Source organism: Cibotium barometz, chromosome 58 (assembly GCF_041138505.1).
Source record: "Cibotium barometz isolate CiBa-2024 chromosome 58, ASM4113850v1, whole genome shotgun sequence".
Lineage (NCBI taxonomy): Eukaryota > Viridiplantae > Streptophyta > Polypodiopsida > Cyatheales > Cibotiaceae > Cibotium > Cibotium barometz.
This window is the reverse complement of record NC_141103.1, coordinates 8,286,190-8,403,514: the sequence shown is the minus strand read 5'-3', so window position 1 is coordinate 8,403,514 and position 117,325 is coordinate 8,286,190. Positions and strand designations below refer to the sequence as shown.

The 117,325-nt window shown below is 42.8% G+C and overlaps 1 protein-coding gene across 1 annotated transcript; it reads right to left on the bottom strand.

Annotated features, from left to right (window-relative positions):
* Positions 1-7,331: 7,331 nt before the first annotated feature.
* On the bottom strand, positions 7,332-77,756 carry LOC147605860 (ubiquitin carboxyl-terminal hydrolase 18-like). The gene is made up of 11 exons (XM_086792388.1): positions 76,788-77,756; positions 32,566-32,824; positions 32,334-32,422; positions 31,893-31,978; positions 31,565-31,727; positions 31,343-31,466; positions 31,108-31,265; positions 30,931-31,015; positions 30,533-30,745; positions 30,385-30,446; positions 7,332-7,765 (listed from the first exon to the last, which is right to left on the bottom strand). Exons 1-11 carry the CDS (start codon positions 77,219-77,221, stop codon positions 7,534-7,536), a joined length of 1,905 nt encoding a protein of 634 aa, XP_086648514.1. The 5' UTR covers positions 77,222-77,756; the 3' UTR covers positions 7,332-7,533.
* Positions 77,757-117,325: the final 39,569 nt, after the last annotated feature.

The window sequence follows — 117,325 nt, the reverse complement described above, 5'->3', positions numbered from 1 at the left end:
TCTCGTCTCACCACCGCGACTATGATCCTTAGACTAGGACGTTATGCACCAATGTGAGAACACTCCTAGACCACCATGATGACTCGAAAGTCCTACAATGTCTCACATCCACCTCAATACAAGTGCCAAATAATCCTAGGAGTCACTTCTATTGGTCGTATGCTAGAAGCACGAACACTTCAGGTAGTATCGGTGTTGTTAAGAGATACTTATGTCTAGTACCAACATGCATACTTAGCCATGAAGCACTACCTAGAGTTTCTTCCTATCCTTACACCAAGAGTTTCTTCCTATCCTCACACCAATCGTTCTGAGAGAACACTCACGTTTGATCGAGAGGTGTCAAGATCTCGGATGATCGCCTTTGTGTGATACACCCTGCTGGAACGAGCACCCTTACGGCAATCCATAAACTTGTGTGGTACATTCATAAGCTTCCATAAACAATACACATGCATTATATGAATATAGTGTTCAAAGTAATAAAGTAAGATTTTGACAATATACATCTTGTCTCTTTAAAAATAGATTTGGCCTAGGGATTCTCCCATAATTTGATAAAAATTGATAAATTATCCTATGATTGAGAATAGACTTTCCAACATCTATTTTGCTAAGGTCCAAGATATTAAAAGAGTTTCATAACTTACTAAGGTTCTACTAAGGTCTGTGCATTAAATTAAGGCAAAAGGGATAAAGGCTAAACCTTAAAGGTCTATTTGAATAATTGAATATTGTACCTTGCAAATTTGAGCTAAGCTCTAGCACAACAAAAGAATTGGCCTCTTCCTCCAAAATCCCATGAATTTCTTCTATAATTCCCAAGGTTGTACAAACTCCAAATCCCCACCTCTTACAGCTTAATTGACTACTTTAACCCTTGCTAATGTAAGCTAGGAGTAATCTAGCAAGTATTGCACTTAAATATGAGCAAAATGTACTCTCTAGTTTGATGGAAAAAACTCATGGATTTCTTGTGGCAAGGGAGGGGCAGCATGGGGAGAGAGGAGCTTTTTATAATTGAAAATGATAGTTGCATGCCTTTCATGCACCATTAGCCATATCAATTTGGTATCCCACCATATCTTTAAACAACTCCACTTTAATCTTTATGCATCCATTGATTTTATCATGCACTCAACCACCTTACATGCATCCACCCATACATCTAGTTAACTAATGCATCCATACACGGCTAGAGTCTTCTATTAGTTTACGACATTAGTTACTATTTTCTTTCTAAAAATTAACTCAAATATATTTTCACTTACCTTTAACCTTAGACTTTAATCTTTTACCCATTCACCCTTGCATTTAATTAAATGTGCACACTATTCACATTCTTTGCCAATGTCAATGCACGCATATCCCCTTACATATTTTTTTAGAGTAATATTCATTAATTAATTTCTTGAAAAATATTTTTTTTAAATTCCTAGTATTATTCTTATTACTTTCTTCCTCTATTTTTAATCTCAATGTGCAAGAGGTATGCATGTGTACATAGAAATCCCAACTTAATTTTTGCACATAGCAACATGATTAATTTTATTAAAAAAATTTATTTTTTATTTTATTAATTTCTTAATCTTCCAAATTTCTCATTAAAAATGCTCATCTTACCAAAAATCTCATATTACCTCACTAGAAATTCCATAATTTATTATGAGAAGTAAAGAGGAATATTACATTCTCTTGAAGATCTGAGATATCCACATCTCACAATATGGAGATAGCACTCCACTCTTCCTCTTTATCCCAAGTAGTGTCCTTAACTGGAAAAGCTTTTGGTTCTAGTTCCACTTAACCTTGAGCACTCACGAAAAGGATCCATCTAATATATGACTCGGATCTAGAACACGCTTCTTCAATATACTCACATGAAAGACATTGTGGATCTTTAAGTACAGAGGGAATAAAAGTTTATAAGCTTGATCTCCAATTGTCCTCATAATCACATATGGTCCACAATATCTAGGTGATAGCTTTTTGTACTTTCCCAAAAGGAGAGCTAACTTCTCTTGGGAGAGGCACATGAAAAAAGACCATATCACCTTCTTCAAACTCTTGGGTGGTCTACTTCAGATCGGCATACTGCTTCTGTCTATCCTGAGCACCTTTGATATCTTTCTTTATCGTCTACATTTGATGATCATTCAATTGTGTCAAACCAATTCAATGGCGTTACACAATCTTGTTCATAAAGTGCCGTAAATGGTATTATCCCTATGCTTCAATGATTAAAAACATTAAAAAAATGCTACCAAATGTAGATAGTACATTCCTATGCTTCGATGATGAGATGGCATTATAAGAAAATTCTACTAAATGTAGATAATTCATCTATCTTTTGGGTTCCCATCCATAGAATGATTGAAGAATATCTTCGATCACTTGGTTTATCCTTTGTGTCTGGCCCCATCAATGGATGATAGGCAATTCTAAGATCTAGAGAGGTTCCCATAGCTTCAAAGAATGCAATCCGAAGCGGAATGTAAACTTTGCATCTCGATCATCAATAGTCCTTATTTCCTTTAAAAAGACTTAAGCAACATCAAGAATAGTATTTTTTACTAGAATGACAATCCTTTGTCAAGCGATCTACCACGACTAAGATGGAATCATATCCTACATTAATCGAAGGTAATCTAGTAATGAAAAAGTTAATGCGTATGCACTCCTATTTCATTGGAATATCTAAAGGATGCAACTTTCTTGGCATTTTTTTCCTTCTGGTAGACTAAGCTTTAACAAACATGATTTAGTACATTCTTCTTCTTGAAACTTTTCTCTACAGCCATAAAAGTTTTCACATAGCCCAGATGTCCTACTATAGGGTTGTCATGAGCTCCATTTAGAGTCCTCTTCTTGAGATTTCTATCCACAAGATCACTCAATCAATTACTGAAGTACATTCATCCACATTCTTTCATCCTCTAATCTGTCCTTGAACTTTCTTCATTTCTTGAGTCGTCTTACTTTCTTACTTAAGCAATGTGATAATAGGGCCAAAGAATTTATCCAATCTAATCTTCTCCTTGATCTCAATGGATAAAGGATTTGAAATTATTGTTATCACAAGTAAGAAAGGCTTCTTGCAAAGCACATATGTGACTTCATTCTCTTTGCCTAATCTATACTTGATTTCAAAATAAAACTCTGGAAGGCTTTGCATCCACATACTTGCCTTATGTTAAGATCATTCTGGGTGAAAATCCACTTTAAGCTCTTATGATATGTAGCCAAGATAAACTTATGTCCCAAAAGATAGTGTCACCAAAGCTTCAAGGTGTACACTATAGAAGATCATGGAGAGCATATTTCCTTTCATTAGGTGTTAATTTTTGAGACTCATAAGCTATGGGACGTCATATGTGACTTCATTCTCTTTGCCTAATCTATACTTGATTTCAAAATAAAACTCTTGCATCCACATACTTGCCTTATGTTAAGATCATTCTGGGTGAAAATCCACTTTAAGCTCTTATGATATGTAGCCAAGATAGTCCCAGAAGAATTGTCACCAAAGCTTCAAGGTGTACACTATATAGAAGATCATGGAGAGCATATTTCCTTTCATTAGGTGTTAATTTTTGAGACTCATAAGCTATGGGACGTCCTTCCTGTATTAGGATTTCTCCAACATGTGAATTCGCCAGCATTAGTAATGACTTCAAAAGGCTTCTCAATTTTTGGCAACTTCAGCATCTAAGGTAACCTTTAGCTTATCAAACGCACTCTAACACATTGCAGACCTATTGGAACACAATATCCTTCTTCTTGAGAAGTACTATCAAAGAAGAAGCAATCTTGGTACATCGCAGACTATTGGGATGGAATATCAAGAGAAACAATCCTGGCATATCAGAGAATAAAAATTTGATACCACACTACCAATCCTAAGAACCCTCTAACTCCCTTTATTGTCTTCAATTCTAGCCAATCGATAACCTCTCTTCTTATCTCTCTCTCAAGTTCGAAAGCCCATCTCTCTCAAACCATAGATTGGATCGAGGAATATCAAAAATCAAGTGTGAGATTTTTAAAGCTATACATCGTTGCAAAATTTATAAGGTGCCATCATTTGGATCTAACATATCAATACTCGAACTGAGAGGGTCTTCTACTTGAGTGGGTTGCAAGTGGGACCGATGCTTTTTGAACTATTCAATGTGGCTACTTTTGGCCCGTGGGAAGTCATGTTCCTGGGAACCTTGGATGAGGTCTTTGAGGGGTTGCAGGTTGTATGTAGCTTCTATCTCTTGGGGGGAACATTGAGGTTAAGGTTGTTGAAGAGGAGGTGCTTCATGAGATATGGTTGAGACACAAGAAGTGGGAGTTCTTTGCCAATTGTATGACACACACCTTTTGTGATGTGGGCACAATTTACCTTTCCTACAAGATTCTTGCACAAGCCTTGAGTTCACTTGTAGCTATGTAGGTTAAGCAATTAAAAAGCTTAAACCTACATTCGCTCTAGATGGAGAGAATGGTTTATCCTTGTTTTCCTTGTCTTCTACTATAGTTCATGTAGTCCTTTAAGGATATCCAACATCTTTTAGAAGCCCCAATGGTTGGCTCATTTGATTTAAGTGTACTATATCTGCTAAAGCTTTATCACCAATGAAATCTTCAGCAAAAGGATTGCTTATAGAACTTGTAAAGGTTTGAAGCTTTCATGAAATCCAAAGATATATCATAAGCATATGAGAGCTTTGAAGCTTTCAAGAAATCCAAAATTATATCATAAGCATATGAGATTTATATGCTTGAACCATTACTAAAATCCTTTCAAATCAAGGCTTGGTGGGTTATGAAGATGTGAAAAAACAAAACATTTTGATTGTCTTGGTGGCGAACAAGCACATGAAGAGGCATTTCCTTATCTTGCACATTTTTGCTTCAAACAAGAGATGATTTACAATGCCAATATTTGCAAGACTGTGTTAAATTTGTAGTATTTGTTGTCTATCTCCAGTCAAAATAAACTCGAAGAAAATTTTTATGCTTAGATGTTCATCTCCAAAGAGCATTGTGCTTGGAGTTAAACATTGTGATTTTAATTCAAAAGTTTATCTTATGCAAGGTTGTAAACTATATTAAATGAAAAGGGAAAGGAAATTGTTGCATGGCACGTAGATGGAGGTTGTGTAGTTGAGAGTAAGGACTACATATAACATTATTTTTGTCCATTGAAAACAGAAGCAATGCCAAATTCCAACCAACTTAGAAAATTGCACTACAAATCAAGTTTTTTGAGCTTCGAGTAGAAGTGGAATTTGGAAAGATGAGCATTCTTCAAGGCACACTCAAAATTTTATAATCTTTAGAGAGAAAATAGCTAGAAGGGAGGGGAGGCTAAGTCAATAGCAATGATAGTGGTTGTGGGTTCCGTTTTAGTCTCCCATGAACTTTTACTTGTACTTATTTGCTCACCCCGCTTAGTTGCAAGTTTATGGACTTCAAAACCTCTACTTTCAAGAGCGAAGCGCTACAAGATTCACCAATTATGTTTCATCCTCTTATCAATCAAAACCTTGAGATGATGTCAATATTTCTTATCTTTGTTTCTTGTAATCTCATTATCAAAACATCAAAAATTATTCAATATTGGGTCATTGCAAATGACATTGTTTTAATACGGAAAAAAGAGGAGAATATAACAATTGACAACAATATGCCACAATGGCACTTCATCAAATCATACTCTACACAAGTATCCCAACCTTATTCTCAAGCCTAGTTGTACAGATCATGTAAAACCATAAGACTCTTGGTTTTGGGGTTGTGTCTAGGCTATCTATTTGAAGTATTACCATTGAGAGCTAATCCCAAGGCGTTATCTTGAGATAAATTCTATGAAATTACAACCACTAGCTTTTACTACAAAAGATTAGACCATGCAATTTATGAATGCGTGCATCAATGCATGGAAAACTGGGCTTCATGTTTAAGTATTCATAAGCAACTAGTCAAAGAAATCTTTTCAATGTATCACAATATGAAAACACTAAAAGAGTGCCTGGTTAGAAAAATATTTCATTGCACCCCAGAAAAGTGCACTAGTTTCACGACTACACATGCCTACTATAATTGGTAAATCCACCAAAACCATTTTCCCACATATATTTGATTTAAAAATGTCAATTGAGCTCAATTAGTTAAAAAGAAGAGAATATAAAAACTTTGAGCTCAATTAGTTAAAAAGAAGAGAATATAAAAACTTTCTTACCTTCAAAAGGGCAAGCCCACAATCCTCCCACCACGCTCGAACAAAGTTTGCATCCCCCCCTCATGTGCATTCATAGGTGAGGTCTAGTCATGGAAGCCACCTATCAAAGCATACCCAAGTGAAAATTTCCAGCGCACGTGCACGTGCACGTGCGCGCGCACGTGTGTGTGTGTGTGTGAGAGAGAGAGAGAGAGAGAGAGAGAGAGAGAGAGAGAGAGTTCTATGAACGACTGTGTGCAAGGCCAAAATGACCTATGAGACCAAAAAGCATACATAAAGACCACCTATGCCTTCCACGAAATCTCTGGTCTATTTTTTTTAAAAAAAACATCAAGCTTAACCAAACAAGAGACTAAAGAGTCCTAGGTATCATACACAGTCATGCCGAACATATATATATATATATATATATATATATATATATATATAGAGAGAGAGAGAGAGAGAGAGAGGTGATGATAATACTAATGTCCATCAAGGCCAATGAATAGCCTATGGTACCAAAAGATAAAACATCACAAAGCTCGAAAGACAAGAGTAGCTTGCTACACTTCTTTCAAAACAGAGCACCTTCTGGCTTCTAGAAAGGTTGCCCCCTTCATTGCATGCATGCTGTAAACTCCCAAGCCCAAAGAAAGGCCAAAGCAACTATCATACTGACCAAGAATCACAGACGAAAAAGATTTATCCAATAAACTATCACAATGTCTACCTCTGCAAAAACTCTATGCTTGCTAGAGAGTTGATACTACCAGTGACACATGGTAGTAAAATCGAAGATGAAACCATGGCATAAAGCTTCATGAATGGCAAATGAAAAGCTAAGATATGTGATTGTTAATTTATGTTGTTGACCTTTAAGGTATAACCTTGGTTTTATAGGTGTTTTAAAAAAGATTCAATCTTCCTTAAGGATGTATTGCAATAATGGTGCAAACAAAGTTATAACACCACTGAATGATGGATACAATAACACTTGTGCAGGAACAGCTTTGCGAAAGTGATTCACATCTCACTTTCACTTTGACAAAGCCGAAAGTAGTTGGCCGTGCTTATTATGATCTAAAAACTTACCAAAACTGTCACACCAGCAACCAACGAAAATAACGAGAAGTGATGACGTTTTCATATAAGAAGAATGTGTGTGTACTTATTTACCTTGTTCTTAAACACCCCGCCAAAAAACCCTCCTCCCCCCACCCTCTGTGTACTGCAAACAGGCTGATTAAAAAAAACACCTGTGGTACCAGTGGGAGAGATTGATTAATTAATACCAATCAATCTTGGAGCTCCATACCCCTTCATTGTGTCAAAATATCAGAATTTTCACTAAACATAATTCCGTTACTTTCGGACATGTAAAAATTTCTTCCATTGCCATTGGCAGCTTCACTTGAAAAAATTGACGGCTCTGGCAATACATGATTGCCATTAGATATAGCTATTCTTCTAGAGTTACAAGAATTAACATTAATGCGTCCTGAAGGTTGCATCCCTCCCTGGCTGATGATAGGCGCATGTCGTGGAGCAGATCTGTTCATGCCAAAAATTTGACACCAACATAGTTATACGTTTAAATCGGAGGTGACAAGACCACCATTGATTATAATATATTTAAAAAAATGACACCAATACTGACAGACTGATAAGCCTGTGTGTGTGTGTGTGTGAGAGAGAGAGAGAGAGAGAGAGAGAGAGAGAGAGAGAAGACAATAAAAGAACCTCATGTGTCCAGACTCGGGAGGATGTGAGATATGCTATGATGGCGGGAGTTTTGGCGTACGTGTTCAGGCTACAACTTTGCAGTGTACTCAAAATGGTTGGACAGGATGCGGTCGCCAGTTTCATGTGGTTGCATGTAGCCTGGATAGAATTCCAGCTATTACACATTACAGTGTGGTACTTACCACCAGAGACTTCCACCTTTGCATAGGATTTGTTGCAGGATGGACAGTCGCCATATGCCCCTTTGTTTGCAGATATTGTGGAGTTCGTCCAATGGAGAGAAAACACTCTAGTTGGGTGACTTCTATGCACAAACAACCAAGATGAAGGTGCATATGTATGACTTTCATGCAGACCCAATTATGCTTGCAGAGAAAAACCTTATAGAGTTGGGGCTATAGCGGTCATCAAAGTACATTGGGCACAACATCACTACCTATGGCAGAAGTTTCTTGGACATAGGGGCCATGCATGAGCTATTCATCTACAACAGGGTGTCCCATTGGCCCACCTAAGACGAATCGTTTCCCCCAAGAGGGTGGCTCAAGCACCGTGGGTTACTTGATCGGGCCATGCATGAGGAGTTGATCTAGAATGGGATGTCCTGTTGGCCCACCCATGTTTTCCCCCACAGGTGCAACTCTAGCATGGTGGATTAGTTGGAGTCTCCTGCTCTTATATGACATCTGAGAATTCACCATCCCACCACTATCATGATTTGAAGATTTTGCCGATTCCATGTTGGTTAAAGGACCCTCTCTACCAGCAAAGAGGCCCTTCCAGACCACCTCAATCACAACAGGGCAGAAATAAGAGGCCGGTTTCTCAGATGCCACCTCCACCTCTTGTCTCTTGATATGAAGATTTCTCTTGGATGTATGGTCCAGTAGGGCCAAGACCAATTTATATCCTACAAGATCCTATATATGAGAGGGCCAAGATGGAGAACTAGTGCTTCAAATGTATGGAGATAAGGCACCAAGCCAAGGATTGCCCTAATATGCAAAGACCCACCGCCCACTATTTGAAGTAACTTGACTCCCCCTCCCCCAAACAGAGTCCATTGACAGCCTTAGCCATAAACCCCCTCCAGGCTCCCACCCCTCAAAAGGCATGCGTGCAGCCCCTATATGTAAAAGATGATGTCCCGCCCTATGTAAGTGTCTGTGAAACCTCCTAGATCTGGCCACAGAGTCCCATCGCGATTCCATGTGGCCATGTGAAGTACATCTGTCGTCCCATAGACCCTGCATTTGCTATGCGTGATGTCGTTCAGTAATGATGACATGGCTGTCTTGGTATATGCCCCATTTTCTTGCCTCTTTGCCTCTTTGCCTCTTTGCTTTGGACCATTACAAGTTTTTGGTGCTCTACCTGCTGCAAGGGAGTGAGAATCTCTTTATAGACCAAGCGCTGCCCTCTTGGCTTGAAAGGACGAGCAAAATCCTTGAATTTGAGGAGCAAGGGCCTCTCCCTACTAAGGCCCTTCCCGCCCACACCAAGCATTTATGCATGGGGTTCCAGCAGTGCCCATTTGTCAAAACAAGGCCTCGCCTTCTTCCTTCGCTGAGTTTCTGTAGTAGAAGCGTGGTTCTCAGAACACTTATCAATAAAGTTCATTAATAACACAATAACCACAATGATAATAGCCACAAAAAACATGAAACGTCCACACCACACCAAGGGCCAAAATTGGGTGAATGGCCAAAGCAATTTTATTACCAAAAAAAGTATTTTTCCATGTACAAGATGTGGCCTTTGGGAATTCCTCAACCGGCATGCACCAGATTTTCCAAGTACATCAACGTGATCAAAACAATTATCCCTGAGATTGTTGGACCTATGTTAGGGTTAACAGCAGCAGTACACAGCACGCTCGCACTTAAGAGTGAGGCAGTCGTGAGGGAGAGATGGCACACACCTCAATTAGATTTCCTCGAAGTGAGTGTACCAAAAACAAGTACAGAGATAAGGACACATCACAGGAGAAATAAGAGGGTGTTCCCGTCCATAGGGAAAAACCTCCTAGTGAGGGAAAAGGTGTCCCGGTTGGTCCTAGAGTGTTCACACACTAATACAAATGACATAGATGTCTACAACCCCCCTGGAGTGATGATGTGAGCGTGTATAGGAATATAGCTGATCAATCCCCGAAAGGCAATAAGCTTAAAGCTTTGCGGAAAGCTTCAAGCTTTTCACGAGGAAGAGCCTTCATAAACAAATCTACCACATTGTCATGTGTAGAGACATACACCAAGTTGCTCTCTCTTGCATGGAGCCTTTCCTTGACATAATGGTAATGCACCTCAATGTGCTTTCTTTGAGCATGAAGCACTAGGTTCCTTGCAACTGCCAAGGTACTCTGAGAGTCGGTGTAGATAGGAGTGGAGGACTGTTGTCCAACACTAAGATATGCCAAAAAGCATCTGAGCCATACACACTCACTCGTAGCTGTAAATGTCACCTTGACTCATCCTCATAGATAGATGTGGCCATTGTCGATTGTTTCTTGCTAAGCCATGATATGCATGAACCACCACGAAAGAAACAAAATCCACTAGGGGACACTCTGATGTCATAACATCTTGCCCACTCTGAGTCATTGAAGGCATATAGCTATCACTCACCTCCCTGCGATGGACCAATCCAAGAAACTAAGTGCCCTATAAGTAATAGAAAACCCGCTTGACAACTTGCCAACGCCTGGAACCTAGGCAATGCATAAATCTACTCAATTGAGACACCCCATACTGAGTGTATGTCCGCGTGTTGCAGAGATAAATCAAGCATCCAATAGCCTACTGATATAATGTCTAATCAAAAGGCTCTCTAGAATCTTGAGTGCTAAGCTTGCCAGGCACCTGTCTCAAATGGTGTAGCACAAGCTTACAATCCTCAAAACTAAACCTTTTCAGCAATCTCTATATATACTTTGATTGCATCAAGACAATCCCACCATCACACTGTGAGAACTCAATGCCCAAATAGTAATGCAACCGGCCCAAATCTTACATCTCAAAAGAAGCCTATAATAAAAGGCTGAATTCTTCTCACCATCAGGGCCTATGAGTAGCATGTCATCGACGTATATCAAGATGACCAGCAAATCCTCTTGAGTCTTCTTGTCATAGAGGGTGCTCTCTATAAGACAATTACAAAACCCTTGTGCAACGAACTTACCAAGTATGCATGTATCTTCCCGTACCATGCTTTGGGAGCCTACTTAAGGCCATACAAATCTTTCCATAACCTGCACACTTTACCTTCATGACCCTTCTGAACAAAACCATGAGGCTAAGATACATAAACCTCCTCATGCAAATCACCATTCAAAAAGGCGGTTTTGATGTCCAACTGATGCACTTTCCAACCATGACGTGCTGCCATAGCAATAATTCACCTGATGGTGGTCATATGAGATGTGGGTGCGAAGGTCTTATCATACTCTATGTCCTTTTACTGTGCATAACCCTTTGCTAGAAGTTTGGCTTTGTAGTGCTACCATCAGATTTCCGTTTGATCTTTATAGACCCACTTTGTACCAATAGCCTTCTTGCCAAAAGGCAAGTCAACTAGATCCCGAGTGCCATTCTTCAAAATGGAATCATATTCCTACTGCATGGCGTGCATCAAATTTTGATCCTCTTGTGCTTCTTCATATGAAACTTGTAATGAAGGGATATTTTAAATGCCGAGATTGTAAATAGAATAATAGACATTATTTGGTGGCAATTATAAATAGAGCCATGGGCTCATGGTTGGTACTTTTGGAATCATTTTGTAATTGAACTATGGTCATTCTTGGAGTACACATGAGTACTACCGTTGGGCTTTCATGAGAGCTAGCTCATAATCCTTCATGTGTGCATTATCACATAGCTTCCTTGGATATAGCTTAGACCCATACCTTTGTAGGTTCTATTTTCATCTTAATGATGCTATACACATGCCATGGATCTATGGAGTTTACATACTTTTTCTATTTTGTGTGATTTTGCAATTTCTTGGTTATCTTGTGAATACCTTGCTTACATTGGTATATCAGAGCCTTGATTTGATCAAATGATAAAAAATTGAGTGATCCCACATGTTTTTTCCACAAATTCTTGGTTCTGTGTACACATTTTCTGGTTTTCTTGATGTTCTCTTGTTCTTGAAAAAGATTCCACTATTTTCTTGATTCTCTTGTTCTTGAAAAATATTCCACTATTTTCTTGATTTTTGGCAAGATTGAGTGTAACCTTTGCAAGATATGGTGTCATACTCATTTTTTGGAGAAAAGGAGTATTATACTATGGTTTGAGAAAAAATTTGGAAGAAAGGTAGAGAGAAAAACGTTTTTTTTTTCACTTTTAGGGTTTCTTTAAAAGAAGAAGGGAAAAGTGAGTGTCCTTCTTTTTCCCCTTTTCTCCCTTTGAAGCTTCCATGGAAACCTTGCTTCCTTCATCTTCAACCTCCAGAACTACCCCCCAACTCAAAACAAGGTTAATGAGGAATCACAAAGCCTTTTATAACACAAGGCGGTACAAACATTTACGTGGGAAAAACACACACATGATTATTTTTCAGATTTCAAGGGACATCTCGTGCAGAGAACCCAACTCAAACACGATAGGAAATATATTAGAAAAAGAATCTTTCTTAGAGGGAGAAAGATCCTTAAGTATGGTGAACCCACTTAGGAAGTTGGTGTCAGTGGGGAAGAACTGGCAAGGCCAGAACTGCATTGGTGGAGCTGAGCAGTATCGATGTCATATCTCGATGTTGCCGAGATAATGTAGGGCGGTTCTGTCGCCTCTGGTACCCATGCGGGTGATGCAGGAAGCATCAATTTTGGCATAGAAAGCCAATTTTTGGGAAAGCCCCAAAATTGCAAGAGGTGCAAACTCTTCAATTTTGGCTCAGGAGGTTAATTTGAGCAAAACCCCTAATTTTTCGGGCTGCTGCAAGCTTCAATTTTGGATGTAGAGGGCCATTTTTGTAAAAGCCCTAATTTTTCTCTGGCTTTGCAGCTCTGATTTGATGCAGAATTTGAAAGGTCCAAAAAGCCCCAAATTTTTACTTGGGCAAAGGCTTCAATTTTTGCCAATTACTGATATTTCAGAAAAGCCCCAAATTAGATGAGACCTCAATTTTTGATGTTGAAGCTCTGATTTTTGTGTTAATTCATCCAATTTCAAAAAAAACTCCAACTTGATTTTTTTGACGTTGATTCTACAGGTACAACAGCTGGCGGACTGTTGATGTCGATGGTACTGCTGCTAAGAAAAGGTCAAGAAGATGCCGTGGTCGGGGGTAGAAGGTGCAGTACTGGTAGGCGTTGATGATGTCACATAGGTTGGCGAGGCTTCAAAGGCGAGGTCAGGTGCTGCGAAATGGGCGAAGTGCGTGACGTGGCGAATGTCGGCAGCTGCTGGTACAGGTGGCGTGGACAGGTCGAGGCAACCACGAGGCAGCGAGGTGACTCGTGTGCCACAGACGAAGGTGCTGCCAGGCTGAGGTGAGATGCAAGAAGGCGGCTGCAAGTGGACGTAGGCTTTGATAAGGCTAAAAGCTTACAACTGCCAGTGTTGAGGCAGCAGCCAGAAGGCCGTTGTTGCAGCAGCAGGAGAAAGTGATCGCGCCAGCAGTGAAGTTGACGAAGAGCTCGCGAACAGCAAGTGAACTCAATGTAGATTGATTAGCTTGATATGATGTGAAGTACATCAAGTACATGCATGCTTTTATAGGTTGCAAGCCTTATCTCATAAATCACATACACATATGGAGACATGACACATAACACACTTATACAGATAAGAGTGGGTTCACACACATGTAGGCACGCTTACATATATACGAGGTCTTTCACACCTAAATAGGTGTTCGCACCTATACAAACACATAGATGGTTACACACATACTGATAGGTACACGTGGTGGACATACATGAAATGAGACTCCAAAATGCCCAACAAATCCTTGAGAGTGATTTGGAGATTGAAGACAAGACATCTATGCTTTATGTATTCCTTGGGGTCTACAAGAGACCCATGATATGTGGATATCTTGCATTTGGTACTTTAGATAATATGGCCTATCCCATGTGTGGGAACATAAGAGGCAACATAAGCTTGTAAGAAGTAAATACTCGCCCACCATCTGCTCGCCATCTAGCAGCCTGCTCACAATCTGCTCTCAGCAGTCATCTGCCCGCTCGTTGGTGTGCATGCGACTTGCAAGTTGCAAGGTCGCCTTCTCCTTCCATCTTTGACTGCCCTTGCAAGTCTCCTTCTCCTCTTCTTCTCCTTCCTTCCCCTCTTCTTCTCCTTACTCCCTTCTTCTCCTTCTCTCTTCTTCCCTTGTTCCACTTCCTCCCCCTTTTTCCTTTTCTTCTCCTTCCTCTCCTTTTCCCCTTTATCCCATAAATCTATGATTCCCATATCCAGATTACGGTATTCTGGTTGGCCTAGGGATGTAATGTCTATGGTCGGAATGACCACATGCTACAAGCTAAATGAAAGGGAGATTGACCGATACATTCTTATGCATGGCATACTTGCATGCCTGGAACTGTTTTCGTGTGAAATGTTTTACTGCCTGTAAGATCTGTGTCTAATTTACGGGCACGGGACGCCTTCTCGTGAACCGTGCACGTGAATCTGTATTTTGACCTTGCTTGTGGGTTGAAGTCAGGTGGTAGGTGTGACTCTAAACTCTTTGTTTAAGCTTATTTAAGTTTTAGCTCATTGTGTGGCTTTGCAGCTCCACACTTCATTAAAGTACGGCCGGACAACTTATAAGTGAGTTTGGGCATCCACACTTCATTAAAGATTAGGTAGACAAGTTATAAGTGAGTTTGGGCATTTATTGGATGGGGCCCGGCCAATCTCTCATAAATCAGGCTCGCTTTTAAATAAAAAACTTATTGGGCACCCTCTGCACTTATGGGAGAGGTATGGCTCCTGTTGAGGTGGCCCGATGGCCACCCATTATACATATGAAAGGCTTATCCTCTCCCTCCCTTCAAGAAAAATAGGCGCCTACTTCACGAGGAGCCTGGAGGAAAAAGAAGGCAATTTTCAGCATAACCAATCCACACACATACTTTTTGGCATGGTTTCTTGCTTCTCCAACTCTTGGATCAGCCAGCAAATGAGTGCTACACTGTTGTGTCCGGCCCTTGGGAGTCCTTTTCAAGGGCCATCTCTTGGATATGTACCTACTGAAAATGCTATAATAGAGCATTTCTATCGCTGACAATTTAATTAAAAGCTGATTTCTTCTGTCAAAATCAAAAAATTCAGCGGTAAAAGCTTCTACAAATTCTCTTCACCTACTCTACATCCGTGTGCTTGACCATTAAGGTCTTCTATGACTCGCCTTGGCACACACATGCTTGTGTATGGATGCCAGTGGAGCATAGCTGCTTGTGGCAAGACACTGGGGATTGGCCAGTGACGTTCTTCACGACAAAAGCTGTGGAATCAACCTCTACTTTGACAAAACATGTTTGCAAAATGTTTTCATTGCATGGATGTTATTAGAAATCTAGCATTTAATGAGCATGAAGTTTGTAATCCTTGATAATACAATCCTATTACAAGGGGGGTCGGTTGTTTTTGGCCCTATTGCAGTGTCATTTAAATGTATTGCTATCTCCTTTGGTTTTGTGCCATTTCATCTTGTTGAATAGTATTAATAGTTTAAGTGTGTGTCAAGATTGTGCTCACCCTTTTTGGGACGATTACATTGGTATTCTGTGTGGAAGATGATCCTATCTTGCATACACTAATTGTTTTAAACATTATGGCAAGCTATACAGTAGTGGAGTGAATATATACTCAAGAAGGCAAGCCCATGTAGAACAGGTTGTTGAAGATGTACACCATGGAGCCCATGTAAATGATGAACGCTATATGCTGAAAATGTATCTCATGCATTCCGTGGTGATTACGCAGGGAAAGACCATGGTGACTGTGTAAATGAGGGACAACTGTCCCATGGTAAAGAGAAGGTGCAAGACACTAATGAACTTGATGCTATGCATAAGACAGCTACACGAGAAAGATGCCCAATTGAAGAGTTTGAATGGAGATCTAGAAGTTAAGCAAGTATTGGATGTACAAAGGCACTCAGCTTTTGTGAATGATGCATTGATCAAGGGGATGTGGTGGAGGGAGAAGAAGGTGAACTTATGTTCAAAAAGCCATCTCGTCAAAACCCTCTTGAAGCCACTTCCTCAAAGCTAAAGTCTACAATTCAACAAGAGAGAGAAGAGGTGACAGTAACCTCTCACCATGCCTTTACTACACATGGAATCCCATTCCACACACAAGCTTCTTCGTTTTTAGGCACACATGGCAGGGTACCGACTTGTGTTTTGGTTCCTATAAAGAATTGGACTGCTGCATTCCTCATGGAGATAAAGGCAAAAGGGGAGCCAACATTGGTGAGGAAGATGTTCATTATATTCTCACTAGATATGTATTCCTCTATCTATCCCCTTTTCCAAGGCACTTAGGGGTAGACGGATTCAAGCAAACACTCTCCCTAGCTCCTCTTATCCTCTAGCCAAGGGTACTGCTCCACCACAATCTAAATTCTACGACGGATTGCAATAGGGAGATTGAGGTGAAGATCCACTTACAAGGGAATGCATGAACTCATGCTTATGCCCAATCTTTTAGCATATACTCATTCATGCTCATTTTATCTCCAAAAGCATAGTTCCATAGCTCCACACATAACTCCAAGGTATCCAAAGCATCAAAATGTCCTACACACAACATGCCCTTACCAAGCCGTCATCATTGATTGCATACACAACTGTGAACAAACAATCTGGAAAGAACATTCAAAAGAGAGAGGTTACAGAAGAGATCTGCAGTCGGCATTTGATTAATGACCCCATCACTGCACAAAAAAAAATGTATGCGTAGAAGACTTCTTCAAAACAATTTTTCAGATCCCACGATCGAAGCGATTTGGCCATTTTCAAAGAACCTGTAGCACAGATCGTCACATGCCGCCTCTGGCCAAAACAGAATGAGCGATCTTGTGCTTGCAAGTCTTGCATCGGATTCCTTCGTTGCTATGGCTCTGCAGAAGTCCTTCGTTGCTATGGCTCTGCAATCATGGTCCTGCTAATACAGCATTCAAGTTTTCTTGACTCTGGAGTCCTTTGCTGCTATGGATCATTCATCTAATCCTTCCTTTCAATACGCCTGACAGGCTGCCCTAAATGTGCAAGAATCAATGATCGAACTGCAGATGATTTGCAAGAAAAACCTGACCTAAATCCTCAGTTTCTCCCTCCCAAGTTTGTAAAGAACATACGCAAAAAGTGGGATTGGTTGGGCCAGAAAGAAGGGGAATCGGTCACTTCTTATGTATCAAACTTTTGGAAGGTACTATTGAAAGTGATTCCCTTTATGAAGATAGATGAAGAGGAAAAGAAGAGAAAGTTTGAGTCGGGATTGCAACCCATCTTCCAAAATGCACTTGAAATTTATCCCAATCAAACTCTCCAACTAGCCTCCGAGCAACTCAATGTCAAACGGGTGCAACCAAAGATTGACCTAAGCATGGAAAAAGGGAAGGACAAAGCTAGTTTGAGCATGCAAAAAGGTGGACAGCCACCAAAAAGGGACTTTAAGGATGTCAAAAGTGCTCCGAAAGCTGAAAATGTTCAAGAGAAGAAGCCATGGAAAAAAAGGAGTACATATAGATTATTTGAGGAGCAAAGGAAACAATACATGCGAGAGGGCAAATGCTTTAAATGTGGTAGTAAAGTGTAGGCATATGCTCACTTATGGTAGTGCTATGTGTGAACAGGGCTTAACCAAGAGCACTTTTTCCCATGTGGTTTTTACCCTTGGATATCAAGTGTGAAAGGACACTCTACATATAAAATTTTGTACTTCTATATTATATGTATGTGGCACACATGCAAGGGTTGACTTGCATTTTGTGGCTACCACACTTTTGGCTCTCTCTCTCTCTCTCATTTCTGTGTGAGCTTCTCCATCCTGCACCTAACCCTAATGTACAGGTTTGTGTGTGTGAGTGTGTGAGTCCAACACCAACAATTGGTATCAGAGCTGGGGGCTGCCTGTGGAGCTCTACCCCTGAAATCTGCAGCAAACTGTGAATTTCCGTCACCCGGATCCGTCGCTTGCAGATTCCGTCTGTCGCCCAACCCAATCAGCCGCCTCCGCCTCCACCCTGCCGCCGGCGTTACTCCGTAGGCAACCACCTCCGCCCAGCCCAACCGGCTGCGGTACTGCCCAAGCGGTCGCCTCTGCCTCCGCCCTGCCGCGGCGGCGTTACTGCGTAGGCAACCACCTCCGCCCAGCCCAGCCGGCTGCGGTACTGCCCAAGCGGTCGCCTCCGCCTCTGCGCGCCTCCCAACCGGCGGCGCTAGTGCGCCCATCACCGTCGCCGCCGCCCAGCAGAGCCTCCGCCCGCCGTCGGCCGTCCTTGCTCCGCCGCCCAAAGCCCACGTCCGCCACCCAAGTCCTCCGTCTGCTGCAGCTCAGTGCCTAGGCCCTCTGTCCGCCCGTTTTCGCCTCTTCTCGCCTGCAGTTCGTCCCTCTGCACATCAGTACTGCCCAGCCCAATCAGCCGCCTCCGCCTCCGCCCAGCCGGCGGCGTTACTGCGTAGGCAACCACCTCCGCCCAACCCAGCCGGCTACGGTACTGCCCAAGCGGTCGCCTCCGCCTCTGCGCGCCTCCTGATCGGCGGCGGCGCCCATCACCGTCGCCGCCGCCCAGCAGAGCCTCCGCCCGCCGTCGGCCGTCCCTGCTCCGCCGCCCAGAGCCCACGTCCGCCACCCAAGTCCTCCGTCCGTTGCAGCTCAGCGCCTAGGCCCTCCGTCACCCCGTTTTCGCCTCTTCTCGCCTGCAGTTCGTCCCTCTGCACATCAGTATTGCCCCTCCACGTGCAGGTACTTGTTTTCAAGGTAATTACATGTTTGAAATAAACAAAAAAAAAGGGGGGAAAAGCTTTGCAGGCACTCTGCTCCAGGTTCAACAAATTTTGGGGGATTGCCAGGAAAATTTGAAAACTTGCAGGTGATCCAAGGTTCAGGCAATTTGGGGGATTTCTCAATTTGAGGCCAAATTGAAAAATTGGACATGTTGCTTTGCTTGCAATTTGGGGGTTTTCCAAATTGAGCTTCAGTTTGCAGGCAAACATTTGCACAGGACATTTGGTTGCCTGGCAATGCACATTGGTGCTTGGTTTGCTTGCAGGTATATTTTGTTGACATGGCTCAAAATGCTACAGATGTATTTGGTGTGCTCACCCACGAGGACAAGTTGGATGGATCTAACTACTCCCTCTGGAGTTTCATCATCCGTAATTTGCTGGTTAGCCAAAGGGCTTTGGGGCATCGTGTGGGGTGATGACACATGCCCACTTACCATACAGCCAGCCACGCCTCAAATGGGAGGTGCTCAAAGAGCTCCTGAAGTAGAACCTGCTCCCACACAAGAGCAGAAGAGATGGGACTCTAGGGATGCACAGGCCATGTCATTGATAGCCCTTTCAGTGAAAAGGACTATTATTCCGCACATTTTGCAAGACATCGAAGCTTGCATGGGACACATTGGAAGCAATGTATCAGGTACGCAACGAGGCAAGAGTTGCCTACTTGAAGAGGCAATTGGATCTTCTTTCTATGGATGAGGGTGATTCCATGGCAGATCATCTCACCAAAGTGAAAGATTTGCAGGAACAATTGCTCAACATTGATGAGGTTATCCCAAACAGACAGCTGGTCACCAACACTCTTCATTCTTTACCACCTTCCTACTTGGGCTTTCACACCTCTCTCAACCTCTCTATGAGAGGAGGTGGTGATCCCGTCACCTTTGAAGAGCTGGTGGGTTTACTCTTGCAGGAAGAGCAAACAAGAGCAAACTTAGCGAGCAACCGTGGTGGAGACAAGGCATTTACAGCCAAGGATAAGGGTAAAGCAAAGAGCTTTAAGCATGGGGGACAACAGTCTAGCAAGGCTGGTCATGGACAGCTCTCTTCTGGTGGTGAAAAATCTGACAAAGGGGATGCAAACAAGCCCAAAAAGAAGGGCAAATGTCACTACTGCCATATGCCTGGACACTACATCAGTGAATGTAGGAAGCGGATTGCAAAAGAGAAAAGGAAAGAAACAGGCAATGCAGTAGCAGACTCTTCTGATGACAAAGCATAGCAATCAGCTAATGTAATCCAGGAAGAGTACACTTTTTTGGTCACATGCACTAGTGGCACACCAAGTGCTTCAAACAATGATATGTCTTGCATTGCATCTGACAGACAAGATGTATCATGGTATTTTGACAGTGGTGCTTCGAGCACATCACTTCATGCAAAGATGTATTTCAGCACTTGGTTTATGCTTCAAATGGCCGCATTGTATCATGTGCAGATCATACCACATATCCAGTAAAGGGAATTGGCAATGTCATACTTATTGCAGCCAATGGTGCCAATATATGTATGAAAAATGTATTGTATGTTCCAGGCATAAAGAAAAATCTGCTCTCCGTCTCAACCATAAACGACCAATGTCTCAGCTATAGGGCGGGCCTTCGCAAGCGGCTTGGATGGAGAGTAGTCCCCATCCGAGCGGCTACGAATCTGCCCACCCGGTGTGCTGCAAGAGTCTCGGGCCAAACGCCAATGGCTGTGTCCCATGGCGACTGCCTCCCGCTCAGAGAGAGCAACCTCATGTATGCATACATAGCCAGGGTCGCGTGCTAGGTCTGCCACTATGCGAACCACCAAATGTCGAGTCCCGGAGGCATCCGCACTCCCGGTATCAAAGAAATGTGCCAACTCCCAGAGTCGGCCTATCACGTCTGTCATCTCTAGATCGCTCACATGGTGAGAAAACTCAACTGCCTTCAAAATACTAAGAGCAAGATCCAGAGTCCACTCCCGGTCGCTAGTGCCGCAGAGAGGGAAGGAGAAGGCCGCCGGCCGCTGAATCAAGTGCCTCCTCCCCTCACGCCGGGGGTATCACTACATGAACTCGGATGGGTGCTGGCTCATGGGGGCCGTCTGCTCCAAAGAGGCGTGTGAAGGAGTAGTCGAAAGCCTCCGAGCGCTATCTAGTGTCGAGACTACTCAGCCGACTGCGGATAGAGGATATCCGTGAAGCACGAATCGGCATGGTAGGTCTCCTCTGTGGTGCTCGAGCAAGGTCGGTACTCACTGCCCGCCGGACTGCAGGTGAGCACCAGGGTACTGCCAGTGCCTCCCGGGGAGCTGAAGCGAGCGGAGGGGGAGGAGGGGGGGGAGAAGGGGGTGGGGAAGGAGCCGCTGAAAAAGCGGGAACGGGAGGAGGCGAAGGTGGAAGCGAGGCGGGAGGGGGGGGTAGGGGCGAAGGGGGGGGGTGCTGGCATCTCCTGATCCGCAGTCTGCGCTGGGGTCCTCTCCTGGAGGGGAGCAAAGCTGTTCCTCACGGGAACCCAGTGATGCTGAGGTTGTGACTGCTGCTGCGTCGGTCTCTGGGCATGCTGCTTGTCTCCCTCTACGGCGCCCCTGTCCAGGCTACCAATCCGAGGCCTCTGTGGGCTAAGCACGTGTCCCGGAGGCTGCCTACCGAGCCGCATCTGTGGGCGGGCCATCGGTGGTTTGCTGCTGTGGTGAGGGTCGCGGTCTCCTGCGAGGGCAGGCCTTGGCCAGGTGGCCGACCTGCCTGCATATGAAACACTGGTTCGGAAGCCCCGAAAACTCCACTCTCTGATCGATCCATCCCCCCCCCTATCCTAGGTAACTGAATGACCTTCGGAAGGGAGGAGATGTCAGGAACCAAAACTCTGACGAAGGCAGGCCAGCTGCTCTAGCCACCATTGAAGCTGCTGTGGGGCCAGTCTCAAGCACCGAGCCCACCAATGATCCTATCCTAGAAAGGAGCGAAAGGTACTCGCGATAGAGTCCAGGAAAGCAAACTGTGACATGGAATAGGAGCTCTCCTTGCTCGGCCGCTGCTGGGTCGAAACCATGCTGCCAAGGTCTGAAGAAGGCCCGAGCGCCCCTGATGTCAAGGGGACTCATGGCTAGGACCTGGGCCACGCTCTGGGCTGTCTCGAACACAATCTGGTAGTGTCCGCAACCCAGTAACTGAACGTCCAGGATCTTGCCCACATCTGCAAGAAGGCGGGCCTGCAGAAGATCCCGGATCTCCCCTCTGCTTGGGCGAGTGCCAACTATACGGCAAATGGTGGAGTGTGCCTGGAGGCGTTCCACCTCTGCGGCGAGGCTCGCTTCCTCTTCTGGCGAAAGAGAAAGCCTGATGGGGGTATCCTCGGGGGCGGGCGAGGGGGCTGCGGAAGATTCCCTTTGAGGTGGGGCAGGAGGAGCCTCCATCAGAGTCTGAAGCTGAGTCGAGGGCGAAGCGGAAAAAACGTAGGGTCCTGCAAGAACCGAGCTGCACAGATAAGGCGGAGCGGGGAGGAAAAAAGGGGGGGGATGGGAGGAAAACAGAGGGGAAGGGGCGGAAGACAGAGGGGGGCGGAAGACAGAGGGGGAGGGGCGGAAGGCAGAGGCGGAGAAGAGAGGGGGGGGGGGGGGGGGGGGCAAACGGAGAACGCAAGGGGGGGGGGGGGGGGCAAGCGCGAAAAGGGGGGGGGGAGGGTGGGGGCAAGCAGGGGCGGCAGGACGTGGAGGAAGGGGCGGGAGTGGGGGGCGCGAAGGTGACGGGGCAGGCGGGCAGGGGGCGAGGGGCGCGGGGGACGCGAGCAGCACAGGGGCGTGACGATAGGGGGGTGCGAGCACGCGGGGAAGGCAGTCACGAGGGCGGGGAGGGGGGGTGCGAGCAGGCGACTCGAGCAGGGGTGCAGGCGATAGCTTCAGCGAGCGTCGCGAGAATGAACATCCAACTACACGAAGGATTTTTGTCAGTAGAGATGTGGTATTTGCTAAAAATTCGGAACAGCCCATGTACAGCTTGTATAAAAGTAATGATACAGGCATACAGGACATGTTTGATGGACTATTACCCATTGCAATTAGGGGGGATTCACATCAGCCAGCCACTACACAAGAAAATCCTCATGTAGAACATGTGGAACAGCCAGCCATTTAGCCCCCTTCTATGGAAGAAGTGGAAGATCTTGTCAGGGAAGAGCAAACAGCCATAAACATAGCCAAGTTAGTGCCAAGATGGTTGTTGAAAACTTTGCAAGAAAGCAAACTTGCAGCTCCACTCACAGGTAGAACAAGGGCTAGTTCCAGCCATGGATTGAATATACATCGTGGGGAGTCTGCATTAGCCATGGGTGGTCTCTTTGATTCAGAAGAGCCTTCTTCTTATGAAGAAGCACATGAGAATGAGCATTGGGTGCAAGCTATGCAAGCTGAAATCTCTTCTATCATGAAGAACAACACTTGGGAACTTGTGGAATTGCCTAAAGGCAAGCATGTCACTGGAACAAAGTGGGTGTACAAAGTCAAAAGGAAGCCTGATGGTACTATTGACAGGTACAAAGCAAGACTTGTGGCTAAAGGCTACTCCCAGAAAAAGGGAATAGATTATGAAGAGACTTTTGCTCCTACTTCGAGAATGACCACAATAAGATCAGTGATTGCATTGGCTGCACATAAAGGATGGAAAGTGAATCAATTGGACATCAAAACTGCATTCTTAAATGGGGATTTACAAGAGGAAGTATATGTAAATCAGCCCATTGGTTTTGTAGTTCCTGGTGATGAGGAACATAAAGTATGCAGGTTACACAAAGCATTGTATGGGTTAAAGCAAGCTCCAAGAGCTTGGTAATGATAAAATACGTGCTCATCTAACTAGCCAAGGTTATGTGAATAGTCCAGCTGAAAGCACATTGTATGTGAAGAAAACCGGTGCCGATATTCTCATAGCATGCTCATTACAGGTACTAGCAAAGCACAAATTTCCGATTTCAAAGCTGATTTGAAAGCTGAATTTGATATGTCAGATTTGGGGCCTTTACACTACTATCTTGGCATACAGTTTATGTATAAAGATGATGGCATTGTTATGCAGCAAACTAAGTACATAAAAAGTTTGCTAAAAAGGTTTCACATGGATGAATGTAAGCCCATTTCTACTCCAGTAGAACCAGGTGTACGGCTTACTATGCATGATATTGGAGAGCCTTTTGAGGCCCGCATTTACAGCCAGGCAGTGGGATGTCTCATTTACTTGTGTAACACGAGGCCAGACATATCTTTTGGGGTGTCTTTGTTGAGCAAATTCATGCACAGCCTAGGCACAAAGCATTGGCAAGCAGTCAAACACATATTTCGTTATCTTCAGGGTACCCTGGATCTTGGTTTGTTCTATCCCGGGGGGGCAGCTTGCAGCTTTATGCATACAGTGATTCAGATTGGGCTGGTGATTATAATACCAGGCAATCCACCAGTGGGAATTGTTTTTTTCTTGGCAGTTCATGCATATCTTGGTTGAGTAAAAAGCAACCCACCGTTGCCACATCTACTTGTGAGGCTGAGTACAGGGCAGTCTTCACAGCTACAGTAGATTGTGTATGGTTGAGGAGATTATTGGCTGATCTTCGTGAGTGTCAGTAGACACCCACCACCATTCTCACTAATAGCCAGAGTGCTATGGCCGTGGCACGAAATCCAGTATTTCATGCACGTACCAAGATTCATTATCACTATGTCAGAGAGAGGTTACATGCAGGAGAGATCAATTTATTTTACTGCCCTACACAAGATAATGTTGCAGATCTATTCACAAAGGCTTTACCTCCAGAAAAGTTTGAAGCTTTCCGCAAAGCTTTGGGCTTACTCTCATACAGAGAGTGATCTGCTACCTTGTATAGGTTCACACTTCCACTACAGGGGGGGGATTTGTAGGCATATGCTCACTTATGGTAGTGCTATGTGTGAACAGGGCTTAACCAAGGGCACTTTTTTCCATGTGGTTTTTCCCCTTGGATATCAAGTGTGAAAGTACACTCTACATATAATATTTTGTACTTCTATATTACATGGATGTGGCACACATGCAAGGGTTGACTTGCATTTTGTGGCTACCACACTTTTGGCTCTCTCTCTCTCTCTCTCTCTCTCTCTCTCTCTCTCTCTCTAGGTGCCAGTAGTATCATCTTTATTTTTCTTTTCCATTTTCTCGTTTTTTATCCAGACATTGTATTAGATCCACCATGATGTAACTTTTTGGTCTCATAGGTCATTATGGCCTTTTGAAGACGTTAATATAACATTTCATTTCATTTCTCTCTCTCATTTCTGTGGGAGCTGCTCCATCCTGCACCTAACCCTAATGTGCAGGTTTGTGTGTGTGAGTGTGTGAGTCCAACACCAACATAAAGATCACATATTGCGTCAACGTACAAGCAAAGACAAGAAGTAGATGAGCCTAAAGTGCATGTGAGTATGGTGCCCAATGTGCAAGGCAATACAGGACATGCAAGCAAGGATAAGAGTAGTATGCAAAGCATGGGGGAAACTTAAAGATCAGACTGCCTTATTCAAGTTTGATGATTACTATACGAACAACTTCATCTCCACCCAAATGGCTGCCGCATTGGGGATTGAGGTGGGAGACATGGGACTTGAAATTTATGCATGTTTAGCTTTTGTTGAGAAGGATGTGAAGGTCACTCCTCTCATTGGAAAGCTGCGAATTCACATCCAGGGTTACCTCGACCATGAAAACTTTCCTATTGCACCTCTTAATGGATGTGATGTATTGCTTGGCAAACCATGGCATGCTTGCCTTGCACTCCACAAGAATTACAAGACAAACAAACTCTCTTTTATGTACAAAGGCAGAGAGCATCTTATAGATGCAAGAGAATCGGTTTATACTATCACCCTTGTATCTCATATACAAATCAATAAAGAAATGAAAAAGAGTGTTTCTTTGTACTTGGTTTTTGTACATGATGATGTGGAACATTGCAATGTGCATGTAGATTCTCTTACTCGTGATAGGTTGAATTTTCTAAGTGAGTATAGAGATTGTTTTGCCGATGCATTGCAGAGTGAAATGCCTCCTTTACGGCCAAAGGATCACCATATTGATTTGGTGCCAAGTAGTTCACCTCCTAATAGGTTGGTATATCGTGTGAGTGCTTGCCAACAAGAGGAGATTATGAAGCAAGTTGGTGAACTCTTAGAAAAACGTTTAGTGCGACCAAGTTCTTCGCCATTTTGTTCACCCGTTCTTCTTGTGCAGGAGGAGGATGGTTCATTTCGTATGTGCGTGGATTATAGGAAACTTAATGAGGATGGTTCATTTCGTATGTGCGTGGATTATAGGAAACTTAATAAGATAACCATCAAGAATCGGTTTCCCATTCTTCTTGTGCAGAAGAAGGATGGTTCATTTCGCATGTGCGTGGATTATAGGACACTTAATAAGATAACGATCAAGAATCGGTTTCCTATTCCAAGGATTGATGATATCTTGGAAAAATTCGATGGTTCGTCATGTTTTAGTCGTATTGATCTTAAGAGTGGTTATCATTAAGTGAGATGTACACAAGACAACCTTTCCCACATCTTTTAGACTCTATGAGTATTTGGTTATGCCATTTGGTCTCACATATGCTCCGGCTGCCTTTAACTAAATGATGGACCAAATTTTTAGAAATCATAGAGCATTTACAAGCCTCTACATTTTGGTGTTTTTTAAGAATGAGGAACAACATAAGGTGCACTTGAAAGTGGTCTTTGACGAGTTGAGGAAACACAAGCTTATGATTAATGGCAAAAAGAGTGAATTCCTACTAGAGCTTCATTGTCACAGAGACTCACTGATAAGGGAGTCGAGACCCCATGGGAGACATCCACCCCAGCCCTAAGCAACCATCACTCAGTTCTAGTGGACACCCCATCAGCCATGGATGACACATTCTCGAGTGCCCAACCCCCCGCCAGACCCCACTCTAGTGTGACTCTATACCGAGCCATGGCACTACAGCGAGCCCGACGCCCTAGACTCCCTAGACCTCATCAGCAACACAAACATCAGCCCCAGCTTGAGGAGATCTTGGAGAGGCACAAAGCCACCTTCCCACGCCCGGCGGATCTGCATAGCCTTCTACAGGCTAACCCCATGCTCGATATCCTTGATGGACCCCTCCCCCTACCGGGGGATTAGCTCCATAGGTTGTATGACGGTGATGGTCCCACTTTGTATCATATGGCTTGGATTTGACATTCCCAGCTCATAGCTCTAGTCTTTGTTTTCTTTTGTACCATAATGAGATTACATAATACATGGACACTATTGTATCACTTTTGGTCTCATAGACCCAGTGGGTCTTTTGAAGACATTTGATCTCTCTCTCTCTCTCTCTCTCTCTCTCTCTCTCTCTCTCTCTCTCTCGCGAACCTGTGCGTCTCTTTGGCATGAACCTCGCGTGAACCTGTGCACCTTGCCCTGCTCGCGCTTCGCGCTGCTGGCGTAGCATAGCTGTGTACGTGCGACACCAACCAGCGCAATGGGCAGGCACAAGTGGCAGCAAGGGGCACGCTCAGCGATGGGCAAAGTGCTAGGTGTTCGCCCTCTGCCTCGCTGCTGTTTCGCCATATGTGCGGTCCAGGCTGGTGGATATTCTTGTAGACGTGAGCGAAGGCGCAAGAAGCAAGCACACAAAAGCAGACACGGCACTGCACAGTCAGCAGACGCGGTGATGCACAGTGGCGGCGATAGCGCTCACTCAAACACCACCAACACAGACACACACACCTTCTACGCAGTTGCTTACCAAGTTTGGGCTGTAGGCAAATAGGACCGCAGGAGGCGCTTGGGTTTGCAGGTAGTTGCAGAAAGCGCAGAAGGGACGGCTGGAGGCCTATTGGCATGCTGCGCAGGTGCAAACAGTAAGGTGCAGGAGGTACAGTAAGGTGCATCTGCCCCCCAAACAGTAAGGTGCAGGAGGTACAGTCGGGCAGAAGCTCCCTTTTGCCGCCCACCCTTGCTCAGGCCCCCAAGGCAACAACTAGTAGGGGAAAACATGTCTCAACCCCTAGAGGGGGAAGGGGAACAGGATGGTCAGACAACCTTTCACACCCCCACGAAGGCACCAAATGCTTACCGCAGAAGACTGAGGGAAGGAATCATGTCCCCTGGCTCACGAAGGATTACGAAGATGGCCCGACGAGATGAGGCCCTTTATGAGGAGCTACAGCTTCACATAAGGATAGAGATGAACACCATGCGACAGGAGCTTGAAAAGGAATGGACCGAGCAGATGCATGCCCAAAGGAAAGTGATATATGAAACGCTGAAGGAAGAGATATATGTCCAATTGAAGGGAGAAATGCAAGCTCAAGTACGGGTTGAGATGGAATTAGCCCAAGCCTTGATGCACACGGAAATGAAAAAAGAGATGCAGAAATGGAAGGATGACATGCTCCGAGAGATTGGCACAACAGTTGCATCGTACGAAGGCACTTTGAAGACATGTATGGCTGACCGCGACAAAGACATCACAGAAATGCAAAACACTTTGGAATCATGTAAGGCAAAAGTGGCTGTAGGTGGGAAGGAAATGCATTCATGGGCTGAAATTGCCAGTGCCACAAAGAAACAAATTGAGGACACCACACAGGCATGGGTGACGAGATCAGAGCCTTAGTTCACTTTCCGAGGGGAGCCGGTAGAGTATGTCAGGTCATATGTCTACTTGGGAGTTACTTTCACAGGACCGCGTTTCTCCCTGAAGGAGGTAGCAGCAGCTAGATTAGCTCGAGGACATGCAGCCTTGGGGGCACTTGAGAGGCAGTGTGCACATATACAGTTTCAGGAGCCACGCACCAAATTGTGGCTATTTGATACGCTTGTCACACCGACCCTCCTATACAGAGCTCCAATTTGGGGGCCCAGTATACATCACAGATCTCAGAGAGGGACAGATGAGGGATGGAGGCAAATGGAGAGACCACTGATTATGATGATTGCCCGCATGATTCGGAGCAAATCATCAGTACCACACGAGATTGTTCGGGCTGAGCTGGGTGCCCCACCAGTAGTAGCCGAGGCCCTATTCTAGGCAGTCACCTTTTTACACCGGCTATGGGAGCTCCCTCAACACAGGTACTCCCGATTGGCATTGACCTCATCCATACAGTTGGCAGAGGATGGAGATACTCATTGTTAGTACGCTCACATGAGATCATGGTTTGACCTACATGGTTTGCGGATAGAGGCACTACCACCCTTTCAGTACAGTCTGGATTGTCCATTTTTGGATCTCACCCGCTCAGAGCAAAACCGCATGATCAGGATGGATATCATCAGAGTGGACACAGAGAGGACATGGACTAGCCCCCTTGAGCCCTTGGGCACGAAAATGGCTCATTACAAGAGCCATTTTCTACACCTCTCACCGGATGATTTTATCACCCGCCCGGCGTACATGGATGTACACCTATCACATGGGATACGTTGTGCCATTGGACAGATCCGGACCTCATCACACCAGCTGCGGATTGAGACAGGGCGATATGTGCATCAGATCGTGGATGACCGCATTTGTCGACTATGCTACCAGGAGGTAGAGACAGAGGAACACTACATTTGCCGATGTACAGTCTATTATGAGATCCGAGGGAGATATCACTGCCTCTTCCGAGAGGGTTTTGGGCCGTTACGCAGGGTCATGGAGTTTGAGGATCAGAGATGCCTTCGATTGTTTCTACTTGAGCTCAGGAGACACAAAGAGACCCTCTTGGCAGACAAGAGGCCAAGCCATGATGTACCTAGACAGAGGACCCTGACAGATTTCTTCGGCACCAGCACCAGCAACCCAGCCCACACACCTCCTGATACCTCCTCCATTGGGCCATCAGGGCACCAACCACGCTCCCAGGGAGTCACCACTGATAGAGTAGTTATCTTATGTCGTGCTCGTCGGACACGCCCACCAGGATCCCGACCACGGCATCCTCACCATCGCCAGATCAAAGCCATTATTGCTCGGCATCGAAGGTGCCTACCTCGCTTCTACGACCTCTCCATTCTAGACAGCCCCATGGCGGAGATACTTGATCTAAGGAGAGGGTAACACTTCAACTGATCAGCATACATGGATCTACCTGATATACATTTTTTAGTATTTTCCAGTATTTTCTACTCAGTATCATCTCGGAATCTTACAATTTTGTTCTTATAACTATAGGACAATCAGTTTATTGTACTTTTTAGTCTCATTTAGTTGTTCTCTTTGATGAGACACCAACTTCAGATGTACTCTCAGTTTTGGTCTCATAGGCCACTATGGCCTCTTAGAGACGTTAATATATCATTTCATTTCATTTCACACACACACACACGCGCGCGCGCACGTGCGCAATAAGATTGAAACAGAGAGAGCCATTAAAATTGAGGCTTCATTTTGCCAAGCTGTGTGTGCACGCGTGTGCATGCACATCTGCAAGTGTGCATGTATGCATGTGCCCTTACCGTGTGTAAAGTAGCATATAAGCTCTCTGTTGCATCACCTTGTCTAGGTCCACTTCCTTCACCTGGCCACCAACACACCTCACACTCATGACAAACCAGAGGTTTCTAAAACTTAAGAAAACAAGCTAAAACCTCAAATTGGACTGACCTTACTATCATCAACCTTGTACCAAGAACCATGCAGGTCCTTAACATAGCAAATGTAGTGCCCAAAGAAGGAGGCATTTAGCATGTCAATGTGGACAATAACCCCATACAGTTGGTAATGGGGTGGCTTGTCGCCCTCTTCACCCATATAAGGCGACATGTCAAGAATGTCCGGGAAAGTCACCCGCTTGTTGAGTTTGCCGAATTTCCCTGACTAATCCAAAGTACAACAAGAAGTATGTTAAGAAATCACTGCCATATATAATAAAATGTCAAGTCCTCAAAAGCCAGTTCTAGTCCTATATAAAGAAATGTGCTAACCTGAAATCTCTGCCATATATAATAAAATGTCAAGTCCTCAAAAGCCAGTTCTAGTCCTATATAAAGAAATGTGCTAACCTGAAATCTCTTTAACGCAATAGTCAATATGTTTGGAGCTTCATGAACGACAAGTCGTTTCCAGGCGTTGACATAAGCATTGCACCTGTGAAACCACACTTGGTTACTAGTTTTTTGGTTGGCTCCAGAGGGGAGCCTGACTTTAAATAGAGAGAAGAAAGCACGACAGAAACACACCTATCACACTTGTATTTATTGTCGCCGTCCAGCCACTCGGGAGCTGTGAACTGAGCCAAGGCATCTTCTAAAGTTTCAACATTGCCTTGGATCTCCACGGCAAGGTCCATCATGTTCTCATACCTATGTGATTCATGATGACACTGCATACATCGCACCTGATCAAATAAATAGTTTAGCACAACCATGCCTCAAAATTATTGAGTATGAACCTCTGATACACGAGAATGGTTACCTGCGACTGAAGGTGGCCACCAAAAATATGCTGTATAAAGGTTGTCTCTTGTGTCCGTTGGTCAATGGCCTTCTCCCCACCCACTTTATCAAGACAAATGGACTGCATGGAATCGATTGCAAACCTGAATCCCAAATCATTCCCATCTTCATCAATCCGCGGCAAAAGGCCCAAAAGTCTCTTGAAAACAAATTTCCTATAGGGCCCAAAGTGGCCATTTACCTCATGAATTCATGTGCATCTTCTTGCCGCCCATACCCCATGTGATTTCCAATCTTGCGTATTTGAGAAACTATTTGTATGGGTGAAAAGGGAATCTGGTTCTCCCTTACTCTTGAAACATGGTGTTGAAGCTCACACATGAAGCACCATTCGTTTCTTTGGCCTGAACATGTAAGCCAAACGGCATCTCAAAAAAAGGAGGAAAATGAAAGGTATGTTTTACGCAGCAATCCTTTGCTCTCCTCAGATGGGAGGATTGTTTAGTCAAGTCAAAAAAATCTATCATACAGCAGAAAATGTAAAAGATTATGAAGGCAAGGTGGTATACATTCTTCTGAGTGGCATCCTTCCAGAAGATAAGCAGCAAGGGGTCGTGTATATGTTAGACACTGCAAAACCACATTCGCAAAGCAGCTGGACATACCACCAACAGAAAACACCATGGGTCATCTTCAGCGTATGACCCAGCTTTGAAAGTGAAACCAGAGAAAGTTCAAAACCACACATTTATAGACAGGTGCCCTTGCCCAAGTGGTATCACAACAAGCTGCCCAGAAGAGGGTGAGTTTAAACTTCAATCCCCAACACTTAAATATATTATAAATAACCCAGAAGAGGGTGAGTTTGAACTTCAAACCCCATCACTTAAATATATTATAAATAACCCTCAACAAGAAAAAAGGGGAAAATATATATACACTTAAAATTGTGTGCGTTGTTCTTTTGGGGTGAGGAGAGTAAGGAGAGGTTTGCTTATACATATAAATACCTGTTACCACAATTTATCAGGCCACAAGGGACAAGCTTCAGCCTGTTCCAGGTAAAAAGCTCTACAAAATAGTCGTAAGGAAATAAAATCTGCATGATAAACATTGATAGTAAGAGTTTCTAATCAATTTTGATATCCTGTAGTCATTCTTAGTCCTCACAAAAAAGAAAAAAAACAAGATGAACCACATATGTAAGTAAGTTGCTTTGCCAGGTTGAGGAGAAGTGGTTACCTTGCTAGGTTTCAGAAGGCTTCCATCTGTGGTGACTGTCTCCAAGGTCCTTGATGTCTTTAAAGAAGCTGCTGGCAATCTCTCGTCTGCCAAGGTGCCATTTGTGTTTGAATCCTCCTCCTCGGCAATGGGGAACCCCAACTTCTCAGAACTTGACTTGGCATTCGATTGTGCAGCACCGCTTACAAACTGTTTCTCCAATTCATGGCAATCCTGTTTGTGCCCTTCCCGCCAATGCTGAACTTGACATTGTTGAGAGCTGACGAGAACAGAAGAATTAAACACATTGTGTCCTAAACAGTGAACAAACAGCAGAGACAATACATCTGTTGAAGAGATAAGAGTCAACTGCAGCCCTTTTTCCAACCATCAACATTCCTACAAATGTTTTGCAGCATCAATGATGCACCTTCAACACAATCAAGGATGTGCAGCAAAGTTTCGTAGTCCCTCAAACTATAGAGGATTTACAGCGTGACACATTGTATTCTACGCCAGATGAAGGAATCATAAACGAGTACGATTACAAGAAACGGTACTAAGGTTGCAAGTAACTTCGCACAAATTACAGTGTCATAAGCGCTAGCACATCTCTAAGGTTGCAAGTAACTTCGCACAAATTACAGTGTCATAAGCGCTAGCACATCTCTTAGGAGGTTGTGTACATTCTTACTTATTGTAGAGACGTTTGCTTACATCATGAACTGATAATGTGTCACAATGCTTAAACATGATGGGTGTCCCTATATATTCTAAGCCACTCTCATTTAGACCCTGAGGTGCCTATAAGATGGTTACATGCCCTTTTCATAAAGGTAAGGGGCCCTTTGGTCTAATCCAAGAAGCATGCATTCCAGCTAGAGTGTCACATGCACACCTTCCGCCGGTGCCACGCAGGTATGATTACTCCTGGAGCCGCCTAAACAGCAAAGTTAGAGGTTGTATACAAGCAATTTGGAGCAGTTTTGGGACCCTAAATCAGGACATGGACCAATAGTTGGGACACCTCTTGGGTATAGTTTGGAGGCTGAATATGATATTTGGCCATTATTATGTAGGTCAAAAAGGCAAACCCGCCCTGAATACGACTTAAAGCGTTCGACGCTACTCCCATGCCAAGAGAGAAACCCTCGAACCTTCGACACCGCCCGATACTTTCAACCTTCACGATAGCTCATTGTGGCCGTTTTTCTCTCTACTGAACTCGGTGTCTTTGGTGGGTTGCAAGAACTTGGGATGCAATTCTTCTTCTCGTAGGGTTTGACCTTCCGCTTCATGAGGGTATCGTGGCTAGATTGTATCGATAAGTTGATGCATACGCATCAAGACAATGCATCATCCTCAATGATGGATGCATATAGAGTACAAAGAGACCTTTGTTATTGTTAGCACTTTCATCCCCAGTTTCTGCCCTTTATGGTGCCCATTTGGTCCCCTTTTGTATGGCCCTTGCTTGTGGGCTGGCCACCCCTTTTTTACTATTTTTCTGGGATTTTTCCCAGCCATTCTAGCATTTTTCCAGTTGGCCATGTCCAACAGCTCCAGTCGGCCTGTTTATGAGCTTCAGTCAGCCAGCACTTCCCCACTATAAATAGTGGGTGCTGGCCTCTCATTTTTCATTCAGTCTTGTACATATTTGCTCCCTCACTTATGAGACTAACACTGTCTCTTGCTTGGGACTGTTTTGGTTCAGCATATTCTGCATAGTTTGCTCCATCTCTCTCTCTCTCTTGCACTCTCTGTTCAGCACATTCTAGCGCCACTCTCCTTCCGCTCTGTGCACTCTTTCATGGTATCATCGCTCCTGGTTTAGCAACCTTTCTACTGCCCCAGATTCAGCCCTGTTTTCAGCACCTTCTCCTCTGCGTTTTCTTCCAGATCCATAGCTTTTGCTGGTGCGTTTTTGGGACAGCACTCTGCTGGTCGTTTTGTTCTTCAGATTGGCTTCACCGATTCAGCCGTCTGGCTCTTGTTGATCGGCGTTTCATTGCCCACTTGGAGATTGGACTGCAGGCGGCCTGTTTTCTACAAGACAGCACTTGTTCACTGCTGTGTTTTCCTCTCCAGTGGCCCTTTCCCTTTGCAGAGGGGGCTTGTGGTGTTGCAGGCTTTGGTGGCACTCTTGGTACCTGTGGAGGACACCTTTTCTTCAAAGTTTGTGCATTTCTTGAGATTGAGCCCAAGCTTTTGTGATGGCTGCTCCCACTTCTCTTCATATGTTTGCTGAGTTTGCCAAGTTGGATGGTTCCAACTACACCCTATGGAAGGTGAAGGTGAAATCGGCCTTGCGTGTGGCGTGGATCTCTAGGATTGGCTTGTTACACCAGCCAATGCCACCCCTCCCACCCTTGCTTCCGGTGGTGTGACTCAGGCACAGATTGATATTTGGCAGTCGAATGATCGACGTGTTTTCTCCTTCCTGATGTTGAACTGTCAGGATGCTCTCATGTGTGTACAGCAAATGCTGCACATGAAGTTTGGAAGGCTTTTGCAGATCTCTATGAGATTAAGTCTCCGGGTGCATTGGAAAAGCAACTTATGAACTTATCAGTTTCTGTGTTTCCATCTTTATCTACTTTCATCTCGAAGATGAAAGATCTCCGGGACGAGCTTGCTGTTTGTGGCAAGGACATCTCCACAGAGGATATGGCTATTCGGCTGCTCTCCAAACTTCCAGAGAGGTTTTATGCATACTTTCAGTCTCTGGTTTCTTCTCCCTCCCCTCCGTTATGCAGATAGAGTCTCGCTTTGAGGAGAGGACTGGCACCTCTCGTGGCCCTGATGGAGCTTTGGCAGCACGAGATAAAGGGAAGACTCAACAAAAGAAAGGAAAAGGGGGTTCTGACAAGAACTCCAAGGATTCCGATAAGTATAAAGACAACAAATCTTCAAAGAATAAGAACATTGAATGTCATTATTGTGGCAAGAAGGGTCACAAGTCACCCCAATGTTACAAGAAGAAGCGTGATGAAGCAACAAAGAACTCTTCCTCAACGGCGGTGTCTCAACCCAAGAAGGATGATGGAATTCTTCTCTTAGCAGGTACTCGGCGTATACTTGCTCTTGTGACTTCTCAGTCACGATCTTGGATTGTTGATAGCGGTGCTACTGCTCATATGACACCCCATCGCTCTGGGTGATTCTTCTATGCCAATGCATGGTCATGGCACTATCCCCATCTTCCGTTCTGACGAGGACAAGAGGTACTTCTCTTACGTTCTGTATATTCCAGATTTGGCTTTTAACCTTTTGTCAGTGAGTGCTCTTACAGCTCAGGGTGCGGAGGTGATCTTTTCTCGTTATGAGATTACCATTCGTGATAAGGCGACTGGTAGCATCTTGGCTCAGGGAGTCCAAGATAGTGGCCTCTACAAATTGACCGCTCTGCTTTCTTCTGGTGCTTCTTCTGCTCTTTGGCATGCTCGGTTTGGCCATTTGAGCTATCAGCTTCTGCAGCGAGCTTCGAAGGATGGGTTGGTTGATGGATTACCGACCATCAAGGCTCCGTCTTCTGCTTGTTCCTCTTGTTTACAGGGGAAGCAGCACCGAGCCGCCTTTCCGAAGGAGGCGACACACAGATCTTCGACATCACTTGCTCTCATTCATGCAGACTTATGTGGTCCTATGAGTACCGCGTCTTTGAGTAAGGTGTTGTACATGCTCGTGATGGTGGATGATTTTACCAGATATACTGGGGTTTTCTTTCTGAAGACCAAGGATGAGACTTTTCATCACTTTTGTGATTGGAAAGCCGAGGTGGAAAAAGAGACCGGTCACTCGGTCAAGGCTCTCAGGACCGATGGAGGGGGTGAGTTCACATCCCAGGAGTTTCAGCAATATTGCAAGACACATGGCATTCCGAGACAGCTTACTACAGCATATACTCCATCACAGAATGGAGTTGCCGAGAGGAAGAATAGGACCATTATGGAGATGGCCCGTGCTATGCTTGAGCATTCTTCATTACCTCGACGTTTCTGGGCTGAGGCGGCTTCCACTGCTGTCTACATTCAGAATAGGTCTCCTACTGCTGCTCTTCCCGACAAAACTCCATATGAGGCTTTCCATGGTGAGAAGCCCTCCGTTGTTCATTTCCAGATATTTGGATGTACGGCGTATGTTCATGTGCCTAAGGAGCACCGCTCCAAGTTGGACTCGAAGTCTCAGCGCATGACTTCTCTCGGATACAACACTGTGTCCAAGGCATATCGTCTTTATGATCCTCAAGCCGGTAAAGTTGTTGTGAGCCATGATGTGGTGTTCGACGAGACTCCTACATCTTCAGAGGGGGGTGGTGAGCTTCTTCTTCCTGCACCTCCTTCTCCTCCTCCTCCTCCTCCTCTTGCTCCCGCTGTTACTGTTACACCTCCAGCTGAGGATTCGCAGTCAGATCATGATGACCCTGCTCCTCCTCCGGCGAGTTCGAGCAGATCTGTACCTGGTTGGTATTATCAGACAGTTCGTGACTCTGGGTTACGTGAGCTTCCTTCTGCTCCTCCGCCTGGTTCTCTTCGGCGTTCTTCCAGAGTTACAGGGAAACAAATTCATGAGGGCAACATGTTTATTAATTATGCTCTTATGTCTACAATCATTAATGGTCCTTCTGATCCCACTTCTGTAGACAAGGCTCTTTCACATGAGTCTTGGCGTCATGCTATGCAAACAGAGCTGGATGCTATCGAACGGAATGGCACTTGGATTTTGGTGCCTCGGCCTCTGCAGCGTAAGGTGATTGGTGTGCGTTGGATTTTCAAATCAAAGTTCCGAGCTGATGGCAGCTTGGACAAGCACAAGGCGAGGTTGGTTGCCAAGGGTTATGCTCAGCGCCTTGGTGTCGACTTCGATGAGACCTTCGCTCCGACGGCCCGGATGACTACCATTCGCACCGTTCTTGCACTTGCAGGACATCATAGATGGCTCGTTTTCCAGATGGACGTCAAGTCGGCTTTCTTGAATGGAGAGCTTACACAGGAGGTTTATATTGATCAGCCGCCAGGATTTGTTGTTCCGGGCAAACAGGATCATGTGTACCGGCTGAAGAAGGCTTTATATGGTCTAAAGCAGGCTCCGCGGGCTTGGTACCAACAGATTGATGAGTTCTTTCAGAAGCTCGGCCTGCGCCGTTCTCATGCAAATTCGAACCTTTATATCCTCCTTGAGAGGGGGTTGATTGTTATCATTGTGGTCTATGTTGATGACCTCATCTTTACAAGTTCTTATTCTGTGCGGATCCGTTTTGTTATGGATGCTTTGGAGACAGAGTTTGAGATGACGGATCTGGGCCTCTTGCATTATTTTCTTGGCTTTGAGATTTGGCAGACCTCAAAGGGCATTTTCTTCTCTCAGCAAAAGTACACTCGGGAGATTCTCGACAGATTTCAGATGACTGGGTGCAAACCAGTATCTTCTCCTATGGATATTGGTGAGAAGCTTTCTTCACTTGATGCTTCTCCAGGGACTGATCAGGGATAGTATCGGGTTCTCGTCGGTTGTTTGGTATGGTTGACCTACTCCCGATTGGACATATGCTTCGCAGTCAGTTTATTGAGTTCCTTCTCATCCAAACCCCGTCAGCAGCATTGGCGGTGTGCTCTCAGAGTTCTTCGGTACTTGCGTGGCACTCTGGATTTTGGCATCTTTTATGGCCAAGGACGCACTCTTGTTGGATGGTCTGACTCAGACTGGGCTAGAGATCCAGATACACGGCGTTCGACCACTACTAGTGTTTTTTCACTTGGGTTTGGAGCCATTTCTTGGAGCAGTAAAAAGCAGCCTACTGTGGCGCTTTCCTCTACCGAGGCGGAGTACCGTGCAGTTTGTTATGCTGCATGTGAGGCGATATGGTTGTGGAGATTATTGGAGGAGCTCGGCTGTCCTCCTACCGGATCTACTCTTCTTTGGTGTGACAATCAAAGTTGCATTGCCATCGCCAAGAACCCTGTGTTTCATGCTCGTACGAAACACATTGAGATTCAGTATCATTATGTTCGTGAACGGATTCTTGCTGGAGATTTGCGTTTGGAGTATTGCCCTTCCGCGGAGAATGCTGCAGATTTGTTCACCAAGCCGGTTTCTCAGGCTTCCTTGGCTCCTCATCTTCGGATTCTCCGAGTTTGTTCAACATCTGGTGCTGAGAGGGGGTGTTAGCACTTTCATCCCCAGTTTCTGCCCTTTATGGTGCCCATTTGGTCCCCTTTTGTATGGCCCTTGCTTGTGGGCTGGCCACCCCTTTTTTACTATTTTTCTAGGATTTTTCCCAGCCATTCTGGCATTTTTCCAGTCGGCCATGTCCAACAGCTCCAGTCGGCCTGTTTATGAGCTTCAGTCGGCCAGCACTTCCCCACTATAAATAGTGGGTGCTGGCCTCTCATTTTTCATTCAGTCTTGTACATATTTGCTCCCACTTATGAGACTAACACTGTCTCTTGCTTGGGACTGTTTTGGTTCAGTATATTCTGCATAGTTTGCTCCATATCTCTCTCTATCTTGCACTCTCTGTTCAGCACATTCTAGTGCCACTCTCCTTCCGCTCTGTGCACTCTTTCAGTTATGCATGAGCTATGCATAAAATAATGAGCGCTATGCATGAGCTCTCATGAGCTACGCATAAGAGAGCTCTCATAATCCCTTTTATGCATGAACTCTCATGAGCTATGCATAAGAGAGCTCTCATAATCCCTCATGCATTTAATAATCCATGTTTCTTTGATGTGTAGGTCTTCCATCTATCTTGCACAGCCTCTATTCTCCCTTTCCATACACTCTTAAGGTAATCTCTTGTCATACCCTACTTGTGTATAGTATGAGCTATATACATAATATTCTATGCATGATGTATTCCTTTGGTTAGACATGCATAGAGTATTATGCTCTATGCCTTCGGTTGGGCATGCATATAGTATATTGCATGCAAAGAGTATGAAGATCCCTATAAAAAGGCCAAGTCATGGGTCAATTGTAGGCATTCAAAGATAGAGGTTGCACAACCAAGACCAACGGCAGGTAGCCACAATATCTCGATCAGCCAAGTACACCTCCACAAGAGTGTTTTCCACCACTAACACATAGAGGAGGACATTAAGCATTTAGTTTATGCATAGCATTCAAGAGTCAGATTTGTGATCTACAATCATTGTAATTACACATTCATTCAGTAATATACATTAGAAGTAGGTTAGACAAAGAGTCTCTCTTCCGTCTCTCCACTCATCATCGTGCATGTAATTAGCATTAATCTTTCTTGCTTAGCGTTATCATTAATCAAAATTCCGCATAGTTTGCATGTTAAATTAGTATCAGAGCATCAAGGTTCATCCTAAAGTTTTTGCATGTTGAATTAGGGTTTCCGAAGTTAGCGTTTGTGTTTTTAGGGTTTCAGCCCAAAACTAGGGTTTTTGTGTTTTCCTTCGTTTTTAGCATCAACCTTAGGGTTTTGCATCTTGCATGTAGAAGAGTCTAGTCTTGTTAACGTACCCAGCACTAACCTTTGGGATAAGGGGCTAATCCAAGGTTAGGGGAGTCTTGGGATTAGGAAAAGCAAGCAAATTTAGGTGGCTAAGGTTTAGATTTAATAAATCCAAGGTTATTGGCTATTTATGACTGGAGTGTTATTTATAGCTGCAATAAACAACTATATAAGTGAGTCTTGGGTTATTATTGATTCATTGTGGTCTGAACCTGGACCAAGAGGCTTAATCCTGCCATGGACATGATGGCAAATCACAAGTAGTCTTACCGAGGGCTAGCACTTATGGTATAGGACGCCACAGCTAACTAGCATGGACTCGTGGGGGTGGAGCCTTAGCCCCTAGCTCGGGGGAGGTTTGCGGACATGAACCTACGGTCAGGACGTGAGCTTGCCTCCTGCTTTCTTTGTTTGTACTAATCTTGTTTATGGCTATGTATTAGGTGACCCTTGGGAGGAGTCCCTTACAGTTGAAAAAGAATTTGGGGAAAAGATGCACGCGTGAACTCAAGCTCAAAAACAAACAGTGTTCTTGGCAATCCGGTAATAAAATCCATGGAAATACTTTCCCATTTATTACCTGGGATTTACAAAGGATGCAACAACCCAACCTGTCTAAAGCGTTCAGCTTTATTTGCCTGACAAATCTGACACTTGAGAACATAATCTTCTACATACCCTTTCATCTTTGGCCAATAAAAAGTGTGTTTCACTAACGATAGTGTCTTGTGTACCTGTCACCATTTGGTCACCCGAATGGTTCACTCTTGCTTTCACACTATGTACATATTGGATTGGTGTCCATGGCTTATGGAATGTGCCTATGCATGTGATTGACACGTGTCATGCTGTATAGTTGGATATGATATTCTGCTGGGACTTGATGTTATCATGCCTGGAATATCTGGAGGAATTGGCTTTCCGCTGGGACTTGTGCCTTTGTGTACATGCCCGGAAACGCCTGGAGGACTTGGCTTTCCGCTGGGACTTGTGCCTTTGTGTACATGCCCGAAAACGCCTGGAGGACTTGGCTTTCCGTTGGGACTTGTGCCTTTGTGTACATGCCCGGAAACGCCTGGAGGATTGGCTTTCCACTGGGTCTGGTATCGCATATACTTGCCTAGAAACGCCTGGTCTTATATGGTTTCATGAACGGAAATTACTCATGCCAATGCTGCATTGCATAGCATCTTTATGTGCTTGCCTGCAAATGAAATTGCATGCTGTTTTCATGCTTGCATGACCTATGTGTAGTTCCGAGCTAGGGGACGCCCGCCCGTGAACCGTGCGTGTGAAACTGTCTGCTGACATGGTTGTGTGGCATGTGAACAGGTGGTAAGTATTACCCAATCTAGGCTCAAATAGCCCTTAGGACTTAGCCAATATTTATAAGTGAGTGCGTTCCCATTTCATTAAAGTTTGGGCGCCCAAAAGTCACTTATAATTTATGACCGCTTTCAAGTTCACACTCACTGAAGTCCCGAGGCAGACAAGACTCAATGTCCAGGACCTGATCCTCCCCTTTTACTCATAAATGGGCATCTCCCCATGTCCCTTCACCTGATTGGACCCCAATTCACTTGCTTATTAAGAGAAATTCGTGTTTTCTCTTCATGAGGATTTTTGGAGGCTGAAAACTCTGTTTTTCCACCATTTCTCTCCATTTTCCAAGCTCTCCATAGCCATACCCAACTTGCTAGGGTGATTTCCAAGCTTCCAAGAGTGTTTCCAAGTGCTAATCACTCTCCTACTCACTCCCAATGACTGAAATTCAGCAAAACAGCTCTCCTTTTTGCTGTAATTTCTGGTCTTCTTGCTGAAAACCCTAATTTCAGCCTTCCTTTCTCAAGTTGAACCATAGGGGAAGCTTTCCCAGGGTTCCCTTCATCCTCTTGAAGACTTTTGTCGCGAAGGATTGCGGCAAATCGAAGATATCAACACTTCTAAAGCTTCCAACGCGAAGGCTTTCGCTTGCAACAACTTCTATGAAGACTGGCAAGCTAATTGGACAATGTGTTGTCATTACTTACTCAGTAGAAGGGCAAGACTCCTTGTTTAGCCGCCCTGTGTAGTATTTCTCTTGTTCTATGTGCTCTTGAAGATGTTGCTACCTTGCTTGGTAGAACATAGAGCCAATGGTAGAGAATATGGGCACTGAAGTCGGGCCGGGCATCAAGGCAGCTCCTTGGTGATCTACATCGACATACCATTGTTTTCTAAATGCTGAATTTCATATGCATTGGCATGGAGGATTTGGCAATGGATGCCCGTGAAGCTATGTATTGAATTTCTCCAATAGTAATACAATTTACTCAAGGGAGGGGTCGGCCGTTCCGGCTCATTGTGTGTCTCTTGTCAATTCAGCAATTTACTTCTTGTATTTGAGCAAGTGTCCTTCAAATCTTAGTGTATTTAAGTGTATTGATTAGCATTGTGTTCAACCAAGTTACATTGGTATCAGAGCATACGGTTCTCTTTCACTTCTATCGTGAGAGACGATCACCGTGAACACTAGCTATCTCTACACTTAGAACATTATGGACAGCCATACAATGAATGTTGGAGATGCTAATACAAGAGGCAGGGAGAATGAAATGCATGCCTCCAATGCTTTACAGGATGAGCAAACTCATGTGGTGCACAATAGAGAACATGAATATGTGGGACAGCCGTCCCGTGGCAAAGAGAAGATGCAAGAAGAAGAGTCCATAGTCTTGAGGGCTGAACTTACTCGTATGCAGGCTCTTCTCCATGCACAACAAGAAGAATTGAATCTCTATCGCCGCAAGGATCCATTGGTACATGATCGTTTGAAGGCCAAGAAAGCTAAATCTTATAAGATTGCTCAAGAGTTGCACATGCAACCGAGGGATGCAGCACGTGCATACTTGGCTTGTACCGAGGATGCCTATGCAGAAAAGGCAATCAATACACTTAAATACACTAAGATTTGAAGGACACTTGCTCAAATACAAGAAGTAAATTGCTGAATTGACAAGAGGCACACAATGAGCCGGAACGGCCGACCCCTCCCTTGAGTAAATTGTATTACTATTGGAGAAATTCAATACATAGCTTCACGGGCATCCATTGCCAAATCCTCCATGCCAATGCATATGAAATTCAGCATTTAGAAAACAATGGTATGTCGATGTAGATCACCAAGGAGCTGCCTTGATGCCCGGCCCGACTTCAGTGCCCATATTCTCTACCATTGGCTCTATGTTCTACCAAGCAAGGTAGCAACATCTTCAAGAGCACATAGGACAAGAGAAATACTACACAGGGCGGCTAAACAAGGAGTCCTGCCCTTCTACTGAGTAAGTAATGACAACACATTGTCCAATTAGCTTACCAGTCTTCATAGAAGTTGTTGCAAGCGGAAGCCTTCGCGTTGGAAGCTTTAGAAGTGTTGATATCTTCGATTTGCCGCAATCCTTCGCGACAAAAGTCTTCAAGTGGATGAAGGGAACCTTGGGAAAGCTTCCCCTATGGTTCAACTTGAGAAAGGAAGGCTGAAATTAGGGTTTTCAGCAAAAAGACCAGAAATTACAGCAAAAAGGAGAGCTGTTTTGCTGAATTTCAGTCATTGGGAGTGAGTAGGAGAGTGATTAGCACTTGGAAACACTCTTGGAAGCTTGGAAAACACCCTAGCAAGTTGGGTATGGCTTTGGAGAGCTTGGAAAAGGAGAGAAATGGTGGAAAAACAGAGTTTTCAGCCTCCAAAAATCCTCATGAAGAGAAAACACGAATTTCTCTTAATAAGTAAGTGAATTGGGGTCCAATCAGGTGAAGGGACATGGGGAGATGCCCATTTATGAGTAAAAAGGGAGGATCAGGTCCTGGACATTGAGTCTTGTCCGCCTCGGGACTTCAGTGAGAGTGAACTTGGAAGCGGTCATAATTTATAAGTGACTTTTGGGCGCCCAAACTTTAATGAAGTGGGAATGCACTCACTTATAAATATTGGCTAAGTCCTAAGGGCTATTTGAGCCTAGATTGGGTAATACTTACCAACTGTTCACATGCCACACAACCATGTCAGCAGACAGTTTCACACGCACGGTTCACGGGCGGGCGTCCCCTTACCCGGAACTACACATAGGTCATGCAGGCATGAAAACAGCATGCAATTTCATTTGCAGGCAAGCACATAAAGATGCTATGCAATGCAGCATTGGCATGAGCAATTTCCGTTCATGAAACCATATAAGACCAGGCGTTTCCAGGCAAGTATACGCAATACCAGACCCAGTGGAAAGCCAATCCTCCAGGCGTTTCCGGGCATGTACACAAAGGCACAAGTCCCAGCGGAAAGCCAAGTCCTCCAGGCGTTTCCGGGCATGTACACAAAGGCACAAGTCCCAGCGGAAAGCCAAGTCCTCCAGATATTCCGGGCATGATAACATCAAGTCCCAGCGGAATATCATATCCAACTATACAGCATGACACGTGTCAATCACCTGCATAGGCATATTCCATACGCCATGGACACCAATCCAATATGTACATAGTGTGAAAGCAAGAGTGAACCATTTGGGTGGCCAAATGGTGACAGGCAGCACTGAGCACATGGCAAGAGCATGCCCAAATAAGAAGAACAAAGCTAAAAATGCTAATGTACCGAAGCCTAATGTGCATATGTTTCCGGATGTGCGGGGCAACACTTCACATGATAGCAAAGATAGGGTTGTATGCAAAGCTTGGAATTGGCATACACGTATTGATCCGTGCAAGGCTTACAAGACTAACAGGATCACCTTCATGCATAAAGGCCGAGAACATGTAATTGATGCTGTTGAAGAGGGTGATACCATTCCCCTTGTATCTCATGTACAAATTAAGAAAGTAATGAAAAAGAGTTTTTTTGCATACTTGATTTTTGTACGAGATCCTGTTGAGGAAAATGATGTACATGTAAACACTCTTTGTAATGATAGACTGAAATTTTTGCAAGAGCACAATGATTGTTTTGCTGATGAGTTACCAAATGAGTTACCACCTGTACGACCGGAAGATCATCGCATTGATCTTGTGCCGGGTAGCTCACCACCTAATAGGCCAGCCTATCGTGTAAGTGCATCCCAAAAAGAGGAGATCATGAAGCAAGTAAATGAGCTTCTTGAGAAGGGTTTGGTTCAGCCAAGCTCTTCCCCATATTGTTCACCCGTCCTCTTAGTTCAAAAGAAGGATGGATCCTTTCGTATGTGTGTGGATTATAGAGCTTTGAATAAGCTTACCATCAAGAATCGGTTTCCGATCCCACGCATAGACGACATCTTTGACAAGTTGGATGGATCGGCATACTTTAGCCGAATTGATCTCAAGAGTGGATATCATCAAGTGCGTGTAGTGCCTGAGGATGTACACAAAACTGCTTTCAGGACAGCATTTGGGCTTTATGTGAAACCGGCCTCTGATAGAAAACCAGAGTGCGGTAGAAGCAATCACCCGTCCACTTGTAGTCTAGATGAGAAACAAAACACAGATTGGAGCTAGAGTGCCCAAATCTGAAAACACAACGACACCTGTTGGCCCCAAAGCTTGGCGCCCCTTGCGGTATTTCTTTATTCAATTATAATAAAATGAATGGCTGAGTACAACACAAAGACCAGCCAAGAGTTTACACCTGTAAGTCCAATCTGACGACCCACAAATCCTTCTCAGCACAGAGGATCTATGCACACAGATCTGTGTCTTCAAACAACACACTGTGCCTCCCTCTGATCAGCCAAGATCACTAAGCAGGCCAGCCATGGGCATACATCTGGCATAACTCAAGTGCATGATACATTTTCTCAGCTCAAACATACATGTGCTGTCCAATCTCTGTCTCAACCCTTGTCAATCTGCCATACCCCTCCTCTCACAAGGGGCCAGATAACACATATCTGCAACAGACATCAAGCAGTAGAAAGAGAGATAGATGAACAGAAACAGAGCTTACCAAGTTCAGCTCGTGAAACAACACTGGAGGAAGCAACAGCACCAATCTATACTTGCAGGCACTTGTATCCACAACCCTGCTTCACACGCGTGCTTGTACTTGCCTGTATCCTCCTCCTGATGTCCACTCTTATGCTGTCCTTGAAAATACAGATCTGAAAATCAGCACTGTACCCGTCTGTACCGCCTCGGGATACGTGCCAGGAGTTGTACTTGCACAAACAGTCGGCTGTCCACTCTTGTACCTGCCTGAATCTGAGTACACAGACCTGTCCAGCACCTGTTAACACCGCCTACAGCAGTTGTACTTGCTGTACCTGACTGTCCGTACACTGTACGACAGTCGTACTGTAGGGTATGGGCTGTGTACTTGCTGGTACAGCCTGTACTGGCCTGTGCGCAGAGTATCCAGCAGAGGGAACACGACGTTTGCAGCAGAAATCAGCAGCCACCTGTACTTGCACTGTACGGACTGCACACGTGGGAAGTGCAACTGTTCATGTAGAAGAAAAACAGCAGCAGTACACAGAAAACAGCAGCCGCCTTCCTTCTCATGTGCTTTTCCACGCTTCTCTTCATGCGCTAGAGAAACTCCTCCACTTTTACTCCACGACTCCCAAAAAGGGAAGAGAGAGAGAGAGAGAAGAGAGAGAAAACTCCTCCCCAAATTAATCCCTAGGGCCCCAAACTTTAATAAGTTCCTAGGGCCACTAAGGCCTAGGGGCAAACTCCAATAAACATTAAAACTTAATGTTTCTAGTTCCCCCCTTCACACCTAGGGATGTCCACACATCTTAAACTCTGTCCGGGCACCCCCCATGTGAATCATAAAATATTCTGACTCTGCAACCACCATGCCCACACTTGTCCTGCTCCATTTTCACAGGGCCATGACATACCCCCCTCTTGAAAAATGGCAAGCGTCCTCGATTGCATTCTGGTGATGCATCAAAATATCCAAAGTGAAATATACAATATGGCAAGATCAGCGTCCCAATCTCTCTGAGCCATACACATGTATCAATATTCACTGCAAACCAATGGCATAGTAATAGTCCAAGTTGTATACCACTGTGAACCATACATATCCACAAAAATACCATGTGACTAGTACACATATATCATAGAAGTCCCATAAACAGATGTACTGTCAGCATCAGTACCTTCGGGTGAGATAAGATCTGCACCAAGCGACCTCTAGATGTCATCTGAGCCTGTCTGTATCAAGGGAGTGGAGGTGCTACCCCCCTCTTGAGCATCAGGTAATGCTCCAGACCCATGCTCTGCTGAACCTGAATGAGCCACAATAAGAGTCGGCTCTAACTCAAAGGCATCGAGATAAAGCTGCAAAACCTGAGGTGAATCTGTTAAGTCACCTTCCTCCATCCACTTCGCATCCATCGGTGAATAGTTCTTGAACTTCACAAGATAGCGACGGGAAACTTTACCTCGTACCTTCCTTTCTTTATGTGCCAATATCTGCTCTGGAATCAGAACCTCATCAAGTTCCTCAACTTCCGGCTGAGCCTCATCTGATACATCCTCAGGCACATCCCCACGGAAAGGTCTAAGAAGACTCACGTGAAAAGCATTGTGAATCCTCCAGTGGTCTGGTAACTTCAAACGATAGGTTACCTCACCAATCTTTTCCAAAACCTGAAAAGGCCCATAATATCGCATGCTCAACTTAGGGAATAAGCGCTCTTTACCCTTCATCTTCTTGAGTCTTGCCTTTTCAAAGCGCAAAAGAACCCAATCACCCAATGCAAACTGTAAATCACGTCTGTGACGGTCTGCGGCTTTCTTTTGCTTCTGCTGAGTTTTCTGGAGGGCCAACTTAACTCTCCGATAAGCTTCATCCAAGCTCTCCACATACTGATCAGCCTCAAAGATCTTATCCTTTGTATGCAAAATGGGTGGTACCTTCTTCCCTCCTCCTACAATCTCAAAAGGCGCCTTGCCTGTCGAGCTATGTACAGTGTTGTTATATGCAAACTCCACCAAAGGAAGATACTTTTCCCATTGTTGCTTGTGCTCTGACACATAACACTTGAGAAGATCCAACACTGTAGAGTTAGCCTCTTCTGACTGACCATCTGTCTGTGGATGAAATGACGATGAAAACTTGAGAGTTGTACACATGTTGTCAAACAACCCTCTCCAAAACAAACTCGTCATCCGTGGATCACGGTCACTAATGATAGACGTAGGCAAGCCATGATACTTGAAGATGTTCGCCATGAACAACTTCACCATATGATCCACTTTAATGGTCTTCCTCACGGGAATGAAATGTGCCTGCTTACTGAACCTGCATATGATAGTCCAGATGCCATCATTGCCCGTTTGTGTCCGTGGAAGATCAAATACAAAATCCATGGCAATGCTCTCCCAAGGTCTATCCGGAATAGGTAAAGGCTGTAATAACCCTGGTGTCTTCCGACGGTCAAACTTTACCTTCTGACATACGATGCATTGCCTCACAAAGGCATCAACATCTCTTCTCAAGGTTGGCCAATAAAAGAAAGTCTCCACTGCTTTGACCGTGGCGTCAATACCTCTATGACCTGCATACGGTGGAGCATGACTTTCAATCATAACCTTGAGTCGCAATGGCCTGGTAACACACAGTCTGCCATGCATCAATAAAAACCCATCTCTGAGAGTGTAATGCTCATGCCGCTGACCCTCAGACATCTGATCATACAACTTTTCAAAATCCTCATCATGGGCATACTGCTCTTTCATTTCATCAAGCTCATGATGATAAGCAAGTGAAACTGCAGAGACCTGTGGCTTGCGTGACAAAGCATCTGCCACTACATTCTTTTTGCCTTCCACATGCACAATCTGGAAGTGAAACATTGACAAAAAGTTTGCCCAACGCATATGCTTCTCTGAAAGCTTAGTCTGCGTGAGGAAATATCGCAAGGTCTGATGATCTGTCTGCACAGTGAAATCAGCCCCAAGCAAGTAGTGTTTCCATGTAGAAAGAGCCTGAATTACAGCCAACATCTCTTTCTCATACACCTGTAAATGCTTCTCAGCATCTTGCAAAACTCTACTCTCATAGGCTATAACATGTCCCTCTTGCATGAGAACTGCACCAATGCTACTTCCACATGCATCACACTGGACAACAAAAGCCTTTCGGAGGTCCGGTAACACCAATACTGGGTCCGAAGTAAGCTTTTCTTTGAGCTTTTTTGAATGCTGTAATTTCCCGATCAGCCCATCTAAACGGAGTTGCTTTCTTCGTCAAAGCATGAAGAGGCGAAGCAATTTCAGCAAAGTGCCGTATGTAACGCCTGTAATAGGAACACAATCCTAGAAAACTACGTACATCATGCACGGTCCTCAAAGCTGGCCAATTAAGTATTGCTTCCACCTTTGCTGGATCCATACGGACTCCATGACCAGACACAATATGCCCCAAGAAATGTATCTCCTGCAAGAAAAACTCACTCTTCTTGCCATTAACCACCAACCTATGGTTTCTGAGTTCTGCAAACACAATGGCCAAATGCCTTCTATGCTCTTCCTCAGTTTGTGAATGCACAATCATATCATCAAAGAATGTGCCCACAAACTCTCTATGAGGCCTGAAAATCCTGTCCATCATTCTGTTAAATGTGGCAGGCGCATTTGTCAAACCAAAGGGCATAACCAAGAACTCATACAATCCAAACGTGGTTCGGAATGCTGTCTTATGCACATCCTCGGGTCTAATGCGTATCTGATGATACCCGCTTTTCAAGTCAATACGACTAAAAACTGTGGAGTCCCGGCAACGGAACCTTGAAACCGGCCTCTGATAGAAAACCAGAGTGCGGTAGAAGCAATCACCCGTCCACTTGTAGTCTAGATGAGAAACAAAACACAGATGGGAGCTAGAGTGCCCAAATCTGAAAACACAACGAAACCTGTTGGCCCCAAAGCTTGGCGCCCCTTGCGGTATTTCTTTATTCAATTATAATAAAATGAATGGCTGAGTACAACACAAAGACCAGCCAAGAGTTTACACCTGTAAGTCCAATCTGACGACCCACAAATCCTTCTCAGCACAGAGGATCTATGCACACAGATCTGTGTCTTCAAACAACACACTGTGCCTCCCTCTGATCAGCCAAGATCACTAAGCAGGCCAGCCATGGGCATACATCTGGCATAACTCTAGTGCATGATACATTTTCTCAGCTCAAACATACATGTGCTGTCCAATCTCTGTCTCAACCCTTGTCAATCTGCCATACCCCTCCTCTCACAAGGGGCCAGATAACACATATCTGCAACAGACATCAAGCAGTAGAAAGAGAGATAGATGAACAGAAACAGAGCTTACCAAGTTCAGCTCGTGAAACAACACTGGAGGAAGCAACAGCACCAATCTATACTTGCAGGCACTTGTATCCACAACCCTGCTTCACACGCGTGCTTGTACTTGCCTGTATCCTCCTCCTGATGTCCACTCTTATGAGGTCCTTGAAAATACAGATCTGAAAATCAGCACTGTACCCGTCTGTACCGCCTCGGGATACGTGCCAGGAGTTGTACTTGCACAAACAGTCGGCTGTCCACTCTTGTACCTGCCTGAATCTGAGTACACAGACCTGTCCAGCACCTGTTAACACCGCCTACAGCAGTTGTACTTGCTGTACCTGACTGTCCGTACACTGTACGGCAATCGTACAGTAGGGTACGGGCTGTGTACTTGCTGGTACAGCCTGTACTGGCCTGTGCGCAGAGTATCCAGCAGAGGGAACACGACGTTTGCAGCAGAAATCAGCAGCCACCTGTACTTGCACTGTACGGACTGCACACGTGGGAAGTGCAACTGTTCATGTAGAAGAAAAACAGCAGCAGTACACAGAAAACAGCAGCCGCCTTCCTTCTCTTGTGCTTTTCCACGCTTCTCTTCATGCGCTAGAGAAACTCCTCCACTTTTACTCCCCAACTCCCAAAAAGGGAAGAGAGAGAAAACTCCTCCCCAAATTAATCCCTAGGGCCCCAAACTTTAATAAGTTCCTAGGGCCACTAAGGCCTAGGGGCAAACTCCAATAAACATTAAAACTTAATGTTTCTAGTTCCCCCCTTCACACCTAGGGATGTCCACACATCTTAAACTCTGTCCGAGCACCCCCCATGTGAATCATAAAATATTCTGACTCTGCAACCACCATGCCCACACTTGTCCTGCTCCACTTTCACAGGGCCATGACATTATGAGTATCTTGTTATGCCTTTTGGTCTTACAAATGCCTCGGCTACATTCAATAGAATGATGGATCGCATATTCCGTGGGTACAGGAAATTTGCAGGTGTCTTCTTTGATGACATCCTAGTCTTCTCGAAGACCGAAGAAGAGCATAAAGCTCATTTGGCTATTGTTTTTGAAGAGCTCCATAAGCATAAACTCTTCATAAATGAAAAGAAGAGTGAGTTCTTCTTGTCAGAGATACATTATCTTGGGCATATTGTGTCCAAAGATGGAGTGCGGATGGATCCTGCAAAGATTGATGCAATTCGGAATTGGCCCGAATTGAGTTTGGTGCATGAGATCCGTAGTTTTCTTGGATTATGCTCTTACTACCGCAGGTTCATTCGGCACTGTGACATGAGAGAGCTTAAGACCGTCGTAAACACAACCTTAGTCTAACTAAACTGCACTTAATGATGTTTAGGAGATAGACAAATATATGTCAATGCAATGCAGCTATATTAGATGATGAATGCGGTTACAATGAGATCTGAATAGATCTATGAAGCTGAATTGCTGTCTATATGCTGAATATTCTGATATGCTGAATATTCTGATATGCTGTCCACTATCTTTCCCTTGTCTCCTGGGAAGGAAACGCTGAAGGGATGCTTTGGAACAGATGCTATGCTGACCTGATGATGAAACGCAGATGTACTCCTGTTACCTGGGAAGGAAACGCTGAGGAGAATAGATGTGTTTGCTGAAGATGAAGTACTGAATGCTGATGATGATGCGTTGCTGAATATGCTGATGCGTTGGCTGGATATGCTGCTCCCAAAGCTTCTGGAGGAGATGCGTTGGAGAACACCCTGCTGAATGCTGCTATGATGAGCTTGAAGTGCTGAATGGAGAGGCGCCTGTATATATATGCAGGAATGCTGCTGGTCGGCCAGCATAACTGCTGTCGGCCAGATGCAATGTCCACAACAACTGGTCGGCTGCCCCATAAATGAGCCTAAAAATATCATAAATTAAACTATGTGATGCAGATGATGTGTACACTGTTGCAGGTGCCATTCCAGCCCCATACACTGATGTACAAGCTGAATTAAATGCTTTTAATGCCTGTAAAATGCCTTATAAATCCTGATGATACTTATGATGCTAAAATGGTGCCATGTCACTGTACACCTAAATGGTGTGCACGTGACATTCCCCGCTGCTAAACTGTTGCTGGGTAGTATGCCTGGCACCCTTCGACTCCTCTGTGATCCTTCTCCTCCGAACCACTGCCCCCTTCTGTCTTCTGCTGCCAGGACTGAGGCCGTCTGCAGGAGTGAAATCCTTTGAGCCAAGACTCTCGGTACTGCGGAACTGAATCGCAAATGCTGCTAAAACTGCCTGGAAATACCTCACCCCTGACCTGCCTGTGGAAACCTTTCACCTACCATCTCCGTCGTTCCTGAAGCTCTGAACCTCCTAAGGCGATGTTGGAGCAAACTTCCGTCTTCTGTGGAAGAGAAACCCCCTGTTGCTGCCAGTTGAAGCCCAAAACTTATGTCCTCCTTTGATGATGGATGTCATTCTTTCCCAGAGAGTTCATGGGCAACATGTATGCCTTGCAGATGCAAGATGGACTGCTAAGATGATTGCTAAGATGTCTGCTATGCAAGCCATGTGCAACCCTATATGCTGTGCAAGAATGCAGATGGATGGGTTACTGATGCATACCTAAGGGAAAATCCCTAAGGGTGGCCTGCAAGATTTTGAGAACTAGGTTTAACTGTGCGGAAGCGATAAAAATGATGTCTGACTGCATGACTGATGAACTGAACATGCTCTAAGGCTGGTTACCCTGTAACGCTCTGATACCAATGTGACATGAGAGAGCTTAAGACCGTCGTAAACACAACCTTAGTCTAACTAAACTGCACTTAATGATGTTTAGGAGATAGACAAATATGTGTCAATGCAATGCAGCTATATTAGATGATGAATGCGGTTACAATGAGATCTGAATAGATCTATGAAGCTGAATATGCTGCCTATATGCTGAATATTCTGATATGCTGAATGAACTGCTGTCCACTATCTTTCCCTTGTCTCCTGGGAAGGAAACGCTGAAGGGATGCTTTGGAACAGTTGCTATACTGACCTGATGATGAAACGCAGATGTACTCCTGTTACCTGGGAAGGAAACGCTGAGGAGAATAGATGTGTTTGCTGAAGCTGAAGTACTGAATGCTGATGATGATTCGTTGCTGAATATGCTGATGCGTTGGCTGGATATGCTGCTCCCAAAGCTTCCTGGAGGAGATGCGTTGGAGAACACCCTGCTGAATGCTGCTATGATGAGCTTGAAGTGCTGAATGGAGAGGCGCCTGTATATATATGCAGGAATGCTGCTGGTCGGCCAGCATAACTGCTGTCGGCCAGATGCAATGTCCACAACTGCTGGTCGGCTGCCCCATAAATGAGCCTAAAAATATCATAAATTAAACTATGTGATGCAGATGATGTGTACACTGTCGCAGGTGCCATTCCAGCCCCATACACTGATGTACAAGCTGAATTAAATGCTTTTAATGCCTGTAAAATGCCTATTGATACTTATGATGCTAAAATGATGCCATGTCACTGTACACCTGAATGGTGTGCACGTGACATTCCCCGCTGCTAAACTGTTGCTGGGTAGTATGCCTGGCACCCTTCGACTCCTCTGTGATCCTTCTCCTCCAAACCACTGCCCCCTTCTGTCTTCTACTGCCGGGACTGAGGCCGTCTGCAGGAGTGAAATCCTTTGAGCCGAGACTCTCGGTACTGCGGAACTGAATCGCAAATGCTGCTAAAACTGCCTGGAAGTACCTCACCCCTGACCTGCCTGTGGAAACCTTTCACCTACCATCTCCGTCGTTCCTGAAGCTCTGAATCTCCTAAGGCGATGTTGGAGCAAACTTCCGTCTTCTGTGGAAGAGAAACCCCCTGCTACTGCCAGTTGAAGCCCAAAACTTATGTCCTCCTTTGATGATGGATGTCATTCTTTCCCAGAGAGTTCATGGGCAACATGTATGCCTTGCAGATGCAAGATGGACTACTAAGATGACTGCTAAGATGTCTGCTATGCAAGCCATGTGCAACCCTATATGTTGTGCAAGAATGCAGATGGATGGGTTACTGATGCATACCTAAGGGAAAATCCCTAAGGGTGGCCTGCAAGATTTTGAGAACTGGGTTTAACTGTGCGGAAGCGATAAAAATGATGTCTGACTGAATGACTGATGAACTGAACATGCTCTTAGGCTGGTTACCCTGTAACGCTCTGATACCAATGTGACATGAGAGAGCTTAAGACCGTCGTAAACACAACCTTAGTCTAACTAAACTGCACTTAATGATGTTTAGGAGATAGACAAATATGTGTCAATGCAATGCAGCTATATTAGATGATGAATGCGGTTACAATGAGATCTGAATAGATCTATGAAGCTGAATATGCTGCCTATATGCTGAATATTCTGATATGCTGAATGAACTGCTGTCCACTATCTTTCCCTTGTCTCCTGGGAAGGAAACGCTGAAGGGATGCTTTGGAACAGTTGCTATGCTGACCTGATGATGAAACGCAGATGTACTCCTGTTAGATGATGAAACGCAGATGTACTCCTGTTACCTGGGAAGGAAACGCTGAGGAGAATAGATGCGTTTGCTGAAGCTGAAGTACTGAATGCTGATGATGATGCGTTGCTGAATATGCTGATGCGTTGGCTGGATATGCTGCTCCCAAAGCTTCCTGGAGGAGATGCGTTGGAGAACACCCTGCTGAATGCTGCTATGATGAGCTTGAAGTGCTGAATCGAGAGGCGCCTGTATATATATGCAGGAATGCTGCTGGTCGGACAGCATTACTGCTGTCGGCCAGATGCAATGTCCACAACTGCTGGTCGGCTGCCCCATAAATGAGCCTAAAAATATCATAAATTAAACTATGTGATGCAGATGATGTGTACACTGTCGCAGGTGCCATTCCAGCCCCATACACAGATGTACAAGCTGAATTAAATGCTTTTAATGCCTGATAAATCCTGATGATACTTATGATGCTAAAATGATGCCATGTCACTGTACACCTGTAGGTGTGCACGTGACATTCCCCGCTGCTAAACTGTTGCTGGGTAGTATGCCTGGCAACTTTCGACTCCTCTGTGATCCTTCTCCTCCGAACCACTGCCCCCTTCTGTCTTCTGTGCCGGGACTGAGGCCGTCTGTAGGAGTGAAATCCTTTGAGCCAAGACTCTCGGTACTGCGGAACTGAATGGCAAATGCTGCTAAAACTGCCTGGAAATACCTGAGTCACCCCTGACCTGCCTGTGGAAACCTTTCACCTACCATCTCCGTCGTTCCTGAAGCTCTGAACCTCCTGAGGCGATGTTGGAGCAAACTTCCGTCTTCTGTGGAAGAGAAACCCCCTGCTGCTGCCAGTTGAAGCCCAAAACTTATGTCCTCCTTTGATGATGGATGTCATTCTTTCCCAGAGAGTTCATGAGCAACATGTATGCCTTGCAGATGCAAGATGGACTGCTAAGATGACTGCTAAGATGTCTGCTATGCAAGCCATGTGCAACCCTATATGCTATGCAAGAATGCAGATGGATGGGTTACTGATGCATACCTAAGGGAAAATCCCTAAGGGTGGCCTGCAAGATTTTGAGAACTGGGTTTAACTGTGCGGAAGCGATAAAAATTATGTCTGACTGAATGATTGATGAACTGAACATGCTCTAAGGCTGGTTACCCTGTAACGCTCTGATACCAATGTGACATGAGAGAGCTTAAGACCGTCGTAAACACAACCTTAGTCTAACTAAATTGCACTTAATGATGTTTAGGAGATAGACAAATATGTGTCAATGCAATGCAGCTATATTAGATGATGAATGCGGTTACAATGAGATCTGAATAGATCTATGAAGCTGAATATGCTGCCTATATGCTGAATATTCTGATATGCTGAATGAACTGCTGTCCACTATCTTTCCCTTGTCTCCTGGGAAGGAAACGCTGAAGGGATGCCCTGCAAGATTTTGAGAACTGGGTTTAACTGTGCGGAAGCGATAAAAATGATGTCTGACTGAATGACTGATGAACTGAACATGCTCTAAGGCTGGTTACCCTGTAACGCTCTGATACCAATGTGACATGTGAGAGCTTAAGACCGTCGTAAACACAACCTTAGTCTAACTAAACTGCACTTAATGATGTTTAGGAGATAGACAAATATGTGTCAATGCAATGCAGCTATATTAGATGATGAATGCGGTTACAATGAGATCTGAATAGATCTATGAAGCTGAATATGCTGCCTATATGTTGAATACTCTGATATGCTGAATGAACTGCTGTCCACTGTCTTTCCCTTGTCTCCTGGGAAGGAAACCCTGAAGGGATGCTTTGGAACAGATGCTATGCTGACCTGATGATGAAACGCAGATGTACTCCTGTTACCTGGGAAGGAAACGCTGAGGAGAATAGATGCGTTTGCTGAAGATGAAGTACTGAATGCTGATGATGATGCGTTGCTGAATATGCTGATGCGTTGGCTGGATATGCTGCTCCCAAAGCTTCCTGGAGGAGATGCGTTGGAGAACACCCTGCTGAATGCTGCTATGATGAGCTTGAAGTGCTGAATGGAGAGGCGCCTGTATATATATGCAGCAATGCTGCTGGTCGGCCAGCATAACTGCTGTCGGCCAGATGCAATGTCCACAACTGCTGGTCGGCTGCCCCATAAATGAGCCTAAAAATATCATAAATTAAACTATGTGATGCAGATGATGTGTACACTGTTGCAGGTGCCATTCCAGCCCCATACACTGATGTACAAGCTGAATTAAATGCTTTTAATGCCTGTAAAATGCCTGATAAATCCTGATGATACTTATGATGCTAAAATGATGCCATGTCACTGTACACCTAAATGGTGTGCACGTGACAGGCACTTTGCATGGATTGCTTCTCCTTTGCATGATTTGACAAAGAAGAAGGCCGTGTTCAAATGGACTAATGTAGAGAGGAATGCATTCCTCAAATTGAAAGATGCAACTACTCATGGTCCACTGTTGATCGTTCCGGATTTGCAAAAGCCTTTTTGTGTGGAATGTGATGCATCTTGAAATTGCATAGGGGTTGTCCTTAATCAAGAGGGACATGCCGTGGCTTATGAGAGTCGTAGATTGCATGATGCAGAGCTATCTCTTGGCATTTATGAGAAAGAGCTCTTGGCTGTAATTCATGCACTTACTATATGGAAACATTACCTTCTTGGGGCTGATTTCACTGTGAAGATAGATCACCAGAGTTTGAGGTACTTTCTTACTCAAACTAAGTTGTCAGAGAAGCATATGAGGATGGCCAATTTCTCTCTATGTTTCATTTTCAGATCTTGCACACCCCGGGAAAGAAGAATGTAGTGGCCGATGCATTGTCACGAAAGCCGTATGTAGCAGCTATCTCGGTTGCCTCTCATGGGGACTTGTCTACCATGCGTGATTTGTATCGTACGGATGCTGATTCTGCCACTATTTGGGCTGATTTGATGGCTGGTCATGCACATGCCTCATATGTGATCAAAGAGGGTTATCTCATGAAAGATAATTGCCTATGTGTGGTGTCTGACATGAGGCAAAAGGTTTTGGATGAGTGCCGTGCTCCTCCATATGCTGGTCATAGAGGCATAATGCCTACTATGCACATGATTGAGCGGTAATTCTTTTGGCCAGGTATGCGGAAGGACATAGAGACACATGTACGTGCATGTATCACCTGTCAAAAGGTCAAATTTGATAGGCAAAAGGCACCAGGTTTGCTTCAACCATTTCCTATTCCCACGCAACCATGGGAAAGTATTACAATGGATTTCATTATGGACTTGCCACGTACCCAACAGGGTAATGATGCAATTTGGACAATTGTGGACAGGTTTAGCAAGCAAGCTCATTTCTTGCCGATCAAAAAGACCATCAAAGCTGAGCATATGGTTAAAATATATCTTGCACAAGTGTTCAAACATCATGGAATGCCGAAGTCCATTGTGGGGGATAGAGATCCCAGGACTACAAGTCTCTTTTGGCGGGCCTTATTTGATAATATGGGCACCAAATTGGACTTCTCATCAGCTTATCACCCTCAAACGGATGGGCAAAGTGAGGCCGCAAATTCAGCTGTGTTGGATCTCTTGAAATGTTATGTGGCGGATCAGAAGTCTTCTTGGGAGAAGTACTTACCGCTTGTGGAATTTGCATACAACAACACAGTGCATGCATCTACGGGAAAGGCCCCGTTTGAGATTGTTTATGGTAAGGTGGTTTTGCCACCCATCCTTCGCACAAAGGATGAAATATTTGCAGCAGCTGCTGATGAGTATGTAAGAGACTTGGATATTGCTTTTGCTCAAGTGCGGACAGCCATTGCAAGGTCACAAGACAAGCATAAAAAGGCTGCCGACAAGCATAGAAGGCAATTGGATGTTAAAGAGAATGATTCGGTATTACTGAAATTTGAGAAAGCAAGACTTGCAAAGAGGCCTGGCAAAGAGGGTGCATACCCTAAGCTTGCAACCAGGTACTATGGGCCTTTTCGAGTGATCGAGAAGATCAATGAAGTGGCTTTCAGATTGGCATTACCTAGTCATTGGCACATACACAATGCTTTTCATGTGAGTCTCCTTCGCAAGTATGTAGGGCCGGAGCCCAGTGAAATGGTCATTGAGGATCCACCAGAAGTGGATGAGCTTGAGGAGATCTTGCAGCCAGAGCAGATTGTGTATCACAAGGAACGCAAGCTTGCTGCTGCAGGCAAAGTTGTGAGGCGTTACCTTGTGAAGTTTAAGAACTATCTTCCCATTGATGCTAAATGGGTAGATGAAGAGTTCTTCAAAGATTGCCCGCATGTGCTTCAGACATATTTGGATGCATTTCAATTGCGGACAACTGTTTAGAAGCGGGGGGGGAATGTCACCATTTGGCCACCCGAATGGTTCACTCTTGCTTTCACACTATGTACATATTGGATTGGTGTCCATGGCTTATGGAATGTGCCTATGCATGTGATTGACACGTGTCATGCTGTATAGTTGGATATGATATTCTGCTGGGACTTGATGTTATCATGCCCGGAGTATCTGGAGGACTTGGCTTTCCGCTGGGACTTGTGCCTTTGTGTACATGCCCGAAAACGCCTGGAGGACTTGGCTTTCCGCTGGGACTTGTGCCTTTGTGTACATGCCCGGAGATGCCTGGAGGATTGGCCTTCCACTGGGTCTGGTATCGCATATACTTGCCTAGAAACGCCTGGTCTTATATGGTTTCATGAACGGAAATTGCTCATGCCAATGCTGCATTGCATAGCATCTTTATGTGCTTGCCTGCAAATGAAATTGCATGCTGTTTTCATGCTTGCATGACCTATGTGTAGTTTCGGGCTAGGGGACGCCCGCCCGTGAACCGTGCGTGTGAAACTGTCTGCTGACATGGTTGTGTGGCATGTGAACAAGTGGTAAGTATTACCCAATCTAGGCTCAAATAGCCCTTAGGACTTAGCCAATATTTATAAGTGAGTGCGTTCCCATTTCATTAAAGTTTGGGCGCCCAAAAGTCACTTATAAATTATGACCGCTTCCAAGTTCACACTCACTGAAGTCCCGAGGCGGACAAGACTCAATGTCCAGGACCTGATCCTCCCCTTTTACTCATAAATGGCATCTCCCCATGTCCCTTCACCTGATTGGACCCCAATTCACTTACTTATTAAGAGAAATTCGTGTTTTCTCTTCATGAGGATTTTTGGAGGCTGAAAACTCTGTTTTTCCACCATTTCTCTCCATTTTCCAAGCTCTCCATAGCCATACCCAACTTGCTAGGGTGTTTTCCAAGCTTCCAAGAGTGTTTCCAAGTGCTAATCACTCTCCTACTCACTCCCAATGACTGAAATTCAGCAAAACAGCTCTCCTTTTTGCTGTAATTTCTGGTCTTTTTGCTGAAAACCCTAATTTCAGCCTTCCTTTCTCAAGTTGAACCATAGGGGAAGCTTTCCCAGGGTTCCCTTCATCCTCTTGAAGACTTTTGTCGCGAAGGATTGCAGCAAATCGAAGATATCAACACTTCTAAAGCTTCCAACGCGAAGGCTTCCGCTTGCAACAACTTCTATGAAGACAGGTAAGCTAATTGGACAATGTGTTGTCATTACTTACTCAGTAGAAGGGCAGGACTCCTTGTTTAGCCGCCCTGTGTAGTATTTCTCTTGTCCTATGTGCTCTTGAAGATGTTGCTACCTTGCTTGGTAGAACATAGAGCCAATGGTAGAGAATAAGGGCACTGAAGTCGGGCCGGGCGTCAAGGCAGCTCCTTGGTGATCTACATCAACATACCATTGTTTTCTAAATGCTGAATTTCATATGCATTGGCATGGAGGATTTGGCAATGGATGCCCGTGAAGCTATGTATTGAATTTCTCCAATAGTAATACAATTTACTCAAGGGAGGGGTCGGCCGTTCCGGCTCATTGTGTGTCTCTTGTCAATTCAGCAATTTACTTCTTGTATTTGAGCAAGTGTCCTTCAAATCTTAGTGTATTTAAGTGTATTGATTAGCATTGTGTTCAACCAAGTTACAGTACCCCAGGGTGTCCAGCAGAAGGGGCGTCGTGACACTCCTTAAGAATCTTGGACCTAATGTCCGGGATCTGTGGTACACAAATTTTGTCATTACGAAACAGTAAACCATTCCGAATCATCCACTGGCGTCCTGCAGCCTAAATGGTAGACTGCTCAGTTCATCGAGTCTTAGTCAATCAATGAGCTCCCGTCTTGGATCTTCTGCCAAAATGGACCAAAATAACTATCAGTCCTGCAAAGCCCTCTCAATGACTGAAATAAGTCACTAGAAATCTCGGTGAACGACAAAGTATTCACCTCTCTAATTCGACTAAGCGCATCTGCAATACTATTCATGGACCCTTTCCGATAACGGATCTCAAAATCAAAATCTTGCATTAACTCTGCCCAACGAGCTTTCCTGCCTCTCAAATCATCCGCATCACACACATACTTGATTGACTGATGATCAGTCAATACCACAAACTTGGAGCCATATAAATAATGTCTCCAAACCTTGAGAGCATGAATCACAGCATACAGCTCCTTCTCAAGGGTTAGCCAACGAGATTGAGTGTCGTCTAGCTTTTTACTTTCAAAAGCAACCGGTCTACCATGTTGAAATAGAGCAGCCCCGATAGCATAGTCACTGGCATCAGTTTCAAGAACATAAGGCCGACTAGGATCAGGCAATGCTAAGATAGGTGCTTCCTTGACTTTATCTTTCAAAAGTCTGAAGGCCATATCCAAATCGTTATTCCAAGTGATAGGCTGATTTGACTTACGTCCACGACCTTTCAATAAGTCGGTCATCGGTAGTGTGAGCTGAGAGTACTCCCGTGCAGATTTCCGAAGAAAAACAATAAAACCGAGAAAAGAACGAAGTTGTTTCACTGTTCACGGTATAGGCCAGTCTAGAACCTTCTGAACTCGGTCATAGTCAATGCTCAATCCATCTCTAGTGATCTTGTGTTCCAAGTAAATGATGTCGGTCATAAAGAACTCACATTTACTTAACTTAGCATATAGTCGATTCTGTCTTAAATGATGTCGGTCATAGTCAATGCTCAATCCATCTCTAGTGATCTTGTGTTCCAAGTAAATGATGTCGGTCATAAAGAACTCACATTTACTTAACTTAGCATATAGTCGATTCTGTCTTAAAATAGATAAGACAATCGTGAGGTGTCTGACATGATTCTCTAGGAACACCACCACAAATTTTTCCAAATGTTCACAAAAAAGATCGTTCATCATTTGCTGGAAAGTGGCTGGATCATTGGTTAACCCAAAAGGTAATACGAGAAACTCGTAATGGCCATACCTAGTCCGAAAGGCAGTTCTTTCGACATGCCTTTCATGAATACGTATCTGATGATAGCCAGTACGTAAATCTATCTTCGTGAAATATTTCGCTCCTACTAACCGGTCAATCAGGTCATCTGATCTAGGGAGAGGATAACGGTTCTTAATGGTCAGCTTGTTCTATCTCTTGTAATCTATACACATTCTCCAGGTATTGTCTTTCTTTCTCCTAAGCAACACAGGTGCACCCCAAGGTGATTTACTTGGCCGGATCTGGCCCATCCTCAAATAATCTTCGAGTTGTTTAGCCAACTCATCTTCCTCAGCTTGGCTCATCCTATAAGGTGGAATACTCACAGGATGAGCGCCAGGGATCAGGTCAATACGATGATCTACTGCCTGTTCAGGTGGTAAACCCGATGGCAATTCCTTAGGAAATACGTCTTGAAACGAATCAAGTATCTTCTATAATTCTTTGCTTTCAAACACACTTAATTCATTTACATCCAAGGAAGGGATGAGAAAAGAAGAAAGTGGAATCAATACGCAATGGAAAGTAGTATACAAAGAAGAATCCATTATATTTCCAAAATATATTCCTCGTTGATTACGAGTGGCAGGCTCAGCACCATTACTTGGGAGGAGCTTGTGCCAATGGTCTTGGACCAAGAGGAACGTTTCACGAACCCTCCTCACAGTGGAGGTTCGGAGGCCTTAACTGGCCAACGGTCGAAAGGCCGGAATAACAACAAGGGCAAAGGGAAGGCTTCACCGGAGAAGTCTTCTGAGAAGAAGCCTGATTCAGAATGAGAGAAGCTAAAGGCCGAAAGATCTTGTAATGATTGTGGCGAGAAAGGCCACTACTGGAGGAAGTGCCCTAAGCGGACAGGGAAGAGTGCTGATTCCTCAGCCTCAGCTGCAAAGACTCGGGATTTGTGCAATTAGAGATGGTGGACTCCGATGCTTCATCATCTTCGAGCGAGGAGGCAGTTGGCTTCACCACGAAGGATACCCGGGAATGGATTCTCGACAGTGGTGCTTCCAGGCACATGACTCCATCCCGTGACTTCTTTCTAGATCTGAAACGGCAGTCAGGTCGCATTTTTATTGGCGATAACTCCACTATTCCGATACATAGTGAGGGCCGGATGGAGATTATTCCCGACGGCAAGGGGGGCAAGCATGCTTCCCGTGTTCTTTATGTCCCTGCTCTGGGTTTTCATCTTCTGTCAGTGCATGAGGTATGCAAGACTGGCTTTCGGGTGGAATTTGAGGAGCATTCAGTTGCTCTAAGGGACCGTGAGACTGGCCAAGTTGTTTGGGAAGGCGGTGTGGAGAATGGCATCTACAAGCTCTCTGCACTCTCCTCATTGACAGGTTCTCAGGTCGGAGATTTGTGGCACTTTCGTTTTGGCCACTTAAATGTGGATGCTTTGAGGCGCGCCTTCCGGGACCAGATGGTGGTTGGCATGCCAGATGTTGGTAGTAGGCAAGGACGTTGCAGTTCTTGCATACGTGGTAAGCAGCACAGGGAATCCTTTCCGAAGCAGGCTTCCAGGCGGGCTTCGAAACCATTGGAGTTGATTCACACTGACTTGTGTGGACCTCAACAGATACCATCTTTGGGAGGATCTCTCTATTTTATGCTGCTTGTTGATGATTGTACCAGATTCACGTGGGTCTACTTTCTTTCCCAGAAGGACCAGGCTTTTGCTCGGTTCAAGGATTGGCACGTGATGGTGGAGAAAGAGTCTGGATATCAGGTTAAGACTCTCAAAGCTGATAAAGGAGGTGAATTCTCCTCGACTGTATTTTTCAGATTTTGTGCAGATCATGGCATCAAAAGGGAACTGGCCAATACTGGATCGCCTTCGGAGAATGGAGTTGTTGAACGCAAGAACAGGACTGTGGTGGAGATGGCGAGGACCATGCTGGAGCATCGTGATCTTCCTCGTCCACTTTGGGGTGAGGCTGTGGCAACGGCTGTCCATACCATTAACCGATCTCCGACGACTTCAGTACCCCATATGACTCCATTTGAGGCATACTTTGGCAGGAAACCCGATGTCTCGCACTTCCGTGTCTTTGGGAGTGACGCGTATGTACATATTCCGAAGAAGCAGAGGGGGAAGCTTGACTCCAAGTCCCGCAAGCTGGTATTTGTGGGGTATAACTCTCTTTCCAAGGGATACAGGTTGTATGATCCAGAAAGGAACGAGATTGTTGTCAGCCGGGATGTGGTCTTTGACGAGCATGTTCCAGCATCCACTGTCGAGGAGCCGCCACTTCTTGGAGATCCAGAGGAGTCTGATGATGATTCCCAGTCTATCATTCCAGAGTCTGATGATGATTCCCAGTCTATCATTCCAGTTGATCCACCTCAGTCATCACAAGAGGTTGAGCCCGCAGCTGGAGTAGAGCCCCCGCGACCACAGGAGGCTCCACGATCTGTTCGAGTACCTAGGTGGTTGTTAGACACCCTTCGGGAGTCAGGTGTCACGGAGCTACCCTCCGAGTGGACCACAGAGGAGGGCCCTCGAAGATCACATAGAGTCCGAGATAAAAGCAACACAGCAGAGCTTCTTCAGGTGAACTATGCTTTGATGTCTCGTATCATGCGGGATAAAGAGCCCACTTCCGTAAAGGAAGCCCTTTCACAGGATACTTGGAGGAAAGCCATGCAGGTGGAACTTGATGCCATCGAGAAGAACCACACTTGGGAGTTGGTACCGAGGCCGTCGAAGCGGTCAGTCATTGGTGTCAAATAGACCAAATATGCGTCTGATGGATCAGTGGACAAACACAAAGCCAGGCTTGTGGCTAAAGGTTATGCTCAGCGGCCAGGCATCGACTACGAGAATACCTTTGCACTGACAGCGCGGATGTCCACGATTCGGACCGTTCTTGCCCTTGCTTCTTCTCAGAGGTGGCCCGTGTATCAAATGGATGTAAAATCTGCGTTCCTTAATGGTGACCTGCAGGAGGAGGTGTACGTTGAGCAGCCTCCAGGCTTTATTGTTCCAGGATCGGAAGGGATGGTTTACAGGTTACGTAAGGCCTTGTATGGTCTTAAGCAGTCTCCCAGGGCTTGGAATCAAAAGATTGATTCCTTCTTTATTCGGACTGGATTTCAGAGATCGGTTGCAAATCCGAACCTGTATCTCTTTCGGGAACGCGGCATGGTCACGCTTATCATCCTTTATGTGGATGATCTCATTCTCACCGGCGGTCATGTGGAGCACATTGGAGTGACGAAGGCTGCCTTGTCAAAGGAGTTTGAGATGACCGACTTAGGCTTACTCCACTTCTTTTTGGGATTGGAGATCTGGCAGACCCAGAGGGGGTTTTTCGTCTCTCAGTAGCGGTATGTTCATGAGTTGCTTGAGGCCTTTGGGATGGAGAACTGCAAGCCTATTACCTCGCCGATGGACCCGAACACAAAGTTAACCATTACAGATCCTTGTGAGCCAGTTGATGCCTCGCAGTACCGGAAGTTGATTGGTTCATTGATCTGGTTGCTAAACACCAGATTGGACTTGAGCTTCTCCGTGGGTCTGTTGAGCTCTTTTATGCAGACGCCATTGAAGTCTCATTGGGACGCAGGATTGCGGATCTTGCGGTATCTACAGAGTACGAAGGATCTGGGACTCTTTTACACAGGAGGGAATGGAGTCAGGCTCCAAGGTTGGAGTGACTCAGATTGGGGAGGAGATCCAGACACGAGGAGATCTACTTCAGGATACAGTATTACCCTCAGCTCAGGAGCAGTTTCTTGGAGCAGCAAGAGGCAGCCAACTATTGCCCTTTCTTCGATAGAGGCAGAGTATCGGGCTGCTTGTGGTGCTGCTTGTGAGGTTGTATGGCTGCGGAGGCTGCTAGGCGAGATTGGGTTTCCACAGAGGGAGCCCACAGTCATCCAGTGTGATAACCAAAGTTGTATAGCTATTGCTCGGAACCCGGTTTTCCATGCCCGGACCAAGCATATAGAGATACAGTATCACTTTGTACGTGAGAAGATCTTGGCCAGTGACATCTTGCTACTTTATTGTTCGACGGAGGACAATGCGGCGGACCTCTTCATGAAGTCTCTACCTCAGGCTACGCTCAAGCGGCACTCCAGCTCCCTTGGGTTGGTTTCACAGCCAGGAGCTGAGTGGGGGTGTTAGAAGTCATCTCCTGTCTATATTTATACACCAGGGCCTCTGTTGTGGGTGTGCCCGCCCTGTATAAGGTGTTTTATCATTTTTCCACACTCCCCGTATTTTTCCCTATTTTTTTTCATTTTTTCTAGTGGTGGGGAGGGTTGCCAGAGGATGGCAGGAGCACTCCAGAGCTGGCCGACTGTCCCAACAGCAGTCCTGCTGCTGCTGGCCGACTGGACACAGATACGTCGTGGACATTCTGCTGCTGGCCGACTGGACAGAGATCAGTCGTGGACATTCTTCTGCTGGCCGACTGCATTTATGCAGTCGTGGGCACTTTTTATGCTGGCCGACTGCTCTCCCAGGGGCATATAAATAGGCCCCTTGCCCCCACCACTCATTCATTCAGTTTTCTCGGGATCTTGTGTATAGAGAAGAGTTTACACACCTATCTCTCTGTATTTCTTGTGCTGTTTATTTTCTGCAGTCTACTTGCTCTTGTCTACCCAAGTTTGGTTATCGTTTCCGCTGCATATTCTGACAAGCTCTATGGTCTTGGAGCCTGGATCTAGTGCAGACGTGCACCTGCTTTACGCAGCCGAGGCCGACAGCAATCTCGAGGCCCGCAAGGGCAACTTCGTGGCGGTATGGGACGTCGCGAGGAGGAGATTGGTCGGTACGTCAACCTAGTTAGCTCAGCTCGTGGCTCAGTGGGGACAGCCAAGACTGTGGGCTTGCCCACGGGCTGTCATGGTTGGGAGGTGAGTCAGGCCTGCACCCCCTTGTTTGTTTGTTCGTTTGTTTGCAGGTTTCGAGTCTCGAACCAAGATCGATCACGAGGGGATCCGTAGGGATTTGACACACAATGAGCCGGAACAGCCGACCCCTCCCTCTAATAAAGTATATTAATCTTGAGAGCATCAAGTACATACTGTCATGGGCATTTCTGACCAGATTTCCATACCAATGCATATGAATACAGTATTGCAAACAGGTGGTTGTCGATGTAGACTTACAACCCACACTACCCTCTCAAGTGCCCATGTTCCCTACCATCTGCTCTCTATTGTTCCACCAACACATGGTAGCAACAATCTGCAAGAGAGCACGTAAGACAAGAGAACACTACACAGGGTAGCGGAAGTCTTTGCGATGGAAGTCCTTGGAGTGTTGAGATCTTTGATTTGTTGCCTTTCTTCGCGACAAAAGTCTTCAAGAGGATGAAAGGAATGTTGGGAAAGCTTCCCCTATGGTTCAACTTGAGAAAGGAGAGCTGAAATTAGGGTTTTCAGCAAAAAGACTAAAAATTGCAGCAATAAAGAGAGCGGTTTTGCTGAATCAGTCATTGGGAGTGTGTAGGAGAGTGATTAGCATCCGAAAACACTCTAGGAAACTTGGAAAACACCCTAGCCAGTTGGGTATGGCTATGGAGACCTTGGAAATGGAGAGAAATGGTGGAAAAACACAGTTTTCAGTCTCCAAAAATCTTCATGAAGAGAAAACACGAATTTTCTCTTAATAAGTAAGTGAATTGGGGTCCAATCAGGTGAAGGGACATGGGGAGATGCCCATTTATGAGTAAAAGGGGAGGATCAGGACTGGACATTGAGTATTGTCCGCCTCGGGACTTCAGTGAGTGTAAACTTGGAGCGGTCATAATTTATAAGTGACTTTTGGGCGCCCAAACTTTAATGAAGTGGGAACGCACTCACTTATAAATATTGGCTAAGTCCTAAGGGCTATTTGAGCCTAGATTGGGTAATACTTACCACCTGTTCACATGCCACACAACCATGTCAGCAGACAGTTTCACACGCACGGTTCACGGGCGGGCGTCCCCTTACCCGGAACTACACATTGGTCAAGCAAGCATGAAAACAGCATGCAATTTCAATTGCAAGCAAGCACATAAAGATGCTATGCAATGCAGCATTGGTATGGACAATCCCCGTTCATGAGACTATACCAAAATAGACGTGCTCCAGGCAAGTACACAAGGTGCCAGACCCAATGGAACACCAATCCACCAAGCATTTCCAGGCATGTACACGGAGGCACAAGTCCCAACGGAAAGCCAAGTCTACAGTATCACATGAGTGGCATCAATCCCCGGCATAAACAACTGCCATGGATACCAGTTTAATGTACATACATGATAAGAAAGCACGGGTGGACCAATTGGGTGGCCAAATGGTGACATCCCCCTTGGCTTCTAAACAGTTGTCCGCAACTGAAAAGCATCCAAATATGTCTGAAGCACATGCGGGCAATCTTTGAAGAACTCTTCATCTACCCATTTAGCATCAATGGGAAGATAGTTCCTAAACTTCACAAGGTAACGCCTCACAACTTTGCCTGCAGCAAGCTTGCGTTCCTTGTGATACACAATTTGCTCTGGCTGCAAGATCTCCTCAAGCTTATCCACTTCTGGTGGATCCTCAATGACTATTTCACTGGGCTCCGGCCCTACATACTTGCGAAGGAGACTCACATGAAAAGCATTGTGTATGTGCCAATGACTAGGTGATGCCAATCTGAAAGCCACTTCATTGATCTTCTCGATCACTCGAAAAGGCCCATAGTACCTGGTTGCAAGCTTAGGATATGCACCCTCTTTGCCAAGCCTCTTTGCAAGTCTTGCTTTCTCAAATTTCAGCAATACCCAATCATTCTCTTTAACGTCCAATTGCCTTCTATGCTTGTCGGCAACCTTTTTATGCTTGTCGGCAGCCTTTTTATGCTTGTCTTGTGACCTTGCAATGGCTGTCCGCACCTCAGGCATTGTCCAGGCAAACAAGACAAATCATCCAAAGATAAAATCAAAGTCATGTACACACATGAGTACATTATATTGGAAGAAACACCCATCTGCTCAATTGTATCCGATAAAATGTCCAGGGATCATGATCCTTACGGAACCTTCCGGAAACATAAATACAAAAGATCTCCAAGATAGCTAGTCCCAGAGACTTTCATCATGTCAGACTCCATTGCCATACATGTACACCATGTCAGGCCCCACAAGCCACACATGTACCATCATGTCAGGCTACACCAGCCATACATGTACTGTCATGTCAGGCTCCATATGCCACACAGACACCATGTCAGGCTACACCAGCCATACATGTATGTCATGTCAGCCTCCACATGCCACACATGAACAGTAGAAAAATAGAAGCTATAAGGAATTTTGTGACATTCCCCCCAGCTTCCAAGCAATTGACCGCAACTGAAAAGCTTCCATATAGGCCTTCAAAAGTTCCGGATAATCCGCAAAATAATCCTCGTCCATTCAATTTGCATCCATAGCCGAATACTTTTTAAACTTCACAAGATACCTGCGCACTAGCTTGCCACCTGCATGCTTGCGCTCTTTATGAAAAACTATCTGCTCAGGTTGCAATACCTCCTCAAGTTCCTCCACTTCTGGTGGATCTTCCAAAACTGGTTCCATAGGAGGTGGTCCCACATAAGGCCTTAGCAAACTGACGTGAAAGGCATTGTGGATTTTCCAGTGATCTGGCAATACCAGTCTATATGCCACTTCATTTATTTTCTGCAAAATTTGGAATGGCCCGTAATACCTATTTGAAAGCTTTGGAAATCGGCCTTCCTTACCTGGCCGCTTCCGAAGACGTGCTTTCTTTAACTTTAGTAATACCCAATCACCTTCCTTGAATACCACCTCTCGCCTGTGTTTGTCAACTGCCTTTTTCTGCTTAGCTTGAGATCTTTCTATGGCTGTCCAAACCTGCGCAAACGCAGTATCCAAATCATGGACATACTCATCTGCTGCAAAGATTTCATCTTTTGTTCGTAAGATAGGTGGAAGCACCACCTTGCCATAGACTATCTCAAATGGAGCCTTATTAGTTGAAGAATGCACTGTGTTATTGTATGCAAACTCAACCAATGGCAAATACTTTTCCCAATCTGAGTTCTGCTCAGACACATAACACTCAAGCAAGTCAAGCACAGCTGAATTTGCTATTTCACCCTGACCATCCATCTGAGGATGATAGGCTGATGAAAAACTCAACTTTGTGCCCATATTATCAAACAATGCCCGCCAAAATAAACTGGTAGTCCGAGGATCTCTATCCCCCACAATAGACTTCGGCATGCCATGATGTTTGAAAATTTGAGCTAAGAACAACTTTGCCATGTGCTCTGGCTTGATTGTTTTCCTCACAGGAATAAAGTGTGCCTATTTGCTAAAACGATCTATAATATTCCATATAGCATCATTTCCATGTGCCGCTTTCGGCAGATTCATAATGAAATCCATAGCAATGCTTTCCCATGGTTCCTGTGAAATGGGTAAGGGTTGAAGCAAACCAGGTGTCTTGTGTCTGTCAAACTTGACTTTCTGACACACTATGCACTCTCGCACATAAGCTTCAATATCCCTGCGTAGAGCTGGCCAAAAGAAATATCTTTCCAAAGCCTATGTAGTAGCCAGAATACCACGATGACCAGCATATAGCGAAGCATGACACTCTTCCATAACCTTTTGGCGTAATTCACGTAACGATTCTGCATCATCAGAAACCCATCTCTAATCGAATAAGATGAGACAGCAGTACCATGATTCAAATCAGCCCAAATAAGCTGAAAATCTGAGTCCAAAGCATACATATCTCGCATCCCTGATAAGTCTTGATGGTAGGCGGTAGTTACAGCATGCACTTGTGGCTTGCATGACAAAGCATCCGCCACCAAATTCTTCTTGCCCGAGATATGCAAAATCTGAAAATGGAACATGGACAAGAAGTTTGCCCACCTTAGATGCTTTTCCGAGAGTTTACGCTATGTAAGAAAGTGCCGTAAACTCTGGTGGTCTATTTTTACCATAAATTCAACCCCCAAAAGATAATGCTTCCATGTTTGAAGGACATGAATAACGGCTAACAACTCTTTCTCATAAACCTGCAAATACAATTCCGCATGTAGCAGGCGGCGGCTTTCAAAAGCCACTGCATGTCCCTCTTGGTTCAAAACAGCCCCCAAACAATCTCCACATGCATCACACTCGACCACAAAAGGCCTATGCAAATCTGGAATGATAAGAACTGGCCCTGATATGATGGCATCCTTCAACCTCTGAAAAGCTGTCTTTTCGGGTTCCAACCAACGGAATGCTACTTTCTTCTACCTTAGATCACGTAACAGTGAAGCTAAGAAAGCAAAGTGTCGAATGAATCGACGATAGTACGAGCATAAACCAATAAAGCTCGTAACTTGATGCACATTCTGCAATTCTCGCTAATCCTTGATTGCTTGAATCGTTGCGGGATCCATGCGTACTCCATCCTTGGAAACAATATGCCCTAAATAGTGAATTTTTGACAAGAAGAATTCACTCTTCTTCCCATTGATGAAAAGCTTATGTTTCCTTAGCTCTTCAAAAACAATGGCAAGATGCTCTTTATGTTCAGCCTCACTCTTTGAGAAAATGATAATATCATCAAAGAAAGTTCCTGTGAACTTGCGGTGAGGTCTAAAAATTATGTCTATCATTCTATTTTGACAGTAGCAGGAGCATTCGTAAGTCCAAATGGCACAACCAAATACTCATATAATCCAAAAGATGTTCGAAAAGCCATTTTGTGCACATCTTGAGATACCACTCGAATCTGATGGTAACCACTCTTAAGATCAATGCGACTGAAACAAGCAGCTCCCTTAAGTTTATCAAGAATATCATCGATTCGAGGAATCGAAAACCTGTTCTTGATAGTAATCTTGTTAAGGGCCCTATAATCAACACACATTCTGTATGTCCCATGCTTCTTATGCACAAGTAAAATTGGAGAACAATAAGGCGAAGAACTTGGCCTTATTAACCCCTTCTCAAGTAAATCATTTACTTGAGTCATGATTTCCTCCTGTTGGGCAGCACTCACCCTATAAGGAGGTCGGTTAGAAGGAGAGCTCCTAGGGATTATGTCAATACAATGATCCTCTGGCCTCTCTAGAGATAACTGTCCTGGAAGTGAATCGGCAAAACAATCAACGTATTCACTTAAGAAATCAATCTTATCTTGATCTACGAGAGATACAGCATCATGCTCAACATTATCACGTACAAAGACCAAGTAAGAACAAGCTGATTTCTTTATTGCCTTTGAAATAGATATATGGCTTACGACGGGTATGGTACTCCCAGTAGTACCCGCATCAATACAAACTTCCCTACCCCTATAAGTAAACATAATTTTCTTATCTTTGTGCAAAATCTTGGGATCCAATCGGTAATACCAAGGCATCCCAAGTATCACATCACATCCCATAAGTGGTGCCACAAGGAAGTCTTCATGATCCAAATATCCATGTATCTGTATGCAAAGCTTCCCAATGATGGGAGTGACCTTAACTTCCTTGCCCTCAAAGACAACATCTGCATGAAATTCCATGCCCAATTCCTCAGGCTTTAACCCCAGAGCAACAGCCATCTGTATGGATATGAAGTTATCTGTTGAGGCATTATCAAAAAGGAATAAAGCTGTTTGGTCCTTTAACTTGCCCCTTGTATGAGCTGAATTCTTGTCTTTTTGATGCTCCCTTGCCATGCAACTCCTCAGAAATAGTTGCTAAGTATATGAGCTCCTGTAAGGTGTTGTGGGGATACACTGCAAGGCTCTTTTGAATGATTCGTTGCAGCCCTGACTCAAACTTTCTTTTCTTCTCATCCTCACTAATCGTCATGAAAGGTGTGACCTTGAGAAGAATCTGCCAAAACTTTGAAACATAAGAGGAAACGGATTCGCCTTCATCCTATGTTAGCCAATCCCATTCCTTTCGTACATCCTCCTCAAACTGAGGAGGAAGGAACTGATCATAAAATTGCTCTTTGAAAGCACTCCATGTACGGGCAGCTGTCCTATCTAAAAGCTTTGCCATCCACCAATCACTTGCAATCTCTTTAAGATGCATACCCACATGCCTGAGCATAGGTTTCTCAGTAAATTCCTCGGTGCAAAAGGCTATTTCAAATTGCCTTATGAAAGCAAGTGCTTTGGTAGTATCCAACTTTCCATTATAGCTCTCGAATTTAATGTCCTTGTCCCCTGATTTGAACTCTTTGGCTTTCTTGCCATGACGGGCATCCCGACGCTCTAATACATCATCCTCCTCGTCATGCCTACGAGGACGACGATGCCCAGATCTAGGGCTGATTTCCCGCCTAACACCTTCCACTCTAGATGGAACTTTAGGAGCAGGAACATACCTAGAAGGTGGAGATACCACCGACAATGCATGAAGATCTTTTGCATCTCTCAAATGGGCTGAAAACCCCTCATCATCCCCACGAGCTGCATGTCGATGCTCCTCGGGCTGAATGCCCCCTCATATCTATTGCATGGGCTGCAAGCCCCCTCAAAACACTTGCTCGGGCTGCATGCCCACTTACATGCATGCCCTCTTACATCATTGGTGCGGGTTGCATGCCTCTTATCTTCTTCCCGCATGCGGCGAATACAAGTGATAGAGTCCTCCACAGAATGATCATACTGGCTCGCCATAATGTATCTTTCAGCTTTTCAAAAAGAAAAGAATTTTTTGTGCCCCGGAATCGCTCTCTACCAGTTTCCCAAGCATGATACCGAATAGACTGCAAGGGTGCAACAGTGCCCCTACACAGACAGGAGGGCCACGAAGTCTTTCCACATGCTCACTGCCGCTTAAACCAAAGGTAATCTCTTTCGAGGCGCGACAATAAGACGAGGACAACCTCAGAATCCCAACCTTCTCTCACGGATAATGACTCCTTACAGCCATATCCAGCATCATATTAGGCACAACTGTGTAGAAAGCCATGCTCTGATACCAATGTAAACGGAAGGGGCAACTGAACACGGAAAATCTAATCAATCATGAAATCTGAAAATACACATATGCATGCCAGATAAAACAAGATGAGAATTTGCACAGTACACCACACTAGGGGCCAGAAGATGGGCTGACCCCCCGCCCCCCCCCCCCCCCCCCCCCCCCCCCCCATTTTATGGTTGGATTACCAAAAAGGAGTCTGCTTCCAATACAACTTTGCGGGTGCCCAGGGTTCACCACTGGCTGCACCTGTTTCTTCCAATACAATATGAAAACAAGAAAACATCACATGAACTGAATTTGCTGACAATACTCAGCACAAGTGAGCATTCCCAGCATCAAGCACATGCAGGACAACTACGGACAGCCCATAGCACTCCCACATCCGCCCGGGATAACTCAACATCATCTTCTTCCTGTCTGGCTCATAGAGCAAGTCGACCAGCCCTCAAAGACTTTTCAGCAGTCAACCAGCCCTTAGTGGCCACAGAAGAAAGCGACCAGCAGTTGTACACAAGCCTGCAAACCTCCGATCGGAAGGAAAACTGTCTAGAAACCCACGACCAGCTTTTCCTCTCTGTTTTTAACCTCTGTTCAAGCTGTAAAAGGTCAACCCAACTCCAAGAAGACTCAGAGAACCAAGCAAAGCCTCCTCAACATTCGGGAGGGCCAAATAGGCCATTGGAAAGGAAGCTGCCTTCAAGCACCCCCAACAACAACAACAACCAAAAAAAAAAACAGAAGCCTAAGGGAGCTTCACTTGACTGAGATTATATGTAACCCTAAGATTACTTCCGTTCATACCAAAGTTCTTGATCACAGCTCTTGCATGGATTGTAATTTTAATATGTTTTTGGACCCAATGATCCCAACCAATTTTATTCAATAAGGTGAGAGAATTGCAAACAAGGGACTCTCCAATGCCCAAAGCCTCAAGTTTCAACTACTAAGCTTAGAACCATTGAGAACATGTCTACGGCAAAGCTTGCCTACTTGCAATATAGAAATTTAAAGCCTCGTGTCTGTAATGGACAGGAATAGGATTAGGAAAAAAAAGTATGTTGTCCAAAAATTTGAGGTTTTTAATAGCCTGAAGAAGACACCCCTCATCACCTAGCTTTTTGCTAGGCCCTAAGGCTTACCAGTGACCACTAGTGGCTTAGTTTAGAGAAATCCAATCCCCTAGGAGAATGTTACATCACATGTATTTGTAGGATACTTCAAAAGCCAGGTGTGTAAAGACAGAGCAAAGGCGGGCAAGAGGAGAAGAGGAGAGCTTAAGGCGAAAAAGCAGGGTGGCGAGAGAGATTAGGGCAACATGAGGGGGATTCTTTTTTTTTGGAGAGGGCGGGGGGAGAGCTCAAGTCACAAACAAGAACTCGAGTATAGTGTGCACATGACATCCCCCCCTACCTAACTTGGAGCAATGAGGAACGTGATGCACCTTCGCTCTAACTTCACCTAGATAGTCACTCTAACTTCACCTAGATAGTCACCTCGCCACTCGTGTTTTTCCCTTGCCTGTCAAGAACTGGAATGAAGCTACATGATGTCAAAGGACACGACATCCCAAGTATCACAGAACCGGTGGAAATCTGATCTCTCTAACCTGAACATGTGGCTTCAGCTTCCAAAAAACTGACTACCCAAATGGACAAACGAGTGGAAACCACTTCCTCCACAATCAGCTTGTAGGCACTTCTCCATGTTTTCAGGCTTTGCTTTTGACTATAGATCTTGCATCGCCAATCCCACTCGACGGCCACCAGATCTGGACTCGCCTCCAGTATTGGAAGTTCTTAACTTCTCTGGAAAAACCCTCTTGCTGAGTTTTTACCACCAGTGAACTGACCACCATAGTACTTTGGTACATTGGTCAACTTTGTCTGCACTTGCCAATGCTGCTTCTCAAGCTTGGATCTCTCTCCAACAATCCATGAAAATTTCCATTCATCCTTTCGTCCTCAGGCCTCAGCACTCCTTTTTCTCCTAAATTCACCACGCCATTTGTGGCTGCATTAGCATCTCAGGGTGTTGTTGCATGTGTTGCACATCTGACCCTGCCAAATGTGGAGATGCAAGCCCAGGCCAACAAAGTTGCAATGTTTCTTGGCAGGTTTCCTTGACAAATGCTTCAAAAGGAGGCCCCCACAGCTTTCTATCAACCAAGCAAATATGTAAAAGAAACTTGATGATTGCAGCAGCAGGAGCAGTTCACTACCAGAGAAGCCCAACCTAAGTTGAATGCACTCTCTACTCCATTCTCCCAACAATGCTACGTGACTTGTGATGATGTCGTGGCCTATTAGAGTAAACCTACAGCAGTAAATTCATGCCAATGGTAGTTGATGCATGCAACAACACCTTTAAGGATATCATAGGTCATAGACGTGTATCTTGCAAAGTCTTCCTTCAGTAAAAACAGTGAAAAGGTGCCTGGAAGGCGTATGCAGCAAACCACTATTATCAAGTGCCCTCTACTCTAAAAAATTTGACATTAATTTTCTTTTGGTTGCTATAGATGGGTACAAATTTTACACACACACACACACACACACACACACATATATATATATATAATTGAGGTCATAACTGAACTTGATATGAGGAGATTTAGATTAAGACTCTGTCTTAATAGCAATTCTTTATAACCTAAAAGATGAAAAAGACTTGTAAACTGACCAGTACTTGACCGCTTTGCATCTGGAGCATTGCTTCTTGGTTGGGGTCGAGCATACAGCACAAACACCGAGACCTGTAGATGCGTGGCTGCTCCCTGAAAAAAATGCCTGCTTCACAAATGGGCTGCTATCAGCAGTAGGGACAGGCCCAATTGCTGCTGTTGTAACAGGAGGACGATGGCTGGTGATCTGAGGTGATGAAGTGTGGTTTTCAACAACAAAGCTGCTTGTCCGTGAGAGCATGGACGAGAACTCCTCTGCTGCTTGCTGCTCTGCCCTGGCAACCTCTTCTGCTGCTAATCTCTGCAATTTGAGGATTTCAACCTTGCGTGCTGCCGCCGCCTTAGTGCGATTAAGGATGAAGACAGACACCACCACAACTAGAGCAATGGCCCATAGAACTGCTGCAATCTCAACATCCCCCACCTCATGCATCTAAAACTGATACTTGGCGCTCGCCTCGCCGGCATCAATGTGGCCGAATGATAGAGTGGGCGATGCCAGGAGTGAGCAGAAATGGGTAAGTTTGGTTTAGGCATGCAGAACCCAAATTAGGGGCAGAAAGGGGGGGCGCTTCTGCTCTAGGGTTTTATATCCAGATGGGAGAATTTTCCTGTTCTATGAAACCTTGTGGATCCAGGTAAGGCAGCTTCTGTCTGCAGGAAATCTGGCCAAATCAACTAACCAACATGTGAAGGTTTTCAACATTTATCGGCGCACAGCGGCAGAGATGGGGAAAATGATGCAGAAGCATTGGCCGTGTTTGATACAAAACCTTATTTGTTCTGGAATGAGACTTTTGCTTGTAAGATGTAACTAAAAAAACCCTTCAAACGTCAAAACAAAACCGCCCTGATGACACTTCGCCACCGTACACGAGTAAAGGCAGGCTTTCCTTCAGAAAGAGGCTGGCTTCGACCAAGACTTGTTTGTGTGCGTGCGTGTATTTCTAAAACGGCAAAATGAAGGTATCTTGAAGTTTCTTAAAAGGGGCTTTGTATTATTTTATTTATTTTTATAGTTGTATAATAATTAAATATATCAGGACTACCCGCCTGACAGTTTCCTGCGGCAACAGACCCTGAATTCGTAAGAAAGCCTCTTGCAAAACAGGTGCCTAATCTAGATTAAATCTAGTTTAAAATCGCCCATAATTTTGAGTAACTGCACCCAAAGATATAATCGCCCACATCTGAGAAACCCAGATTAAAATCGCCCATAATTTTGAGTAACCGCACCCAAAGATATAATTGCCCACATCTGAGAAACCCAGATCAAAATCGCAGAAACCCAGCTGTAATTTGTAATCCTAACTGCTAAAGAGGCTTGATTCTGCCCACCCAACTGCTGTTTTAGATGAAATCCCGCAATTCTCCCCCACCCACACACAAAAACCAAATGCAAAAAAATGGGGCCTGTTTTCGATGCCCACAGTTGGAACACGAATCCGAGCAGTTTGAGAGAAGAAGACAATGCAAAATCTGCTCATGCTGGATGGAAGCCTAGCAGCAAAGTGGTATAATAAATAGTTTGTGGGTGCTGGTCAATTCCAAAAGAAAGGTTTTCCAATCCAATGCAAAGCTGTATGGAAGGTGTTGCTTAATTTAGCAACAAAGGGGAGCGGGGTGAGAGAGAGAGAGAAGCAATTTGATAATAATGAGCATGTTGAAAGAGCTCCTTTTGTTTCTCTCATCTGTCACATTTATAAAAGAAAACTACCTCCTGAAAGTTGCTGGTTAAAAAATATCATATATGGGTGGTGCACACATGGATTGCCTTTTGGAAAGCTACAAGACAGGATGATATGAATTTTCAAGTATAACAATGAATTTTCAAGGATGTTATACGTGAGGAAAAGATGATGGTGATGGAGATGGAGATGGAGATGGAGATGGAAAAGGGTGGTAATGTTTAGCAAAAGTTGTCATGGAGGTATACATTCACTCTACTTTCTTGTCATGCATTTAGCCCCCCTCCCTGCATGGCCCTGACCTCCACCATGCTTCCTCTGTTGAGCCTCCACCCTGCCTCACCACAGCTATTTCTAATCCCTCCTGACTTGTGGTTACCCAACTTTGTGGCCTACCTTCCTTTGATTGCCTACCACATGCTCCTATTTAAATCCAAGCCCGTCACCAACACAACGTGCACACACGCACAATCCTAGCCCAAGAGCGATCAAGAGAGGCATAGAGGACATTTTTGCTGAGGTAGTGTTGATGGAAAAGCTCAAGCCATGGTGATGGTGACCAGGGCTAGAGAGAGAGAAAGAAAGAGATGCGATGGAGCTCAACTGAGAGAGGGTGGTGGTGTACTCACAAAAGTTATTATGGATGCATATTCACTCTACTCTAAAAATTGGCATGCATTAACGGGCCAAAAATAGCCCCATTATTTGGAGGGCCCTAACCACCCCCCCTCAACACACACACACACACACACATAGAGAGAGAGAGAGAGAGAGAGAGAGAGAGAGAGAGAGAGAACAAGAACAAGAACAAGAACAAGAACAAGGACAAGGACAAGAATGAGAATAAGAGGAGGCTGGCACAGCACTCCATAAAGAGAGAGAGAGAGAGAGAGAGAGAGAGAGAGAGAGAGAGAGAACAAGAACAAGAACAAGAACAAGAACAAGAACAAGGCCAAAGAGAGAGAGAGAGAGAGAGAGAGAGAACAAGAACAAGAACAAGAACAAGAACAAGAACAAGAACAAGAACAAGAACAAGGGCAAGAACAAGAATGAGAATAAGAGGAGGCTGGCACAGCACTCCATAAAGGAGCATGACACACCAAGACGTGTGTGTGTGTGTGCACGCGCATGCACGTGTGGGCGTGTGTGTAAGAGAGACAGAGAGAGAGAGAGAGAGAGAGAGAGAGAGAGAGAGAGCATGCACGACACACACACACGTAATGTCAAGATTTTTGCTAAAAGTTGTCTAGACTCGGACCTTTGCTTTTTCTTTGGGTTCCATGGGAAAGAAATAGTGAGGGGAACCGCTTCTACACTCTCACCGCTTCTACACTCCTTGCCCTTGCATTCGGGCCCTCTCCACCACCCTATACATATGATCCCCACCTGCCACCCCTCCCTTCTTACCCTTCCCTCTCCTCCATCCACAACCCCCCTTGGTAGAGTTGAACACTAACCTTAGCTTTAGAAGCATAGCCGCTTTGATCTCAAAGCTCATCACTTGTTGCCATTGAGCCAATTTGCTCCTTTCATTGAGAGATAGCCTAGATGCTCCAACTTAGAGCTTCTCGCTTTGCCACTAAACTACTTTACTCCTTTGATTAGTTTCGTATGCACCCTCACAAGGGTGTACATTGAAGAGCATTTAGTTTGTAAAGGGTAAGATATCATGAGAGAGCCACTCTATAGGAACCTTACAAGGGTTTGTGTTGAATAGCCCTTAGTTTGCATAAAGCACCTCTCCCATGCATGTTTTAATGCTACATGAGAGCACTTAAAAACTTCACGTTATGTGGTTAATCAAGGCAAACCACATTTTTCTTTCAAAAAGTGTTTGAGCCTTACCAAAATTCATGCATTTTGTTTAATATGGGCATTTGAAATCACATTATGGGGGGTTTATTCAGCTAGCACATGAGCATTGAAAGCAAGCATACTACCATGTGTCAATTCTTTAAAAATATATTTTCCCCAAGCATTGTTAATAAGGGCAGTGCTTCAAAGGAACAAGGTTGCTATATAATAAAATAGGGGAATTACCAAGATAATGACCAAGGTGTATGAAATTTATCCCTTGAAAATATAGCCAATGTTGAATTTCAATAGAGCTTTTCTAATTTCAATCAAGAAAATATACTATATTATTCAAGCACTGCTCCTCGTGCAACCTACTATCTTTCTATCAAAGTACCATATGGAGATCACACATCATGTTTGGGATGCATTGAAAAAGGATAGATTAACTCCAAGCAATGAAGCAAAAGTTGCACTTAAGTTCTACCAGAGAGAGAGAGAGAGAGAGAGAGAGGGGGGGGGGGGGGAGGGAGGGAGGGAGGGAGGGAGGGAGGAGGAGGAGGAGGAGGCCAAGAGGATGCCATTTTCTTATCACAAACCATCCTCACCTTTTAACTTTTTTATTTGAACCATTTGTTTTCATATAACATATGTAAGTACATAACACATTCAAACTTTTTATAGGTTAAACTATGTGAAGTTTCTACATGAAAGATTGAGGTTGGATAATTGTGTTAAAATTCATGCCCTCTAAAGTATGTATGGTCCTAGAACCCTTCCAAGCCATAGCCTTTATAAAAGAGATAATTACAAGATTGACTTGGCACTTATGGTCCTAGAACCCTTCCTAGCCATAGCCTTTCAAAAAGAGACAATTGCAAGATTGACTTAGCGCAAAAAGAATCATCTATCACATGTTAGCTCCAAAGGCATGCACACTCTCTTGACTAGACAAGTTAGACAAGTAATATAGAAGTGATCAACGTTCAAAAACAACTTTAGCCAATGGGTGCTTCTCCACTTCGTGATGGTGCATCAACATGTTTTCGTTTTTCCATGAATAGTTTACCTCCAACAAATTTCAATTGGTGCCTTGAAATTAAACTTAATACCCTTGCCAAAAATGGAGAGTTTCAAATATGGCACATCCATTCACCATCATCCTACTTTCAAATGCTTTTTTACCTCTTCATAAACTAGACCCAACTTAGATGCCATTGTTTCATTGAAATATTTTTAAGGGATTTGAATTATCAATGGCACCACTTGGAAGTTGCACACAAGCTTTGATAGATAGCAGACCAAAACACATTATTGGAGCATAGCCTTCAAAGTAAACCCACGAATATTTTCTAAAATCAAGTGATGACTATTGCTTGTTTAGTTTGGAGGAGTGCACATACCGCAAGTGATGACTATTGCTGTAAGGTTGACTTCCATGTCTAGGTGTACAACAAAACTTACAAACAAAAATACAGCATAAGGTTTTAAAAATTGCTATTTTGAGTTGACTACAACCTACCCAAATCACCTAGTCAAAAAGTTGCTTCTAAGGTGGATGGCAAGGAAAATTAATGGCAACACAATACACTCATCATCATTAACAAATTCACCCTCTAGAGCCAATGTTACTTAGACAAAAAGCTTTCTAAAATGCCTCGATTTAGAATGTAGGAAAAAGTTCCATCTCCATCAATTCAATAATGCTTGAGGTATATGTACCTCTTTGAATGACTCCATAACTAAAGATAAATCTTGAATGAATCATTCATTAAATGTTTAACTCAATATTATTTTGATATGGGCAAAGGTAAATAAGTAGCGAATTGTAATGTTGCTTCACACCATTCATGAAAGTACTCTCGATGCATAGGTGGTAAAGCAAGTCATAAGAAACATAAGAATATATACACATATAGTAAAGGCATATTTTTGTGTCAATTAGGGGTTACCTTCTTCATCATGAATTATTTATGTGCATGAGTGAATTTTCATTGGATAACATACACAAGCTTTAATGACAAAAACAATAAAGAGGAACAGAAGCTCCCTAGTGCATATAATCTTTTGTTAACTTTTTATGCTTAAAGTCAAAAGAGGCATGAGGCATTCAATGCATTAAATCGAAGCATGAGGCCTTTTAGAAGACCCATATTGTGTTTAAAGTCTTATCAAAATCCTCGCTCATAGGCTCTCTATTTTTTCATTAAATGACTTTGATTCTATGTGACATGCACTTTATTTTATTGAAGAGAACATAGTATGCTAACTCAATTAAGCAAAGCATAAAGTAGCCTACTATCAGCTCTCTCTCTCACTCCCTCTCCATATGTTACAACCCTAATGTGCTCATGAGGATATAAGGATCTAGGCTAGATATTTATGCAAACTACTTGAGAATGAGAGGTCCAAATGAAAGCCAATACAAACATGGTGGAATGGATTACATGTCACCATTCATGAGCTAGTGGTTGCCTAAGGTGGGAGACCAAATTCACATAGAGCTACCATTGGTTAGTAGGGGCAAGCCAAAGGAATGCAATATAATAGAGCTATAGCCATTAGTTAGGGGCACAGTGGCATGTAGCACAAGGGACCATGTTGTTCATGATTGTGCTAACAAGGTTTCAAACTTGGGCAGGGTATGAATAGGAGGGGTGGATCAAATTTAGCCTACTATGCTAGTTTTTATATTTGTCTCGAGCTCTCCCACAAGTTCTAGCATATATACACTTCATCATCACCTACTTAATAAGTTATTCCTTGTCGTGATATGGTAGAATGAATCCTCATTATGAGTGTACATGGACAACTGCCAAGATATTGAATTAGGGCGGTTTAGAGGCAAAGTGGCAAACTAGCAGCCATAGATCAAGTAGTAGTACATTTGTAGTAATCATTAAGGGAGCTCATATTAGTCTGATAGAACCACAAACTAAAAGTTAGAACTGATCGGTTGAAGAAGTTGGTTGGGGAATATGGAGAGATTGCCACACATGAAGTGGAGACTACTAAGATGTTTTGTGATTTGTCCATTATCCCGTCAGAATAGACGATGAGGTTGGGACCAAGTATGATGAAAAAGAATTAGCAAAGTAATGGTGATTAAATTTCCATGTAGTCCATTGGTGGTGGAGGCCTTTGAGGTTATCATCTTTAATTTGTGGCCCTTATTATATTTGATTTCTTTTCTTTTTCCTTTTTCCATTTCCCTTTTATGTCTTTTACATCCTCTTTTGAGGAAAGTTGAATATAGTATGATACACTTAATTACCAGCATCCTATTAGTGAAGATTGTGAGTTAGTTAAATATTTGCTAGCAAGAGTTATGCAAGGAGGATCTAGAGGAACAAGTACACAACCAACAGTGAATTGCATGCAAACTTTGATGAAGACGGCCTTGGCATCATTGTTGTTAAAGATTTTGACAAATGGTATCTTTTTACTCCCTTTAAATTGCTAGTGTTCTCTTCTTTTTTTGTTTTTTTATTTTCTTTCGGATGTACAAGTGATATATACATGTGGTTTTCTTCTATCTTTGTCACTTGTGTAAGTGGTTATGGTCGTAGAGAGGACAAACAAGGTTGGGATCTATTTCTTGAGATCGAGTGACAAGGATCTGCTAGGTAGACATGGGAAATCTAAACCAAAGGTTGACTCTAATACAATATATTGTAAAGTCCACACAAAGCAATTGAGCTCATACACCATAAATAGCTTCATCGCAATGATAATATGCACACATATGATGCACAACATTATGTCAAATGGGAGTAAGTTGAAGAAGCGGTTGATGAGGGTCATGAAACTCAAATGAATAGCAACCCTAAATTGTGAGGATAAGATTGCTTATATATTAGCTAACCCTAAGGTGCCCGTTCACACCTGGATGGCCATGGGGAAAAACCCAGTGGGACAAAAGTGCCCATGGCATAACTACATGACCTCCTCGTATTCATAAGGAATGCAGACCATGACATTAACTACACGAGGAGACTTATACGTCCCAAACAAGTAGAAGGGTTTAAGACTATTTGAAAAGCAATAATGGAAACGAGCAATGGTAGAGAGCAAGTAGAAAGGTCTCACAAAGCAGAGACCAACTGGACTCAAGTTTAACAGATTAGGCACATGAAGCTTTCTGTCCTTCTCTTTGCTCACTCTCTATATCCTCCTCTCTCTCTCTCTCTCTCTCTCTCTCTCTATATATATATATATATATATATATATATATATATATCCTTCTCTTTCCTCACTCTCTTACTCTCTCTATCCTCCCCCCTCTCTCTCTATCCATCTCTTCGCTCACTCTCTTTATCGTCCCTCTCTCTCTATCCATCTCTTTTCTTACTCTCTATAGCCTCCTCTCTCTCTTTCTATCCTTCTCTTTGCTCACTCTATCCTTCTCATTACTCACTCTCTATGTTCTCCCTATCTCACTCACTCACTCACTCTCTCTCTCTCTTCGCTCACTCTCTATAGTTTCCTCTCTCTCTATCCTCTTTGCTCACTCTATCACTCTCTCTCTCTCTCTCTCTCTCTCTCTCTCTCTCTCTCTATTTCCTTCTCATTTCTTAACATAGTACACTTAACTCATGTTTTACATACACATCCTTGAGTCTACAAACTTAACACTACCATATTCATTCACACAATACATAAAATGTCAATTCTTTATTACTTTGTATGACATGTTGCGCATAAATATCGTTGAAACTATCAATGATGTCTTATTGTAAAACCCCAACATGTATTGCTCTCGCCCTCTTTCTCTCTTTTTTCATATGAAAAATAAGATCATGACATAATCATAAACAATTGCTAAACCCACTTACTTGAATATTCACAAATAAATATATTTATTACACTACAATGAAATCTTCATCAAGACACCCTCCACACAACATCCTCTTCGGGATCAATACAAACAATGTTCATGCCTAATTTGCACGCTACCATAACACAATCTCCATATCTTGCATAAAGCATAAAGCTCTACCATCACTTGCCAAATTTTTTTTTGCACGACGCTTCAACAGGCTATCCCAAAAATCATATCCAGGCTGACATCCACCTGCAAAGAAAAGATCTCTCTTAATTCCACTAAAAAATGTAACACCCTTAATTTGGAGCACTTATATGTTTGTACCATACCTCGCTGTGTTGTCCCATATGGGTGTCTTCCTCCCCAGTGCATCATGGTGCAAGGATCAAAGATATAATCAGGTGAGAAAGGCTATGTATGGTTTACTCCAACTATGCTCGTGCAAGTAGCAGCGACGAGGGTATATGTCTGCACAAGAGTATGAGATGATTTATTGTAACAAAAAGTGACGCTCAATGGCAACATCTATGGTTAGTGTTGCTTACCTTTTGTCCAAACTCCTTTCTAATCTGAGTTGTACACTGCACATTCACTGGGGTATCTAAGGAGAAGCCAGATTGCTCAACCTGTGCTATAATGGTTACCACTTGATAAATAGTATCAATTACAATAATAAAGCCATTGTCGTCTAGGATACATATACACAACAACACTTAAGGTCTTAATGATGGAAAAATCATCTCATCACTCACATGTACAAAGATTCCATGGTGGGACAATGCCATCAGGGTAGCCATAAACGAAACCTCATACGGGAAACCTCAATATAATATAATCACTCATTGTGCTTGTATTGATACCTTTAACATTAAAGGTCCAGTTTCCCTCTTTCACCATCTGCAACATATCAAAAAGACGTACTAGCTCCTGTGGACACTCCTAGTTCCAAATTGCATGGCCTGTCTAAGGATCCTCAACAAATGCCCTCATCTTTGGAGAATCATGTCCTGCTACACCATGTTGAGAAGAGTTACACATTAATTGTCATTATAGGATGTAAAAGACACACCTTCAAAATCCTTACACATGTGTTCATCATTGATTATTACACCTGTCAACAGTGCCGAGGCTTCTATAACAGTAGAGGAACTAGCACTTCTCAAAGAGCTTTCCAAAATACAGTCTCTTAAGATCGATGAGGTCCTCTTGAAATGTATCTCAGAAAATTATCTTGTACTTTTCTCTGATATTTCTACAAGGGACGGCCACACGCTGTGCTCCAATCTCATGCCATATGACTTCTCTTAGAAGCCAATCCCTGAATAAACTTGCATTTGCTGCATTGCCATTGAAATTGTTATTCAAATAAAATGAAGTGCTTTGTATATATTAAGAAGAAAAGGGAAGTAATTTTTACTTACTTTTAGGGATTTGTGAGTCCTTCAGCCGTTGCGAATCGCCATAAATCAAAATAACTAAAATTTGTGCTTTCTGGTCATTTGGCGATGAGCTAGATGCCAAGCGGTACAACCCATCCTCTGTCAAACAATCCGGTTTCTCGTCCCAATTAACTTGCACTAGTTTGTCTGTAACACAACAACAAAATTAAACCATAATATTAAAACCATTAAATGTTGTTGCCTATCAAACAGGCAAAGAGGAAAGAGTGTAGGCTTTCTTACTCAAAGAAACCTTGGTTTGAAATCATCGCCAGCCACCTAGTAGCATGCCTCCACTTTATTTCATCTTTATAAAATACAGTTCTCCATTTCTCTTCGAACTCATTTATAGGCAAGCTATCTACTAGGGGGTCAATATCTTAGGTGCTTTGCGAGGTACTCATCCTATTATTCACATGTTACAACATTAGTTTGACAACATGTAAATGTCAATCAATTGCAAGTGTTAAAAGATTGAAGGTTTACCTGGAATACTATTTAGAAAAGTTCTGAAAGCTCGCAGCAGTTGTACCAGGACGGGCGACCTTTTTTTTTTCTACGTCGAGGCATGCTTCTCCATCCATGCCTTGTTTCATCGCTCTAGTGTGCTTCATAATTTTTTCTTTATTTGCTAATCCAAGAACCCTAATGAGGCACACTTTGTCCACAAGAGACGAAGAAACATAGCCAACTTCATTCATCCTATGGCAAAAAAAATTATGAGTTATGATGTAAAACGTACTGCACTTGGACCTTCCCATGTCAAAGAGACTTAAGACATATATTCTCGTAATGTGTACATTCTATTACATATTTAAGCAAGCTATGAATGTGAGAACCTCCCCCTTGCTATCCTCATTGAATTCAATAATGTTTACACAGGGATGTCTTGATACAAGATTCTTGAATGCTACGATCAGTGTGAATCTAATTAGTCCTAAATTTATTTTAAAAAACTTAACACCACGTTCAAAAAGTAAGCAATTTAAGATGACTCACATTTACTAATCTCCTTCATCCATTCCATAATGCGACGATTGCTGTCCCACACATGAAACATCTTGTTGCTCACATAAATGCCCACTCTATGCCTTTGATCACATTCTCAAACTCCTCGTTTTTCATTTGCCATATGTCATCCCATGCACTAACATCATCTTACGTTATTTCTCTAACATGATTAAGGGATGAGGAGATAAAGAAAATGAACCTGCATCAATTAGCAACATAGCCATTTGTATAGAATTCCCTTGCCAGCTTCTTGTACCTAAACTACACTCTTCATTATAGAAGGGTTAGACACAAGTCTACACAAGGAAATAGGTGGCAAAGGAGTGGATTTCTTCACTTGCAATGCACACACACAGATTGTGCTTAGAAGCCATAAAAATATCTTATGCAAGATTTGGTAAAAAGTGGATAACAATTACCTTTACCTGTAGGAGTTCTAGTTGCAAACAAGTTGTATGTGTCACCATGAAGTGGTCATCATTCTTGCCTTCTTTTTCAGCCCCTTCTCCACCTCTCATACTTCCTTTGTTGCTTTCATGGATTTTGAAAAAGAACCCTTTTTTGAAGATCGTGGGGTGGATTTCTTCGAGGAGTAGCATAATCATCATCATCTTCTTGCACTATTTTCCTCCTCTTCTTTGTACTTTTCACTTCTTGGCTAGCTTGTCTGGCAGGTGTACTCTTTAAGCATTGTGCACGCTTTGGATGTGGGGTTTCCTTTGATTGTTTGGATCAATCTAAACACATCGACATATACACGATAAATTACGTAGTCGCTTGCTACAAATTACTCTTAGCAAAACCACCAAAAAGAGCATAATTGCAAAGAAGGGAGAGAGATATAACAACACTAACGTAATCGCTTGTTACAAATAACTCTCAACAAAACCACAAAAAGAGCATAATTACAAAGGGTTTAGGGAGAGAGACATAACAACACTTACGCAACTGGCCATACAATGATGTAGCCTATGGTTTGATTTAACGTGTCGATATCACCATCTTCAAGAAGGGAAAAGGAAGAGGTACTTCTCCCACTTTGACATCCTCAATCGACATGCCAACATGACTAGACGACAAAGGAATTCCATGGATGGTATATATAGTGGGGTTTACATGCAACATGGTCCCAATAGCTACTTTGGTACATTAAGAATATCTTTCGAGTTGGGAAGGTGCCATGTAGAAAAGAGAAGCAACAAGAGATGAGAGAGAGAAGTAAGAGATTGTAAAATAAGACTGCTCGGAAGGAGATTGGAAGAGGAAAGAAACAGACCGAACAAACAAAGTGAACAAAAAAGAAAGAAACCAAGAAGATATAAATAAAGAAAGAAGAGATAAATAGAGAAAAAGAAATAAATAGAGAGAAAGCTATAAATAGAGAGAAAGCTAAAAATAAAGAAAAAAATAAATTTTAGGGTTTGAAAAATCTTATAGTTAGAGAGAGATGGAAGGAACAAAGAGAAGAGGAGGCGTTTGAGAGAGAGAGAGAGAGAGAGAGAGAGAGAGAGAGAGAGAGAGAGAGGGGTGGGGAGGGTCCCCTCACTAAGGGCGACATCGCCCTTAGTGAGGTTACTAAGGGTGATGTCGCCCCTTAGTGAGGGGAGCCTCCCCTCACTTAGGGTGACCACATCTCTTTCTCTCTCTCTCTCTCTCTCTCTCTCTCTCTAAAAAGGAGACATCATTATTTAAAATTTAATATGTTAAATAGAATAATTATTCAAAATTATGATTTTAATCGCAACAATATGTCCATCACGTACAAATTACATGTATTCATGAAAATTCAAGATAGTTAAAAAAGTAATTATTAATAGGAGTTAGTTATGTAAGCATATATTATTAAATACATTTATTGAAAATAAATTTTAAAATTTATATATTAATGACACTATTTATAATGATTGAATAATGTTTATTTATTTATTAAATATACTTTTTAAAATTTATTTTAATATGTATAGATTTAGTGTTTAAAATTCGAATTCATTTTCATTAGTTTGTTGTGTGTTTGTGCATTGATTTTGCGAGATATAGTGCATGGCATATAGTGCATGGCAAATAGAGCTTTCTCTCCTATCTTCTTTTAGTATGTTTTTTTCTTCATTAACATGGAGGAATACAACTTTTCACATTTCTGTAGGAGGTTTAGAGATTGATCATATTGTTAGAATTATGCAGGGAGATTGATCATATTGTTAGAACTGTGCAGGGATGTTTTTATATTACTAAACTTGATGATTTTAATGGAATATTATGTTCTCATTCTGGATTGAAAGTTTTTATAATCAAACCACAAGATGATGGTGTATACCATCTTATATCTATCCAGTTAGTTAGACCCACTAGAGAGGAACCATGTTATATCTTTGATAAAGATATTACAATAGAATACTTGGTTGTTCCAATTATAGGAGAGTCAAGCAACAATACAGCAAGCATACCACAGCAAGTCATTATTGATCTTATAATAGAAGATTCTCCCAGAGGTGCACGACTTCGTGTGGTCAAATACTTCGTGTGGTCAAATACTTATTGTCTAAGGAATCTCATGCAGGTGTTCTTCGTAGAATGTTATTAGTAAGCACACATATTGAGAAGGTAGAAGAGATTCCTCAAATCTATAATGGCAATGTGGCTTTTGAGTTACTGAATATACATGATCCTTTAGCCTCTCCAATGCAAGGAATGGAGCAAGCACATGATGGCCATTGTTGGGTGACACTTGCGAAGAGTGATGTGAAGTTTCCTAGAGTAGTATGAAAGAGTTCTTGTGGAGGTTTATTTGAGTGGATTTATGCCTTATGTGGAAGCAGAACTATGAACATCACATCGAATACAAGATCATGGATTGGTAAGCTTATTAACTTGGCTCAATTTCAGTAAACCTTGATTAATAAGCATATTTATTGGGACTTTGTAAATTTTCAAATAATAGCCAAGCACACACAAAAGCTTCCCTCACATTGGGCTTAATAACGGATGGATATGGCTCCCTAGCTTGTTTTTCTACTACAAGAACAAACTTGTATATAGAAGAATGTGTGGTGCTACGGTATACTATTGTATGCTTGCTGACCCACATATGACCAGATTGATTATACATTGATTATACATTAAGGGGAACATTTCTATGTGATGCAAAGGGGTACATTAAGGCAAGAATTGCAAAAGATAAGAGAACTTGTGCAAGAGGAAGTTTCAAAGGTGGCTACAAGTGGAAGTTTCAAAGGTGGCTACAAGTGGTCCAAGGAAGATACAAATGGATATCGGCGCAGACAACTTGTATTGATGTAGTTGTCAGGAGGCATACAAAGGATGTATCAAATATTAGTAACATGGAGTTGTCGCTATTATTAGAACACATGCATCCCCTAATTCAATGTCAAAGGTAATGCGTATTCTATATTGATTTTAAATTTTTTGATTATTCTTGTCAACTTAAGTTTACATAGTTTGTTACGTTGTCCAATTATCTATATTTAGGAGGATGGCACGTGCTTCTAGGATCAACAATTCAGTGTGAGGAGCAGAATCCAATATCCTAGAATTGAAGAGACAAGGCACTTTTGAGTTCTTTCAAAGTAGTCATTTTTTAAGGCAAGCTTTAGACGAGTCAGAGGTGTTACATGTTTAAAATGTCAACCCCAGAGGGCCCGCATTAGGTTTGGATATCTGATGAACCATATGCGCAAATTAGGAGACGATGATTTGAGGAGGGCTTGGGTTTGTTTTGATCCCATCAAGCATGTGCAAGATGAACAACAATGGTTGCACATATATATGATCTAAGGTATAGTCTGGTCTTGTAAAATTCTTCAAAATTTTGAACTTGTTTTAAGCTGCTTTCCAATTGTTATATGATGGCATGCAGCATGCAAGAGCTTATGACAATTGCGACTTACGAAATGAAAAAGGAGGACACAATGGCACAAGTTCTTTTCTAGGAAATGATTAACAATGTTATGGTGCAAAAAGGCTTTTCCAAACCATCTATTTTTGGCTTCATGGTGGCTAATGAGCCTAGAGCCAACTAGAGGGTAGTTAGGATAATCTATAATAATGGACCAAAGAATATATTACAAGGTTGTGAGCATTCATGTCTTTTTCATTGTTGGTAACAAAGTTTGAGCATCCATACAGTACAATACGTAGTCAGGAGTTTTCAAGAAGAGCACAAGCGACTATGTTGTCAGTTGAGTGAAGAAGAGGCACTCTTTAAATACAGGCACATTAGATCATGGTGGATGAACAATAAAGTCATTGATGCAAACTTACCAACCATGGATTGTTGGCTTTGTTGGTGGTATACTAGATATCCCCATTGGAGGAAGCACCTTGTAAGGGTAAGTATTACTTTCTTGGATTTGAAAATAAATAGTTTGTATTTTAAACCTGAATTGTTAATCTAATCTTTTGTTATGGAATTTGGTTAGATATATTACAACTTTAATTCTCATCATTTAATCTTTTGTTATAGGAGGTGGACAATGCCACTTTGTCGCACATGCCGACTAGTAATCTAGTAGAAATGAAACATGTAAGTTGGTTAGCAGGAGAGCGTTTCAAGAGAACCATCTCTTTATATGATGTTGCTGTTTCAGATCTTATGAATGCCCTCTTGCAATTCACAAAGAAGTATGCATTCATGCAAGGTAAATATCATGGAGCAGGCCCTACAATAACGAAGTTAATGGAGAAGGCCAAAACATCAAAGCTCCAAGTCTGTCAACCACCAATAGCTTGGTGGGTGGTACTCCAATGCATGTACAACCAAACTATATTGGTGATAACATTATAGTTAGCAAAACCCAACAATTATAAATCTTGAGGAAGATAACTCATCACATCATCTAGAGTATGTCACAAAAAACCAACCACGCAAGAAACAAGGTAGGAGATTAAACTTTCCACCCACTATTCCTTCAGCTGTAGAAGGTGGTCACAATGTAGAGGGATTAGCAACTAAACCAGAGGTATAGGAAATTTTGGAGAATGACATATACAACTCAATGTGGGCTATACGTCGAATACCTCTGCATAACAAGGTCACTTGCCAATGATGGTTAGGTGGCCAAGATAACAAGTGTAAGAAGAGCATCAAGAACTATGGGCAAGGTGTTCCAGCTCCATCTTTCTATGGTATTAGAGAGTGGTCAAGAGGGCAGAGGTATCAATTCATGTGGTTTTGCAACAGCAGTGTGGATCATACTTGGAGAGTATATAATACTATCTATTAATCACCTGCAAGATCCCCAGTTGTATGGCGAGTTGGACAAGGTACAAACCTTACTGTGGATGAGATTTAAGCATTAGAGGTTGGTGAATTTGTGTTGCAAAAGGGACTATGCCAGGAAGTAAATGATGTAGCCCATCGGTCAACAAAGTATAGAAGTGGCATATCGGATATGGTAGCTAAGAGAATAGATTCAACAATTTCAAACACAGCTACGGTCTTTGAGCATTTGGTCATTAAGGCCAAACCGATGGAAGTGTTTGTAATTGAGACTGAGGAATCCCTACTACGCAAATGAAAAATACCCGGTGACTATGGGAAAGAATCCATCATGCATATGTCCCAATTTTCAAATCAGTGTAGTGGTTGGTAGACTGTATTGTGCATGCAAACACCTTTATTTTATATATTTGTGTATTTTTTGGATATGCGAACCATAATATATTTATACATCAACCTACTTTAAAAAAGGAGGAGCTAATGAGAATGTTCAACAGGAGGAGAAAAATCTGAAAAGGACCTTGTACTGTTGATGACATTGTACTACGGTTTTGAAAAGGTCCTTTATTTTGCGATAATAAAATGTCCTTTGTATCATGGTTCGATCAACTCTCTAGGAAGGTCTATTTACTTTTTGTTTTTTAAATGATTTAATAAGACAATCAATATGGTTGTATGTCAATGGTTGGAATACGTTCATTTATTATTTTAAGGTCTTGTCAATGTTGATGTATAGATAAATTTTCTTGAATATATTACTTATTCATACAATTCCTTTTTTTACACATAGCACTTATCCATGCATCTACTTTTCTAAATTTAGGGAATATCCATGTAAAACTCCTTTTTGCTTTGAGCATGATGTATCTATAAATACGACCCCTAGCTCTTGCTCTAATCCTCACTTTCGAATCTTATTGCCTCCCTCTCTCTCTTATTGTATTTCTCTCCCTCACCATCATTCTCTACCTTAACAACCCTCACCATCATCACACTAATCTTTGATAATCTCATTATGTCTTCTTCTAATGGCCCTAACTACACTCTCAAGGATACACTTGATAGGGTTTGCAAAGATTTGTAAACGAAAAGAGGCACAAGTGTAAAAGAAAATCTGAGAATCAATGAGAGGCCAGTAGTCTTTGGAGCAAGATGCTGGTGGATGAGCCTATCGATTCCATAGATTTGTATGTCTGGAATATGAAGATTGGAAGCGCTATCGGCACTTGGTAGAGTTATGGGCACGTTTCTAAAGAGAAGGAGGAGTCCCTTCAGAGGAGTTGAAGAATAGAGTAGCTCATGAAAGCGCATAGGTTTAGGAACCCTTTATGTAGTTATGGTATGTTATCTTTATAAATAGTATTTAAGGCTGTAGCCCTTACAAGTACGTAGATGTCTTTAGTCTTCGCTTGTTGCAAGGATAATGTAACAACCTTTCTGGAATAAAGTGGTCTTTCAACTATAATTCGCCTTTCTTTCTTATTAATTGCCTTGTCAAATTTTAGGTTGTTTGTTGTTTGAGGAAACAGTATGTGATCCCAATGTAATTTCTTTTCAGGAGTAAAATTTTATCTTGCCTGCAAATTGGTAGCTATATTATCATATTCAATTTTGTATTATTGATTGTTCTTTATGAATACTCGCTCTTCCCCAAAAAAGTAAGAAAAGATGCCTTCATTATTGGGGTGTAGGATTTTCAGGGAAGGTGCCTTTGTTATTGACATTAAAAAAGAAGAATACACCTCTCCCACTACTATAAATATACAAATAACCTCCATATACAACTTTGTTAACCACCATTTAGCTTAGCACTCTTAGTAAAGCACACCACCCACAACCCTCCTTCGTATTGTTTATGATGGCATCATAAAATATTAGCATTAAAGTTGTTGTTGCACGTATCACTAGGGAGGCCACCAATGTGGAGGTCAAGCAAAAGACCGTAGATGGTGCACAAGCATATGGAAAGCTCTCACATCCTTACCACTCCCTGGTATAGTGATGACGATATGTCTCCAGTGCAGACCAAAGTGGTGGGATTAATTGCTAATGTCGAGCCTATGGTTTTATTGATGATGCATCCGAGCGTCTCTTGCTAGAAGAAGTGCAGAAGGGAATGAATGTCGTTCGCTTACTTTGTGCCTTCACCCCAGAGGATAAGCGATGCCCATAGAAGTAAAGATGGTAATGAATAACAGTTATGATAGAAGAGTTATATTTAGAAGTTGTATGTGAATGAACTTGGTTTTATTTGTAATTGGAAGCAGTATTTTTAAATGAACTTGGTTTTATTTATAATTGGAAGCAGTTATATTTAGAAGAGTTATATTTAGAAGTTGTGTGTGAATGAACTTGGGTTTATTTGTAATTGGAAGCAGTATTTTCGATCTTGAGGATGTAATGTTGTCATGTTGTTCTCTCTCTCCCTCTCCCTCTCAAATAATTATGTCATGACTCTCTTTCCCTCTCTCTCCCACTCTCTTTGCTCCTCTCTCTCTTGATGGAGGGGGGAGGGAATCTCTTTATTTTAAAAAAGCAAGTGGGAGTGGAGGAGAGAGAGGAAAGAGGATGGGAGATAGAGAGGGAAGGGAGGCTGGGAAAGGGAGAAATAGTGGGAGAGAGGGAAGGAGAGATGATGCATAGGAAGGGTGAGGGAGAGGGAAGGAGAGATTATACATAGGAAGGGTGAGGGACAGGGCAAGGAAGGAGAGAGGGTGGGAGAAGGGGAGAGAGAGGCAAAAAAAAAGGATGAGGTTGGGAGGAAGAGAGAGGGAAGAGGGTGGGAGAGGGAAAGAGTGAGTGAGTGAGTGTGTGTGTGTATGAGAGAGAGAGAGAGAGAGAGAGAGAGAGAGAGAGAGAGAGAGAGAGAGAACATGAAGGAGAGATTATGCATAGGGAGAGGGAGAGACAAAGGGAAGAGGAGAGGAGAGATTATGCATAGGGAGAGACAAAGGGAAGAGAGAGAGAGAGAGAGAGAGAGAGAGAGAGAGAGAGAGAGAGAGGGAAGGAGAGATTATCCATAGGGAGAGGGAGAGGAGAGATTATGCAAAGGGAGAGGGAGAGATAGAGGGAAGAGGTGGGGAGAGATTATGCATAGGGAGGGAGCGAGAGAGAGAGAGAGAGAGAGAGAGAGAGAGAGAGAGAGAGAAGGAGAGATTATGCATAGGGAGAGGGAGAGATAGAGAGAAGAGGAAATGAGAGATGATGAATAGGAAGGGACATGGAGAGAGCAAGAGATAGTGGGAAAAGGAGAGAGAGAGAGAGAGAGAGAGAGAGAGAGAGAGAGAAAGGCAAGAGGTTGGGAGAGAGAGAGAGATAGAGGGAATGAGAGATGGAAGGATAGAGAGTGAGAAGGAGGGTGGTAAAGGGACAAAGAGTAACAGGGGGAAGAGGGTGGGATATATATATATATATATATATATATATATATATATATATAGAGAGAGAGAGAGAGAGAGAGAGAGAGAGAGAGAGAGAAGGAAGGAGCTAAATTGGGTAGAGGGGAGAAAGTGGGCTAGGCTGAGAGGTGGTGGTGGAGGGACTGGACAGAGAATGTCCACATTTTTAAGAGAAGAGTTGCTAGTAAAAGCTCCCTCCACCGAGCTCCCTCAAAACACACACTCCTATACCAACAAGGGAAATTAAAGGACGTATCTTAGTAATGAAATTTATAGGAAGAATCAAAGGAATTGTGTGGAAGAATGATGAAACCACCTATAGTATCAAGGCATAAATATTCTCATTCATGAACGTAGATTGAAGAACCAATTGGTAAAAGCAAAGACCAAGACATTGGAAGATATGGTAAAGAGAGCCTTAGAAATGGAGAGCACTACCAAGAGGAACGATAAGTCAAATAAAAAAAATAAAGAGGTGGCAAAATTACAAAAATATAGGAAATAAAAGATGAAATTGAGATACAAAACACCAATAGCTCTCAGAAGAGGAAGAAAAATCAAGCAAAGTAAAAAGACAGGTAGCAAGTAGATAGTAGAGATAACCATGAAGAAGGAAAATTTAGAACCAAAGTGCACAAGATGTGCTAAAATAAGCCATGTTATAGGTTATTTAACGGCTAGGAAATATACTATGTATCCAATTGCAATAAAGCAAGGCCATTTAACCTGGACTGCTTGCACAAGCCAACGGTTATTTAACGGCTAGGAAAATTTAGAACCAAAGTGCACAAGATGTGCTAAAATAAGCCATGTTATAGGTTATTTAACGGCTAGGAAATATACTATGTATCCAATTGCAATAAAGCAAGGCCATTTAACCTGGACTGCTTGCACAAGCCAAGGGTTCTAGAGCAAGGCCCTTTAACCAGAATTGCTTATACAAGCCAAAGGTTCTAATAGTAAATGCAATTGTATATAAAATATCCAAAGAATTGTTCACACTTACCTACCATGGGACAAAGGAAATAAATCTATTTAGTTTTTGTTTCCTAAATCTCTACTATATGTAGGTGTTATAACTAAAATATATGAAAATTCATTCCTTAAAATAAGATTTACTTAAAATCTCATATTCGATTTTTCTTAGTTTTGGTCAGTACGAATACACTAGAATGCTGTTTTTTCAAGCACTATGGTAGGACATCCACCTAGATGCTTTTTCTTTGAGATGAAGTAGGCATATTAAAATTGAATGTTTTGTATTATGTGACGAGGAAGAAAAGAAATGGAAACACTGAAGTAGGGCATATTATCCTCTGTACTACGACATGGAAGAAAAGAAATGGAAAGGGCGATCACATTAAGAATTAGTCTAGTTATGTCTGAGGTAGGGAATTGACCCAAGAAACTAGGACTTTAATGCATCCGACAGTAGTAAGGATGCCAAGGACCAACAAGGAATAAATGGGCAGGGAAACCCTAGCTCATAGAGAGAACAAAGAGCAAATCCAAGAGGTAGTCCAAGACTTTCTAGAATGCTAAAAAATTGATGAGTAAGACATAAGGCAAGCACATATTTCCCAAAAGGATAGAAAAGAGATGGAAGGAGTAGCATAACCACAACCAAAACATAAGAGATTCTAATTTCACTAGATAGCCAAAGAATAGAGGAAAGGGGAAGGTAGGAAAAGCCTAGAGAGAAGATAAGCCATATTCTGATTTGACTAGATAGCCAAAGAACATAGGAAAGGTGAAGTTAGGAAAAGCCTAGAGAGAGAAGATAAGCCATATTAAAGATCATGGAACAAATTAGACAAAGTAATCCAAAGAAAAGGGGACATAAGAGACTAGGAAAGAAGAACCATGAACAAGAAAGATGAGGCCAAACAAGCCCAAAAAGTGCAAGACAGAAAAAAGACTAGCCACACGAGGCTAGGAGGGGTGAGCAAAAAGCCAAGAGTTGGTAAAAGAACTAGGAGAAAGAAAGCAAGAGCCAAGAAAGCTGTAGAATGAAAGATTGGTAGAAGAGCCAAAAGAAAGGAGGCAAGAACTAAGAGCCCTAAATACTAGTGGCCAAGACAAAAGAATCAAGGTAGCATCCAAGAAAGCCTTGGAAAGGAAGACTAGTATAAGTGCTGGGAAAAAGAGAGTAGGAGCCAGAAGAGCCATGATAAAGAAGACTTAAGCCAACCAAGAGGAAGCATAAGCTAGAAGAGACATGTCGAAGACTCGCATAAAATAGAAAGCGAGCTTGAAGGATTGTGGAAAAGAATAATAGTAGACGAACCATAACACTAAGGAAGGAGTTAGGAAAAGAATACTAGTAGAAGAACCATTACACAAAGGAAAGGAGTTAGGAAAAGAATACTAGTAGATTAACCATAACACAAAGGAAAGGAAAGGAGCCAAGAAAAGTTGAATCTAGAAGATTGTCTAAGAAGCCATGAAGGAATTTAGAAGCCAAAAACAATGTGAAGAAGACTAGAAAAAAGGCATGAACAAAGTGAAGAGACAAAAGAAGGCCATGCCAAGGAGTCTAGGACCAATAAGCAAAGGTTAAGCAAAGGTGGAGCTAGCAAAAAGGCTAGGAGGATAGCTCACAAAACAAGGAATAAAAAGTATTGATTGTTGGTGATAAGCTTCATTGGGGGGAGGTAAAATTTCTTGAACTAGGATCATATTATTATCCTTGTTTTTTGGGAAGAAGTGAATATAGGTGAGGAAGACATAATTCTCTAAAGAGGAAAATATAGAGCTTTATCAAGCCCAGGAGGAACAAGAAGAATTTTATGATGCCCTAGGAGAATTAGAAGACTTTGTGAAAGAACATGAAGAGAAGCTCTCGAGATGATGACGAAGCCATTACCTCAAAGTCTCTATAAAAATGTGATGTGAGCAAAGGGATGACACAAGTTCAATGGTATTAGATTTCCATCATTGACGAGGTAATTGCTTAGCAATTTCATCTACCTCAATAATTAGATGGGTTGATCCTTAACGAAGACAGAGTTAAGGGCAACAAGATAAAGTAGTTCCACTATAGAATCTAGAACAAAATAGTAAGAGAAGAAAGTAGAGCCGCCAACTCGAGTGAGAAAACAAAAATGACATTAACAAAAGATATTAAGAGGTAGTATGATCTTGCAAAATGTAGCCAAGAAGAGGGACAATCATAAGAACCACCAAAAGTCACAAGGGCAAGAGGTTAAGGCATAGTAAAAAGGTGCAAGAAAAAGTCAAGCCTATCAAGGTAAGTATCATAAGAGGCTAGGTAAGTATCATAAGAGGCTAGGTAAGAGTAGAACAAGATAGCTTTTAAACACCTGACCAAAACAATTCTAGACAAACTAGCTTAAAAAGGAGAAAGACAAACTTGTTCTGAACAAGCTAAGAAGTACCAAGAACAAACCATTGAACTACAAAATAAAATCTAGCAATGTTTCTAGTAGACAAAGCTAAATGAAGAAGGCAAGAAAATGACAAAGAAGGATAATTAAGAAATCTAAAACTGGGAAAATAATTGAAAGAAGGCAATGACAATTGTGCAAATCACATAACACAATTAAAGCAACATAACCAAAAGCTACAAGAAGAGCAAGAAATAACTGAAGAAATGCTAAACTTGGATGAAAGAATATATATGGAAGAAGAAGGATTGTATTATTGCAAGATACCCTATATAAAGTCCTAGTGATTATAACAAGCAAGGTCGAATCTAGTCAAATCTTATATAAAGTCCCGACGATGACTATAACGAACAATGTCAAATCTAGGTAGGAAGGTTCTAGAAGTTGGAGTCTCAAAATAGCTAGAGTCATTTCTATAGCATTATATGGTAGTGATGTGTGTGAACACACTTAGGACTGTCGGGGAACTTTTTCCCTCACTAGGAGGTTTTTTCCCTCGTGCGTATGTACACCCTCTTATCTACTCATTTTGGGGTGTGTACTTATCTTTTGTATCTGGCACACATTTTTTCATTCTAATCTAGTGAGTTTGTGTGCTCTCAAGCTTCTCTATCTTGTGTGTGTGCATTGTTGTAATCCTAACCCTAATTCTAACAATTAGTATTAGAGCTAGCTTCCTTGACACTTGATCTAGTAGTCTGCCTCCCTCCTCACAACCCTGTTTTTCTGTCTTCGATTGAGATACCCTCTTAGGAGAAGAAGGTATATACTATAGTGTTTTAGGATCCACGGTACGATTCGAACACGTTTTGGACACAACAAGATTTTTGCAGACGTTTTGGAGAGGCATCATTTTGGATTGGTTCTGCTTGATTTTGGGTGTTTGGTTTATGCAGAGCGGCAAAGATTTGGTGTGCAGCAGCATCTACAGTGTCTTCAACAACATCGACCATCATACTTTCGCCACCAGTAACACTGTATTCTCTACTCTGTGTTATTTTTCATACACTTTGCAGGTGTTTCAGTCAGTTGGCAGCCATCCGGGGTTACATTCAGTGAATATTGAGTACTTGCAGTGTGTTGAAAGATTTTGCATCTGGTAGATAGTCATGGCTGGCAGTAGTGATGTATTTAAAATGTTGTGTACTGAGGATAAACTTGATGGGACTAACTACCCATTGTGGTCCTATATGATGAGGCATGTACTGGTTGCTAAAGACCTTTGGAATGTGGTCAGTGGTAGTGAAACTCGTCTTGTTTCATAACTACGAGTGCAACCAAGTGTTGTAGGTACATATGGAGTAGAATCTTATACAAATGTGACTCCTCCACATGTACCACTGTTGCTCAAACAACATGGGATGGAATAGATGCATAGGCACATGCATTGCTTGCACTTTCTAAGAAGCGAAGCATTATTCCTCATATTCGGTCATGTAAGATGTTAAAACAGGCATGGGATGCACTTGCTACATTATACCAGGTGTGCAATGAAGCACGTGTTGCATATCTATGCACACAGTTGGAGTCTGAGCATATGAATGAGGAAGACTCAATGGACAGCTTCTTGACCAAGATCAAAGATTTTAAGGAGCAGCTCGCTAGTGTGGACGAGATATATCCTGATAGTACATTGGTGCCCACAATTCTCAATGCAATCCAAATGCCCTTATATTTGATGGTTCAATACTCTTGTAAGAAGAGTAGTCTAGGTAAAACAGATCTGTTATGCGAGTTGGTGACCAAGCTTTTGTTGCCTGTTAGAAAGGCAAAGGTAAGGCTTCTTCGCATGGTGGCTATAAGCCAAAATTAGAATCCTCAGGTAAGGATGTAAAGAAAGAAGGTGATAAGCCTAAAAATAAGGGCAAGTGTCACTATTGCAGGAAACCAAGGCACTACATAAATGAGTGCATGAATAGGCTAGAGAAGGAGAAAAAGAAAAAATCAAGCATGGTTGTGGGGCTGATGCATCTGCACCAAGTGCAGAGAAGAAGGAATCTATAAGTTTTGCTCCAGATGATTGGGCATGGACTGTACATTGCAGTTATGACCCTTCTGTTCATGATATATGCATGTCAGTGTGGCAGAATTAGAAGCTTGGTACTTTGACAATGGTGCTAGTGAGCACATTACTCCACAAAAAATTTGTTCTCATCTCTAGAATCTGTCCCAAGTGCAGGAACCATCACATGTGCAAATGGTTCCTTATATCTTGTCAAAGGAGTTGGTAGAGTTATGCTCACTGCTCCACATGGGGGCACATTTACTCTTTCTAAAGTTTTATATATGTGAGACATTAAGAAGAATTGTTGTTAGTTTCAACCTTAGCTTTGTCAGTCTTGATGGTGAAATTTGTGGATAACAGATGTACAATTCACGATAGAAATGACAGTTATTCTATCATTGCCTCAGGTACCTTGTTTCATGGCCTATACAAGATGGATGTATTTGAGAAGTTGCAGCATGATGCTTGCTCAGTCTCTACGACTCGTGTTATGAGTGATGGAGAATTATGGTATGCACAATTTGGCCATCTGAATTATGGTAGTTTGTTACGCCTTCAAAGGCATGATATGGTGTCTGAGTTGCCAACTCTTGAGACCCCTGCTAGACATGTATGTGAGGGGTGTATTCATGGTAAAATGCATCGAACATCATTTCCAAAGGATGGATCTGTGAGAGTTGTTAAGAAATTACAGCTTATACATAGTGATATGTGTGGTCCTATGAGGACACCATCTATTCTCGGGGATATCTCTACTTTGTCACTTTTATTGATGATTACTCCACATATAGCTAGGTGTATCCATTAAAGAAAAAGTCAGAGGTTTTTATGTGCTTTAGGCACTTTGTATCCATGGCTGAAAATGCATGTGAATGTAAAGTTGGCACCCTTCGTTTAGATCGAGAGGGGGAGTATATGTCCAAGGAATTTCATGCATAGAAAAAGGCATAAGGCATCAATGTATAGTGCCATACACACCTCAGCAAAATGGTGTGGCTGAGAGGAAGAACAAGTCTCTTATGGAGATGGCACGATGTATGGTGAAAGCCCAAGATTTACCTCATAGTTTTGGGTTAGAGGTAACTATGTACGCAAACTATGTGTTGAATAAATGTCCCACCAAGGCTTTGCAGTCTAAAACTCCTTATGAAGCTTAGCATGGTAGGAAGCCTCTTGTGGCTCATTTGCGTGTTTTTGGTTGTCTTGTTTATGCTCTTGTGCTTGAGCAACAAAGCAGTAAGCTTGATGATAAGGTAATTAAATGCATATTTGTGGGATACAGTTCAGAAAGCAAGAGATAGACTCTACCTTCCGGTCCCAAAGTGGATTTTGGTAAGTAGAGATGTTTTTGTCAAAAGCTTAGTTCAGCCCATGCTTTCATGCAAAAAACAACAAAATGTATGCTCACAGGACATGTTTGATTCACTCCTACCTTTGGTTAATGGAGGGCAGCCATATGTAGAGCAATTGAATGCTCAACCAAGTGCTGAAATTCAGCCTTGTAGGTGTAAAATCAACCTACAAATCAGCCTTTTAATAAGGCAATTATTGAGGATGTAGTGGATGAGGAGAGAGCAGCCATAGAAGAATCTAGGCGTATGCTAAAGTGGCTTGTGCAAACATTGAGGGATAGCAAGTTGGCAGCTCCTTTACCTAGCAAAACTCATGCAGGTTCTCATCATGCAGATTATTCTCATGTGGATCATGCTCTTATTTTTACTTTATGTAATGAGGAAGAACCTGTTTCCTTTGAGGAAGCACAAGATGATGATCATTGGATGCATGCTATGTAGGATGAGTATAACTCTATACTCAAGAATGACACCTAATATTTGATAGATCCACCTCATGGTTGGCAAGAAGGCCATTGGTACTAAGTGGGTTTACAAGTTAAAATGCAAAGCAGATTGTAGCATTGATCGCTACAAGGCCAGACTTGTTGCAAAGAGGTATGCTCAGCAAAAGGGCATTGATTATGGTGAGACCTTTGTACCCACATCTCGTATGACTACCATTAGGTGTCTCATTGCTTTGGCAGCACATCATGGGTGGAATGTACATTAATTGGACATTAAGACTGCATTCTTGAATGGTGATTCACATGAGGAGGTGTATGTATCGCAGCCTCCTGGTTTTGATGTGAAAGGAAGATTCATGCATACTTGGTTGCAAATGATTTTTGCAACTTTCCAACAAAGAGTACCCTCTATGTGAAGAGGACTAAGGACACATTTTGGTCATCGTTCTATACGTTGATGACATGCTACTCATGGGACCCGATATAGATCAGATTTCAACCTTTAAGGCTGATTTGCAGTCATCGTTTGAGATGTCAAATTTGGTGCCCTTGCATTACTATTTGGGGATTCAGTTTATGTAACACAATGATGACATTCTTATGCTATAGCCTAAATATATACAGAAGCTATTGAAGAGGTTTAATCTTGAAGATTGTAAACCTATTTGGTAAAAACTATGGGGAGATAGGTACTCAACTTAGTCTTCAAGATGCAGGAGACTCTTTTGATGCTAGTTTGTATCAGCAGGTTGTTGGATCCCTTCTTTATGTGTGCAACACGAGGCCAAATATACAATATGCAATCTTATAATTAAGCAAATTTATACATAGCCCAAGTATGAAGCATTGGCAGGATGTTAAACGGATTTTTTGCTATTTATAGGACACTCAGTATTTTGGATTATTTTATCCAAAGGGAGGTGAGTCACAACTGCATGCTTTCAGTGATTCAGATTGGGTTGAATGTTATGACACACAAGTGTCCACTAGTGGGTTTTGCTTTCCCCTTGGCGATTCATGTATATCATGGCTCAACAAGAAGCAATCTATAGAAGCCACTTCCAGTTGTGAAGTTGAGTAGAGGGCAGCTTTTACAGCTACAGTTGAGTGTGTGTGGCTCAGACGTCTTATGGCTGATTTGGGTCTTAGACAGTCGTCTAGCACTACAATTTTCATTGACAGCCAAAGTGCATTAGTAGTTGCGAGGAACCCAGTGTTTCATGCTTGCACTAAGTACATTGAGGTGCATTAGCATTATGTCAGGGAAAGACTCTCTGCAAGCAGCAGAGCAGAGATCAGATTGGTCTATGTGCCTACACATGGTAGATTTATTCACGAAGGATCTTCCTTGTGAAAAGTTTATTTTCATAAAGCTTTGGGCTTATTGCCTTTTAAGGATTGATCGGCCATACCCTATACATGTTCACATCATCACTCCAAGGGGGATTTGTAGCATTATATGGTAGTGATGTGTGTGAACACACTTAGGATGGCCATGGCACTTTTTTCCTCACTAGGAGGTTTTTTCTCGTGTATGTATGTACACCCTCTTATCTACTCATTTTGGGGTGTGTACTTATCTTTTGTATCTAGCACACATTTGTTCATTCTAATCTAGTGAGTTTGTGTGCTCTCAATCTTCTCTATCTTGTGTGTGTGCATTGTTACAACCCTAACCCTAATTCTAACAATTTCTTAATCTTAACGAGCAATGTTAAATCAAGGTAGGAAGGGTCTAAAAGTTGGAGTCTCGATAGCTTTAAAATAAGAGTCATTTCTTAATCTTAACGTGGATGTGATCTAGAACATATAAATTGTAATATGAATGAATCTTACTCCACAATTTATGGAATAACATTATAATCTTTAATAATGAATGATAATCATTCAAGCAATTCATCAGTAGATATTCTATGTTTTTCAAGTGTACAAGTAAATTGGTGTAATTTTGAGTAAATTGTTAATAGTTTGTTACTTGTGTGTGACTCGATAGACCCATTAAAATACTTATACCAATTACATCCAACAATTCCTCTTTTTGTTAGAATCCACTTCCTAGTGATATGTTGGTTGGCATGTCGATCATGCTGCCTTTTTTCACTTTGTAGGGTAGGAGCATTGGAAGGTGAGAAGCCAAGTAGTCGAATGTGACAACTTTACCAAGCATGGTAATGTATTTTCTAATGGAGTCCTCTCATTATTTGAAGTGAGGTTTGTGTCTCTAAGCCTAGCAATATTTCTAATGGAGTCCTCCTCATTACTTAGAGCGAGATTTGTGTCTCCAAGACTAGCATTTTATTTCAAATGGAGTCCTCCTCATTGTTTGGGAGCAGTAGGGTTGTGTCTCCTCATTACTTGGAGCAAGGTTTATGTTATCAATAAATATTTTCAATACCATCTCAGTCAGTATATCAAGTAGTTTCATTCGTTTGATCTTGCCTTCTTCACACACTTTTTGAAGTATCCAACCTAATTCATCTCTTGATAGCTTATAATAGGGGGGGCATCCTTAATAGATTGATATTTTAAGTGTATAATAGGAGAAATCCATAGTATATATTTTAAGCTTAGTTATTTCAATCTTGATAAATAATTAAACATTATTGGGTTACATAGCTCATCTTTGAGGGACATGTCACCAAAATCCCATTCCATACAATCATATGCTTTATCAAAATAAGAAACCATTATCTTTCTCTTGTTTGCATATTCCATCCCTTCTCGCAAGGCGTCTATAATAAATCTTCCCTTAGTAAAACCTTTTTACTCCTTCTTTATTCATATACCCATGTAGTCTGAAATTATATGCACTAGAGATTTTGTAAAGATTTTACTACTACAATTTAATATTATCAATGGTATGTAGTTTCTTAGCTAGTTTTAACACCACCTTTTGGAATGATCTAGACACCAATATTTTTTATGCAGCTTGGAAACATACCCTACCATCCTAAGAAGCATCATCCCAAAATCTCAAGACCTTAGGGCCAACCTCTTTGTAGAAGTGTTCATAGAATCCTATTCTAGAACCTCAAGCCCAGAGTATCTTCACTCTCCATCTTCCACTAATTTATCCAAAGTAAAAGGTCTACCCAAATTGGCAATCGCTAAAGTCTTGTTCTGTGCATCTTGAACGGTGATATCTTTCCATATGAATTTCTTCATATAGATCTCTAAAGTTATTTTGTGCATCTTGAATGGTGATATCTTACCATATGAATTTCTTCAGACATAGATCTCTTAGTGCTAAAGATATTTGTGAGGTTTTCCTCTAGACAATTGAAGTTGTCCTTCCACTATTAAATATTTTACCATCCTTTTGTTTAAGCAAAGAAAGGCTTTAGATTGTTCCTTGGAGGGCCAATCTCTACCTTGCTTGCAACCTACTCGCAAAAGTAAACTCTATTCTGTTCAAGGATGATATATCTTCTAGATCTCTCACTTGATTCTTGGTATTCATGGTTTCTTCATTCAATCCCTTGTTTCTCTTCTCCCAAGCCTCCTCTAGCCTAACAAATTGTTTTTATGGTACTACCTTGTAGAAAGTTTTAAGTGCACAACATAGCTGTATACCACTAGTCTATCATTACCCCCTATACATCACTATATGTTGATCATTGCACCCTTTACTTTACACCCCTATTCCAAATTTTTTAAAGAAGAAGAGGGATTTTGAAGATCAATGGGTTAGCTTCTCTAACCCAGGGGTTGACCTTGTGCTAAGCTAAAGTATCACCACTGACCATTCTATGGTCAAAGATAGACAAATAATATTACACTACTACTTGAATGTCTTAGACGACTTCTACTACACCATCATAAAATTAGGATCTATCTAGCCTTACTTATTAAAAGTGGAATTCTTCATATCTATTATCCAAGGACATTGATCCTCAATTCCCTACATCAACTAAAAAAGTTTGATCTTTTAAACCATCCATCCTACTTTGACTATATTACTCATTATAAGCCCTCGGCCCTCCCATTTGTCAAGAATTTATCTTCTATTTATTAGACCACTTGTATACATCTCCCATTTGAGGCCCTCCCATTTGTCAAGAATTTATCTTCTATTTATTAGACCACTTGTATACATCTCCCATTTGAGGCCCCACTTTGCTATACTTGTTAAACATTTGTTGATGCATACATGGAAGCATTCTCCATATGTTTTCCTGGAGCATGAGTTGAAGGAAGATAAGTGTTACATAGCTCATCTTTGAGGGACATGTCACCAAAATCCCATTCCATACAATCATATGCTTTATCAAAATAAGAAACCATTATCTTTCTCTTGTTTGCATATTCCATCCCTTCTCGCAAGGCGTCTATAATAAATCTTCCCTTAGTAAAACCTTTTTACTCCTTCTTTATTCATATACCCATGTAGTCTGAAATTATATGCACTAGAGATTTTGTAAAGATTTTACTACTACAATTTAATATTATCAATGGTATGTAGTTTCTTAGCTAGTTTTAACACCACCTTTTGGAATGATCTAGACACCAATATTTTTTATGCAGCTTGGAAACATACCCTACCATCCTAAGAAGCATCATCCCAAAATCTCAAGACCTTAGGGCCAACCTCTTTGTAGAAGTGTTCATAGAATCCTATTCTAGAACCTCAAGCCCAGAGTATCTTCACTCTCCATCTTCCACTAATTTATCCAAAGTAAAAGGTCTACCCAAATTGGCAATCGCTAAAGTCTTGTTCTGTGCATCTTGAACGGTGATATCTTTCCATATGAATTTCTTCATATAGATCTCTAAAGTTATTTTGTGCATCTTGAATGGTGATATCTTACCATATGAATTTCTTCAGACATAGATCTCTTAGTGCTAAAGATATTTGTGAGGTTTTCCTCTAGACAATTGAAGTTGTCCTTCCACTATTAAATATTTTACCATCCTTTTGTTTAAGCAAAGAAAGGCTTTAGATTGTTCCTTGGAGGGCCAATCTCTACCTTGCTTGCAACCTACTCGCAAAAGTAAACTCTATTCTATTCAAGGATGATATATCTTCTAGATCTCTCACTTGATTCTTGGTATTCATGGTTTCTTCATTCAATCCCTTGTTTCTCTTCTCCCAAGCCTCCTCTAGCCTAACAAATTGTTTTTATGGTACTACCTTGTAGAAAGTTTTAAGTGCACAACATAGCTGTATACCACTAGTCTATCATTACCCCCTATACATCACTATATGTTGATCATTGCACCCTTTACACCCCTATTCCAAATTTTTTAAAGAAGAAGAGGGATTTTGAAGATCAATGGGTTAGCTTCTCTAACCCAGGGGTTGACCTTGTGCTAAGCTAAAGTATCACCACTGACCATTCTATGGTCAAAGATAGACAAATAATATTACACTACTACTTGAATGTCTTAGACGACTTCTACTACACCATCATAAAATTAGGATCTATCTAGCCTTACTTATTAAAAGTGGAATTCTTCATATCTATTATCCAAGGACATTGATCCTCAATTCCCTACATCAACTAAAAAAGTTTGATCTTTTAAACCATCCATCCTACTTTGACTATATTACTCATTATAAGCCCTCGGCCCTCCCATTTGTCAAGAATTTATCTTCTGTTTATTAGACCACTTGTATACATCTCCCATTTGAGGCCCTCCCATTTGTCAAGAATTTATCTTCTATTTATTAGACCACTTGTATACATCTCCCATTTGAGGCCCCACTTTGCTATACTTGTTAAACATTTGTTGATGCATACATGGAAGCATTCTCCATATGTTTTCCTGGAGCATGAGTTGAAGGAAGATAATACATGCACATATTACTACCTACTAGATCAAGTTTCTTTCAAGATAAAATTGAGTACTTAGGTCACATAGTCTCAGCCCCAAGGGCATTCAAGTAGATCCAAAGAAGATTAAATCCATTGTCACATGAACTAGGCCTAGTGATATACATGATTTACGATCATTCAAAGGATTATGCAGCTATTATGCACATCCACTAACATATCTCCTAAAGAAGGCTAAACAATTTCATTAGATCGATAGACATGATAAATCCTTTCAAGGTTTGAAAGAGGATCTCCTAAAGAAGGTTAAACAATTTCATTAGACCAATGGACATGATATCCTTTTAAGTTCAAGCTCTTACTCATGCCCTTGTGTTGCAACTTCTTGACTTTTCTAGAGCATTATTTATAGTTTTGACTAATGCAAGTGGCTATGGATTCCATGGAGCAGTCCTCATGCAAGTCATCCCATGCTTTTAGGGGTTTGAAACATTATCTAATGGGTTTTGATTCCTAATCAAGACTGATCAATAGAGTATTAGAAACTTTCTCTCTCAACCCTTGAGTTTAGACAGATACATTAAATGAACATCTTTTATTCAAAGTTTTCAACTAATGATACAATATCAACCTAGCAATGAAAATGCAGTGGCTAACACTCTAAGTAGAAGACCTAGTATCAATAATATCATAGTGGGCTGATGCTCTAAGTAGAAGACCTAGCATCAATAATATTGCTCCATAGAGACTTCACCCTTTAAAGCCATGAAGGATTCCTGTGAACTAGGATCTCGATTTTTTCAAAGCCTTGGACCTCTATGAAAGAGACAACAATTGGAGTTGTAAGGAGATGCATCAACCTCCTTACATGGGTTATCTAGGGATATCCTCTACATTACATGCGATGTGGCCTATGATAAAGGATGTAGCCATATTTGTTGCGAAGTGCATGACTAGTCAAAATATCCAGAGATTCAAAGGCACAACTCAAGGCCTATGGTGAAAAAGGATGTAGCCAGAAGACCTACCATCAATAATATCTCTACCATAGAGACATCGCCCTTTGAAGCTATGAAGGATTCAGACTATGAGTGGGATCTGTATTTGTTGGAGCCTTGCAACTCTACGAAAGATAACAATTGGATTCATAATAGTGGGTACTTATATAATGAAGGATATCTTTTCTTCTAGAAATGATTATGCATCACAACCATTTAGATAGATTGTTTTAGAGGAGATGCATTGGCTTCACATGGGTCATAGAGGGGTATCCTCTACATTACATTCAACGACTAGAGGATTTTATTGGCCTACAATAAAGGATGTAGCTAGATTTGCTGAAGAGTGCATGACTCGTCAAAAGATCAAGAGCTACAAAGGTAAGGCTCGTAAGGCTCAAGGTCTACAATGAAAAAGGATGTAGCTATATTTGTATCAAGTACATAGCAAAAGATGAAGAGCTACATAATGGACTTCATTATGGGCTTTCCTACTACTACAAGTCATAATGGCATAATTCGGACTAACAAGCCTATTTTATTCCATACAAAAATACATTGACACCTCTACAAGATGCACACTTATTTATCAAGTAAATCTTTGTACATCATTGCTTACACGGTTGTTGTGTCTAATCATGATTCTAAGTTTTGGAGTCATTTTTGAACTACACTCTTTGACAACTTAGGCTCTAAGTTGGATTTCATGATCACATTTCATACAAAGTCTAATGGACAAGTAGAAGCTACTAATAGTACAACTATGGACTCACTTAGAGCCTATGTTTCATTCCAACCTAGACTTTGGGAAAAATACATTTACCTTCTTCATTTTTTGACAACAATACACCTCATTCACACGGGACATGCAACATTCGAGATTATTTATGGGAAGGCTTTACCCATTCCTACCTTTTGCATTTTTCATAAAGTAGAGGATGTGATATGTCACACTGGCACATTCACAATTAGTTTGTTAAAACCATTTAGAAGACCACTTCCTTCATATCTTACTTATGAAGAGCCATCTTTGACACAATCATTGATCATTAACACACTACCACATGCATCGAGAACACTTACACCAAGTAACTTTTAACCTTCAAGAATTGTCCTATAAAAGATGCTCGCTAGTGGATGCTTGAGCGATATTTTCACACTTATCTAGACCTCATCTACTCATATAAGCAAATATGCAATTGAGGACAATTTCAAGCTCAAGCAAGAGGGATGTTACCTAGACCCTTCTATGGTGGATTGGTGGGGATGCTTGAAATACCATTTGTCATGCACCCTAGGCAGTAAACACGCAAATGACAAAGGAGGAGAAGCTCTGGATCACCACCTAGCCATCGAAGGAATAGGGTAAGACTCCCCACCACTGGGTATATATGGTGGCCTGCCTATCCATACATACCCGACCGCCCGTGGGACTATGCCCGAGTGCTTCTCTCATGAACCCCGTCTTGCTCGCCACCCACACTTCGGTGGGCAGTCTTGGAGTCTAGTCAAGCTTTGCTGTAACCACTATATGGGCTACATAACATTACTCCCCCCTCAAGAAGATTTCTTATCCGCAAAAACAAACTCCAAAAATTTATTGGTTAGCGTAGTTAGTTGTTCCCATGTAGACACATCGTCTTCCTAGTCTTTCCATTTAACAAGTGCCTCTCGGTACACAATATGCCTCATATTCCGACCTCTAAACCCTAGAATACTCTTAGGTTCATGTGGAATAGACGAGGGTCAATGAGCTCTACTAGAATGCTAGGAGAACTACGTTCTCTCTTTTTGATTTATTGTTTTTCGCAGTTTACTAATGTGAAAAATAGGATGAACTCGAGAGCTCTCTGGCAACTCAAGTTTGTAAGCTATGCCACTGATCTTCTTAAGGATTTTGAAAGGTCCGCAATATCTCGGCAAACGTTTTGGACACTTTCTTGTCTTGAGAGTTTTCGGCTTTGCATGAACTTTCTAGAATACAAATTTACCTTCTTCAAAGGCTACTTCTCTGTGACCTTTATTTGCATATGTCTTTGCATGATCTTGTGCATTGTGTATGCTATCTCCTGCTGCTTGCAGCATATCTTCAAGGAACTTCTTGATAGAATGCAACTTCTCCTTCTCTAGCCCTATACGGCTATAGGAGACCTTGGTTGGAAATTATACATTAACATGAATGGCCTAAATCCAATCACTAAATGTTTTGAACTATTATAAATTCCAAATGCGGTAGGTACTCCTCCTAATTACATTGCTTTTTACTTACATACACTCAAAGCATGTCTTCCAAAACTTACTTGACTCTTTCTATTATACGCCGTACTCATAATTAGAGTAGTGTCTAACTTTTGAAGACTTCCCTCCAAAAGTGACTATTGAACTTCCTATCTCTATCAGAAACTATATCTGCGGGCATGCCATATAGCTTGATATGCTTGATGAACAACGTATTTAACTCAATAGTTTTTACCTCCTTTTTAGGAGGTAAAAACTTGACCATCTTGGTCAATCTGTCAACCACTACCCAAACCAAGCCGTGCCCTTGAGTCGTTCTAGGTAAACCAATGATGAAATCCATGGAGATACTCTCCCATTTCTCTATGGGAATATCTAATGGATGAAGCAAACCTCCAACCTTGAGGCACTCATGTTTATTGACCTAACACTTCTTATATTTCAGCACGAAGTCCTGGATGTCCTTAAACAAACTTGGTCGATGAAACTATCTTTTTAGTAGTGCATAGGTCTTTTGTATCCCGAGATGATCAGCACTCGGACTATCATGACTTTCAATAAGAATTTGGCACCGAATATCACCAATAGTTAGTACACAAACTCTATCCTTGTAAAGTAGGTACTCATCGTCAATAGAATAGTGTCTATACTCCCCCCCGACGAACTTTATGACCCCCCCTCGACGAACTTTATGACCCCCAAGTGAACTAGTGTTAAATGGTTATGAAAGGTCCACCCCTGAGCTCTCCGTCTTAGTATTTAACCCAAGAAGCTCATCTAGTCGCTCCAGACTAGCTCTCTCTCTTCTTCTTACAAAAGCTCGACCAATCTCTATGGACTAGTACTCCTTTCTGGCAAGGGAGGTGGTTGTTATTGTATATGAGTGGCTGCATATAGTGCACCTCTAGAAAAGATGAATCATGCTCACACAAACCACGTAGTAGTGATTCCAAGGGATCACTCTTGAAGGTAGTGAAACTCAACCTGTTCACCATCAACATTATGCAACTTAGTGCATCTACCACTACGTTAAATTTACCTATCTAGTAACGGAGTTGCAGGTCAAACTCTTGTAGGATCTTCACCACCGAGATTTTCTACCTTTTAACTCGTTTTGACTAGAAAACAATTTCAAACTTTCATGGTCTCCTTTCTGGCAAGGGATGTGGTTGTTATTTTATATGAGTGGCTGCATACAGTGCGCCTCTAGAAAAGATGAATCATGCTCACACAAACCACGTAGTAGTGATTCCAAGGGATCACTCTTGAAGGTGGTGAAACTCAACCTGTTCACCATCAACATTATGAAACTTAGCGCATCTACCCCACTACGTTAAATTTACCTATCTAGTAATGGAGTTGCAGGTCAAACTCTTGTAGGGTCTTCACCACCGAGATTTTCTACCTTTTAACTCGTTTTTACTAGAAAACAATTTCAAACTTTCATGGTCTGTTCAGACCTCAAAAGTAGTGCCATACAAATAATGTCACCACTTTTTTAGAGCATGAATAATAGCTAGTAACTCTCACTCATAGGCAAAGTAGTTACATTGGGTGCGGTCAAGTTTTTTGCTTTCAAATGCACCAGGGCATCCCCTTTGCATTACAATCATCCCTATGGCCTCCCCACTCGGGTCTGTCTCCAATATAAACGGTTCATTGGGATCCACAATACTCAAAATAGGTGCCGTGGCTATGGCCACCTTGAGTTTTTTGAAACTTCTTTATTGAGGATCTTCCCAACGAATAGTTTATCCTTTGTCCATAACTGATCAGTTAAGGAGACTACGATCTTCGTGTAGTCTTTGAAATAATGTCAGTAAAACCTCGACAAGCCTAGAAAAATTTATAATTCTTCTAGGTTCATTTGCTCTCCAACCATTTGAGAATGGATTCCACCTTCTCAAGGTCCATCTCTACATTCCTTCTGTGGATATAACATGACCCAAATATTGAATATCCTTAATGAAAAATGTGCATTTTCTTTCTTTCGCAAACCTCACCAATTCGAACACCAACGGCAAATGTTGTAAAGTGTCCTTTCTGGACTTACTATAAACCAGTGTGTCATCTAGGAAAACTACTATGAATTTTCCTAAATATGGATGTAGCACATTGTCCATCAACATCATAAATGTCACTGGCGCATTCGTCTTGCCATATAACCAGACCAAATCATGTGGTCCCACTAATAGCTGCTACATCACCTGGGTAATGCAGCAAGCGTGGGTACTATCCGTGTGTCCAACCGTTACTTCTCTGAACTCTATGGAACTAAGAGTTAACAGCTGGATAGTATGTAACTACCGAGAAAATTTACTGTCCTTCTTGGCATCGTTGGAACTACCTGCATCTCCCAGATTTAGACATGCTGCTTTGTTATGTCCAGCCTCAGAACAGTTAAAGCATAGATTTTCCTTTCCAGCTTTATTGTACTACTCCTTCTTAGAAGATTTATATTGGATTTTCTCTAAAAAACGATGCAGTTTCTTCGCCCAGCACTCACTTTGCCCTCTTTGCTACTCACTCTATCCCCCTTGGCTCCTATTGCCTCAAAATAATTTCCTCTCAAAGCTAGAGCCCTCTTTACCCTCACTTGTCTTGCTAAGCTCGGATTTAGAGCGAAGTGAAATGTATCATAAATCTGCACATATTTTATGGCCTCGTCGAAATTCATCGGGGCTGCTTAGGCTCTACAAAAGCCTCATAATCTTGGTGTAAGCCTCTCATGAATCCATGTAAAGCTTGGAATTCATCGCGATTCCATTTTATTTTAACACAATCTCATAGTAGTTGGAAATGTACTGAGTGAGGAAAATGCCATGCATCGAGTACTTATCCTAATCATGCTAGGACCTCTACAACTCATTCACAAGCAAAAACTCTTTTTGAAACAACATTTTGAAATCTATCAAGGTGCTCGGAAGTGTGGCACTCTCAGCCAAACTCATCCACCATTTGTACGCCTTGCCAATTTCCCAACAACAGGCTGGCCTCTACGGGCCTCACATCCTCAAGCGACCGCCTGAAGTTGTGAATATTGGCCACTTTTGTAGAAAGATATTTTACTGAGTCGTTATTGCGTTCTTTCTCCTCTCCCCCAAAGCTTGATCCTTGAGAAGATTAGCAGTAGCTATTGTGGATTGCTTCATAGGCACTATGGCCTTCGAGGCACTACGTCCTCTGTAGAAGAGAAATTCACCCTCCTCTATGTAGATCTTGGTGCAACTACACTCCCTGTAGGAGTACCACAACTAGCGTCCAAATGGGCATAAATGCTCCTAAACACAGACAGAATCTTAGCTTCATTCTTTTCCAATGCACTGGTCGTCGCTCGCAAACACAGGGCAATGGACCCTATTGAGATATATAGTGGTCCATGTACTTGTGAAAGATTCTGCACAGCTACTGCAGCTCCAGCTTCCTCAGCCGCCGGCGGTACTCTGGGTTGTGGGGTCATTCGAAAGGCTCACGAATCAGAATACACCATAAACAAATGGATAAGAAAAAATTGGACAATGAATAAGAGATATTTAAGCCATAAGTGAGGATTGATAACCATTTAGTAGATTATCAATTATTAGACTCTCTCATTATCCTCTACATCCACACGAGTGCATAGAGTGTCATCTCTGTACTCCTTCGCATCGAGAAGGTCATCATCGGAGTAGTCATAGCTATCGTCGTTAGCCTACAGAGGCTTCTCATCTGCTAACTCCATATTGTCCATCATTAGGACTACAGGGTCATATATGGACAAGGGAATGGGAACATCCTTGGCCTCTCGCGAGCCCAAGGGAGATCATACCATCTCATCTTGGCAAGCGGTCACTACTTCATGCATATGGTCAAGATTAGCCAAAGACAGGTCCAACACAAAGTATAACATACGAGAAAAACTCCCTAAACCACTTGCCGGCAACGAACTACCCCCGCTAGACAGGTTGGAGTCGGATTTCTAAGTCTTGTTCTTTTTATGTTTATTTTGCAGATAAATAACAAAATGCGATAAGTAAATAAATCATAGGAGATAAATTGGAACTAGCTACCCAAGTCCCGAAGTGTGCCGGCCAAGTCAAAGCAGCACTCTACGAAGGGTGATGGCTCCATGATGACCCTCCAGCGATTCGATGATGTCAATTGATGGCGCAAATGTCGAGGGTGCAATTCGATGCCACACTACGGTGGCGCAAGGCGATGCCACACTACTCGGTGATGATGCTAGAGAGAAAGAAGAAAGATTGGTTGCTCCACCTCCCCTCCTACTGCTATCCACAAATGAAGAAAGAGAGAGAGGTTTCTATTTGCAGCTCCACCTCCCCTCCTATTTCCTCCTCAAGTAAAAATCAAGAAGGGAGTTGCTTCCTTGGTGGTTGCTACCCATGCAACCACAAACAAAGCTTCCCTTGGCACTACACCTTGCTAAAGAGAGAGAGATGCGGCGGGTATGGCAGTTGCTTCATTGGTGGGGCTGCTAGAATTGATAAGGTATTCCTTTTCTACCACACAAAAAATATCTTAATAAGGTTGATTAACCTTTATGGGCCTGGCCCCCGTTCATGCAGTGAAGATGAGAACCAAGGCTCTAATACCAATGTCATGCACTCATAGTGGTAACACGCAAATGACGGAGGAGGAGAAGCTTTGGATCACCACCTAGCCGCCCATCGAAGGAATAGGGTAAGACTCCCCACCACCGGCTATATATGGTGGTGTACCTACCCACACATACTTTGTCGCCTCCACGGGCCTACGCCCGGGCTGCTTCTCCCTTGAACCTACCCACACATACTTTGTCGCCCCAACGGGCCTACGCCCAGGCTCCTTCTCCCTTGAACCTCGGCTCGTTTGCTGCCCACGCTCCAATGGGCAGTCTTTAAGTCCGATCAAGCATCACTGTAATGGCTACAGGATACGTAATACCAT

Coding starts and splice junctions, on each gene's coding strand:
- LOC147605860 (XM_086792388.1), bottom strand. CDS start 77,221: ATGCATGAGGTGGGGGATGTTGAGATTGCAGCAGTTCTATGGGCCATT. Junction 31,016..31,107: donor AATAAATACAAGTGTGATAG/GTGTGTTTCTGT, acceptor GTGGTTTCACAG/GTGCAATGCTTATGTCAACG. Junction 30,746..30,930: donor TTGCGTTAAAGAGATTTCAG/GTTAGCACATTT, acceptor ACTTTGGATTAG/TCAGGGAAATTCGGCAAACT.